At 42.1% G+C, this 131,288-nt stretch overlaps 7 protein-coding genes across 11 annotated transcripts; 5 read left to right on the top strand and 2 right to left on the bottom strand.

The window, feature by feature from the left end:
* Positions 1–1,898: 1,898 nt before the first annotated feature.
* On the bottom strand, positions 1,899–15,662 carry LOC149298885 (E3 ubiquitin-protein ligase BRE1A-like). The gene is made up of 19 exons (XM_089486907.1): positions 15,534–15,662; positions 14,324–14,491; positions 14,001–14,145; positions 13,222–13,407; positions 12,942–13,060; positions 12,151–12,297; positions 11,995–12,072; positions 11,786–11,905; positions 11,476–11,655; positions 9,272–9,407; positions 9,048–9,169; positions 8,593–8,936; positions 8,393–8,510; positions 7,484–7,633; positions 4,323–4,535; positions 3,916–4,041; positions 3,701–3,841; positions 3,213–3,314; positions 1,899–2,075 (listed from the first exon to the last, which is right to left on the bottom strand). The coding sequence occupies exons 1-19, from the start codon at positions 15,660–15,662 to the stop codon at positions 1,899–1,901; spliced, it is 2,901 nt and encodes a 966-aa protein (XP_089343033.1).
* A 2,967-nt stretch (positions 15,663–18,629) lies between these two features.
* On the top strand, positions 18,630–21,949 carry LOC149298884 (GPI-N-acetylgalactosamine transferase PGAP4-like). The gene is made up of 2 exons (XM_089486754.1): positions 18,630–18,681; positions 20,796–21,949. Exons 1-2 carry the CDS (start codon positions 18,630–18,632, stop codon positions 21,947–21,949), a joined length of 1,206 nt encoding a protein of 401 aa, XP_089342880.1.
* Positions 21,950–46,299: 24,350 nt separating this feature from the next.
* LOC149298883 (fructose-bisphosphate aldolase B-like) lies at positions 46,300–49,542 on the top strand. The gene is made up of 8 exons (XM_089486909.1): positions 46,300–46,411; positions 46,611–46,822; positions 46,907–46,961; positions 47,073–47,233; positions 48,160–48,243; positions 48,499–48,673; positions 48,762–48,961; positions 49,447–49,542. Exons 1-8 carry the CDS (start codon positions 46,300–46,302, stop codon positions 49,540–49,542), a joined length of 1,095 nt encoding a protein of 364 aa, XP_089343035.1.
* A 2,143-nt stretch (positions 49,543–51,685) lies between these two features.
* On the top strand, positions 51,686–55,343 carry LOC149298882 (DNA excision repair protein ERCC-1-like). The gene is made up of 9 exons (XM_089486753.1): positions 51,686–51,772; positions 51,885–52,106; positions 53,331–53,434; positions 53,690–53,789; positions 53,884–53,960; positions 54,293–54,392; positions 54,668–54,739; positions 55,007–55,075; positions 55,284–55,343. The coding sequence occupies exons 1-9, from the start codon at positions 51,686–51,688 to the stop codon at positions 55,341–55,343; spliced, it is 891 nt and encodes a 296-aa protein (XP_089342879.1).
* Positions 55,344–56,221: 878 nt separating this feature from the next.
* Positions 56,222–61,604, bottom strand: LOC149298881 (claudin domain-containing protein 1-like). 5 transcript variants are annotated; one of them, XM_089486965.1, is made up of 5 exons: positions 61,334–61,604; positions 57,852–57,864; positions 57,307–57,410; positions 56,605–56,742; positions 56,222–56,442 (listed from the first exon to the last, which is right to left on the bottom strand). In XM_089486965.1, the coding sequence occupies exons 1-5, from the start codon at positions 61,602–61,604 to the stop codon at positions 56,222–56,224; spliced, it is 747 nt and encodes a 248-aa protein (XP_089343091.1). The 5 variants fall into 5 exon arrangements, with proteins under 5 accessions (XP_089343091.1, XP_089343089.1, XP_089343092.1 ...); XM_089486963.1 differs by lacking the exon at positions 57,852–57,864 and having other exon boundaries at positions 57,307–57,414; positions 61,319–61,604; XM_089486966.1 differs by lacking the exon at positions 57,852–57,864 and having other exon boundaries at positions 57,307–57,414.
* Positions 61,605–66,408: 4,804 nt separating this feature from the next.
* Positions 66,409–77,985, top strand: LOC149298880 (macrophage-capping protein-like). The gene is made up of 6 exons (XM_089486751.1): positions 66,409–66,426; positions 68,476–68,640; positions 74,500–74,649; positions 75,799–75,922; positions 77,749–77,837; positions 77,920–77,985. The coding sequence occupies exons 1-6, from the start codon at positions 66,409–66,411 to the stop codon at positions 77,983–77,985; spliced, it is 612 nt and encodes a 203-aa protein (XP_089342877.1).
* Positions 77,986–122,334: 44,349 nt separating this feature from the next.
* Positions 122,335–123,453, top strand: LOC149298879 (tRNA-specific adenosine-34 deaminase regulatory subunit adat3-like). The gene has a single exon (XM_089486750.1). The coding sequence runs from the start codon at positions 122,335–122,337 to the stop codon at positions 123,451–123,453; it is 1,119 nt and encodes a 372-aa protein (XP_089342876.1).
* The last annotated feature ends 7,835 nt before the right edge of the window (positions 123,454–131,288 follow it).

Raw genomic sequence — 131,288 nt, 5'->3', positions numbered from 1 at the left:
ATTGGTATAGTGGTTGCTTTTATATAAAAAGGCTTTCTACATGGGTAAAATAAGTTAATTGGAAGGAAGAAGGATGAGAAACCGAGCGCATGTAAATCCATGTAAATGATGTTCATCATTTGTATTAAATGCCTATAGAAGCTACACTGTATTTCAACAAATTAGACAAAAAGAAAGGATAAAAGAAAATCTCTACTAAATGTAAAAAGTAAACTTTTAATAATTAGTATCTAAAAACCTTTTAATTTCTCATATACAATTGCCAACAAGGACACTTTATGGGTATGTTAAGGGAAAATTATTTTTTCTAATGAAACTCATTAATTTACTTAAATACAATTTATTATATGGTTAATTCATTAACTTACGAGTCTATTGTATATTTAACTCTGGTTAATAACGATGACCAGTATATGAAGAGATATTTTCTAAATTCGGTAGAGCACAGTTAATTTGCACTGTTTTATACAATATTGTATTAATCTGTTCCACAACAACACGTTGGCTTCATAATGCATCACATGGTACTGCACTACTGAACAAGAGAGAGGGGGGAAAATTAGAAAGAGAGAGATCACAACTCAGATCCCATCAGATGAAATCACCAGAGGTCCAAAGGTTATGTACATTTTCCCTTGGGCTACTACAGCTATATCAATTTCCAAATGATCTTGAACTAACTATTACTATGTAAATAGTTATAATGCAGAATTAATCCAGTGGGTCCCAAGTAACCAGATAAGAGAAAATAAATGAATACTCTACTCCCCTACCCATTATATTATAACTAATAGGCCACTCTCTTCAAACAAGGCACCAAAGTAGCAGCACAAGGTGCAGGACCTGGGCTGTTCAAGTTACTAAGATACCAACAAGGATAAGAAAAGGTCAAGTATGGACTCTTCAGGCTTAAAAGTATAAACACAAATGCTGCCTAAGGAACATGCATAGAACATAAACAACTTTAGAGTTAATATGTACAGGAGGATTATACCCTGATACCAGTGTGTTGAGATAAATGCTTCATGCGGATACGCAATATAGGAGTTATACCTCACTATAATCAATCAATGATGTGAGACATGGCAAATGATCAGGTATATGCTGATCATATAAGTCATTTTGTTTCTTAATTATTGTGGGTACCTCTGAACAATGGCAGGAGGAGTAGCCTAAGACATATTTAGAGGCATTGTCCAAAATCACCAAATACAACAAAGTATTTTCTTTATAAGAGAACTAGTCAGCAATGACCTTTAGTCTTACCGAAAAATCCATGGCAAAACGAGCGTTGAGGCTTTTTTAGGGACCTTCTTAGATCTATCTTTCCCAGTTAGGCTGCAACTGGTTAGAGCAGCGGAAATGTTTAGTGCTATACAGTGAGACAAGGGACATTTGTATGATTGGATCTCACTTAAAATATGATTTTGGACATCAGGGAGCTATGTTGGGCTGGTGTTTGGATTGGAGATTGCGTCCTTATTAATGACACTAGGTTTTTAGATACTAATTACTAGAAGTTAAGTTTTGGATTTAATGAGCAATTTCTCTCTTTTCATCTAATTTAAATACCATTATTTTCCCACTACTAATTATATATATATATATATATATATATATATATATATATATATATATTAGTATGATAGAGTTAAGGATTTAAGTAATTTTTTTCCTGAATTTCAGCATATACTTCAGATATAGGTTTTGCCTCTACAGGAAGCAATTTAAAACAATCATCTTTGCCTTGAGAAAATGGTGGTCCACTAAAGTGAATTATACGACACATATACTGGGCAACAAGAAAGTGTAGAATAGAGCAGGTTTATAAGCAGGGCAATTTACATTGTTGTCCTTGCATAGAGGGACTTGTTTGAGTCTTGGAATGCACACAAATATTAACCAATGTAGATGCGATGAAAGTCATTAGCTCCAAATGCAGCATTACACTTGGGGCACTTGCGTTGCCGTGTATCATATCTTGTCTTCACACATTCAAAGCAAAAGACATGAAAACATTTGGTGAGGACAGCATCCATCTTCCTGGAGTTGCAGCATGGGCAGGTAAGTCTTGCCTGTGGTATAAAAATAAAGGCATGAAATGTAAGCAATGAAAAAGAGCTGTGCCTAACTTTTTATTTTAGTGCTCTATATGGAACAAAACAGAGTATGTAATTTTGAGCGTTGAAGGTTACATTTTAAATCACCCATGTGTTTTCCCGTCTCCCTGTGGCGCTGTTCCCCCTTCCCCCTCCTTTAATTGTTGTTATTATAACATATATAATTATTATATATATATATATATATATATATATTATAAAATAGAAGTCCCCTCGGTAACATTGAGCAACATGCAGGGTTCGCTAGACTGAAGCATAGAGGCGTATGTCTTAGCATATTTATCCTCAGACCCAGCTTTAACCCCTTCTGTACTGGTGACGTACCTGGTACTTCCTGGTTGGGTGTCACCCACAGACCGAGACGTACCAGGTACGTCATCGATGATGCGCAATCCAGCGTCGCTATGGACGCTGGAATTGCAAGGGGCGGCTGCTACGGTCCACTGGGTGTCCCCAGCGATCTGTAGCAGCCACTCCCCCTCAATTCTGTGCACGTGATCGTTTTGAAGCGAATCACGAGCACGGAATTAAAATATTTAAAAAAAAACTGCGGTCTTCAAGGGAAGATGCAGTACAAGAACGCCGGTACGGAAGGGGTTAAACATTTCAGTTGTTTTGGAAACATGGCCCAAAGAAAACGAATCACCTAAAGAAAGACCCTTATAGCCATATTATCCTAGACAGCTTTGATGATGCAGTGAAGGAAACAATTATTTGATCCCCAACTGATTTTGTACATTTGTCCGCTGACAAAGACATGATCAGTCTATAATGTTAATGGTAGGTTTATTTGAACAGTGAGAGACAGAACAAAAACAAAATCCAGAATAATGCAATTCAAATAAATTATAAATTGATAAGAATTTGATCCTCTATCAATTAGCAATATGTCTGGCTCCCAGGTGTCTTTTATACAGGTAACGAGCTGCGATTAGGAGCACTCTTTTCAAGGGAGTGCTCCTAATCTCAGCGTGTTATCCATCATACAGTTTATAACCTGTTGCTCTTCAACTGTTGGATTAAAATATATATTTTTTCATAAACCCTTATAATGTAATTCTAACATATACATAAAACACAATTTAAACAGACCTTGTACTCTTTGATTTCCTCCATAAGAATTTTATCACATGTCGGTACGAGATCAGGTTTCTTAGTGGATTCCAGTTTCTTTCTAAGCCGCAAGATATCCTCCTATAAGATTTCAAAATAGACAACAACATAACTAAAAAACAAATAATGTAAGAATTTAAATATGTTTCCAAGACACAACGAGTGTAGTCATAAAAGAGGTTTTGTAGTCAGTCTATTTTGTAGCTTTTAATAGCTATCAATACGTTAGGGATGGAGGTTTCTGACCAGTGGAGTGACCAGACATACAATTAGATCGGGGGTTAAGGTAACTACAACTGAGAGTTTCGATGTAAGTTACTGTAGTACTATAATGAAAATGTGTTCCTTTAGTTTGCTTGAAACACAGATTAAGAGAATCTGCAATATCTGAAGAGTGAAATGAAATGAATGCATGTGGCAGCCGTAAATATACGTCAGGAGGAAAACCCTTAGGACCCCAAAGTGACCTGTGCTCTCTTGTAGTTAAATGCATCCTTCTCCCGGCTTGAGCTGTTCTCAATGATTTCCTCTCGCAGATCCTGCAGCTTCTTCTGAGAAAGTTCCAGCTGTGCTCTCAGATCATCTGCCTGTTGGGAGGCCTCTGAGGCCTGAATAAAGTTTTTAGAAGTCAGTTTTCACAATACAGAGATACAGGGCAAGTAAAACATTGAATAAGCGTTACCTTGCGTTTGCTAAGATCCAGTGCCTGTGTGCGCAGAGCTAGTTCCTTTTCTCCTGTGGTAATGCTGCTCTGAAGTAAATGCTCCTTTTCTTCAAGTTTTCTCAGAACCTGCAACTGCGCATCCACCTGAGAGGATACCAAGAAAGAAGTATGAACTATTAAAGCTAGTTAAAATAACGAAAAAAGAAGTGGAAAGAAAATGACGCACAAGAAAAAAAGGGGCAAACACACGGAAGCTGTATTAACAAGGACAAGAGAACCGTAAAGATTAAAAACTTTCACCACAGGTTATTCACTAAAATATTTGGGCCATCTCAGCCATCTTATGGGGTAAATAAATAAGATGTTCAGACTGACTAGAATTCAGATAAACAAGGACTAAAGTAAAAGGTTTACTGTCTGGATACCTGTGTACGGAGTGTAAGCTGTTGATCTGCCAGCTCCTCCTTCTCCTCCTTTAGTAGTTTGTGAATCTGGTTGGATTTGATCCTCTCAGACATAAGCTTGAAGTTGGCATCATCCTTTTCTCTTAGTTGTTGCATCAGACGGATATTCTGTTCCTGCATGTCTTCAAATGCTTGACCTGTCACATCCATTTCGGACAGTAATGCTTCTTCTTCCTAAAACACACATTTAGTTTTATTACAGTTATATACATGTATGCCTTGGTCTTTACTTAGTCAGCTGAAAATACGAACATTGCATAAGATTACGTCTGGATGTTAGTTGAACATGCTTGATATCAATACGTTACAGCGACTAATATACTGCTTACACAAAGCTATGGTATTAATAGTAGTATTAATAAACAAATGATAGTACTGTCAATGTGTCATCAATGTGTGGCCAGTACTGATACTTTTTTTATATTTAGTCTTGGACTAGTGGAGGGTTGTAAGCCAAGGTCAAAGCCTTCCTGCATAAAATCTCAGGGGACAAGAGAAAAAATCCTCTTAAATGACACCATGAACAAAACTTTTTCCAGATTTTAATGTATTGGAGGGAGCTAATCTTTTTCCTACTGTAAAGCGGAGTCTCAGCAACGGGAACAGAGAAACCCCTAAGCTCTCAGAGGCTTCCGTTCAACATTCAAGCCGTCAACTGGAATATCTCAGGGTTTGGATGGAGAAAATGGCCTTTATAAAGGTCTCTCCGGGCAGGAAGCCTCATGGGGTTCTGGAGCGGGGTTGTGGAGCAGATCACTTGATCTGTGTTTCTTGATTTTCTGCAGAAATTTGAAGATCGGAGGAAAAGGTGGGAAGACATAGGTGAGCCAGAAATGCCAGGTCTGAGCAAAATTGTCCACTACCAAAACTCGGTCTGGAAGTTCTGGACCTGTGCAATGTGTCTGGAAGCCATCAGGTCAATGTCGGGCAGCCCCCATTCTTAAATGATAAACCTGGAGGTCACAGGATTCAGACATCATTCACCTCCCAGGACTGGAACCATGCTCAAGAGTGTTCAATGACCCCTTGACGTGAACCGCAGTCAGGGTAACGGGCTTCTGTCCAAAATGAGATCCTGAGGGATATGCAAAGTAGGAGAGGACTCCTGGTACCCCCTTGCTTGTTGATATCAGCCACTACTGACCGGTTGTCAGAGCTCAGCAGGATGTTCTTGCCCAACAGAAGAGGCAATGACGCAAGGCATTCTCCACCTCAAGCAACTCCAACCAATTGGAAGGAACGAGACGAACCACAGGAAACCAGATGCCTCGAACAAACTTGTCTTGATAAGTGGCTCCCCATCCTCTGATGCTTGCATTGGAGGTCAGGACCTCTTTGTCCTATAAGGACCACACTTTCCCTGCGGATAGGATGTCCCTTCTAATGATGCAAAAGAAAATTCTGGAGAATCCCTAGGTGGGCCAAAGCCCAAGATAATTCGTACCTTGTGGAGGCCTTTCTGCCCAGCAGGGACATCCAAGGTTTTATAGAGCATCTGGTGGACAAGAGAACGAGTGATGTCTTGGATGGCGGAAGAAAGACCTTCCCTGAGCAAGAATCCAGACAAAGACCCCGGAACATGGCCTGCTGAGAGAATGTGCTTGGCTTGTCCCAATTCAGGATCCACCCTAGCAAGGGGAAACTGGAGGACAGAGGCCGAACGGGCATGGATGAGCTGGTCGTCTAGGTAAGGGATAACTGAAATCCCCTGGAGTCTGACGTGAGCTGCCACCATTCACAGGAGTTTCACGAAGACCCTGGGAGCTGCCGACAGACAAAGGAAGGGCCTGAACCTGGAAATGCTGTACGTTTGAATCGCAAGGCTATGTGTAGGAACTTTTAATGAGAATCCGGAAGCTCTCATGACAGGGGTATCCACCATAAGAGAAATGGGAAAAGTCCTCATAAAACGAGGAACTGACATCTGATACACCTAAGCAGATTAACCCGGGTCATTCTATTCCGGCTTGGACTTCAGGCAAGCTTCGGAGCACAGCTTCTTTATGGAGTCCTGCAAGGATCTGTGGTAACCAGAGCACTACATATGCTTAGTCTTCATCAGAGCTTTCTTGGGCTTGTCCTCAACAGAGAGGTGGGCACAGATTTATCAGGAGCAGACATGCTAAGTCAGGAACGCAGCAGTACCACACAGTACAGAAAACAGCATCAGTATACAGCGGGAAGGAAATACGAGAATATCCTACTCACCCAGCCGCTTAAATAGCCAGCATCCAAATTCCAAGACGCAACGTCTACCAGAAGTTCATATCCCTCTCGAGAGTAAGGAAGAGGAACGCCATTGAGGACACCGCTACAGATGCCACAGGGCTTCTGGGGATGCAGTCCACCAGACAGCACACACCAGCCTACAGGCTAGGGTGCAGAGGGCATCCCTCGACCAAGGGGTGTAGCCCAGGAAGCCAGCTCAACCTAGAGCTGTTTAAAATAACAAAAGGGGCAACGAGTCCTCCCTTCCTGATAAAGGGAGGAAAAAACACTGGGAGGGGAAGGGGCTTTTATAGAGTCCTATACGTTATGTCACCCGGGATGGCAGGGAAAATATGATGTACAGTCCTTGTACGTAACTATATTACCTTCTCCACTACTTCACAGAATGATATTGTTTAATACGCTGGACAGTTGTGATTCAAAAAGTGATTCAAAGGATCATTACTGAAAGACACCAGCAATAACAGACAGCATATTTATCGTGGACCCCTAGTTACTGTGACAATACCCTATACTATTTGTTATAACTAGTTAAATATTGACAGCTAAGAGTGTTTTTTCCTTACTGATCTTAAGCGTTAGGGTTAAATGTTCTTGATTCACCCTCCAAAAAGCAAACAATTTTGGATATTCACCCTCTACTTTGTTCATCAATAGTCATATTTTGTTATTTCACATGACAGGGCAATCCGGTGTTACTAATATAGTATTAATAAAAGTATGATACCTGTGGTAATACCTGTACAAAAATATACCTTAATTCAACCAAGGTTCAGACAACATAATTATTTTTTTAAGGTATGGATTACAAGATAATATAAACAACTTGTTTTAGGGCACATAACTTTTTGTGGGGGGTTTGTTTTGTATATACACACATATAAGTTTCTCACCTGCTTAGCTATAGAAAGCCTCTTCTGGAGAGCTTCTGTTTGCTCTTCAACTACTCTCATCCTGCGCAAAGCATCTTCATCCGCCATCTTCTTGCTGTCTCGCCGTTCTCTTTCCTCCAGCTCTCTGAGATGCTGGCGCAGCTCTTCCAACTTAGCCAAAAAAGAGGAATGACAAACAACATTCTTTGTAGGTGGTATATATTAATTGTGCATACAAAAATATAGTTCCCAGAAAACTGAAAAGTATGTTTAAAGGAGAATTTGCGCATTTGAAGAGTTTTCCCTTGAGTCTCCTTGCTTTCTGCATGAGATTGTTTCTTTTTTTTTTACTATTCACAGACGCTTCACAGACCAAATTTGGTGGCAACATACTCCAGTGAAGTCAGACACTTCTTGCATGAAGCTGCATACTTCCAAAAACAGTTTACATATGGCCAGCCAGACAATTTGCGACAGAGGATGTCAGACTTCCCTTGCGTAAAGCAGCATGAAGCGGAAAACAATACCCACTTTAAAGAATGCATATTAAAGTACAATGTAATATTAATTTTTAATTAATATTACATTGTATGTAATATTAACTGTTCTTGCCACTAATTGTCAATTTGCTCTAATTGAAAACAACGCAAGGACTTTCCACACGTCCCCAGTCCCTTGCACACAGCATTCACCCAAGCCAGTGCTGAAGCTGACGGTAGGCGAGTATATCACGCGCAGGGAAAAATGTTTAGAAACAAATAGTCCGCATGGCATTTAGTTGGTGGTGTGTGGAAAAGGGCATATGCATTTGGGGGGAATTGTGTAATGTTGTACCGAGAAGTCTGGACAAGTTTGGGCCTCAAAAAACACCTAAAGAAAAACAAGACTGATTTAAAATTCTTATAATGTTTGCTTTGCAAGTGCCTTTACCTCCGCTTTACTTTTCCTCTCTGCTGCCATTAACTGAACCTTGTCTCTTTGTTCCTTAGGTGCTGAACGATACATGTCTAAAAGCAGCTTCATGTCTCGAAGTGATTCTTGAACTCTCCTAACAGTATAAAAATAAACAATTTAGGAGCAAGCCATGTAGAAACAACAACAAAAAACAACAAGCACTGTGCTTTTCTCACTTGATGTCTGCTTTCATCTGTTTCACAGACTCTGCCTCCTTTCGCTTTGTGTCAGACTCATATTTTGGCTTCTCCTTTGAACAGTCTGCTCTCTCCTTCTCTCGACCACGGTCTCTTTCTCGTTCCCTGTCCCTCTCCCTTCTGTCTTTTTGTTGTGCCTGTGGCGGAGCGGGCAGTACTTCTTCCTCCTCACGTTTAGGTGTAGACTCATGCTGAGAGGGGACAGGGGTTGGCAGGACACTCTCTTCAGGCTCTGTCTTTATTTCAACTGTCTCTTCTCGAGACTCATCCACACTAGACTGTGAAGGTAGCAAGAACAGGCCACTGGCGCTGCGAGAGCGCATCTAAAAGACAAGGAACATTCTTACAGCTCTATCAATTTTATTCTACACCAACATTTCACTAAATAAAATCTATTAAATACTTATGATTCCCTACTGTTTTTGCTTGTTTACCTTGCTTATGTCACTCTGGATTTCTCGCAGCCTTCTCTTATACCTCTGTACCTCTCCTTTCAGTTGATGATTGTGGTTCTGTAAACTGCTGATCAGGTGTCTCATTTCTCTGTTAATGGGACCTACAAAAAAAGGCAACTGATAAAAATGCTCTCTTTTTTATTTGTCTGAGCAGCATTGGTATACATAAATGTAAAAAGTAAATTTCTCCCAATTTAACTTACCTGCCTGTTCATTGGCAGCCAGAGTTTGCTCAAACTCGATTCTCAGCATTTCATATTCTTTGCGTACTTGAGCTAGTGTGTCCTCCAGTTGAATAACTTCCGTGCGGACCTTCTTCTGGAGGGTCAATTCATCACGCTGCAAGGGAACATTATAAGACCTTAGCACACAATCAAGCCACGCAAGACATTTCTGCTGTGGACTGGCAGAGCTTTTTCACCTGCATTCCTACATAAAAGGCCTTGTGTCCCTATAGTGTGAAGAGCCAAGAGAAAAAATGTATCATTTCTTGTACCGTGTTTGTTAATTTCGACTGTTTTACCCTTTTGTAATATTGGGATGTGAAACAAGAGGGAAATATTCCGTACAGGACATGCTGAAGGGGACATACCAAGACATTTTGGACAATGCTATGCTTCCAACTTTGTGGGAAAAGTTTGGGGGAAGACCCTTTTCCGGGCCCGATTAATGTAGGGGCTGCAGCTTCAGGCCCCTACCTGAAAATAGGCCCACTCAGGGCCAGACTGGCCCACCAGGAAACGGCAGACTTCCCGGTGTGCCGGCCGGTATGGGGGCTGGTACGTGGCGCACTGAAGTGGCCAACACGGATGCATGACTGCCTTTAAAGCAGGGCAAAAGCTCGCAGCAACCACAATTGCAGGGGTCGCAACTGTGACTGGGCCCGTGTGAACCCCCCGGAAGGCCCTGCTTCACTTCCATGGGGGCTCTGCTGCTAACTTGTGCGAGCAACGTTTCTTGTAGCGCCCAGGGGAAGCAGGAACCCAGCAGAGTCACATCAATTTACGTCATATCACATGACCCTGCTCCATTCTTGCTTCCCTGGGCGGTACAAGAGAAGTTGATTGCATAGAGTGCGAGCAACACAGAGGGAAGCAGCGGCCCCTGCGGAAGTCTGCGCACAGCTAGAGAGATCTGCAGTTCATGTAAGGGGGTGGGGGAGGGTGAATGAATGAGTATCTGTGGAATAGTGAATGTTTGTGAATAAGTGAATTAGTATGTCTAATAGCATGGATGTGTAAGTAGGGGGGGGCATGGCAAAGATGCCACAGGCAGGCTGTTTGGTGGCAAAGATGCCAAGTTCTATTCTTCCATCTGTGTGCTAGGCAGGTCCTATGGATGCAATCTTGGTGCCAGGGCTGACATGATACTAAGGAGGTGCAATACACAAGAGTGTGGGGGCATTATTTCACACGGGGGTACTGGCTGGGGGCATCAGATAAAGCAATACTAAAGGGGGAGCTGGGTGGTGGGATAAATATACAATGAAGGGCTGGCTGGGGGCAATACACAAGGGTGTGAGGGCAGTAGGGTGACCACATCGGCCATGTTTTCTAGTACTAAATGTAATTTTTACATATTGCTGACCAGCCCAAATAAAATGCTGCCCTGCAGTATGGGGGGGGGTGTATAGACTCATGGAAGGGAACTTATTAGTCAGATATACATCTCTCACACTTTATCTGGGCTGGCGAGATCAATACACAAGGGGGGCAGCTGGGGCCATTACATAAATCAATACTAAATTGAGGGGCAGGTTGGTTAGTCACTTCCGAGGACAAAACAATTCTAAGCCCAGAAATCAGCGAGAGGAAAAGTAAAGGTATTGTGTTATTTACTCTATTTCAATCTGCGTATCTTGTTAAAAAGGATCAGCACTAAATTGTTGCTTCAGGCATCGCATGTATGATGACTTTTTTTTTTTTTTGTAGCGTACCGACGTACTCCCAATCCCATCACATAAGATCCTATCCTATATTATCTGCCTAGTACTGATGTCATCTTTATCTAGTACACATGGATGTATAAAATCTTCAACGGCACACCAGTGATCACAATAACATCACTGGCATCTGTAAGATATAAGAGGGGTCCTTGGAGGGAAAAAAATGATATGGCAAAAACCTTCCATCCTAAAAGGGTTAAAACACTTAAATAAGTCTGGAGTTCAGGGCACTGTTTATTTATGCAACACCATGAACCAACATTTAAAAAATCCAAGAATGTACTCCAGGATTTGTCCTTCTGCATTTACACTGATTTTGAGACAGGAGGATTATTTGAGACTTACAAATATTTGTAACATAAAGTAATCTAAAAATGTGTATTAACTGGTGGAAAAATATATTTTTATACGGCTGAATAATATAAAAGTCTAGAAGTTTGCAGAATTACATAATATACCAACCTCAATGAGATCAAGTTGACGCTGGTGATTGGTACGTGTGCCATGCAGTAAAGAGCGTGCTTCATCCAGCTGAGCTTTTAGTTGCAAAGACTCATTGTACAGAACAGAGAACTGAGATTGCATACAACGATACTCTGGAGAGATGCGTACATTATTCTCCACAGCCCTTAAAAGCTCAGCCTGCAACAAAAAAAAACACCACCAAATAGTGGAGCTAGAACTCCATGTTTGGGACAAACACAATAGTACACTATAAAGAAGCTGTCAGCATAACAGAAGACATAGGGACAGAAATGAGCAAAAGAACAACCTGCAATTCCTGGTTCTCTGCTGTTACTTCTTGTAAATCCTGCCTCAGTTTCTCTAACTCCTGCAACCGATTCACAGCAAGCTCTTTGTTCATATCCACTTCAGAAGTCATCTCCTCAAACTAACAAAGAAAACAATATGCATATTAAATCAAATTAAATATATTAAGCAAAGAAACAAACCAGAAAGAGAGAATGTGGATGATAATACCTTTTTAGAGTTAATTGTGATAGTGCCTCCATACAAACTGCTACCGGCCCCATAAACTTTGTAACCCTTTGAGTTCACCTGTAAAATGAGATGTGTTACCATGTAATATATAAATGGAGAAAATGGCCATAAAATATTGCAGATACCATCACCTACCCGCTCAAGAACTTCAGACAAGTGCCTGTTAAGACGTTGTTCTCTTTTCCGGACTTTATCAATATCCCACTGAAGATCCTCAATGAGACCATCTAGGTTGGAGACTCGCGACTCTGCATTCTCCAACCGACATTGCAACTGTGAGAACTGGTAGACAGGGATAAATAATACATTTTATAAATGCAAAAGAGTGGGGTCAATCAAATTAGAAAATATAAGTATATGGTTTTGGGGTTTCAAACATAAGTGTGTCACCTCACTACAGGACAAGTCTGCTTGAAGTGAACCAAGAAAGGACTAATAACAATTTCTAGGATTGACCATCTTATGGACTGTCTGCTAGCATCATCAATATTGCCCAAAATCATGACGTGCCTCAACAAAGCTCTAATGAGAGCTTCCTGATATTTCCCTAATTGGGGAACTTTAAGCACTACAAGATTTCCCTGAGCCGAGTCTCCAAAGGGTTAATGGGAGCTTAACCTAGGAAAACAAAAGATCATATGTGAATTGTGTAGAAGCACTAAGCAGCACCAGCTGCTCGTAATACTACCTAACAGTGGTGTTTGTGATACTGTTTAGGCACCCATTTTTTTACTACAGCACATCCTAACTTCTTAATAATCTATCTGCATCAAGCTTGGAAGCATAACTTTTTGCTAGCCACAATTGCTGTATTTCCTTTATAATTTTGTGTAAAAATCTCATCAATGATCCTGTCTGTGATTCAAGCTGGGCATTTTAAAGTTCAGACAGATTTCACCTTGTATTTTAAGAATGATTTAACTAACCTCTTGAGACATGGTCTGCTGTTTCTCCTGCAACGAGGAGTACACTTCCTGCAGACGTGCATTCTCATTATGCAGCAAAGAATTTAGCTCTCTAATAGCCTCTTCCATCAGCGATGGGTCTACAGAGAGTCAAGAAATATTCAGTTGGGGGAGAAAGAAAACAAGAAAGGAAAAGAGCAAAATTGACAGCTGAATTAACATGACAGAAACATGCATATGCTGGAGTCCTGTTAATTAGTTACTTAATCTTCATAAATTACTTAAGTAAACTAAATCACACCAGTACCATTGAACTTCACAGAAAGCTGATCCAGTCGTGCATTTAGGCGGTCATACACCATCACTATGCGAGACAATGCTCGACGTGAAGATTCCACGCGTTCCTGCAGCTGAGATTCAATTTCTTCACTGCTGCTGCTGGCTAAGGTGGCCAAAAATGAAAGAGGGGCTTCCCAGAGACTCTCACCTATGGAAAGAAGTTATTAGTGGCAAAGAATGGTTACAGATATAAAAAACTGGGGAAACTAAAATGGCTGTTGTTTCAATTGTTAACTCATTACTCTCTCTCTCTTAATTAGAAAGGTTCTTTTGTGATTCATAGTGTGTATCCATATATCATATTACTTAACTTAGTAAAGCAATATATAAAAAAATATAATACTTACTTTCCATTTAGTGGAAAGCACAACTAAGCATGACAACAGGAAGTTACTATTTGAATCTGTAAGCACCATCATATGGGCTTATTAACAAAACCTAAGATTTGCAATATTGCCTGCTTTAATCCTTCCCCAGAAAATATAAACTCATCTCTTCCAAATTTAGGCCAGCCCCTAATAAGTCTTTGTCAACATGAACATCTTTGACTTTAATGGAGATAAAGAGACTCATATTCCACTTTACTCACTAAGAAATCATTTATCAGCTGCATCCCTCCACATAAGATATATCGTATTCTAGTTTTGTTAAAAAAAAATCCCTTAATTGTTATAATTTATCACCTAAATCCATCATGAATTTCTGCTCCATTTAATTCACCACATTAAATACATTTCTCACCACGTTCACTGTCCTTGCGTTCTGGATTACTGTCGGAATCTGGCTCAGGTTCTGGTATTACTAATGCTTTGCGTTCACTTAGAAACTCTCCCAAATCCTGCTCCAAATCATACCGAGCTAAGAGAATGCCAATGTTCTCATCAAACTAAAATGTAGGGAAAATAAAAGAGTCGCATAAAACATTTCATTTCAGTTATAAAAAAAAGAAAATGATACAGGAAGAGGGAAAAAAAGTGGTGATAGTTGTAGACATGATGAAAAGGGTACTGGTAGCATCATGTCATAGAACATGTAAAAGAGATTTACATTAGGAAATTACACACCTGACTCCAGTATCTGTTAATAATAAGGAGAGACGCGTCATCCGTCGCCTGGCGTTTCTCCAAGGTCTCAATGCGATCTCGTAGTTCATCTTCTATCGCTTGTCTCTGGTCTAACATCCCAGCAAACTTCTTGTTCTTCAGCTGCAAAGTGCGTAGGTCCTGCTCCTCCTAAAAAATGTAATTTGGAGTGGTGATCAGGCATGGGTGGGGCTGCTTGGTTATAGAAATATAGCCTGGTTGTCTGAAGGAAAGTAAGAGCTCAGTCCCACTGCTGCACAGTCTATTCTACATAAACATATGCTATGCTAGAGGTTTGTGGTTCCAAGCGTAGCAATTCATCTGGAGAATGGGAAGTCTTGACAACTGGCAAAATATATAACACTAAAACCTTCTATGATGAAGTTAAACACCGCTTTGCAGTGATTAATCACGATCTCAGAGTCTTATTTTATTTTTTATCATGCACACGTTATTGGGATAAGTGTTGGGTTAGTTGGTAGACTTGGGAATTGTCCATCATTAACATTGAATGGATCTGAAATACAGTGCGGATATGTTAATGTTGTAAATGACTACTGCAGCTGGAAACGGCTGATTTTTAATGGAGTATCTTTATAGACGTACAATGGCCCTTTATCACCACCCTGTGTTCCAATGGCATATAAAGGTTTCATTGATCATTAGAAAATCATTTTGCAATTATGTTAGCACAGGTAGAAACTTCCTTAAAAAGTGCTAAGCAACCCCAAACCTTTAAATGGTAGAGTATAATGAATTGGCTGTAAAGAGGGGAAATTTAGAGTATTATGGTCTTAAAACAAAGCCCTGTCTGTCCTATAAAACAATTCATAATTTGTGTGGTTACAATAAAATGAGAATTTTGAAAAGACAAAGCTGCCAGAAAACCTCTGGCTTGTCCAGTTGTCGGATGCAAAATATACTTGTTCATGAAGGGATTACTATAAAGAAAGGAACATTAAATAACAGTGATCACAATTCAGGTGATAAATGGTTTTCTATCAGTTTTAACTATTTCAATTGTAGTATGACCAAATTAATATAAAAAATAGCCTTTGAATTTAGTTTTCTAGAGAGGTTTGCAAGAATTAATACTGCACAAACGTTATTTGGGCTATGTCATAGAAGAGAATGAGAAAAGATTAAAATGTTACAGCTGCAAAAAAACAAAAGAAAAGAAAACAATAGTTACCGTAGAGGAAACACCTCCAAGTTTAATGGTCTCCACTGTGGTACCGGAGTCCTCAACAGCAGTCTTCTTTTCAGGGGGTGCTGAGGAGATTATATCACCTCCTGCCCTCTTATTGCCAAGCCCCGACATCCTGGTGCTTCAAGTTGACACTTCTATGTCACTTTTCACCAACAATTAAACCGATCAACTAGATATATATTAAAAAAAAAAGTTACATTTATATTTTATATAGGTGTTTGTGTAAACATTCACAGACATATAACTTATCTAATTTTTAATGGGGGTAGGAGAAACTCCTGGGACCAGGGGTATGACACCCCTCAGAAAGTGGTGGCGTGTCTGCCCATTTCACTCCAGGTATGATGCTCCTGCTTATTACCTGCAACTACATTGCCACCTACAATCGACCCCCTACTAAACAAGTGCTGAACCCAGCCAGATGCACACTACTTAATAAGCCGATTATATCCAGATCAGATACCTATTTTTTTGGCCACCTAGCTCACCTGCATTGAATTCACCATGTCTCAAGGGTGTAAGTGGCTTCTGCGGTGATCTCTACTACCCCCCTGGGTTCTATTTACACTCTCTACCCCCTTGGGTTGTATCTCACAATCATGTTCTAGAAGAACAGTTCTGTTTTTCTCTGGGGTTATGCATAAAAAGGGATTCTGGTGGAACTAAAGGCCTTGTCCTACCAACTCTCCCTACTAAGAATCTCTCTCTTGGTTGCACCAGAATCACTTTTTGTCACATAATCTTCTGTGTTTTTAACAGTTTGCATACACACACCATACTGTAAAAAAGGCAGTAACATTGTTTTTGTAGCCACGGACCATCACTGTCAATTAGGGTCACTGCAGAACTTAAACATGACCCTGATTTAGTCTTTTTTTCCCTATCAAGAACAGGGATGCCATCTCTTGGGTAAGTTTGTTCTTTCTTGGCCACCTAGATAAAAAAGGAGGAGGACCAGCCTTGCTTTACTGCTCTCATTGCCTTAACGGTTAGAAGAAAAGTAAACTTACCCAGGGCTCAAGCAATGGTGTTTCTGGGTGCCAACATCAACAAGCTTTACAGTCTCTCTTGAATCATCACTCTACAGCTCCCGCGCAGGGTCTAGGAATTTACAGAGCTAAATAGGTATCTGCGAGACATTTCCTTGAAATGTAAGGGGTCCCTTCTCTATCTCAGTTGGGTTTCCCCATGAGAATTATAGCTTAGGTTTAAGTCACTTAGGCTGGTGCCGCAACTCATAGAACACTGTAGTCAAGGTCTGTGGTCGACTCAAGCCTGTCACTGTTTTGCAATTATGAGCAATTCTCAATGTCTTGTGTCATTCCCAAAAGTCTGCTCCACAACCAGTGTGAAATGATTTGAATTAACGGCCAAGCTGTGGTATAATACATCAAATGCAAGGGGCACCAGGAACATATTGGTTCTCCAGGATTTGGAGCCCACCATCGGAATGATTACATTCTCTCTGGGTTTGCCAGGTTACTTTCTGAGCACTTTGCATCTGGATCTCACAGAGCGAAGCCTGTTTTCTAAGACTTTTTTTTTAATGATCAGCAAATGGACTAAATGTTCACCACACATGGAAACGTTTTGCTGGCCTATGTTTTCTCCTACACCACTAATTTCTGCTGTTCTCATGAATATCTGGAAGAAGAAGGCAGTGAGTTTTAAATGTACCTTGGGAACTTCCTTCCCCACCAGATTACACATGGAACTTTAAACGGTTGGATTTCAACACTGGGTTTGCGAATGACCTAGACATTTATGTTTAAGGTTTTCCTAATTGGGCCCAGCCACAGGTGATCTGCTGTCTATATACATATTTAGGACCCTATTCAAAATAATTTTTTTTATATACATTCGTTTTCTTCTTCTGGTCACATCTCAATTCTTTAATGGGCCTTTTTAACCTGTCAAGCACCCTGGTGCTAAAGTAATAATTCTATAGAATATAGCCAGGAAAAGAAAAGTATAATTTATATGTATACATTTATCTTCTTTTTTTCCCTTCCGGAAACGGTTAAGGAAACCATATTTATGTCGCTTTCTTGGTTTTAAGCTACACAAAAATAATTTTACTATATATTAAATATTGTTTGTATGCTATATGGGCATTTCCCAGTGGCCATTTAAGCACTCAAGAAAAAGGTCTGTGCCATGTGAATTGGGTACACATATTATCAATGCATTCTCCCTCAAAACGCAGGGCACAGAAAAGCACCGGTGACATCTACTGACTTACAAAACTTAGATAAATCTAAAAAATATAATGACTTGACGGTCTTATAACTGCATTCATTGATAGGTGGTTTCCATTACAATGTCTGCTGCTCTGGGGAAGTAGAAGTGTGGAAAGCAAATCTCAAAAGTCAGGTCAAGCTACCCCAGGTAGCTTTAGAGGCATCAGAATAGGGACTTTATTAAAGGGATACTCCAGTGTCCCAGAAACCCGAGGTGAGGACAATAAGTGTACAGGAAACAGCTGGGTGGTGGAAGGGTTAAATGCATATAGAGGGATTATGCATTTGCAAGGGGAATACTATTTAACGTTACGTTATTTTACGGGTAAAACCACTTAATCTGAAACTACACATTACAGTATAAGTGTTGGATATCCCCTGTGGGAAGTATTGGCCAATTTAAATTCAGTATTTTAGCGAAGTATATTTATCTCTGAGAGGAATGATAGCTAAGCATCTTTAGCTCAAATAATACATCCCGCTGAAATATAATCAACGTCGCTGATATCAAACAATCCACATGCGTATTACGTCATTTAAAAGAAGCCGCTAACGGGTTAAATTCAGACTATACACTCTTTATTATTATTTTAGTATTTACCTTGAGCTGGTACCGTATCACCAGGCCAACCGGAAGCGGAAGTGATTCGTACTAATATCCGTCGACTACAGATAGGGTGCATACCGTTTGCGGCCATGTTAGTAGGGGAATTATTGGTGCAGGCAAAAGAAGTTGCTATTGGGGGTGGAGATTGGTATGCAGACGGAAGTATTCACAAGGGTGTGTCTTGCGAAGTAACAGCTACCGTATCCAGGAAATGATAGTTTGCAGACACTCATGAGGATCGGTACCCAGGACGTGAAGCCGTTGGTGCCGGGTGAATATCGAGGTTGGAAGGCATTTTAGTAGGTTTTTTGGAGAAGGTAACGTTTAGAAATGGGCAGTCGCTCTTGCACCAACGCTGCTTTTACTAACGTGATGATAGCATTACTATGTATGTATTTGCCTGGCACTGGTGACTCGGCAGCGTTGTATTTCTAAACCTTTTTTTATGTTATTCGCCTTATTCACAGAAGGTTGTCTAGATTATAAAGGTCCAGCCCAGTGATCTTTTCAACTTTTTTAACCTTCTTAAAACTCCGTTTTATTCAGTTAGGGATAAGTTCAAAGTTTTCAACAGTTTCAGTTTGCTCTTTGCATCCATTGAGGTGCACTGGTGACATTTGTAAGTTATGAGCCCTAAGCCACAAAATTGTGTTGTGACCATATTAACCAAAAAGCCTTTTGCAATTTTTACTCTGTGCTATTGCATAGCCACGCATATGTGTATATATATATATATATATATATATATATATATATATATATAGTATAGTTAATGCAGAAGTATGGTCGATAACTAGTTTTACAGGTTAGGCGCTACACTATTTGTGGTTGGGGAGCTAGGAAGGAATATCTTTAAGTTGAATTCTAGTGTTGAGTGTTACAAGGTGTTTGGGTACCTATCTTTTTTTTCCCCCAAGTGTAAAATGTAGCAATGTATACAGTGTCAGAATCGTGATTGAGATGATTTAAAGGGACCCTCTAAACATATGACTTTAGCGCATATAATACCGATGTGGTCCCTTTTAATATTTTTTAGCTTCCGTTACTCTGTAGGTGTCCTACTTGGTGGCACCTGTAGCACAGGAAGCCGGTGTGTGAGGAGTGGTTGGCGAGAAGGGTGTCACCATGTAGCTCATGACCTCAGAAGTTATCAGACTTGGACTTGTTGCTCGCTACTCGACTTTGAGCTTCCAGCAGGTCCGATTTAGCAGCTGGTACTACTGCTCCATTCAGCATACCACCACTTCCACCAGATGTGGCAGAGCTCCAATACTCGCCAGTTTATCTCTGCCTAAATCTCTCCCTTTTGCCCAGAATATTTAGTGATATATAGCTCCCCAACCAAACATCAATAGACTTAATAAAGGGTGAAAACAAAGAAGACTTTAAGGACACAGCCCTCATTAAAATATAATATCACCCACTCCCCCTATCCCATCCCAAAATAAACATTCCACCCTTATTCCTGGCACCCTTCTTCCCACCCCTGTGCTGTAGAATGTCCTGGTGTATGGGAAACTGGGTCCCCCTAAAAGAGATACCCCAAACCCTGTGATCAAACAAAACCCTAATAACAAAATAGCTGCGTCGTAACATCTGGCAGGCTTTAAAAGTTTGTAGCTTGGAGTAAATTTTGCGAGTACACTTGTTCATTTACTAGATTGTGTAAAACTGCAAATTTGTCACCTACCAACATTATGTGCAAATGGACTATGGTTCTGAATGGTAGAAGAAGGGTTTATGAAGCACAGTAGGAGCTGGTGTAACATTTAGTAGGGTGTTTAGAAGAAAAGTGGAGAGGAGGAGAAGGCATCCCACAAATACCATTGGCTCAGTGGCCAGTTTTCCAAATACGTTTATATTAATAATCCAAGATATAAAGTGGTTTGAATGTTTATACTGTATCTTTATGACAGATTCACAATATGATAAATTGAAATCTTTACCCATGTTAATGCTCCAAAAGATACCACCTTGTTATGCATTCCATGTGAGTTATGAACGTGTAATCCAGCATTGAATGGTTTTGTGGATTAACACAACATTGATAACAAAAAGTCATTTTGAGTGATTTCTTTCTTTTTCATTTCAATGCGGAGTCTGGGAAAGAAGTTAATTATGTATGGTAAGGGCCCGCTACTTGACTGTAATATTTTTAAAAGTTTCTTGTATTCTTTTTCTCCCCCAGGTATGCTGCTTGTCAAAAATACATTTGTGGTTAATGGAGCTTTGAAATGCATTGGTTTGAATTTCGTATAGATACCCAAAGGAACAGAGAGTCAAGCAAACAGAGGCAATGGTCTTGTTCTAAAGCAGAATAAATCATGCGACCATCAGTCTTAGTCAACAGTCCTGTTTGCCACCTTCTTCTGATCTTTTCCTTAACCCTCTTCTTAGCCCCTTTCTGTTTCGATAGCCTCCTCTACTCTCCTCTCTTTTCCAGAAGCCTTCACCTGAGGCGGTTGAGCCGTGAGTTTCTGCTTCAGAACTTGCAGGCTGGAGCTGATGCTTTAATGTATTTCCAACAGCGAATATTCCCAGGCCTTGAGAATTCAAATCCCGCTTACAATGTCTCCATTCCCTGTACCTATAAAGAATCAAAATCCCTTCTCTCATCACCCTCCCCTGAAAGCATACAGCTGGTCATCACCATTATTACAACTCGTCGCCGGCCTGAATACCATTATCTCCTACAAGTTGCGCGTGGCTTTCTGGACCGGCTATCAGAATGTGGTAATGACTGCTCCAGATTTCAGATTTTTATTTGTAATGTAGATCCATCTCCCTCTTACCATACGGACGCATGCTTGCTCTCGAAAATACTGCCCTCTGTGGAGCGCTACCTATATGATGAACAGGAGGATAGTTTCCCCAACCGATTTGAGCGTGAGAAGCAGGATTATGCTTTTTGTCTTTCACGTACTTTGGATGCTTTTACACCAGACTATGTCTTGCTTGTTGAGGATGATGCTGTACCGCACACCGATATTTTCAGGGCTTTCTTCCAGTTGGTGCAAGTGAGATTTACTAATGCACCTCTGGGAGGTGGTCTCTATGCCAAATTCTACCACCCTGAAAGACTGCAAGGATATCTGAACCCAGAGCCCATGCGGATTTTAGAATGGTTTGGTGTAGGCATCCTTTCGGGGTTCCTTATAAACTGGATATATTGCAATCTATTTCACAAGCAGAGATTTAGCTGGCACCTGTTCTTGGCATTTTCTGCTTACTCAATGTTGCTGGCAGAGCTCATTGGACGTCATTATCTTCTGGAGCTTAGACGGATATCACCTGCATTTTATAATGTGGTGCCTGCAACAGAGTGCTGCACACCTGCAATGCTTTTTTCTGAAGCCTCTGTCCGTAGAACTCTAGCATACCTTGAGGAAATCACATGTGAAGCAGGATATGCTAAGGACACTGCGCTGTATAAAGAGCTGAGCAAACGAGGGGAGTGGGCATGGGCTATTGAGCCTAACATGGTGACACACATAGGATTATTCTCTACTCTCAGAGGAGCATCTGAAGGAGAAGAACCACTGTTGCTGTAATTAACATATGGTCTACACTGTTAACTCTGAACATAGCAAAGTTCATTGGCATTTGTGAATGGGTCAAAGGAAGTTGTTTATATATTTTCTTTTTTATGCTATATATCATTTCAAAAAAACACACATACAGAAATAATGGGTAATATCATATTGGATAAATCTTGTACAGGGACTTCAAAACAGTAAATCAATAAGTGGTTAAAAGTTTCAAACTTAGATTTCGATCCTCCCTTGGAAGGTGATGAAACAAGCTGTAATTGTCCTGCCATGTCAAGTGTATCTTTGTATGTAATCCTATTCTTTCCGTGTACTTCGAGAAAAACAATAATTGAATGGCAGATGTTAAGTTTATAGCAGTGCATATTAACTGAGGGTCACCATGGTGGGTTCATGGCACCCAGGCACACCAGGGATGCCCAGCAGGGTCAGGGAGAGTGTGAGCTCCAGCGAAGACATGGTTCTGCATGAAGTAAGAAAGAGGGGAATCTGTAAAAGCTTCAATGATGATGTAAGAGTGAAAGTGTGTTACTTTGTGGCATTTGAGTGTGTTTTGCAATAGCATTAGTGAATATATGGTGATACCACCTGTGAATTTATGCCTGTTAAGTCTGTATTTTGGTGTATGGTGTAAGCATGAGTGTGCCTGTCAGTGTATGGTGTTAGAAGTATAGGAGGTAAGCCTAGGGATAGCAGTGTGAGGGAAATGTGTAAGTCTATGGTGTTAGAGTGAGTTTTTGTGTTGCTACGCGTATGTTTTAGTTGGAGGGTTGGCGCCGAAGAAATGCCACACCTAGGGGCTACTAACCTTAGGCTTTCCCTTTGTATAACAACCTGCCTAACCAGTTCTTTCACCTTGACATAAAGCCGTAAAATAAAATGTAAAGTGTAGGTTTTTATCACCGTTAACGTGCAACAAAAATAAACAGGCGCAATTAGCCATCCACTGCATTTCTCATCTCTTGGAAGGTGTTGTCTGTGTGTCAGCACCAGAGCTGGTCTCGGTGCTATACAAAATTGTAAATGCATAATAAAGCATATGATTTTATCCAGTCTACGCTATATATTTATCTCTTTCCTCATATATTGTATCTGTGAAAAAGAACAAAGCTTTATCTGAAACCTATTTTAAGTGTAACTTTCTGGTTGTATTTACATTTACAATTTTGGGGACAAGAGGAGTCTTTGGAGAGATCATTTCCTGTCCATATTCAAGAAGCGTTTACATACTTTGCTCAAGACAAAAAAAATTCTGACAAAATTAGGCATTTGACTGTACTTCAACAGTGTGTTTTAGTTGTTTATTAAATATTGTTCCGTTCCTGAGTAGATGTCAGGATTGGGCTAAGAGCAGAAAATAGTCCCAAAGTGATGTCAGTAAGCGGTTCAATAGGTCAGGGGCAGGTGGCGATCAGAGTAAACAGTAGTCCAGGCAAGGGTCAGGTAACAAGCAAATGGAGTAGTCCAATAGGGAAGCCAAATGTCATGTAACGGAGAATCCAATAGAGGATCTGTAGCAGAGTGAGGAGAGGAGGAAGCTGAAGTCCACAGACATACAGCAACCAAAGTTCTGGAACACTGAAGTAAAGTGTTCACAGTTGGAGGGGTTTTTATATTGCTGCAGGTATCTGCTCCTTCCCTGTGCTGAACAAGCTCCTTACTGGATTGGTTACCAGGCAGGGGTGAATCCATAGCACCTGGTTCATTAGTTCTGTATGTGGCCTTCATTGGTGGATAGTTGATAGGGATTACAGGTGTTACCTCCCCTCCACAGGTGTACTGCTTTATGTTGATCTTTTGGCAACACCTAGAAGAAGGGGTTTGCTGGAACTTTAGGCCGCGGTTTTGGCCTACCGCGATTACAATCGCGGGTAGACGCCGCTACTACAGACTGCGGCTTCCGCCTACTCCGTGGAGCTTTTGGACGGCCTGCAGCGACGGAGGATAGCTGGGGAGAGCAGGTAAGGGTGAGAGGGGCATGACAGTAGAGTTGATTAAGTCAGTTGCCCATTTACGCTACTAGTCAAACCTTTTTAATTTGTGGGCAACACAAAGTATCTTTCTATCTTATATATTCACTGATAAATATTGGTGACAAAACTAGGCATTCAACTGGACTTGTGCACAATCTTTTTCCTGGCATACAGTGGCAGTACGAGTGAGTACGGTAGTGTCCTTTTCTTAGGGACAAGTAGAATCTAAAGAACAGAAATGGTTAAATGCCCCGGAGCCCCTCCTCCTTACCCATAAAACCAGAGCCGACCGTAGGAAGTCATTTTTTTTTTCTTGTCCCTTTCAGGGACAGACAGTGGAATCTTCGGTCCGGGCAGGGAGTCGGGAATTTCTTCAGCTGGTGAGGCGCACGGGTTGCTGCCTGGGGGTCTGTCAGCCTCCGATTGCTCCCCGGGTGGCGAGCAGAGAGAGGTCTTCCCTCCGTAGCGGTTCGCGTTACGGAGGATGCCTGCATTTCTTCCTTTTGTTGCCGAGGAAGTGGGAGCATGCGCAGTTTGGTGGAACGCACACCCGGGTGTCGTTGCGTTCCACCGAAGATCCGATCGCGCTACTGAGCATGCGCGATTCGGATCTTCCGGAGGGCGGCAATTTTAAAATTTCTCATAATGCGCTTTGCCTGTCTGACTGCTGGAACATTCGTCAGTACAGGACAACCGTGTCACCAGCCCCCCCACACGGTTCAGAGGAGGTTAGGGTAAGATTTGGCTCTTTCTGCTCCTCTTCCCTCAAAAAAAAAAAAAAAAAATTAACCCTTTTTTTTTCTTTATTATCAGATGTCTAGTCCGGTGCCTACAGAGAATCCGGATAAGGATAAAAGACCTGTTCCAGCTCCCAAAAAGTCCACTTCTAAAGCCAAACATTTAACCTGTTCTGAGTGTGCTACTCCACTTCCTGATGGCTGCAGGAAAAAATTGTGTAACTCCTGCTCTGCAGAGCAACTGGCTTCTGAGAAGCGTAAAGACCTACAATCATTCCTTGGTTGGTTCCAGGAAAATTTGGCCCAGACGTTTGAGGCTTTTCAATTCTCGGCAGCTCAAACCCAGGAGAAAGTCAAGGTTGATTCTACACGGAAGCGCAAGAGGTCCAGGTCTTTTTCTCAGTCAGACCTTTCCTCTGGTGAGATCTCCCGTTCCTCAGTTTCATCAAGTGACAGTTCGGAGGACGAGATGGTTTTTCCTCCCCACGACCTCCGTAAGTTCACCAAGGAGGTGACGCGTCTGCTGCTGGAGGATCATGTGGGAAGAATAAAAGGTTTCCCGGTTTTGCCTAAAGTCAATAACCTTATTGTCAGGGAGTGGAAGCACCCGGGAAAACGAGCCTTCATTTCCAAGCAATTCAAACAGTTGTTCAGGCTTCAGGGGGAATATTCTTGGGATGAGCCCTCCAAAGTGGATGTACAAGTCGCCCAACTCTCCAAAAAGACTACTCTTCCTATTGGTGAGGTGTCCAGGCTTAAAGACCCCATGGACAGAAGAGCAGAGACATCGTGTAGGCGAATTTTTCAGGCTGCAGGTTCACAGTGCAAGGTTGCGGTATCCAGTTCAGTGGTGGCTAGGGCGCAGCACATGTGGATTCAGGCCTTGCAAGATTGTCTCGCTGATGATTCCGATTTGGAGATTGCGAGGCTTTTAAAGAACTTGAAACTTTCCAACAGTTTTTTTGTAGATTCGGCTCATGAATCGTTGAAGCTCTTCGCTAAGAACATGGCATTGTCATCTGTGGCACGCAGAGTCCTGTGGTTAAGGTCCTGGACGGCTGATTCCGCTTCCAAAGCTGCGCTTTGTGACTTACCTTTGGAAAAGAATAAATCGTTTGGTGCTCCTTTGGAGGACCTGATCAAGCAGATTTCAGACACTAAAAGAGCCCTACCTCAGGATAGAAGACCAAGGTGGAATCGTAGATATCCATATAGAAACCCGAGGCCTTTTCACCAATCCTCTAGATCTCAGAATTTTCGTGGCTCCTTTGGAGATAAGAAATTTCAAGACTGGCCGAAAAAACAGGACAAGAGGAAGTTCTGACAAAGTAGGAGGACGCCTGCAGCACTTCAGACTCTCCTGGGAACAGACCACGCAAAATCCGTGGATTCGAAAGATTATTTCAGAGGGTTACAGGATAAGGTTCCTTCATCCTCCAGTTCCTGATTTCATCTTATCCCTCGGTAACAAAGAATTTGTCGCTTTATTCAGAAAGCATTACACTGTTGAAGAAGGGAGTGATAGAAAAGGTCCCTGTTCACCAAAAATTCCAAGGAGTCTATTCCCGGTTATTTCTGGTTCCAAAACCGGACGGCCCCCTTCGTCCGGTTCTGGACCTAAAGAATGTCAACCGCTGTATCCCCTATCAGCGTTTTCGTATGGAAAGCATCACCTCAGTCACACAGGTCCTGAAAAAAGGAGATTTTATGGTCACCCTAGACCTGAAAGACGCATATCTTCATATTCCAATAACCGAGGCGTCCAGGAAGTTTCTCAGATTTGCTCTGCGGGTCAACCAGAGAGTGCATCGTTTTCAATTCAAGGCCCTCCCGTTCGGTCTGTCATCAGCCCCAAGAGTTTTTACAAAGATTATTTGTCCTTTGACGGCTCACCTCAGGGAACAGAATATCTCTATCATCCCTTGTCTAGACGATTGGCTGATCATGGCGGGTTCTCGGGCGAAGTTGTTTTCAGACCTATCCACAACAATGAGATTTTTGAAAAAACACGGCTGGTTGATAAACAGAAAAAAATCTTACCTCGTTCCTTCCACCAGGATTCTATTCCTGAGGCTTTTTGTGGACTCTATGTCCCTCTGCATTTATCTTCTGCAGCCAAAGCTAAAAAAGATAAAACAAGAGGTCGCTGCTCTTTAAAGGTGTCCAACTTGCTCTGTCAGGAAAGCAATGAGCGTCCTGGGTCTGCTCATGGCCTCCATCCCGGTGGTACCTTGGACAAGGTCTCAGCTTCGTCCCTTACAGTGGCAGATTCTATCAAACTGGTCCAAGCAAGAAGAGGACCTGGAAACTACATTCACAATCACTGGGCAGGTCCTATCTCAACTGAATTGGAGGAAACAGTCGACCCATCTCGCCAGAGATCTCTCTTTCCAACCCAGAAGTTGGATCATTATTACCACGGATGCCTCCGGTCTGGGCTGGGGAGCCCATATGGGTTCCCATTTTCGAAGGGGGAATTGGGCTCCGGAAGATGCTGTCCACACTTCAAATTTCCGGGAGTTGAAGGCAGTTCTTCAGTCCCTCCTGGTCTTCGGGCCCTACATAGAGGGTCAGGCGGTAAAGATCTAATCGGACAACGCCACAACTGTCGCCTATATCAACAAACAAGGTGGGACGCGGATACGGAGACTTCAAGTCCTTTGTGTGGTAATTATGGCGTGGTCCCAACGTCATTTGGAAGATATTTCAGCAACTCATCAGAGGCCGCTACAACCTAAATGTCAGACAATCTGAGCAGGGCAAAGTGGTCTCAGACAGAATGGTCTTTGACCTCACGAACCTTCTGCACCTTGGTGGCACGATTCGGTCTCCCGGAAGTGGATTTGATGGCGACTCGACGAAACCGCAAGGTTCCGGTATTTGCGGCCCTCAACAGGTGGGACTCGCCTCATTTTCTAGACGGTCTTTCCATGGTGTGGAATTTCCGGTTGGCCTACATCTTCCCTCCGGTGGCTTTGATTCCTCGCGTCCTGCAGAAAATTCGCTACGACGAGGCCAGGGTCTTGGCCATTCTTCCTTACTGGCCCAACAGGAGTTGGTTTGTCCTCCTCAAACAGTTGACCGTGACCTGTTGGGAACTGCCGATTTCAGCACAGTTATTGGAGAACACCGACCTTCACCCGGAACTCCTTCAAGTGTTCCGGCTGACAGCCTGGCTGTTGCAAGGCTGATTTTGCATAACCAGGGTCATGACGAAGATATCTCTAATTTTCTTTTAACATCGGTGAGGAGTTCGACGTCCAGAATTTATTTCCGAGTTTGGACCAAGTTCCTCCTGTGGTGCTCCGCCAGGAATATAACGATTTTTCATCCATCCATCAACTCAATCATTCAGTTTTTACAGGAGGGTCTGGCTTTGGGCCTTAGTGTCTCGACCCTTAAAGGGCAGATTTCGGCACTTAGTCATTTTTTTTCTTTCTGAGGAAGTGTCCATGAAACTCAAGACGGTTTTTCTGGTGGCTATTACCTCAGCCAGGAGAGTAGGAGAAATCCAAGCTCTTTGCTCCTCTCCGGATTTCACCATTTTTCATAGTGATAAGGTTGTTTTGCATGTCAAACCCTCATTTCTCCCTAAGGTCATCTCCAAGTCGAGTATCAATCAGCCCTTGGTTCTTCCATCCTTTTTTCCGTGTCCTTCCTCTCCAGAGGAATCTGCATGGCACATGTTAGACGTCAAAAGGGCTTTGGAGATTTATATTGCACGTACCTCCTCCATCCGTACCTCGGACCATCTGTTTGTAAATTTTTTCGGGCATTCAACCAGGAAAGCGGCTTCCAAATCTTCCATTTCCAGATGGCTTCTGGACAACCTCCGTATGGCCTTCCAGTCCAATGACCTCACTCTGCAATGGCCCATCAGGGCCCATTCCACAAGGGCCATGGCAGCCTGCTGGGCAGAAAAGGCTTCGGCTTCGCCTGAGGACATTTGTAAGGCAGCTACCTGGTCCTCGTTCTCCACCTTCATTCAACATTATCGGCTAGATGTCTTCTCCTCCTCTGCGGCGGATTTTGGGCGTAAGGTGCTCCAGGCGGTGGTCTCCTAATATATTTTTTTCCCTCCCATATTACCGGGATCTTGCTACATCCCACTCGTACTGCCACTGTATGCCAGGAAAACGGAAATTTTTACTTACCGTAAATTCCTTTTTCCTTAATACAGTGGCAGTACAGGTTTCCCTCCCCAGTTGTGGTGGAATAAGTTTATATTTTTGGCAAGCATTTTCTGTGTGTTTTCTTACAGATTTCCTACGGTCTGCTCTGGTTTTATGGGTAAGGAGGAGGGGCTCCGGGGCATTTAACCATTTCTGTTCTTTAGATTCTACTTGTCCCTAAGAAAAGGACACTACCCTACTCACTCGTACTGCCACTGTATTAAGGAAAAAGGAATTTACGGTAAGTAAAAATTTCCATTTTCCTGCAGTCCCTAGGGACACTAGTTAGGCTCCTCCATACTTTAGATAGGGCAGGACTAAAATCATATATCCACTGCCTCCCTAGAATGACCTACGGTTTTAGCTTTTCTCCTGCCTACTCTAGGTAGGGTGGACTCATCCTACCTAAAGTACCTGAACGTGGGTTTCAGCCTATTTAGTCATTGGCAAGGTAGGGTACTGTTAAACTTTTGTTCCTGAATTGACTTTTGTCTGAGTGTTGTTGCATCTTTGTACTAAATCTGATTCTGATATTTCCAACCCCCCCTCGTTGGAGGATAAATCTAAGCAAAGAGGGTGAATGCATATGCACGTACCACTTTTCTGGGTTTTTATTTTTTAGAATTTTTTTTTCGATTTTCTTCATTTCAATTCACCGATTTATTGCATGAAATCCTAATAAAAATTAATTTTAATTCCAGGCTGTAAAACAAAAAAATAGGAAAAATTCCAAGGGGGGTGAATACTTTTGCAAGGCACTGTAAAATCCTGGAGGTTCCATTCTCTGTGCCACTCCAAAGGTTTGCCCGCAACTTCATGCCCTTTTTAATTAAATTTGGGACTTTTCAGGACGGTTTTAAATCCAGATTATAATCTTCCACCATTAAGATTTCCGCCATCAGCGCCTTTTTGGTATATGAACTGTTCTCCTTATCCACGGTCAGATGTTTTTCTAAGGCTCTAGTCCAGCTTAATCCTCGTCCTATGTCCAAGATGGTTCCTTGGGACTTTTAATCTGGTGCTTTGTAGCCTCATGTTCACACCATTCGAGCCTCTTCAACAGTGTCTCTACATCTTCTGTTCCTGAAGACAGCATTTCTGGTAGCCATCACCTCCGCTAGACTCCTCCGTGAGCTACAGGCCCTTTCCATTAAGGAACTCTTTCTGTGTTTCGTCACAGACAAAGTGGTCATTTCCACTACCAACCCATCCTATAATTTATATATTGTTAATTATTTTTTATTTATCATATCATATATTATTTTTCATTGATAAATATTTATTTGGTGACAAAACCAGGCATTATATATAATATTGGGGGAATTCATTCCTGATCCAAGGGGCTGCATGCGCCTTTCATCTGCCAGTGCCTGCCCGCTGAGGCCCAGTGCCCTACTACTAATACTACCTCTGCTTCTTTCTCACCTTTCTTACTCTGGGGAATCAATTCTTATTTTTGTCTAAAATGGAGGATCAGTGTTGTGGCTTTTTATATATATTTTATATGTAGGAGGATTGGTCTTGGGGCTGTGACCGTCTGCCAGTGCTTGGCCTGAGCTGCTGTCACCACCCCAGTGGAACTCACCTTGGTTCCTGCAGTTCTTGGGTCTCTGGCTCTCTCCTGCTCCATGCCTGCCTGCATTTCTGTTTGTGTAATGCTCCTAGGCACGCATGCACACACTGTCAATTCCTACTTGTATATCCCTTCAGGGAGCATGGCCTAAGCAGGCGGTTGCTCCTGATTGCAGTTGTGGCTTGTTACATACCACTGGTGAAGTTGGGGGCCCGGGGGTAATTTTCACATCTGGGCCCCGTGGTTTCTAGTTACCCTCCCTGTTTAAAATTAATTTGTTCTTTAAATTTACTGTATACATGCAAGCTTTGTTCCTGAACAAAAAAATATTAACTGAAGCTGTTCCCTTATGCAGTTTATATTTACTAAGATCATGAGTGCCACTCTGGGTAAGTGCAAATATATATTATTATAACCAGTTTATTGTACAATAGGTTTCAAGACCACTAGCCATAGATTGTTACGTAGGAACATGATAAATTAATGTATTCTACACCAAACTTTTTTTTTTCTTTTACACTATAAATTACTTGTACCACAGTCATATAACTTAGTTTAAAATGTTCTCCCATTTGGCCATACTGGGGGGCATGCTGTCAGGCAACCTTTACATAGACAAAAAACTAAAACTAGTCCATCCACTAAGTTTGGTACCAGAAATGGCCATGTCAAATTGTATGCTAACAGATAGTAAAGTGTGTAGGAAAGGCTATGGTATCTGGAATTTATGATTTTCTATCATGCATCGTTGAGTTCAGATCTTTTGTGCATGGCCATTGTTGTGTTTTCAGAAGAAGCAGCCTGGGATGATGCAAGCTGAGTCTCAAAACAAGAGTGTGTCAAATACACAACTTACAGGGTATGCTCAAACTATAGCTGACACGTGACTGGAAAAAAGTAGTGCCACTTAGATTTTCTGCTTTGAGCAATAGTTCAAGCATGGCTCCCAACTTTCCCAATTTAGGCGGGACAGTCCCGATTTAGGGTCTCTGTCCCGCCTATCCCTTACTCTGTCCCGCTTTTCTAACTATATTTTGTGTAGTGCAAATATCAGATTTAATGTTAACTGTTGTGTACTATCACCTATGTGGGCTGCATGTGCAATCTGCATTCATATACAAACACATCTATTAGATACATTTACCAAGAGGGGTCTATTACCGCATTTGCTCAATTATAAGATGATCCCCAATGTGAATATTAATTTAGGGGAAAAAATCCTGAATATAAGACTATTATATAAGAAAAAAGTTTTACTAGCAAATATTAATTCACATGTAAACTATTTTTCATATTTAATAAAAACTATGATTCAGAAAAATGCATTTTTATTTCCTTTTATTTGCCAACCTGCCCCCAGTTATGCACATCTGCCCCCCAGATATGCCTTATATCCCCTTATATGCCACTCTCCCTCCCTGATATTCTTTTTAACCCCCTATATGCCACTCTGCCTCCAGAAAGCCCTTTTAACCCCCATATGCCACTCTTACCCTCCCCCCGACATACCAGTGCATCCCTAGATTTCTCTCCATGCTTCAGATTCCTGGGTGTCTAGTGGGGCAGCCGGTGGAGGTCTGCGCACAAACAACCTCCGCTACTGCTGCCGGCACTTCCGTCGGGGCTTCTATAAATGAGCATCGGAAGGTCTTGTGATGCCAGTGCTCCGTAATAGAAGCCTCAGAGTAAAGCCCTGGGCGGGACTGCTTTTTCAATCCCGCTCCCGCTGATTTTTTGCCCAATCCTGCCCGCTCCCGCAATGTGGGTGTTCTACAACCGCCCACTCCCGCCACATTTGTGGCCAATCCTGCCCACTCCCGCCACATTTGTGGCCAATTAAGCCCACCTCCTTACCTGAACTGCAGATTTCCCGCGCAGTCCCGCAAGGCTGCCCTCGAGTTGCACCCTCACAGCGTCTCTTCTCTTGCCCCGCCGAAGAATAAGGCGGAGTCACGGGAAGTGACGTCACATCACGTGACTGTTTTCTTCCTGGGTGGAGCAAGACAGGAGACACTGTAAGGGAGCAGCGAGAAGGCAGCCTTGCGGGACTGCACGGGATTACCGGGACCCGCAGGTACAGTGCCTGACCGCCCGCAAGTTTTTTGGTGGGTCCCGCGGAAGAGAAAGTGTTGGCAGCAGAGGAGGTTGTCTGCGGGGGATCTGGATCTTAGTCTTGTAGTCAGACCTCCTATTTGAGGTCTGATTAGAAGACGACCTTGAATATAAGACGATGGCTATTTTTCAGAGCGTTTGCTCTGAAAAAAACCTTGTCTTATAATCGAGCAAATACGGTACTTTTACTATTTTTGTTTGGATTTGGGGGGAAATGTATAGGGAACTATGTTTGTAACACTTAGTTTTAAGTGTTTATGAATAACCTAACTTCTTTTAAACGTTTATGATACATGCTATTATTTACTTCATGATAAATCAAAAGCATGGAACCAAAAAAATTAAATGAGAAGAAAAAGTTATCCAGCAGTAAGTTATTCCATCCTGAGGAACTGCCATTAACCCTCCCAGTGCCAGATCACATGAATAACCCCTTAATGACAAAGCCTGTACATGTACAGGCTCAAAATGCATTGTTCTCAATGGGTGCATTGCGTTCATATACACTCCCTGGCCACTTTATTAGTTACACCTGGCTAGCACCGGGTTGGACCCGGTTTGCCGTCAGAACTGCATTCATTCTTTGTGGCATACATTCTACAAGGTGCTGGAAACATTCCTCAGATTTTGCTGCAGATTTGTCGGCTGCACATCCATGATGTGAATCTCCCGTTCCACCACATCCCAAAGGTGCTCTATTGGATTGAGACCTGAATTGAATTGAACACATGTATCTGCAATAACATGCTGACACATCTGTGACGGAACCCGCCGTCACTGGAGAGGCCTGAGAGCCAGCCTCCACCCTACCGACTATGGGCCCTGGCCTTGTAAAGGCATCTGTGTGTAGGTACAGGGGGTCAGTTTCTACTGATTCCCCCCCATTACAGGTTTTACCATATTTCCTAAATGAGAGACTCTGAGGACTGTGGAGTGCTGATATTTATTTGGGATTGCACCTGTATTTTACCAACATGATGTTTTACATTATAACTTTTCCCTGTAATGCCCCATTTTTTCAGCCACCCCCAGAAATGTATTGTCTCATCACTTGCCGAGGGGATTAACTCTTGCAGACAGCCAGGATATGGAACCAGGGAGTGACAAACCATTGTTTCAGTTAATCTGTTTAACGTCTGACCCCTCCCTCCATAGTGCACTAATATGTTGTTTAAATCACTTTCTCCAACCCCCCCCCCATTGTATTCCACTATGTATGTCAAGAACCCTGTGTCTAACTCTGAATAAACAGTTCTCATACTTCACCCTGCGTTAAGCTTTGGCTAGTGATTTGGATGACTGGAGAGTCCGCGCTTTGGAGTGTGCCCCTGTACAGTTCTTGTAAGAGCTAGGAAACAGCTATTGACGGAGGTACCCCGTCACAACATCCTTTTATCAGCCGCTAAACACCTTCTCCTCAAGAAACACGGGAGTTTAATGGTAAACACACCAGTATTTAAAACGTTACAAGGGGTAATTTTGCATTAGGCCATCCCTTTGAACTGCTCAATATTCACACTTTGATCACACTTTGTATAGCTCACTGCTAGGAGCTGACTCTTACTGCATCCACCATGGTGGAAAACGAAAACAGGAGGATTTCCTGTGTGGCATTATATTATATATCCTTAGTTGAGATGATGTATTTGACATCACATTCTGTTTCCAGTGTGTTAATGCATCACTTCCTTTTTAAGCACTCTTGACCTGTGGGAGGGAAGGAAGGATTTTAAGTCCCCCCACCTAAACCTGTTTGCTTTGTTTATAGAGATCATAAAGACAAGACAAGTTACCACAGGGGGTTGGTGCTCTAGTCTGTGGGGAAGATGGTAAACATGGGCAGTTGCTTGGCTAAAACCAGTTTAAAACAGCTGGATATAAGTTCTTGTATAAGTCCTGTAAGTCCTCACCTGGTTGAGAGGAAAACTCCACACATAAAGCCCCTCTCAATTTATTTAGTCCAGTCTTATAATTGGGGAAATGTGGCACTCTACCAGGGGAAAGTCGACCCCTTGTACTCACCTCGAAAACAGAACCCCTTCTAAGACCAGGGCCCATGGTCTGTAGGGAGGAGACAGGCCCCCAGGACCTGTCAGGAGCCCTGGGCACAGAGGCTCCTGTGACACATTTCAATTGGCTAGTCCTCTTACTCCCTGCGTTGAATGACAGTCTATGTGCTATTCTCTCGGTTTCTAGAAATAGACTCTTACTAGAATACAGTGGCATTGGCAGGAGGGGGCCATGCCCCCCCTACATCATGCTGTGTCCCTCCAATTGAAACGCTGTGGGTTGTTTTTTTTGTAGTGTTTCTGTCTTCAGTGTCTTCGTCGCGGTGCCAGCGTTTCATGCTGAGCGCCGCAATATATGAATATGAAGACAGAAGTCTTGCGTTCCCGCCATAGGACGTCTGAAGGTTAGTGAACTACAAGAGAGGGAGAGGGGGTAGATAGTGAGAAAGGAGGATAATAAGAATATTGAAATAAAGCCAGTCAGAATGAGTGAGAGAATGAAAGAATTAATGTATGTATGAATTGTGTAAATTAGTTAGAGAATAAATTAATGTGTGGAAGAGTTGTGAGAATTAATGGTGGGCTGTTTGGGGACAAAGATTGCAATTCATATGTCTGTTATCTATGTGGGCAGTGTGGACGCCAGGGCTGGCTTTATATTTATATATATATATTGGCAGCAGAGGCCAATATTAATATATATTGGCAGCAGGGTCTAATATTATAGAATGAAAAACTGCCAGTTCCGCTGTTAATTTGAAATCATATTTCAATCACGTTCTTTGCTATAGGTAAGTCTAACGCATATATAACGAATATCTATATGTATATATAGTGTATATGTAGCGTTTTAGAATTGCCCCCCCCTAAATATGAAAGCTGGAGACGCCACTGCTAGAATAGCATATAGTGCCTCATAAGAGAGCTTGTTTCCCCCCCCCCCCCCCCAAACATCAGTTATTGGCTTATCTGGCCTCTCAACTAGATACAAAGTGCACAAATTGAATTAAACACTAGAGACACTAACTGCCACATATATTGATGACCCTGCAGAATCAAGAGACAGGTACTTGGGTGTTCTCTCGTAATGACCTTAACACAGGGTCACAAATTAATCCCTGAGACAGCATGATTTGTTTTTCTGAAAAACTAGTTGTACAGCACATGCATGCGCATAGATACTGAACTCGGCCTGCTGCAAGGTAACATAGCAAAAGTCAACAGCCTTTGTTATTTAACTATGGAGTTCCACAGCAACTTGATTTTCTGGACATTGACCCGATGTTACACAGAGGAAAAAAAGCCAATTGAAAATAAAGATAATAGTGTCTTTATGGTAATAATTAAAATCAGTCCTTAAAACATGATAAATAATTTGGCAGGATGTCTTCTTCCTGCTTATAAATATTGTCTTTGCCCAGCTCCTTAACACTATGTGGGAGAGCATGAAATATACCGTATTGGCTCGAATATAGGCCGCACTTTTCCCCCCCACTTTAAGTCTTTAACCCCTTCAATCCCCTATAGACGTACCGGGACGTCCAAAAAACGCCCACAAAGAAACCCCTATTGATGTCCCGGTACGTCCAGCCCTTCATGCAGCGTCAGGGACACATCCCTGCCGCTGCACGGGAGACCAGGCTGTCATTTGACTCCCCCCTGGCATTGCCGGCTTTCTGCTGCCCGATCTCCCGTAACAGCTTCCGGCATGAAAGCCGGTAAGCTGTTACGGTTGAAAGTGCCCGATCACGCGTTTGCAACTGCTGACGTCACTGCTGACGTAACCCGGAAGGTCATCGGAGGACACAGGCACAGAGACGCTGCGATCAGTGTGATTGGTGCAGGGGGATCGCGGGGAGGGGAGTGAGAAACCATCTCTCTCACTCCCCCTCCCGTCCTGAAAGAGAAAAGCAGAAAAAAAAAGTTAATTCATTTAAAAAATATATTAAATCATTAAAATAATAATATATATAATATAAAAAAAATTATAATGTGAGCTGTGATGTCATTGTGACATCACTGGCATGTTCAGGAGGTCCCTAGGAGGACCTCTAACCATTTCTGTGTAAAAATAATATATAAAAAATTAAAAAAAAATGTAAAAAAATTTAAAGTGTATATATATATATATATATATATATATATATATATATATATATATATATAAAAAAAAAAGATAATAAAAAAATTATTAAAAAACCTTACTTCCCATTGCCCTAGCATAACATCTAGCCAGTATAACCCTTCTGCCCCCATTCACAACCCCCAAACCCGTTAAGCCATAGGCATAAAAATTATACAAAATTGTACACCTTATAGTATGCTCCCTGGTGCTGGGAAAGTCTGGAAAATCTATATAAATTAGGTATTTCTGAAATCAGGACACCTGAATTGATAAATTTGGAGGGGATTTTCCATCACTTTACCTAATTTTGTGAGGATTCAGAGGGAAAATGAAAAAAAAAATTAGTTTAATTTTCTAATCTTCGCTAGTTTTTACTAAATTTCTCATTCTAAATTTTCAGCTAATCATCCAACTATGGTATCAAACGAAAGCTCTATCTCTCCTTGAAAAACCAATATATAGTTTATATGGGTACACTATTCACAGGAAAAGAGAATCATCGCTAAACCAACATACCCCAAAAATGGCAAAATTGCTCTGGGCTTTGAGGTACCAAAAACCCCTGGGATTGAAGGGGTTAAAGTGGGGGTATGGCCTATATTTGGGGGTCTAGCGCCCGACGCCCGGGATATGCAGTTCCGGGCAGCAGGGTTAGGATACAGGTCCCCCGCAGCGGTGCAGGGGACCCGTATCCTACTCTCTGATACGCTCAGACAGCCTCCCCTGCCAGCACTTCCCACGGGAGATTGTCTAAGCGCATCGTGCAGACGTTCACCGGCAGCGTTTTACCTCTGCCCCCAAGACTTACCAGAGCAGACTCCCGGGTGTCTTGCGGGGCCGGCGGGGGACACCTACGCAATACGTGTATATAACTTCCGGTGCCGGCACATCCGCTGAGTGGCAGCATATCTCGGGGGGGGGGAGGAGGAGGATAGTGGCAGCATATCTCGGGGGGAGGAGGAGGAGGACAGTGGCAGCATATCTCGGGGGGAGGACAGTGGCAGCATATCTCGGGTGGGGGAGAGTGGCAGCATGTCTATTAAAAAAATGTTTTCTTTAAAAAAGCACCAAACTTTTAGGGTGCGGCCTATACACGGGGGCAGCCTATATCCGAGCCAATACGGTACTACTAATCTTGACAAAAGTCCTTTTGAAGGTCGAAGTTTTGGTTCCCCACCACCACTAGGCAATAAGAATGTTTCAGGGGGTACTGTTGGGTGGTCATCTTAATTGCATTGGTGGAGACACAGCCTATTCTACAAAGGCATTATGAAGAAAAATCCCAGCCGTATTCCCCCATAATGTTTGTATTGTGAGCGGGGCGTAGCTGAATTGACTATGTACTTTCCTCTGTATGAAACTACCAATTGTTTTTGAACCTTGAAAAGGTTGCTGTAATGTCCAAAGATAATACTATATACTGTGATGTTAATACAGATGAGGCGTGGGTCCACTCACCTAGCCAAGTCAGTTCAGGCTTTATTTTTGGCCTTTCAACCTAGAGAGGTCTATATTATGGACACCCTTTGGCTGACAACAAAGCCAAGATCTCACTCGCTAGCAAAGAAATGGTTTTACAGCTCCAGGGTGAAATAGCTTCCCAAAGTTAACACTCATTTTGGTCATTAACACCTAAAAGACCCATTGGCCTATCTACAATGTGGGGTGCAGACCATCTGAGCCTGCAGTCACCTCAAAGTAACAACACTCCCCATTATGTCATTCTAAAGAAACCAGAGTTTCTGGGGCAAAGTCCATCTACATATGGCTTATCATGGTAAAGGTACTAACTTAAAACAACTGTTGGATGTTCAGAGAAGGCTGGGGTTTTTTTTTGGGGGGGGGGGTGTTTTGTTCTTTTTCTAAGGATACTACTCGCCCATTTAGTTTCTGAGTAGATTTATTTATTTACCATCACGTTTCCAGTCCCACTGCTTTTGGGACTCACTAGACTACATAACTTGGTACCTCACAGGAATACAGTTTGCCTCAACACACACACATGCCTGTCCGGCAAGTTTCTGTGAGAGCCAACCAATCTACTGTCCCTCTCCCAGCCCCGCCATGTTTAAAGCTCATCAAATTCCATATTTCAACATCTTTCAGGACTGCTGTTTTTCAGACGTCCGCTGTAACCAGCTAAAACACAGCTGAGTCACATGCCTAAAAATGGACTCTTCTTATTTTGTTATTTGCTACCTTGTGTTCAAGCCGTGAGTAACTGACAATTAGAAACAACTCCTATGATATTCTGTTACAACTCGGAATGCTCGTCAATTTTTACACCTGATGCCTCTGAGCACAATATTTGTATGGTTACCTTAAACTATTAAAGAGCTCAATCTAAAACTGCACTGTCCCGGTCCTACAAAGCCCAAATTTGGTCAAAAAAATATAATCTTAAACCCCAAGGGCTCCTTAAGATTATAGACGAACAGGGCACACATATCACAGATCTATCCTAGATCTATCTATCTGCAAGCTATTGTGAAAACCAATGGTTATGTGGAAAAGTACACCCTCTTTTGAATTCTACGGTTTTACATATCAGGACATAACAATCATCTGTTCCTTAGTAGGTTAAAAAAAAAAAGCAGGAGTGGGCATCCCAGCAAATTCATCCTAAGGCCAGACGCTCAGAGAAATTGCAAAAAAACCCATGAGTTACACTTTAGACTCTACAGGATTCCATTAGCATGTTAAAACTTCATGGCAGGGTGTGCTTTCTTTTTCTCAGAACTGTAGATAGCGCTGAACCATCTGATTCTATAAATTTTTCAAAAAGCAAACGTACCAAAGTTAAGTTCAGCTGTCAGGGAAAAATTAATGGCGCCTGTCTCTGAGCCGTAAAAGCAAACAAGCAATCGCCTACGATCCAATCTACAAAACACCTAGACTAGGGGCTGAGTGCTATAAAATATTGAGTCCCCATCTGGCACCACATTTGTGTGATCTTTACAACCACATTCTTCAAATGTATGAGCCCTGCCTAACCAAAACATAAATCAGTCTCTACTATCCTCCTATCTGCCATAACTTTTGCTAAATCAGGAACTAAAACTTCAGTCCAAAATAGTGGCCTATCAAATGCAATCGAGGTCGGCTGGTATGATTGGCCCTTCTCAGACCGGGTTTCTACAAAGTAGACACTTCACCAAAAAATGAACATACGTTAATTGCAGCTATAGCTCATATCAAACTTCATAAATCCAAATCCATTGTTCCTGGTGGGCCTGAATATCACTAACCCAATGGAATACAGCTTCGTGGCCAATTTTTGTATGATTGCTGACTGGATCACCAATTGCTTAGTGTTCACTTTCCACTCTGTAGACCAACAAATGCTACCACCATTAATCAATCTACATCCCCCTTGCGCCCTCTGGCCAGTAGGACTACAACCAAATCATATATTAATCATTGCACATAAAACCTGGCATCTAGTGAGGAAATGGCTTCAGATGAATAGCAAATATTCTGTATTTGTCTCCTTACAGGATAACCTTCTTTTTTCAGCATGGTAGAGCAGAACAATTTTTTCAGTGCTAGGAAAGTGAGTCCGTCAACCTTTACACAACTTCATTCACCAGGCCTCAAGCAATCTGCTTTCATTTCAACAGATATACATCCACATTATCTACAGTTAGCCAGTTAAAATTAAGCAGCTAATGTCAACTCAGACCATATCCCCTCCTCTTGATTTGCAGACCCACTCACACACTTTAGGACAAAGCTCCATAGCATCTTTACATAAATGAATTTGCTCGTCACATGTACTGGAAGCGCAAACACAGGGCATGGCAATTTGAACGTTCCAGAAATTGAGGTAATCGATTGCAGAAGTAAAGCTACTGAAATATAAAACATATCATACGTATGCCCAGCAGACACTTAAACAAAAATTTGACCTCACACTAATTTGGGCCTTGTTTGGCTTTTCCCTACAGGAGAAGGTCTGATATGTCACGGCTGGGGGAGAAAGCCTTGTTGCTCATTCTCTCCCCTGCTGCAAAAAAGCAATTTCTCAATTAATCCATGCTACCTCTGGACTTTGGCCATGATTTACACGCTGAGATTACTCGATATTTTTGAAATGGATTGGGTCAAATCCACAGTGACGCAAAAACCAAACCAATTTTTACACGATGGAAACCATACATAAATACTTTTTTAGATATATCTTTCCAACAGAAGCTTCTCCACACCTTTCAACACACTGGATGGTTCTCATTCCAATTGTCACTACCCAGGCTTCATGTGAATGGAATTTCAATAGGCTACATGAATTTAACACATTGTGTCGGCTGGGCCTCTCCCCCGTGGCACATGTTGAACAAGCATAGTCCAACATGGATCTTTATAGAAAATGTTCATGAAATGACCCAGATGGCACTTTAATAGGGGAGCCCATTTCTCTCTAGCACTTTTAAGGAGGCGGTGATTTTAATCGGGATCATATGTGATGATATGTGATGTTACCGCAGCTGCTCGCCCCGCGGACAAGCTGAGGCTTCATAACGGTATGTATGTTAGTATGGTGATTGTGTGCTTTTGGATATGTTAGTGTGGGGACTGTGTGTATGCGTCTGGGTATGTTAGTGTGGGGACTGTGTGTATGCGTCTGGGTATGTTAGCGTGGTGACTGTGGGTGCACGTCTGGGTATGTTAGTGTGGGGACTGTGTGTATGCGTCTGGGTATGTTAGTGTGGGGACTGTGTGTATGCGTCTGGGTATGTTAGTGTGGGGACTGTGTGTATGCGTCTGGGTATGTTAGTGTGGTGACTGTGGGTGCACGTCTGGGTATGTTAGCGTGGTGACTGTGGGTGCACGTCTGGGTATGTTAGTGTGGGGACTGTGTGTATGCGTCTGGGTATGTTAGTGTGGGGACTGTGTGTATGCGTCTGGGTATGTTAGCGTGGTGACTGTGGGTGCACGTCTGGGTATGTTAGTGTGGGGACTGTGTGTATGCGTCTGGGTATGTTAGTGTGGGGACTGTGTGTATGCGTCTGGGTATGTTAGTGTGGGGACTGTGTGTATGCGTCTGGGTATGTTAGTGTGGGGACTGTGTGTATGCGTCTGGGTATGTTAGTGTGTGGACTGTGTGTATGCGTCTGGGTATGTTAGTGTGGGGACTGTGTGTATGCGTCTGGGTATGTTAGTGTGTGGACTGTGTGTATGCGTCTGGATATGTTAGTGTGGGGACTGTGTGTATGCGTCTGGGTATGTTAGCGTGGTGACTGTGGGTGCACGTCTGGGTATGTTAGCGTGGTGACTGTGGGTGCACGTCTGGGTATGTTAGTGTGGGGACTGTGTGTATGCGTCTGGGTATGTTAGTGTGGGGACTGTGTGTATGCGTCTGGGTATGTTAGCGTGGTGACTGTGGGTGCACGTCTGGGTATGTTAGTGTGGGGACTGTGTGTATGCGTCTGGGTATGTTAGTGTGGGGACTGTGTGTATGCGTCTGGGTATGTTAGTGTGGGGACTGTGTGTATGCGTCTGGGTATGTTAGTGTGGGGACTGTGTGTATGCGTCTGGGTATGTTAGTGTGTGGACTGTGTGTATGCGTCTGGGTATGTTAGTGTGGGGACTGTGTGTATGCGTCTGGGTATGTTAGTGTGTGGACTGTGTGTATGCGTCTGGATATGTTAGTGTGGGGACTGTGTGTATGCGTCTGGGTATGTTAGTGTGTGGACTGTGTGTATGCGTCTGGATATGTTAGTGTGGGGACTGTGTGTATGCGTCTGGGTATGTTAGCGTGGTGACTGTGGGTGCACGTCTGGGTATGTTAGTGTGGGGACTGTGTGCGCCTCTGGCCAGGATTTAAAAGGTCCGTACGAGCAACTCTATTGGTTGCTGGCAGGGGCCTCCTCTGCCATCAACCAATGAAGTGCAGCTGCTCTTCATTGGTTGATGTCAGACGAGCCCCATGGTGCCAACCAATAGAGTCGCTCCTATGGACCTTTAACTCTTGACGGCGAAACTCGGCCTGGGACGGTTATAGAAGTTAAAGGTCCGTGCGAGCGGCCAGCATGGAGCGCCTCTAGCATCAACCAATTGGACCTTTAACTCCTTGCGCGATCCTTTGGATTTCCACCCCTGTTAACCCCTGTGAGGCTGCGTAAGGCTAGAAGGGGAAGGGACCAGGGAGATTAGTTGGAGATATTAACGAAGACAAACACAAAGATTCTTCGAGTTGTGTGTCTTCGTATACGTTTTGCTGCCACCATGTTCTTTTCTTTGGTATTCGGGCTGAACAACGGAAACGCACCCCTTATGTACATTTTTATGTTCGCCCGAATACGAATGCACGAGTCTCCTACGTACCTCCGGCAGATCCTGTACTTTAGTTTGCAGCTGCTAGCTGGGTAGAAACACAGATTCACTCTGCAAAACTGCTTGTAAGCCAAGTGTTGTGCATTGGTACAGGATTGAGACATTAGAATAATTTCCCTGGTCACCTATTTTTTTGTGTGAAATATTTTATTTTATTGCACATACTCTCACTTTTTATCCTATATCTCTAATCGCCCCAAAGACTCTGAACTTTGCTCTTATTTAACAAGCAATTGCTGACACATTAACCAGCATGTCTTGGGGAGGAAACACTCTCCTGCCTTGTGGAATTTGTTGGGTTTTTTTGCCTCTATTGGACAAATAAATACTCACCATTCTATTTGGTTACCTTGGACGAAATACTTAAATCAAAGAACTTGATGGGTCCCCTGCCTCTGTTCCCCCCAAATGGGAAGGCCCATCTTCCGCCTCATGACACATTAACACACACATCCAGACACTCACACTACCACAGCTAGACTTTTAACACTGACACACACTAACTCATACACACCCAGTCACACAAACACAGCTACTCTTTTAACACACACTAACACATGCACACCCAGACACTCACTAACACAGGTAAACCTTTAACACACACTAACGTATGCACACCAAGACGCTAACATGCATCCTCACACTAGCACACACATCACACCAACAAAAATAGACATACTAACACACACACTCGCATGCATACCCACATTAATATAACTAGACACACACCCCCAGACATGTACATACTAACATAACCACATGCATACTCAGACACATGTGACTCACTTGCCCTGTGTTCAGCTTTTCTTCAATGCAGCTCGAATAAACACAGTGCGAGCTCCTGTGCGACTCCCGTAGGGTCTGGGACTCGGGACTCTCCTTTTCCTTACTTGTGGACAGAGCTGTAGGTAGCTCCTTTGCCTCCCCCGAGACAAGAATGGAAAATTGTGCCCCCCAGCTATTTTTTTTATTTTTATTTTATTTACACTGCCCATAAACATACATATACACACAAACTGCCCTTACACACGACTGCCCATTTACGCTGCCTTTACACATACCTGTCCATAAACAGACATATACACATTGTGAGCTGGGATCATGTCACCACACAGTCTTAAGGTTTAAAATACCACACAAGGTTGAATTCCTTTTTTAGAAATTATAGTCCTTTTATTAAAAGGTCTGGTAAACAAACATAAAGTGTGTCATGCATGAAATAACCTGCTGGGAATACTGCGAGTTCTCTATAAACAAACAAACAAACATTCTCATGGCAAGTACTATCACCTTAGCAATCAGCGATCAGTAATTAGCTGATTAAAGCAACTGTTCTAACAAAAAAATGTTTTCTAACTTTGCACCAGAATAACATTATAAGCATAATCTCAAGTGAGCCTCCGAATTTAGTAGAATTGTTAAATGATGTTGTTGTTGCTGCACACGTTGGCTGTTTTGTTTGTTTTGCTTTGAGGCCCATCTGTCCAAAACAGCCCTTAGCAGGTATTTCTAGCACGGATTCTGAAACCCGTTGGGTTGTGCAAAGCATCGCCCCTTCTGTCCTACGTGACGGATCAGTCGATGAAACTTACTGCTGAGCAGCATCTGTGCTGCGTGAATGAACTTTGACCACTCGAAGCAAACATTGTAGGCTGATGCGATTGGCCGAGACTGAAGGTGTGACCCGCCCTCCTACAGTCCTAGAGGTGGCAGACAATATAAGGAAGCTGATGTGGCGGAATCCGTCTCAGTCCTACGGGGTTTTGTTGGAGTTTGTAGTATCCACGTACAGGTGAGTGTGGCTCGCTTGCGGTTAGGCAGGGGTTAATATAGTAGCGCTTTGTGCAGCGCATTTTCTTATGTTGAGCTTATGTGTGTATTATATACCGCATGCTTGGTACCGGGGTCTTGGAGCGATTCGGTCCTGCAAGCAAAAATTCTTTCGCTAACCAGTTAGGGGATATCGTATATGATCATGTAGGAGTTGCATGCTGTATATCTGTTCAGACGAGTGATCTATATATAATCTATATATCTTCTGTATATTCGGGCGTCCGCCCCCTAGGCTGCGCAGATACTTAGATTTCTTTTATTCGGCGTTAGGATGACTAAAGTAAAAATGGGTGGGGGGGGGGGACTTTTAGGCAGTTCTTTCTGCGCTTTTTTAATTGGACAGTCTCTTATTGTTCAAGGCACTTCTTATACAAAGTATGTGTTTCTTGGGGCACTGTATTACTAGATCCTTCCCTTTGTATATTTTACTTTTTTTTTTTTTTCTTTTCTGTTAAATCCCAATATGTACGAGTGCACCTATTGCACTTTATTGCCTACACTATATATATATAATGCCAATTAAGCAATCTGTTAGCACATAGATAGGAAATATGAACAACTATATGTCATGTTTGAGTGTGGAAGTGTATAGAAAAGCTGTAATATAGGGAGGGTAGCATTAAAAAATCTGCCCTGTCTGATGATGTGTTCTTAATTATTGTCTCGGGCTCAAGGGAACCTCTCGTACCTCCCAAAAAACACCGTTTGCAGTGAATTATTTGAAATAATTAGAATTATTCATTTTGATACATTGCACTCACAATACATGGAGTATTAAGCATGGTTTTTTTTTTTTTTGCCAACATTATTAAACTAGAATTCCGAGCCGTTATGTGGCTAATGTTTTGTGTTCTTAAAAGTAACAATTGGGCCTCTGTTCTCATTGGAAAATGTATACCTTTATTACAACTGCACAACATTACTCTTAAAATTAAGAATAAAGCTTAGTATCAGAAATCCTTAAAACCTTCTTGGGAGTATTCACCATTCTACATGCAAATTGTAAATATGTGATATTTGTGGTGTGGCTGAACACAAGTTATGACATTTAAAAATATAAAAAAAATTTTCAGAAAATGGTTGCTAGCAAAAAAAACCCTAAACCTAAACCTAAAACCCCCCCCAAATTATAATTTGTATGCTATTTCATTTAAAAAATGAGATTAATTGGTTGTACTAGGGTCGTTTTTGTTTTTTTATCGTAGGATCTGGCTTGCATTTACCTTTTGTACATGCAAACAGAATTCATTTGACCGCCGCATGTTGGGCTGGAACACGTCTGACTAGTTATCTAAATGACTGTTGACCTGTGCCCAACAGACAGTTTCTCAGAAGTGTTTACCACTATTTAGCTGGTGGAGGCGTGTATTCTTTGCTGACATGGTTCTTTTTCTGTAATATGACACTTCGCTCAGTAAGTATCATATTTGCTCTGCAATCATTGCATTCTCTTACCTTGTACCTGTTTTATTGTCAGTTTTTCAGAATGTCTCCAAAACATCCAGCCCTCTCTCCGGAGCAGAAGAAGGAGCTCTCCGAGATTGCTCTCCGTATAGTTCAACCAGGCAAGGGGATTCTGGCAGCAGATGAGTCCGTGGGTAAGATACCCTTGTAGATACCTTCTCTTGAAGTTTTTCTCTGCTCCATCAATAGTAATTATCCGAATATTCTTTATTCTTGTTCTATCTATTTTGCATCTCTGTGGTTAACTGAAACTTTTCTGGTCCTTAAGCTCCTTTCTTGAACAATACTCTTGTCTGACAAGAAGTGCAATGTCTTAGAGATGCTGTCTCACAGGCACCATGGGAAGCCGCCTCAAGCGCATTAACGTAGAGAACACAGAGGAAAACAGGCGTGCTTTCCGAGATCTCCTCTTCTCTTCCGATGCCGCTCTGAATAAGCATATTGGAGGTGTTATTCTTTTCCATGAGACGGTGTATCAGAAATCTCGCAATGACATTCCGTTTCCCCAAGTCCTTAAAGATCTCGGGATTGTTGTTGGAATTAAGGTCTGTATTGTGAACTTCACTTAACGGTGCCACTTTTGATTTTTTTTAAAGTTATTTTTATAATTTTGCCATCTGTTTTAACAGGTAGATAAAGGTACCGCTTCTTTAGCTGGGACAGATGGAGAGACCACAACACAAGGTAAGTGTTTTATAATGCCTATCAACTTACTGAATCTCTTCCTCCTGATCTGTCACTCCTGCCTTTTCGCACTCTCCTATTACCTCTGATTGTTTGGATGTTTAATCTCAGGTCTGGATGGACTTGCCGAGCGCTGCGCTCAGTATAAAAAGGATGGAGCTGATTTTGCCAAGTGGCGTTGTGTGTTGAAGATCTCAGACTCTGCTCCCTCAAGTTCAGCTATTTATGAGAATGCCAATGTACTGGCACGGTATGCCAGCATCTGCCAGCAGGTGATTACAGTACTGGTACTCGGTACTAGACCTTTTCATTGATGTCTACTTAAGTGAAAACTCCCACTTTTTTCTGGTTGTGGCATAATAGTTATGGCTCCTTCCCTTGAACCAATGCCTGTACTAAATCCACTGTTTGCTACATGCCAGCTGTGCTTTTCCCAGCCAGATTTAAGACTTCATGGGGCTGTACTAGCCTACACAGAAGTCAGATGCCCGATACGTAAAGCCGCATATTGGTGGCTTGCGTATGTGGTGTCTGAGACCATTTGCAGCATCAATTCTGATCTCCAGGAGGCTTTCGGGTTGCTTCCATAGGTAGCAGAGGATCATAGGTAGATAAGTACTCATGTGAAACACATGGGTAAGTGAAAAGGTTAAAAACTTTATAGCAATTTTAGTGGAAGCATAACATATGTAATAATTGCATACATTAATGCTTGATAAAAAATATAGGAAAACATGGTGGGAATCCCCCTTTAAAACACTACTACATTACTGCGTTGTGCCTAAAACGCCCACTTTACCTGACTTCTGTACAATACTTTACAAGCCTATACCACCTGTATTCTACTAATGTAGCAGCACTCATACCTAGTCAAGTGATCTTTATGGCCGGTATGTGCAATTCTAGGTATAACATTAAATGTGTCCCAGCAAGGAAATATCAGTTTGGGGTACTGACTACTGAGTTAAGGATTTTGTCAATTCAAGGACCTTTGAAAAGTGTGGGATAAACTTATGAGCCCACAATACCAGAATGCTTTTCAGTCAACCATCAAGTTCTATTATATTTAACTGAATTTCATCCTAGAAAAGCGCTTTACCCTGCTGTATAGCAAAACAACAAACCAGCTGCCTGAATCTTGAATGGTAAATACGTACACATTAATTTAATGCATTATCTCTTGCACTCTGTTCTGTAGAATGGCCTTGTTCCAATCGTAGAGCCTGAAATCCTGTCCGATGGTGACCATGATCTCCAGCGATGTCAGTATGAGACAGAGAAGGTGAGAGCATCATGGAAACCAAAGTTCTTTGGATCGGGGCGGGTTGTTTGTTATAAGATAGCTTTTATTTTACTTATCACGCCTAATCTTACATCTACCTCCCTGTAACACAGTTTCTCTCATTCATCTCTCCTTTCCTCCATCCTCTATTCCTATATGTGGGTGCATGAAATAAAAGTGCAGTGAAAACCAATCTAAAAGACCTCACACTTTATCTGTGTGTTGTAATTAAACCCGATCTGTCTTTATATACAGGTTCTCTCGGCTGTGTATGCAGCTCTTATACAGCACCATGTTTATTTAGAAGGAACCCTTTTGAAGCCAAATATGGTGACAGGTGGACAATCCTGTCCCCAGAAATTCACCCCAGAGGAGGTTGCCATGGCTACTGTCACAGCACTAAGAAGGACTGTTCCCGCTGCTGTACCTGGTAACACTTTATCTCTGTTATTTTCTGTATATGCCTGTAATTTTATTGAAAACATCCATTAAACACTGTGCTTTTGATGTGTTTTCAGGCATCTGTTTCCTCTCAGGAGGTCAGAGTGAAGAGGAGGCATCTCTCAATCTGAATGCTATGAACCGCTGTAGCCTTGGTCGTCCATGGCGCCTTTCTTTCTCCTATGGACGTGCTCTTCAGGCCTCTGCACTTGCTGCTTGGCTCGGAAAAGCCGGAAATGAGAAAGCGGCACAGGAAGCCTTCCTCAAGAGAGCACAGGTTAGGAAATATAATGTCACTGAAATATTCAGCAACTCGAAGGAATGGTTGTTTATGGTTACTATTATAGTCTATGGAGTGCTTTTATGTATAATGCAGATATTCTGCTGTTTAGATAAACAAACAGCTCCTGTGGGACTAAATTGAATTGTTAAAGGGACAGTTAAATGTTTGCATTTTTTTGCAAAATCTAAATAAATAAAGCACTTACCAGAACCAGTGCTGGAGGTGAGGTACAGCTGAACACATCTCCTGCATGGGAAAATACCTGGTGGGGGCTTGCAGGAAGGAACAAATGCATATGGAGGGGGTGTTCTGATGAATATGCATTTGCAAGACAGACACAATGAAAATGTAAAGGTACCACATATTATATGCATTAAAGTACATTTGAAGGCTTGTGGTCCCTTGAATATTTTGCTGTTTTGACTGATTATTTTTAGATCATTTACTAATGCACTGTTTTTTTGGGTTTTTTTTTGCAGATTAATAGCCAGGCGTCTCTTGGGCAATACGTTCCACAGGGATCTTCAGATTCAGTTGCCTCTCAGTCTCTCTTCCAACCCAGTTATAGCTACTAATAATATTTTGTACTGTAACATATAGTGCCTCCTTGCCAACAGCTGCTAACCATCATTATTAATACAACCTAGCAACACAAACTGATCAAATGGGGCGAAGTCTACATTAAAGTCCACATAGATGAAACGGTTTTGTGCATACCAAAAATTTGCATGTAAACACTTTTGTATCTTGTGGGATATTTGAGGCAGGGCAAGGTATACAACTTAAAGCGTTTTAAACAAAATATCGATGGATCCAATGTATTTGTAGTTCAACTTTCTCCCTCTTCTTTTACAAAGATCTCGTCTTTCAGCCCACAGAATAGAAAGTTTTGCAGTACTTGTAATGTTGAATGTAAAACAAACAGAATAGGTTTCAACTGATTTTTGGGGTTAGGTGTTTGTGGTGGAAATTACATCAAAATCTTTCTCTTACCTGCTGCTATGACCTACTTCAGAGTCCCCTAATAAAATGAACTTTATGAACTGAGAATTTGTGTGTCATATTTTTTGGTGTGTATTCAGATATTGTAATTATTTGTCTTATTATTAGAGAGGAGGATCCAGGTCCCCTGCAGTGCTGTGGGGGATGTGGATCTTAGTGTAAGAGTGTGACCTCTATTTGGAATATAAGACGAGGGGTATTTTTCAAAGCATTGGCTCTGAAAAAATCCTCATCTTATATTCAATAAAATTGATTCAACAAATCAATAATGAAAAACAATCGTTTTACAGTTTTATATTCTGTACTGCACAAATCATAGAAAATTTTATAGATTTGTATTTTTGCTATAAATTATAGTGAGTATTGTTGAGGTTTAATATTTTGTGTTGAATTATACGCTTTGGTATGATCTGAATCAGAGATAAAATATCTTTATATTTTGTGGGCGTGGTACTATAATAATAGCGGCTGAATTTTGCATATTTGATGAAATATTGGTTTTGCATATTTTAGCTCATAATTGACCAATCAAGAATATATACATCATTTTATTAAAGCAGTAACCAATACATTAAGAAATCGCTTACTTTGCCTGATTAACCCTTAGAGCAACCACAGGATGTACAAGGCTTCTGTGAAAGGGGAAAGATGCTCTGACTTCCTCTTAATAAGCTGATTATCATACACGAACTTTAACAGCAGGTTACCTGATCCTGGAACTGGCTGTTACCATGGTAACAAAGAATATACAATCGGCAGTCCAGCATACAGGGGAAAAAATCCCTGACCTCTGCTACCACAGGGGTGACGTCATATGGGTGTCATATGCTACACTATCCCTAAGCAATAAATAAAAACACAAACATGCATTTATTGAACTAACCTGTGTGTCAACATTTTGAAACACAAAGGGTGCTGATAAGCTTTTGCGTTCTTCAACTCCCATCGCCGTCAGCCAGAATACTATTCATGACCACGTAGACGTTGCACGCGTGAGACTCAATATGTAAAAGCATTACTAAATGTACTTTTTTTAAATTCATATTACTAGTTCGATTATATCAGCGACTGTCTAAAATGTTGTTTGTAGCGCAATGGAGTAAATTCACATCTACTGCTAACGCGCGGTCAGCATTATGATAAGAGAAAAGAACGTGAATTTTCCTCGACTCATTAATGATGACAACTCAGTGGGGCCGACTTTTATTCAGCGACAAATAGGATTAAAGACGAGGAGGGAGGACTACATTACCCAGCATGCAATGTTTCCGCAGAATTTCCTCGTTAGTCTTTACTTGTTACGCGTACCGTGTGCGACGGGCAGAAAGTATGATGGTCAACTATAACGTCTCAGTATTATTAATCAGTATTCCCAAAGTATGATGTTGGGGTATCTTTTTTAATCTGATCGTGATGGTATATTGTTTGGGTTGTTGAGTTATTGTGCGTACGCTTTGTATCAGTATACGTATGTAGTAAAGCGTTGTGATAAAACAGAATTAGCTTCATTTAAAAAGTGCCGGTTTATCTTGGCTCTGCACAAATATGTTGTGAGGAATCTCATGACGTGTGGTGTAATAGACAGAAGCGGAGTCCTTTCCCTGCGTGCAGGTGTACTAAAGGGGGGTATTTGATTAATTTAATATACATTTTTTTTTATAATGTCACTTGTGCCTAACTAGGAAATGCAAGCCTTTGCTCTTTAACAGTTACAGGATGGAGTCACACCAAGAGGAGAAGAAAACAAAAGAAACAGAGCCAAAGAACTTCATAATTCCCTCTCAATTGCCAGAATTGTCCCAGGTAAAAGACCTTATTTCTGGTTATTTAAGCACAGTTATCTGGTGTTTAGGAAAGTATCACTTTAAAAACCAATTTCCCAGTGAACCCTATTTCTCATTATCCGCCACCCCAGGTACGTTCTCTTTTCCAAGCTCCAACAGCGACGTCGGCGGTCCCGGTGGCGTCGGGTCAGAGTTATGCTGATTACGTTTTCCGGCAAGAGCCTAGAATACCTAAACAACCTGCGAAGAACTCCGATCCGAGAGAGGATACGGCCCTGCCTAAAGGACAACTTCCAACTACAGCCACAAAGCCGGGTGGAGGAAGAAGCTGCATTGTGGTCAGCACACGACAGGTGATTACGTCCTCTGTATACAGGGTAACCTAGACCAGCTTGTTTCAATGCATGTGATTTGTTTAGATTTTTCAAAAGCATTTTATTGTTCTATTAAAACAAAGCTTACTGTACAGTACTAGTGTGCCGCCTTAGGCCTAATGCTATGTAATGTGTATATTAAAGGGTAATGTGTATATTAAAGCATTATATACAGTGCTATATACAGTAATCTAGGTTAGCCTTGACAAAAACCTGGTTTTATCTCTGTGATGGGAACTGGGTACTCCCGCCTAGCTACGCTTCCTTCTGATACACCTGTGGTTAAGCCCTTCGGCTACCAGAACCAGCATTGGCACTGTGGCTAGCCGTAGCATAGTGTATTCAGCGCATGTACTGTCCGTAAAAGGACAGTGGGTTATTACAGCAGCCCACCCCAAGCATTAGACAGAACCAATGTTGAGGTGAAAGGAGTGACTTTTATTGAAGGCACACCAGTATTTAAACAGTACATGGAGGTAATTTATATACAACAGTCACAGCAAGCCACACATAGTTCTCCATCAGGCCCTCCTTTGTACATGGCTCAGTATTGTACCCGGCCCACCTCGGCCCACTAGCAGGTCGCTGATGTAGTCTGTGGGGACGATGGTAAACATGGCGGTTCCCTGACTTTTGGCTGAAAATGGCTGAATATCAGGTCTTGGTGCAAAACTGGCGGTATCTGTCCTGTAGATCCTCACCCGATGTAGAGTAACACACCCCACATAAACCCCCTCCCAAAAACAGAACCCCTTTACAAGACCAGGGTCCATAGTCTGTAGGAAGGAGGCTGGCCTCCAGGAGCTTTTATATGCAGACCTGCCTTTGTCAGTTATTTGATATTTTGGGTGACTTTCCTTGCTCAAACACCTTGCTGATTCTTTATGGCAATGCTATGAAGTCCATTCTAAAACATGTTTTAATTCAAGTTCCAATAATAAACAAATATTTATCTGCAAGCCTATGGGCTCTCAGTCATGGTATTTTGGGTACCTTTGTCTACTAAAGAAGCCCTGTGAGTTGGTGTAAGCACGTCAGGCTAAAATGTAGTATATCTAGATAGTTATCAGTGTGCAGTCCTCAATAGATGTCGGTAGATCTAGATCAGACCTCTGTCATCCCTGATTAAGAACAAAGCTTTTACAGACTGTATGTGTGCTTCTCATGTAAACCTGCTTCTTTACTTTATCTACTGGAACACAGAGAGGAAACCCACTCCTTAAACATGTGCGAAATGTGCCCTGGGAGTTTGGTGACATTGTGCCAGATTACTTACTAGGGGAAACCTGCTGTGCTCTTTTCCTTAGGTAAGTAGAATATTTTTTTTGTATGACGCCAAGTGTAGATTTGCAAGTGTACTACTATTTCATAGTTCGGATGCTTTTTCAACATAAATTTTCACTTAAGGCTGGAAAAGTATTACGGTCAAACCTAAAAGGCAGGTTCTTAGTGGCATCTTAATGCATTCATGAATTGCCTGAGTCAACGCCTGTATTTCGTATTACTTAATTTTATCAATTTAACAATCCAAATTAGTTATATGTGCAATGTGCTTCTTACAGCTTGAGGTATCACAATCTGAACCCGGAATATATACATACTCGCCTGCAGTCTCTTGGTCAGTCTTATGCACTTCGTGTGCTTCTGGTACAAGTTGATGTGGTGAGTCTAATTATACATAATACTTTATGTATGCAGAATGGATACTATTGGGCATATTCTTGTCACTTTCTGACCTTTCCTTACACTGTTTCAGAAAGACCCTCATTTTGCCTTAAAGGAATTGGCAAAAATTTGCATCCTGTCTGACTGCACATTAATATTGAGCTGGAGGTAAGAGGAGGAAAAACATTGACTGTGAAAAGTTTGTAAGATAAGGTAGATGACACAAAGAGAATCACTAGAATTTGAAGTTTTACTTTATTGTGGACCGCATGTGTATATTACTTTGTCCAAGAAATGAATATGACACAATTATATACTCTGTTTTGACTACGTTAATCTGTCTAGTCTCTGATACTGACAGCATTCTTCTCAAATTATTGAGATAAACTTTTTGAAACCAATAAAAAAAGATGTAACAAACAATATTGTGAAGCTGGGTGGAGGGGTAATCAATTTAAGACAGCATGAGCTGTTTCTTATCATAGCCACTTTTCCCATAGCCCAGAAGAAGCCGCACGCTACCTAGAGACCTATAAATGCTATGAGCAGAAACCAGCTGATGCCTTGAAAGAGAGGACTGAGAGAGACTTCATGCCAAGGGTGAGATTAATTGAACAACTAGAAGATGTCATAAGAGGTTTGTTGTTCCCCAAGTGGAAGGGTCTGGGAGCCCCGTGGCATCTGTAGTGAGCTTCCTTTTGTGTTAACTACCCACAGCCACACTGGCACAAAGCAGTACAAGCTGACCATGCAAGATGTATGCTCCTAACCGACCCTTCCCAACCAAGATTATAGAAATTTATACACATTCGAATTGTTAATTGCACCAAAATAAATGTATTTTGTATCTTAACGTATTACTCTTTCAATTTCAGATGATGGATTGTCTCACAACCATACGATCTGTAAATAAGACAGATAGCTGCACTCTGATTTCTACATTTGGGGTCAGTATTTTTGTGCAGCTATAACAGAACACCAAAAGAGATTGAATCGTTTGAAAAAACATTTAAACAGACACTTTTTTCCATGTTTTTTTTCAGCCTCTATAACTGTGTTACAGTTGTGGATATTCCTGTGTCTGCTTACACATTAAGACAAATGTTAAGTTTGCTAACTTAATCTTTATAACAAAGCAAGGCTGTTCCAACTTTCAAACATGTACTGTTGTAGTTACAAATAGGCTTTGTGTGATATATTTTTTTTGTTTTTAGACTTTAGCTGATGTTGCTAATGCTTCTCGTGAAGATTTGTCTCTTTGCCCAGGGCTTGGTCCGCAAAAGGTAAGCCTTTAGCTTTACATGCAAGGGACAGGCATCAAGCCATCCTGATTTCAAGACCAAAGACTGAATTCTTTACATCAGGAAAAGCCGACAGATTAGGTGGTTCTGACTTGCTGTGGTTCCGACTACCTCTCAATTTCACTCTCTCTTTTGTTATTGGTTAGTATGTCCTTCTAACCTTTCCAAAATGTTTGTTCATCTTTCTTAGGCTAAAAGACTATTTGATACACTACATGAACCATTTATGAGACCCACCACATCAACATGAGAGTCCACGGCACATGTGTAATCACTGAGCAGTTACGGTTAAGGGATCTTTCCGGATGGACAGCCGCATACAATTATTTGAAGCCTCCATGACCCCCCTTTTTTCACACTTGTTTATTGGGTACTGTATATGTTTCTATAAATAATAAACACGCTTATGTTTGGGTGACTGACTCTTTATTGTCTATAAACAGATACAATACAACTGTTCATGTTAAAAAATACTTACAAAATAACATACTGTACAAAAAGGGAAGGTTGCTCCCTATTACATATACTTAATACACACACCCAAAACGTAACCTGTATTAAAACCCCTTATCCTATAGAATTTAGGTCTTGCACATTAGGTGAACTATAGTAATTTTATTAGTGTTAAAAAGTGGTTGTAAAATACTACAGGTTTGGTTTTTAAAAGGAACACTCATCCTCAAGATTGTATTTCTAACACATGTCCATTTTTCATGGGCTCCAATGCATTTTACTGTAGGCAAAATAGATTTGGAAAATGAAGCCAGCTGGCAGCATCTACTGAAACGTGGAAACATCAATATGTAAACTTCTTGCTCCATCAACTTCAGTGAGAGCTACTGAGCATGTGCAACAATCCCCGCCATGCTTTCAGTAGAGACAGCTGGGAGGGGGAGAAGCCCTCTATTCACTAAGCCCCTAGAGGATGTTTGCAATTGGGGGAATAATATATAATTATATGATGTGTGCCCCTTTCCCAAGGGAATATAAACTGATAAAAATGTTAAATTCTGTGGGCAGCACCATACACCCACATATCAACACCAGAAAATCTACATGTGCATATGTTTATAAGTGCATGTTTCGCATAGATGGCCGATTGATCCCCACACAATGCGTACCCACCACTCATGCTACACGGTAAGCCTTCATTAGAGTGTATTCTCGACGACTGGCCCGAGCTGCCCACAAAAAGAGAGCACCAGCCATGACCTGCAAGGGTGAAGAGACACAAGCCAAGCAAAATGACCAGCCATACTCTCCCCGTACACCATGGGGAAGAGGCAGTCTCTCTTGTACCATCTGTACCCCGCTGGAGAAACACAGAACTGAGCCCAGAGTGCAAACACCTGCAAGAAAAGTAAGTGACAAACAGATACAGAAAAAAATTAAACTATGACCCTTTCTTCTGGTTCACCAGTAACGAGAATAGATGCTAGGCATACATAATGAATGAGCTGTGCCATAGATGGAGAAACTGAAGAGCAATGTGCTGCTGGCATGATACTGACCTGCTAAGAGGTGTAGGACTCCGGTCCCTAGCGCAGGGTACAAACTCCGACACACACACCCAGCAAAACCCACTACTGCACCAAAAAATATAAGTCCAAGGGCAACCAATGGAAGCAAAAACTGACAGCGCCAGAGATCTGAAATATAAAAAAGCTGCTTAATCCACAGATGGCAAAAGGCCTTTGTTTTAAGCCATATGCACACATATTTGTGCTAAAATATAAAAACACTGTGCAATAACCTGAATATGTAAGTCTTAATGTGTTGGAGAGCCCCAAATGCTCCTTTACATACAAACTAGGGGGCAAGCAAAGGGAAGCTTTTAAATATATCCCTTTATGATTAGAGATCCATTTGGGATCTTTATGGATCTCTCCTGTAACCAGATGGCACCCCTGGATCAGGTCATGATGACATGAATAGGGTCCTATTATTTTTTTGAAGAGGCAAACATTCTGGCCTCCCCATCAATTGTAAACTTGCAAGAGCATTGCACCCTTCTTCTGTATAAGTTTGCCTTTTGACTTATAAGTCTGTTAATGTTACTGTCAATTACCATTTTGTTAGTTTTCACTTTTTCTGTTGTAGTAATGCTAAAGAATCTGTAAATAAAATATGGTGTTAACCTCACATGATCAGGAGGCAGATCCTGGGTCTCAGTGTTCTGAGATTCAGTGTTTCCAGCATTTTCTGTTACTTACATGTCCGCACTAAATCGGTCTCAGTGTTATGATTTCCAGGATCTTGATATTTTTCCAAAAACTGATCCGAAAACGACAGTAAAATGCATTTCGAAACAGATGGGCTTTCTGTCATATAAACAAGGTTGAAAGTCAAAGATGGTATTGCCAGGCAAGTACACACATGAAGTGTAATCAGTTGCATCAAAAAAAGCATTGTGGGGTCTTAGGATCACATAAACATGAGGGGCGCACTAGCTATAACCTCTCTTTGCATTTGCTGCTTGAGGGCAAAGTGCCAATCTGGAGATTTTCCTTAATGTAATGTATTTAACAGAATGAAGAATTAATATTAAAGTACTTACAAAGTGCTTCAATATGCATTATTTGTTGGCGAGGCTGCATGGAGCACTAAACTGTCCCTAATGTGGATTAATACAAGCGTATTCTGCTGTCACCTTTGGTACAGGTCTTATTATAAGTACTGTAAGGCCACAAACCTTTCCCCACAATAACATTTTATATAAAACTCCAGCATTTTCTAATGAGCTATGCCTCCCCTAGACAAGGATTCTAACTCTGCGGCCATGTTCCTGAATAATGCAGGCACCTGTTTTCATGATACTCTAGCATTTAACTGCAACATTAAACCACAATACGTAAATATCAGAGAGGTTTTCAATGATAAACATTCTGAAAAAGGAAAATATAATTATATATTGATTGATCCTTTACTGGAAAGAAACAATTGGCAAGTTAAAGTTAATTATGCAAGTATACATTAACACGCCTAACTCAATTTTTCATATCTTTGTTAAACCTTTATGTGAAATTATGCTATGATACACTATATGGACAAAAGTTTTAGGACACCTGACCATTACACCAACAAGGACTTTTATGACCCCTTTGGAGCTAGAAACAGTTTCCATTCTTCTGGGAAGGCGCTTATGTTAGACAAGAAGGCCTGGCCCACAATCTCTTTCCAGTTTATCCCCAAGGTGTTCGATGGGGTTGAGGTCAGGGCTCTGTGCAGGCCACTGTTCCCACAAAGTTGGAAGCGCAGCATTGTCCATAACCCCTTGGTATGCTGAAGGAGACATACCAAGTTATTTTGGACAATGCTGCGCTTCCAACTTTGTGGGAACAGCCCTTTTCTATTCCAGCACGACTGTACCCCAAATTAAATATCCAGGTGCCGAGACACTTTGTCTATTCTGGAGTTAGTGATTTGAACAAGATCAAATACTCTGACCAAAGAGAAGTACCGCTCTATTCTGGAGAGGCACGCCATATATTCTGACTTCTGAGTCACATGGAAGAGAGGCAACGATCCTAAACATACAATAAAACTGTCCCCACCATTGAACATGCTTGGGAGCATTTGCAAAAGGAAAATACAAAACACTGTGATAGATAATCTCTGAGGTGCTTTAAAGGAGTCCCAGAATAATAGCGACAGTAAAATTCTGCACAAAACAAAATGATGAGTTTTGTTTGAGAAATATTGTATATTTTGCCAATATGCTACAATATGAGAGAGAGAGAGAGAGAGGCAGGAGAAGGGGGGGATAGAGAGAGGCAGGAGAAGGGGGGGATAGAGAGAGAGAGAGGCGGGATAGAGAGAGCGGCAGGAGAGGGGGGAGGGGGAGAGAGAGAGAGGCAGGAGAAGGGGGGGAGAGAGAGAGAGGCAGGAGAAGGGGGGGAGAGAGAGAGAGAGAGGCAGGAGAAGGGGGAGAGAGAGAGAGAGAGAGAGGCAGGAGAAGGGGGAGAGAGAGAGAGGCAGGAGAAGGGGGGGAGAGAGAGAGAGGCAGGAGAAGGGGGGGAGAGAGAGAGAGAGAGAGGCAGGAGAAGGGGGGAGAGAGAGAGAGAGGCAGGAGAAGGGGGGAGAGAGAGAGAGAGAGAGAGGCAGGAGAAGGGGGGGGGAGAGAGAGGCAGGAGAAGGGGGGGGAGAGAGAGAGAGGCAGGAGAAGGGGGGGAGAGAGAGAGAGAGAGGCAGGAGAAGGGGGGGAGAGAGAGAGAGAGGCAGGAGAAGGGGGGGAGAGAGAGGCAGGAGAAGGGGGGGGAGAGAGAGAGAGGCAAGAGAAGGGGGGGAGAGAGAGAGGCAGGAGAAGGGGGGGAGAGAGAGAGGCAGAAGAAGGGGGGGAGAGAGAGAGAGGCAGGAGAAAGGGGGGGGGAGAGAGAGAGGCAGGAGAAGGGGGAGAGAGAGAGAGAGAGGCAGGAGAAGGGGGAGAGAGAGAGAGAGAGGCAGGAGAAGGGGGAGAGAGAGAGAGAGGCAGGAGAAGGGGGGGGAGAGAGAGAGAGGCAGGAGAAGGGGGGGAGAGAGAGGCAGGAGAAGGGGGGGAGAGAGAGAGAGAGGCAGGAGAAGGGGGGAGAGAGAGAGAGAGGCAGGAGAAGGGGGGAGAGAGAGAGAGAGGCAGGAGAAGGGGGGGAGAGAGAGAGAGGCAGGAGAAGGGGGGGAGAGAGAGAGAGGCAGGAGAAGGGGGGAGAGAGAGAGGCAGGAGAAGGGGGGGGAGAGAGAGGCAGGAAAAGGGGGGGAGAGAGAGAGAGGCAGGAGAAGGGGGGGAGAGAGAGAGGCAGGAGAAGGGGGGAGAGAGAGAGAGGCAGGAGAGGGGGGGAGAGAGAGAGGCAGGAGAAGGGGGGGAGAGAGAGAGGCAGGAGAAGGGGGGAGAGAGAGAGAGGCAGGAGAAGGGGGGGAGAGAGAGAGAGGCAGGAGAAGGGGGTGAGAGAGAGAGAGGCAGGAGAAGGGGGGGGGAGAGAGAGAGGGGCAGGAGAAGGGGGGAGAGAGAGAGGGGCAGGAGAAGGGGGGAGAGAGAGAGGCAGAAGAAGGGGGGGAGAGAGAGAGGCAGGAGAAGGGGGGGAGAGAGAGAGAGGCAGGAGAAGGGGGTGAGAGAGAGAGAGGCAGGAGAAGGGGGGGAGAGAGAGAGGGGCAGGAGAAGGGGGGAGAGAGAGAGGGGCAGGAGAAGGGGGGAGAGAGAGAGGCAGAAGAAGGGGGGGAGAGAGAGAGGCAGGATAAAGGGGGGAGAGAGAGAGAGAGGCAGGAGAAGGGGGGGAGAGAGAGAGAGAGGCAGGAGAAGGGGGGGAGAGAGAGAGAGAGGCAGGAGAAGGGGGAGAGAGAGAGAGAGGCAGGAGAAGGGGGGAGAGAGAGAGAGAGAGGCAGGAGAAGGGGGGGAGAGAGAGAGAGAGGCAGGAGAAGGGGGGGAGAGAGAGAGAGAGGCAGGAGAAGGGGGGAGAGAGAGAGAGAGGCAGGAGAAGGGGGGGGAGAGAGAGGCAGGAAAAGGGGGGGAGATAGAGAGGCAGGAGAAGGGGGGAGAGAGAGAGAGAGGCAGGAGAAGGGGGGGAGAGAGGCAGGAGAAGGGGGGAGATAGAGAGAGAGGCAGGAGAAGGAGAGAGAGAGAGAGAGAGAGAGAGAGAGAGAGGCAGGAGGGGGGGGGAGAGAGAGAGGCAGGAGAGGGGGGGAGAGAGAGAGGCAGGAGAGGGGGGGGGGGAGAGAGAGAGAGAGGCAGGAGAGGGGGGGGAGAGAGAGGCAGGAGAGGGGGAGAGAGAGAGAGAGAGAGAGGCAGGAGAGGGGGGAGAGAGAATCTGCAGCAGTGAGAAGGCTGTTTCTACCCCATGTAAGTGCTCTTTTCTCATCTTGTAAGAATGCATATTAAAGTACCCACAGAGTACGTTAATATGCACTTTTTTCAGATGGGTAGTCAGGAAGACGGTCCCTTTAAGGGTTCCACAATCTGGTGCCCCAAGGAAGTCTCCTGCCGTAGTTTTATGTATCCAGAGATGACACGCTTGTCCTACACAAACTAGGGCCATGTGAGAAATGAATTTAACAGTGCTATGCACTAATCAATATGCAGACTTTACTTCCAGCAGACAAGATCTCAACCATACTTGTCCCTCATATGGAAAATCACTACAGCGACTCCAAATGCTGACTCTCATTGATTAGACGAGGATGATGTTGCACAAAGCGATGGACCTCAGGGTACCTGAAATGGGCAATAATAAAAGGAGAAAACTAGCGATAAAAGAACACTAAGAAAGTACTCACCATGCTGCTGCTCCAATTTGTGTTGGGGGACACGGATGCACATTTTCCAAAGACCTAGGCTGCCATTGCAGCGAAAGAGAGCATCGGTATAGGCTTTCTCATCAGTTTCAATGAGGAAGTCGGCTGCAGCAGCCTCGCTTAAGTTTGAAAGGACGGAAGGGGTGAAGTAGTGGTACCACGACACCGTCCCCACTGCGGTGGATAGGTAGATCACAGACAAAAGGGACAGTACGCTGCCTATCACCAAGGCTGTGGCAAAGCGGTTATCCATGTTTCTTCTCTGCCCCTTCCTCAGCGTTCTGAAGGACACATCTAGCAGAATGCAAACAGTAGCAGGGATAAAATGACAGGCGCAGTAAGCTGCAGCGAGCTACTAAGCCCAGGAAACGCATATCCTTTACACAGGACAATCACATCGTTCACAGGGGTTTACGGAGAACGTAAGACACAACCAGTGATCGACAGCATGCAGATGTTGGCACAAAACTATGTACGGAGATGTAAAGTCACGCGTTACAAACATGGAATTACCTAAACGTTACATTACATAGCACGGATCCCTTTTTTTTTTATTTTTTTTTTTAAAGGTATAATATACAGAGATATAACACCCGGCCTCACCTTTAAACCGGCAGTCATGTGACGTCTTTCCGGCGTACGTCACGCACAGCATTTTGGGAAATCGTGTTTGTCGGACGAAAAGAGGAAGTCCGTACTGTAGGTAAAGACTGTGAAAAGATTGGTGCCTGCTTAGAGATGTGCCGAGAATTGTCACATGCGGGCCGATGAAGAATCAATACTTAATGAAATATACGGGAAATGAAGAAATCTTTAAATAAATGCTTGCTAGGTGGTTGTGAATTGAATTCTGGACGCACATAACAAATGCTTACCAACGCAGGCAACTATCATGTAATTGTTTCCCTGGATGGGTTACTTAGATATCAGGACGAGACCAGACACAGTGGCGTTTATTAAACGTTCAAACTTCGCCATTGGAAACGAGCAGCAGGGCAGGTCTCTCTGTGAAGAATGGCTGAGATGACCTACGAGGTGCATATTTCAAAGGGAGATGAGATGTTGAAGAACCTTTACTGATTTAACTATACATGATACATGGCCAATCCCTTCAACAGGATCTCACTGGGGTTGGACCTTCATGGTGCATATTGAAGACCTAAGAGTAGAAATCAAAGCTCTCCCTTTAGTAATTACACCCAAGAGAGGCTTCTGTTGCAGACTGAATTAGTGTTTTCATCTGCAGGATACGTTTATAAATTTCATTTTTCAACTGGATTATATCATTCTTAAAGGGTTATTAATAAATCTCATAAAAAGCCCACCCCATAACCACATCTCTAACCACACCAACTAAAAATCCATTGGAAATAGTGTGAATTAGGCCTCTGAGGTCACAGCGTTATAATAGCCCCCAAAGATAAGTAAATATGTTCATGACAGCCAGGAAAGTGTGTATTAAAGTGTGAATACAAGCAAATCCTTGCTATAAACCAAATACTGGTTATCATGAGTAAGCTTTCAGTACAATAACACCGATGCTAATGTAGCATGTATCATTCATGTTATTTAATTGCTTTCTGGCCATGGTTGTGGGTCGGTGAGGGCTGAGCTGCAAAAGAGCAGAGTAACGAATGGTGGAGCCATAATGCGATACGTTAGTAGTGAAGATTTACCTGGATGACCTGTGGAGTTCTGGAGACTAAGACAGGGCCTGCGCTTCCCCCATTTGACATTTGTGGCACACATTCACAAAGCACACCATCCAACTACGCTTATTCTGCCAGCGTGCCGCTCCCCAGGGCCGCCATCAGTAGTTTTGCCAGGAGGCAACCCTTGCTTGCCCAATATAGTTCCTGCCCACTTTTGCTAACTAAATTCTGTTCCAGGTCATCTGTCCAGTGGCCGGTGGAGGTGGAATCAGTGGAGTCGAGTCACTGGTGCATTCAGAGACACCTCTTTAGGTGATCAAGTCTAAGCCCTGACCACTCCTTAAGATAACTAAGATGTCTACACCCCTACCCAATAAAATTCAATTAACTTTCACAAGAATTCATGCCAGAGAGGTGTTGACTAGGAACCTTGGATGCAGAACATAATAGTGAAGGCCTTCTAGGTCTAAGATAAAAATAAGTCATGTTTATATTGGAGAAAAATTGTAAGCAATTACTGTTTAGATAAGCCCATTCCCCTGACCTCCAAAACATGGGAATTACCATACTTACTACTATTTTCTCTTTACATTTTAATACTTTAAATATATACACTCTATCTGTACGCCATTTAGCTTCTCTTAGTGGATTTCCATTTACCAATCTTAGGTTGCATGATTTCCATACAGAAGCTGATTTTAGTAATTGTAAAATACATCCTTTTTTCCTGGATGTCTTCAACAGCGAGATGGACATTGAAGAAGTTTCAGGAACAGAAAACTGTTCATCAGCTCTCAAGTTGCTGTAGACCATATCTTGTAGAATACAGAGCCATACTCATGGCTGTGTGGGTAAATAACCAATTCTGGACTCATTAGAACTCAGTCCTGGGAAATCTATGCTGACACTCAGTAGACGAAAATGTATATGAGATATCCCTCTCCGGACAATAATTGGTAAACAGCTCAAATCACAGATGGCTAGTAACAACTACAACATTGTATGATAACTAACCCTAAAGTTCCTCAGTAGGCTATGGACAAAGTTCATACAGCTATTATTTACACATTTTTTTTTAAATGCATTCTCTTATTAGTATCCCATTCTACCCAATATATTTTTGCAACAAGTTCATATAGAAACTTCCGTTGGCCCCACATTTCAACATCACTTTGGCTGTGTCGGTAGAAATATTGCAATCCTATGATTCAGAAATACCAGCTTCTCAGATTTATACATTTGTTTTAGTGACATTATGGTAAATCAAAGCTCAGCCTATATTAATATTCCATAAACCAGAATACTCTTAACGCCACCCAGCCTCTGTAATAAAACATGGATCTCAACAATTTAGCAAAACCGAAAGTGGCACACCTTTACCAAAGTTATTGCCCATCCTAAATTTCATTTAATGTCTCATTTAAACTATTTGTCTACCTCGCTCATAATGAGACCCAACCGTATTCCGTATTTTTCTTTAGTTCTTTATTCTTTACACACCTTGCCAGAAGATGTGGTTAAGTCAAGTCTCATGGTAACCATTAATTTCTATCTTAACATATTGCTATAAAAAAATAGATGGGACTCGCACAATTTAGGGTACTTTAACGCAGTGGCAGGCTAAGCATTATATGGCCATATAGTGTGAAGGAATCCCCAATATTTATACCATAGATAGAACTATATAAAGCCATTGTTTTATGTTAAATGCTATTAGCTGGGTATGGGCTGCATTGTCGCTTTGTTTTGTGTACTTATTGGTCATTACAGTATTATCCTAGTACCAGCACAGGAATCTGAATATGTATGCCTTTTACGTTGTATATTTTATCTATGCATTTTTTGCAGGTCCTGACCACACCTTAGGGTTTAGCAGCCCACCCGCCACACAGGTGCCTCATTAACAGTGTCCAGAGAAGGCTTAAAATGTTTGAGAGTTTCATTTTGGTTTAACTGCATTGCATTCCCTCTGATTCAGCTTCTTGGTAAGGAATATAGCCATGTACAATTTGATAGGACTTGATAAACCTGGGGTACTTTGACATAGTGGCAGAACGTATAGAGTGACGCAATCCCCAATACTTATGCCTAAGGTGTTTTTTGGATGGTATTCTCTGGGTATGTGCTCTCTATTCTTTTCCACTTTGGATATTCACCCTCTCTCTCTATCTGATGTTCTTATGTGCGGGAGGGGTGGAAGGATTTTGTTACCAATTGTCTTTGTTAGGCAAGTTTTTTTTTTCCCTTCCTGCCTTACTGTGTGACCGGCTGCATCTGACTTCTCTGCGTCATTTATACGATACTGAGTCACACTATACACTCCTCTCATTAACATCACAAACCACAGAAAAATAAGCCCTCTAGGCTATTGAGCGTGTAGTAACTGCTAGTGTAGAAAAGGCATCCGGTGTTCTAAACTCAACGCTGAAGCACAAGCGCACAAAACAGCAAAAGAAGAAAAGGTAAGAGAAAACAATCTAAAAATAAGTTGTAGGACAGTAATAAACAAGGAACTCATGTGACCCCTGACTTTTTTTCTTTGCAGATTGAAGATGTTCGGAGCTCCTAGTGCAAAGTAAGGAGGGTGAGGGGTATATAGTCCTTAGCTTTTAAGTGCCAAAAAATTGTTCTTCCCTATGGTACTGAAAGGGTTAGCATTAGCAGTAGTCCGATACATATATCTCAACAGCTTAAAGATCTACTTTTTTGCACCACTAATGATGAGAAAAGCCATCAGCACAGGGTATTGTTAATAACAAAACATCCTAAGAATATATTGCATGGATGATTTTACTGACTTCAAGGTAATATATCTAATACTACTGCCTGAAAAATTAAAATGACACATTTTAGTTTGACAATAATTTTCAGGTCATGACGAATAGCTTTATTTGACATTAGAACGTTAGAAACTGTTTAGATTTATAAACTTTATGCAAATAGCAGTAGTGTATGTATGCACACCAGTAAACATACATAATTGTAATATTTAAGAGCAAACCACAATTAACGATCTATAAAACTGGTACACAGTTGGACAATGTACACAAAAAGATTGGAAAATGACTATTTTGTTCTTTCTACGCAGCCTTTTGTGCTTACTTCCTCTTTCTCATACTATTATATTTTTCCTACCTTAATTTTTTTTTAAATCCTTTCAGTACTGTGAAAAATACCGTTACTTTTTTTTTTTACAGCATGCAATCTATATACATTTTTCCCCCCTACAGGGAATTGCGGTTTCCCCCATCCATTGTTGACCCTGGGATACATATTTTCCGTATTGAGAAGATGAAGTTGATTTCCGTACCTGCTGAAAATCATGGGGTTTTTCATTCTGGAGACACCTACCTCCTTTTGTATAATTCCCCAGAGAGCAGCAGCATTTATGTCTGGAACGGTGAGATGGACATTGAAGAAAACGTAGGATAACAAAACTGCACACCAGAGAACAGTTACAGATTGTAGCACTAACTAAACAAAATGTTATGATAGTCTTATTTCCTTTTGTGGATGAGAAAATGGATTATAATCTCACACACTCATTCTCCTCACCATGAAAAGATAGCTTCACTTATATGTCTCTTGGAAAGAAAAAGAGAAACGTATACATAGACATATTATAGACTCCCCAACAACAGATATGGGTATTTTCCTAAGTTTTGATCCATAAGGCAATTTTACCTTTTTCAAGTTACTTTTCTTTCTCTCAGGATGTGACACATCTGTGGATGAGAGGGCTGCTGGTGCGATTTATAGTTCTCAACTTCATATGCACTTGGGAGAGAAACCAACTCAGAACCGTGAAACACAAGGACATGAGAGTGCAGAGTTTATGGCCCTCTTCCCTGGAGGTGTTACCTATCTGGTCAGTTGAGGAAGAATGAGATCTAATCACTTATATTGGGCCACCCACCGGTAGGCGGAGATTTGTCAGTGCATCTTTTACTAAGCGCTGACAAATATCATCTGCCTACAGATGGGTGGCCCAATATTGTATTGCATTGTGACAAAGTAACGATACCGTGACTTGACATCATTTGGACTCAGCCCAGTAGGGGGGTCCCTATTGTAGTCTGTGGGGAGAATGGTAAACACTGGAGGTTCCCTAATTTCTGGCTGAAACCTGCTGGATATCAGATCCTGGTGCAAATACTGGCCATGGAGGTCTCTGTCCTGTAAGTCCCTGCCCTGTAAGTCCTGACCCGATGGAGGATAAAACACCACACATAAACCTCCTCCCAAAATGCAGGTGCCCCAAACCTGCCTCCAAGCTCCACAGTCTTTAGAGAGAATGGACACCCTGTACCCACCTCCCCCAAAACAGAACCCCTTCCAAGGCCAGGGCCCATAGTCTGTAGGGAGGAGGCCAAGGCACAGAGCCTTCTATGACAGATACCTTTAGATATACCCATGATATCTTTTTAAATACCTTTAGATCGGGTAGCCAACTGCCTCGTCTCGAACTGGATGTCTGCAATCCTAAAACCCAATCTCTCCTCAACTCCGAACTCCTCATCTTCCCTCCTTCCAATGCTAACATTCCCTCATCAGCCTCTCTCAGTAACAGCGGCACAATCATCTCCCCATTCCTTCAGTCTCACTGCCTTGGTATCACCCTGGACTTTGAACTCTGGTTCACCCCCACATTCAGTCTGTCTCAAAAAACTGCCGTCTCCACCTTGAAATCTTTGCCCGCATTCTTCCCTTCCCAACGCAATGCCAATAAGACTTTTGTCCATGACCACATTATCTTCCGCCTTGACTATTGTAATTCCATTTTCGCGTGTTTCCTTCATACCTGTCTCACTCCTCTACAATCCATCAACACTGCTCCCAGACTTATCTTTCTCTCCCATTGGTTTACGAACACCTCTCCTCACTGGCTGGCTGTTGCGCTTCAGGATTCATTGAAAAAAAAATACTCTTACCATCAAAGCTCTTCATAGCTGTTTCCCTACTTACATCTCCTCACTCATATCTAAATACCCCCTCTGCCAGCCTCCAATGAGTTCAGTCTGTCCTCTCCTCTTATTTATAGTTCTCATGCATGTCTGCAAGACTTGTTAAGTGCTCCCTGTATCCTTTGTCACACCCTCTCTAACCTATCAGTCTTTCAAAAAATCCCTCAAAAACCACTTCATGGTTGTCTATGCACTTTTGCAATACTTATACCCTTGCGGTTGGTCCATCCATAACAGTGGCACTTTTACCACTTGTGTAATACACCCTATCTCCCTGATTGTAAGCTTGTTTGAGCAAGGCCCTCCTTACCCTCTGTAAGTCAAATGGTTGTTATATACTACTTGTTAGGTCCTGTTTAACCATTATACAGGGCTGCAGAATATGATGGAGCTATATAATACAAATACAACTTGTTTTAATGATTATGATCACAACATTTTGTGTAGTACAAGGTTACAAATTTAATGCCCAACATGTCTATTATTTCATCATCATTTACTGTGATAGGAAGGAGGGGTGTCATCAGGTCTTCTCCAAGCTCCTCGGGACCAAGAAGCCTTCAAACACCATCTCTACCATGTAAAGGGAAGGAAACAGATTCGAGCAGTTGAGACAGATCTTAATTGGGAGAGCTTCAATAAGGGGGACTGCTTCATTCTGGACACAGGAAAGGTGATTATAATTTAATTCCGAATTGCTATTCCAGCAGTATTTTCATGTAAAATGCATATTGGGATCAACTTGAGCAGGAAATGTAAGCTTCCCACTTACACTCCCTGGATTCAGAAGGGGGAGGAGAATGATATAGAAGTATGATTTTAGAACTTGCAGTAACATGCACAGGAATGTATGCAGAATTGACTCCAATATGCATTAACCCTTTCACTCCCATTTGGACATACAGGTATGCCCTTAAAATATCAACAAACAACAATAAGTGCAAAGTAAAGTGCAACTTATAACACACCTTGTGAAAAAAAACCTCAAAATTTCCACTGAATAATACAAATAATAAACATAAAGGTGTAAGTGCACATGCCCCAATACACAACCTTAGTGTGTATATATATATATATATACTTTCATATAATGTGGCTTAGACCTCCCTTTTAGCCCTGTAAATCGAGACACAGAGAGAGAGAGAGATCATAGTGTAACCCATGAATGCAGTTTGGATATTAATGGGGTATAGAATAAACTCACATGAAATAGAACAGGCTCTATATAAACAACTCAGGGTGCCCACTTGGGGTGTACATGAAAGGATTCCTTCCTTCTGAACCCACTCCAGGCAGTAAAGATCCACACAGCTCTCTTCCTTCAGGATTCTTTAATTTTTTTAAATAAGGAGAACTAGGTGTAAAAACTAGTTATAGTTCCCCAAAAGTACAGTGTACTTATTATTATTATTAATTGTTTTATATAGCGCCATCAAATTCCGTAGCGCTGTACAATGGGTAGACAGGACATAACAAGTAGTATGTTACATTACAAATTGACTAACAGAGACAACAGGTGAGGAGGGCCCTGCTCAAAAGAGCTTACAGTCTAGAGGGAGTTGGGTGTATTACACAATAGGCAAAAGTGCCGTTGTTAGGGATAGACCAGCCACACTAGTAAAAGTATTGCAGGAGAGGGACTAGGTAAAGGTGAGCTAAAGGAATATGGGAGTATGGGAGGCCGTCAGTGTGCTATGTTGTAAGCATCCTTAAAGAAGTGGGTCTTGAGGGATTTTTTGAAGGAATAAAGGCAGGGGGAGAGACGGATAGACGGGGGAGGGCATTCCAGAGGATGGGGCAGCCCTTGAGAAATCTTGTAAGCGGGCATGAGAGCTAGAAATCAGAGGAGAGGATAGAAGGAGATCATTGGATGAGCGGAGAGACCAGTTAGGTGTGTATTTAGAGATGAGAGAGGAGATGTAGGGAGGGGAACCGCTGTGAAGGGCTTTGAAAGTAAGAGTGAGGATTTTGAAGTGAGTCCTGAAGAGACTGACAGAGGGGAGAGATGTTAGTAAAGCGATGTGAGAGGAAGATGAGTCTGGCAGCAGCATTCATGGTGGATTGTAGAGGGGTGAGACGGTTAAGAGGGAGACCGGCTAAGATAGAGTTACAGTAGTCAAGACGGGAGATAATCAGGGCATGGACAAGAGCCTTAGTGGTATGCTGCGTTAGGAAGGGACAGATACGGGCAATGTTTTTAAGATGAAGGCGACAGTTTTTAGAGACAGACTGAATCTGGGGTGTGAACGAAAGGTCAGAGTCAAGGGTGACACCAAGACAGCGTGCATGAGTAGACGGGGAGATGATGGCACCATTAACATTGAGGGAGATAGATGGGGGAATCTGAGAGTTGGAGGGAGGGAAGATGAAGAGATCAGTTTTTGAGAGGTTGAGTTTCAAGAAACATTCAGACATCCAGGTAGAGACAGATGCAAGGCAGTTAGTTACACGATCTAAGACAGAGGGAGAGAGATCAGGGGAGGATAGATCGATCTGGGTGTCATCAGCATACAGGTGGTAGTGAAAGCCAAAGGATGAGATCAGTTTGCCAAGGGAGGAAGTGTAAAGAGAGAACAGAAGGGGTCCTAAAACGGAGCCTTGGGGTACCCCAACTGAGAGAGGGAGGGGAAGTGTTACTGGAGACAGAGACACTGAAGGTACGATCAGAGAGGTAGGAAGTGAGCCATTTGAGAGCAGTATCACGGAGGCCAAGATCATAAAGCTTTTGAAGGAGAAGAGGGTGGTCCACCGTGTGAAAAGCAGCAGAAAGGTCCAGTAGGATTAGCATGGAGTAGTGGCCCTTGGATTTAGCAGTGAGTAAGTCATTAGTAACTTTAGTAAGGGCAGTCTCAGTAGAGTGTCGAGGGCGAAAACCAGATTGAAGAGGGTCAAGCAGGAAGTTGGAGTCTAGAAACTTAGTTGTGTATAAACAATTCTTTCAAGAAGCTTGGAGGTGAAAGGAAGCAGAGATATGGGACGGTAGTTGGAGAGACCAGTCGGGTCGAGGGAGGACTTTTTCAAGATAGGAGTAATGGTAGCATGCTTGAAGGACGATGGGACAGATCCAGTAGTGAGGGAAAGGTTGAAGATATGAGTTAGAGTAGGGACAAGGGTAGATGAAAGAGACTGGGTGAGATGGGAAGGGATGGGGTCAAGGGGGCATGTGGTAGGACAAGAGGAAAGAAGAAAAGCATGTACATCTTCTTCAGTGACAGCAGAGAAATTAGTTAATGTAGTGAGGGGAGAAGAGGTCAGTGGGAAGGGGGGTGCGTAGTCAGAGGGAGGTGACTGTGCAGATATGTCATCTCTGATAGTTTGAATTTTATTATTGAAGAATGTGGCAAAGTCAGATGCATTAAGGTTAGTGGAAGGGGTAGTGGGGATCGGTCAAAGCAGGGAATTGAAAGTATTAAAGAGTCGTTTGGGGTTGTGGGACAGGGAGGAGATGAGGGAGGTGAAGTAGGTTTCTTTAGCAAGGTTGAGAGCAGAGTAGTAGGAACGTAGCATAAATTTATAGTGCAGAAAGTCAGACGTGGAATTAGACTTTCGCCAACTACGTGCGGGAACAACGTCGAAGGTGTCGTGTGCCAGGGTTGGAAGTGTGAACGTTGTGAGGAGCGAGTAGTAGCTGGTGCTACATGCTCAAGAGCAGATATGAGAGTGGCGTTATAGACAGAGGTAGCGTTGTTAGGGCATGACATGTTTGAGATTGGAGAGAGGAGAGGGAGTAAATTGATTGAGAAGTCCTGAAGGTTAATAGAGTTGAGGTCTCTGGTTAAGCGGGGTTGGGGTGCATGGGGGAGAGTATGAGGCAAGATTAGAGAGCAGGAAAGGAAGTGGTGGTCAGAGAGGGGGAAAGGGGAATTTAAAAGGTTAGTGGGAGTGCACATGCTAGAAAAAATAAGGTCCAGGGTGTTACCATCATCATGAGTAGGGGAGTTAATATGTTGCTGGAGATCAAAAGAGGAAGTGATAGAAAGAAATTTTGAAGCCATGGGACTCATTGGGGTGTCAACTGGGATGTTGAAATCCCCAAGGACAATAGAAGGAACATCAGAGGAGAGGAAGAGAGTGAGCCATGAGAAGAAGTGATCAAGAAAGATGTTAGCCGGGCCAGGGGGGCGATATAGAGCAGCAATGCGTATGGAGATGGGATGAAATAGTCGGATAGCATGGACTTCGAATGAGGGGAAAGAGAGTAATGGGGCAAAGGGAATAGGTTGAAAGGTACAAATAGGGGAGAGTAGGAAGCCTACCCCTCCACCCTTCTTGTCATCAGGTCTGGGAGTGTGAGTGAGGTGTAGGCCACCATAGGAGAGGGCAGGAGAAGCAGTGTTAGAAAAGGTTAGCCAGGTTTCAGTTAGAGCAAGAAGGTGTAGGGAACTAGAGACAAAGTGGTCATGTAGGGCTGTTAGTTTGTTACAGACAGAACGTGCATTCCAGAGAGCAAAGGTAAATGGGGGATAGGAAGAGCGGCAGGGTATGTGGACAAGATTATTTGGGTTTCTGGAATGTTGGCTGGGAGAGGATGAGGAAGAGAGCACCAAAGGAGGCCCAGGGTTTGGGGAGATATCCCCAGCAGCTAGAAGAAGTAGAATAGAGAGTGAGAGGAGGTGGGAATAGGACTTGTGTGAGCGGAGGGATTTCTGGGGGTGAGGGGAGGTGGGGGGAAGGGAGGATGTGAAGTTGAGAAGCGCTTGGGATGAGAGAAGGGGAGAAGAAAGTAATGAAGGTGCAATGCATACATAGTGTGGGGTAGCTGGTGGCTGGAGAGAGATGATAATTTTACAAACAATAGAGGAAAGGGAAAGGAGGAACAGGAGGATTCTAAACATGGTAATTGTATGTTACCATGTTACTTAAACACAATGTTTCGACTGTCTTTTTCAAGTGTATTGTCCTTATCCTTAGGTTCCATATTTATAATGTGCCCAAGCTGGTTTTGGTGCCAATTCCAGACTTTCGGTTTCTGAAGTGTCACTGTAGATAAGGGGGGGGGGCGGCAGGGACGGAGGGAGAGGAAGGGTAGATAAGGGGGGGGCGGCATTTTAAAATTAGCCCCAGGCGGCATTTTGCCTTGGGCCGGCCCTGCGTATAGGCCTCAAATTTCAAAGTCTTTTTATCCATCTTTTTTGTTTCCTTGCAACCCACTCATCCTCCACATCTATAAAACCCATTTTGATTTTGAAAGTTTTTCCTGTGTTTTTACATAACTTTTAGTTAGCTGGTTTTGTATGCTCTGACCTCCCCGTAAATCATTTTTGGTTTTAAACCCAAATAAGATAATTCTTTATCCTGACTTAACAAATACCAATGTTAACGTTTTTCAAGTACCTGTGTTCACTATAATTAACCCCTTAATGACAAAGCCCATACATGTACAGGCTCAAAATGCATTGTTTTCAATGGGTTTAGGGACCGCCCATTGTCCTTAGGGGGTTAATGATTGGAATATTTTAGTTTTTTTTGAGTCATACCTTTATTTTTATATTGTAACAAATCTTTTCTATTTTTTGCTTTTCCTTCCATAAATTGTTATTGAACAAATACCGTATTGGCTCGGATATAGGCCGCCCCCATATATAGGCCGCACCCTAAAAGTTTGGTGCTTTTTTTAAAGAAAGTTTTTTTTCTTTAAAAAAGCACCAAAAAAACATGCTGCCACTCTGTTTCCCCCCCCTCGAGATATGCTGCCACTGTCCTCCTCCCCCCGAGATATGCTGCCACTGTCCTCCTCCCCCCCCGAGATATGCTGACACTCTGCCCCCCCCCCCCGACTTACCAAAGCAGACTCCCGGGTGTCTTGCGGGGCCGGCGGGGGATATCTACGCAATACAACTTATTACGCTCTATACGCGTATTGCGTAGATGTCCCCCCCCGGTCCCGCAAGACACCCGGGAGTCTGCTTTGGTAAGTCTTGGGGGCGATGCGGGTAAACTACCTCCGCAGCCGGTGACCGTCCGCACGATGCGCTTAAACAACCTCCCGTGCCGGCACCCCCCCCCCCGTGGAAAGTGCTGGCAGGGGAGGCTGTCTGAGCGTATCGGAGAGTAGGATGCAGGTCCCCTGCACCGCTGCGGGGGATCTGTATCCTAACCCAGCTGCCTGCTAGACCCCGAATATAGGCCGCACCCCCACTTTAAAGACTTAAAGTGGGGGGAAAAAGTGCGGCCTATATTCGAGCCAATACGGTATATTCACAGATAAGTTGAAGATTTCAACTCGCTATGCATGGTGAAGGGCCATTTTACTAAGAGCCATAGAACTGGGGCAGCATGGAAAAGATCTTTTTTAGAAGGGATGTAAACATAATTATAATGTAACATTTTAAGATTTTTTTTTTACAAACTAGTAACTACTGTATTGGATGTGTGACTGCCAGAGTGTTAGCATACAATTGATTTCTATGAATTAAAGAGTGAAATAGTGTATATTGTGTAAGATATAAAATGGATTTTTCTTGTGTGATTTACCTGCCTGAGGACGGAAACCAAAACTGTATTTTAGTTTGCGCTCTCTCTCTCTTTTAAGTGTATCTACGTCTGGTCAGGGTCTCAGTCAAACATGATGGAGAGGAACAGAGCTCGTGATATGGCTAATCAGATCCGAGATGTTGAAACACGTGGGGCTGCCCAAGTAGAGATTGTACAAGAAGGGGAAGAACCGGAAGAAATGTCCCAGGTAACAGCAGAAATCAGTAGATCCTATTTATTTGGAATAAAACTGGAATTTGCTTTGATACTTGGTTAACTGTGGGACAGTCAACGATCTAATAATTACATATTTTTTTATAAGTAAATAAATTGCGGTTAAAAACCTGGTTTTCACTGCAGATCTTGGGACAGAAGCCAGAAATTATTAAACAAGAAAGCACTGACGACAAGGAGGCAGATGAAAGACACACAAAGGAAGCAGTCCTTTATCAGGTATCAAGTTCACTTGCTTTTTGGGCATCTTCTGGAATAACAACTGGGAGGTGAATAAATTAAATACCCGTTTATGTCTAGCAAGCCCCACGCTTAAAGTATTTCCCCATACAGGTGTTTTTTTTTTTTGTTTGTTTGTTTTTTATACCTTTTGAAAGAGGGTTCTTCCAACTTGTAACTTCCAGTCCTGATCTTTGTACAGCCCTGCATTCTTCACCAGTGTGTGTTATCATCCAGTTTGGGGGTTCTAAGCAGAGAACATTTTACAGACATTCTTAGGTCTATAGTCCTCATATTAGTGCTTCTTGTGGACTTCAGCATTAATACTGCTGGAAGAGAATATCAGAAGATATGTGCAGAACAAAAACTGCCAACTCGCTTCTGGTGCCAAAAAAAAGTTCAGTGTACTATTACATCTTAAGTGGGATAGCAACACCTTTTTGGTGATTTAAAGGTACATCCATAGGGTCTTTGAAAGGACTAATGTCTTCAATAGGGCCAATTCCAGGCAAGGCATTAGCAGGAAATAGGGAGAGCATGGCCAGAAATAGGCGGAACATTAGAAGTTGCAGTACTTCTGTTGCGCAGCACCAACCCTCTGGAACTCTCTTCCCCGTGCTGTCCGACTCTCACCAACTCTACCCTCCTTCAAACGCTCCCTAAAAACTTCTCTTCAGGGAAGCCTACCACTGACAATCATCAAAACTTCCCTCTCACCCACTTTCAACCCTTATCTCGCCCTACATTTACATCATTCACTACCACGCACTGTGAATGGCTAAATTTAGTTTTTTGGTTTGGAAAACAAAAAGTATAGTAGTTTGGGAAAAAATTAGGCTATTTTGCGTAAGGTCTTTTTAAACTACAAAGACTTAAACAGTAAATTATTTTCCGTTATTTGTAGGTCTCCAATGCTAGCGGACAAATGCAGGTATCTCGAATTGGAGATGGCGTTTACAAAAAAGAGCAATTGATTTCAGATGACTGTTTCATCTTGGACACATCTGGCAAGCTCTATGTGTGGAAAGGTACTGAAAGTTAATAGATTGAATTGATTCTATGGGTCTAGTCATACATACAAGTAGTTTACACATATTCCCTGCAATGCCATATACCATGTCTACCACAAATTGGATATATATTATGTGGAGGACGTTCTTGATGTGTGCTTACGGACTTAGTGAGTTCACATAACGGGTACTATTCATGGTTATTGGTATATTTTCAATATTTGTTGCAGTGGCTAACATTTTGAGTGTATGAAGGACAAATAGCTGGCTTAAGTGAATTTTATTTCATCATGTAAAGTCAGTATCAAGGATTTAGGAACTAGCAAACAAATACAATTGTTCAGGGCTGTTCCTATCGTTACTGCTGATATACAAACATGCACCTACAAGCTTCCTTTAGTTAAATCACTTATCAGACTATAAAAGTTCAGCCTTTCAGGGCAATAAGGTTCAGCAATATTCTGGTAGACAATTTTAACTTACTGATAAACAAAAAAAAAAAAAACCCACAAAGAAAAATAAAAGCCTAGCTCCCAATTGGGATCCTCTATGTTCTATACTTAACTGATCCAAACAACCAGCATAATCACCTTAATCCTTTCTACCAGACACATCTAAGCAAGGCTCTGGGAAAACATTTGCCAGATAGCACACATGTCCAGGCAGCTAATGGCAAAGGGGTCTTTTTAGGACAAATCCTTGCCTGGGGAACATCCATTCCACCAAGTCTCACTGATTCTGTGACTTGAAGGGAAAGTCGTGGTATAAATGGAAAGTAATTCATTCAACCAGCCAATCATTGTCAAGACTCATCTGACTACTTAGGAGGAGTGAAGCTGCAATGCAGCAGTTTCCCCCAAAAGAAGCAAGCCCAATGAGAAATAAAAACTCAGCATTTATTCATATACCTGTCCCAAGTTTGGATGCACCTCATATGTTTGACTCATTTATTTTGGCAATTATAGGGAAGATATTAAAATGCCTGCATTTACAAACTTATATATTTTTAAAGAGAAGACAACCCAGAGTATTCCACTTTGACCATTGACATATTTAATGCATCCTTTTCCCAACTGATCATGCACACTTTGCAAAGCAGCAGTAATAAAAACACAAACGTGTGTTCAGCAACATACAAGGATGGCCCACATGCATAGGTTTGTCATGTTTTGGGGATTCTGTAGGGCCACATTTGAACATGTACATAAAAAAAACCAAAACTGTTGGGGGGGCATTTATATAGGTTTTTTTTTTTTCTTTTCAAGTAAGCGTTTCCTTTTTAATTTGTATGTGTATCATATGCCCTTATAACTCCAGTTTCACATGTGCACATTTACTTGTACAAACACCACTCCATGCATCAGAGATACATACAGTACATCTACATTTAGGACCCCTCAGCTTACCTTTGTAGACTCAGGGGATGGTTCATCTCTTGTGGTCTGCCAGCTGGTGACAGGTCTTTCTTCTCCTTACTTACTGCCTGTGCACCAAGAAATTACATCATATACCTGTGCTCAGGTTCAGTCAATGTGCTTGGACTGAGGGAATGCCAAGTCAGAGGGCTTTGCTGGCTGCTGTGTTTAACCAATAGAGCATTGTACACTTTTTTTGTAAGATGCACAACCTTCATGTTTTTCTCAATCGCCATACTCCTGCAGGCTGTCACGGTGCTTGTTGTTTCTCTCTGATCATGCAGCCTTTTAATAGTAGCCGACTTAAGGCTAGGAAATATTGATAAAAGAAAAAAGTTTATAAATGACAAAAAATACAGAAAACACAATTCTGCAAGAAAATGGTTTAAAATAGCTCAGAGGACTATTCAGTCTGGGGTGTCTTTACAGGTAAAAAGGCAAACAAAGAAGAACGAGAGCAATCCCTGGAAATAGCCAATAAGTTCCTTACTTTTATGAAGTATTCACCCAAGACCACGGTAATACATTCTCCTATCTTTACCCTACCCCTCTACCCTACCCCTCATCAATTCTACATGATATTCTGATTCTTTATAACAGGTACAGGTGGTTTCCGAAGGCAATGAGACACCACTCTTCAAACAATTCTTCCAAAACTGGTTGTAAGCATCAATGGTTGTAAAGAGGCTACAATTACAAGGTTGCCTTTGTCTTACTAATAAAGTAGCGTCACATCATTTTGGTCTTCGTGTAATGTGCTTCTTTTTCAAACCTTCAGATTTGTGTCTCAAAAAGACTATAGAGGGAATGTCAGATCAAATATTAATTACCTTTCAACTTAAAATTGGTTAGTCTAGATTTGGGTGTAATAGTCAGATAACCTTTGAACAGAGATTCGGTTGCTGTTCAAGTCGCTAGAGCAGTGAAATCCTTGTGAATGAGTTTCCCCAACACTTGCATCTGAGTAATTACTTTCCAGCTCACAGAATTCCAGAAGTAACCACCCCAGAGTGCATTCAGCCACCAGACAAGTGACCTACTCACTCAAGGGCAGTTTTTCTACGTTCTCCAAGGAGGCCAGTTTTGCCTTTCCATTTGAACACCAACTTATTGGTGTCTCCTATATGCCATAACCAAAGGAACAGCATATTTTGCCATGGTCATTAGTGATCTTTGGAAGTTGTGCTGGTTTAGTTTAGTCAATATCTTCAATTTGTCTTCTTTGGTAATTGAAGTCTCCACCCGAGAGTGTGTCCAACTCGAGGGGAAAAATGTATAATAAACAAAACACACCTTTTATGGAATGGAAATAACGGTCTCTGTATTTTAGGGTGATATCCTATAGTGACAAGTCCATGAACAGCGTATTGTAAAATATTCTTTAGCTAAAGCCATGGTCGGCCAAAGTGGCTCATAGGACCTGTCTGGCAAATATTGTATTGACTGACTTTTGCACTCATTCTCAGAAAGCATTGCATATGTAGTCCACTAGAAGTTGTGTGGTTATAATTCAAGAGATGTTCCATTGATACATTCTGCATATATTCTTATTTATCCTAGCCATACTTTAATAAATCTTGCAATTGATTTTGTAACAACTCCTGTATGAAACCACATAGTGGGGGGCATTGAACACCTCCCTAAAGACTCTCACTTTCTTGTCCTTTGGATCCTTAAAACATCTACAGGTAGCATAAAGATGGCCAGATCCACCTTTTGGGTATCCCACTCCTTTCTGGCTTCATACAAATGGAAAGATGCATCTTTATACAAGTATTTTCAATAGATGGAGCGGACAGCGCTCAAGGCTCCATGGGCTGAAGACACCTCGACCAACTTGCTTTTTCTGCAATTTTCTCTACCTCCTCCATGTCAAACACTAATCAAACATTTGCAGTTTATGTGGCAAGCTTAAGAGTGCACAAAATTTTGCCATAAGGCGAGTCCCGCTGTTTGTTAACTAAAACCTGTTTTACAGCCAGACTTTAGTAAATGATACAGCAGCTGAATCGTTGACTGTTCTCTACAGTCAGTTGCACAATTAAAAGCTGTGGTTGTGATCTACGTATACAGTTATACCTGTGTCTTTAGGTGTAATTTCTTCTAGGCTTTGCTATTCCACTACATAAGAATCAATCCTGACACAAAAAGGTCAGACAATGGGATCTCATTAACAATGTACAAACCGAAAGCCAACACCGGCCTAATCTTGCATGCATGGCTGAATTCTTGTTCAGGAATATTTGCACTTTACATGCATCGGGTTAGAAGGGAGACTGACAATACACACCAAAATTATAGGTTGTCTTACATCTTTAATATAGTGCATCACAAATTTATGTAATTTACAGTTTTATTTCATATAGTATCAGCGTTAAAACTTGTAATGCAGAGTCCTAAAAATCACCTTAATAGTTTTCAACAAACAGCTACAATGTCTCACAGCAAATACTTTTACACCAAAAAATTGCATCCAAGAGGCAAAGCAACAAACTGAGAAGACAAGTGACAAATAATTAGCATATTCAGCTCAAACCCTAGGACTTGAGACTGCAAATAATGTAGAATCCTAAAATGAGTAAGGAGGCACATATGACCCAAAGAATGATAGAGATGAGGGGATGGGAAACCGCCAAACCTGGAGGAACAAAAAACATGTGATAGGTAAAAAAAAAATACCCAGAAATATATAAACATTTTCAAGCCTGTCTGACCAGCTGTTTGTACCTGGGGATCTCCTCTCTGCCTCGACAACAAGAGGGCCAAATGAGTTAACCAACTGAATGGGACTGTCTTTTGGAGATCGTCGACTTCCTAAGAGGAAAATGAATATACGTATTAGACATAGAAACTGTTTACGTTGTTTATTGCCAAAATAAAGCCAACCACTTACTGCCTGATAGTGTGGTGCAGTTTGAAATACAGGTCTCTGAAATAGATGGTAAACAGACTGATACACTACAGAAAAAATACACCTGAAAGAAAAAACAAAAACAAACAAACTTTAGACAGTTGTACACAATCATTGTAAAGTCTATTCATTACAAGTCGTTTTATTCAGTTTTTAATTCATTATGAAGGGCCATCCCTGGAAAATGTCTTATGCGGCCTGAGTTTACCCTACATAATGCATAGTTCAATCGGGTGTCCTGGCACTAAGCATAGATGTACAGGAGATCAGGCTGTCAAACAGTCAATTTAAGGGGATTTAAATGCCCAAATCTTCTGTTCATGCAATCCCTGTCCAGTGATGGCACCTTGGGATCCTCTCACTCTTGTAGAGTCCTTGACTGTCTCGCAGCAAGATTCCATGATGCATAGACCGACTTCCAGTGTGATCAGACAGGAAGAAGCTGCTAGTACTGTGACATGCTGTTAAAGCAGTCTGCAGAAGACTAAGAAACACTAAGTTTGTCCTGCTACATATTTTTTTTTTTTTTTTTTTTTTTAACGTTTGTCATTAAGGATTATGTAGTGCCTCCTAAATTCTTCCTGCACCAGAACCTTACTGTGGTTGGTCCTTCATAACGCAAGATGAAGTTAGTAGCAGAAACACTACTGCCGATCACTGCTTTAGTGAATAAACCCTTCAATTATTTTCAAATTACACAAACATTCCATACATTTAAACTAGATCATGGTCATACCTGTGTCTTGTTTGGATCACCAAGGAAAGTGAAAGCTGAAACAGCAAATCGTTGATAGCTAGACGGGATGGGGACAGCCAATATCTGAGTCACTATGTCATCGCCATCATAAGGACAGCTGAAGGAGGAAATTAAAAATAGCACAACATTTTCACAAGAACCCGCACTGGCATTATGGCCCAGTCATTTGTGTCAGATCTGTTTTGGTGGAATATTTCAGAAAGTAACTGTGTTGCTAATTCTCCTTGAGTGTATAGTGTGCTCCTACTTTCTGCAGAAGTTGAAGAATTTCTAAGCACCTAACTTTGAAGTTGCGGCCTGTAATCGAGCCAATACGCTATATTCTACTTTCATGAAAGCATATGTTTTAGTCGAATAGTAGGAAAAGCAAATATTTCTAGTAATTTCACGTAGTACTTGAAGATCACACCCTTGTATTCAGCACTCACCCATTGTATATAAGTGGCCACTGACTGGACTCAGATGCTGAGTTCAAAGTTGGTGCGCCCCAGCAGTGGTGCAGGCGCAGGTGCAGTCGGGGGTCAGAAGGGTAAAGAAGTCGTACCTCCAAGAAGACAAAATTCCCAAGAGAAAACCGCAAAGGAAAGTCAATAGATGAAAAGAATGAGGTGAACGAAGCATCTGCAAGAATGATTTTTATTAAATAGGCACAAGAAAAATGTGTATGACAATTCAATCAATATATACACATACACTACATATGACCAAAGGTATGTGAACACCTGACCAATTGCACCTTTATGAGCTTGTTGGACATCTAATTTCAAAACCGCAGGAAAAAAAACCCAAAAAAAAAGTCTTATAATCAAAGTCGTCTTCTAATCAGACCTCAAATGGAGGTGTGACTATGAGACTAAGATCCAGATCCCCCGCAGCGATGAAGGGGACCTGGATCCTCCTGTCTGGTAAGCTCAGCTGCTGCCGGCACTTTCGCTGGGGCTTCTATCACCGAGCACCGGCACCAGCGGGGGTTGTCTACGCGCATCGTGCATGCCTTCCCCGGCTGCCAGAAAGGAGAATTCCCTGCAGTTCAGAACAGCCTTCATTCTTCGTGGCATACTTTTTACAAGGTGTTGGAAACATTCCTCAGAGATTTGGGTCCATATAGGCATCACACAATTGGTGCAGATTTGTCGGCTGCACATCCATGATGCGAATCCCCAGTTACACCACATCCCAAAGATGCTCTATTGGATTGAGATCTGGGTGACTGTGGAGGCCATTGGAGTACAGTGAACTCATTGTCATGTTCAAGAAACCAGTTTGAGATGATGTGAGCTTTATGATATGGTGCATTATCCTGCTGGAAGTAGCCATCAGAAGATGGGTACACTGTGGTCATAAAGGGATGGGCATGGTCAGCAACAATATTCAGGTAGGCTGTTGTGTGTAAATGATGCTCAATTGGTACCAAGGGGCCCAAAGTGTGCCAAGAAAATGTCCCCCACCCCATTACACCGCCACCAGCCTGAACTGTTGATACAAGGCAGGATGGATCCATGCTTTCATGTTTACGGCAAATTTTGACCCTGCCACCTGAATGTAGCAGCTGGAATCAAGACTCATCAGACCAGGCAACGTTCTTCCAGTTTTGCATTGTCAAATTTTGGTGAGCCTGTGCGAATTGTAGCCTCAGTTTCCTGTTCTTTGCCGACAGGAGTGGCACCCGGTGTGGTCTTCTGCTGCTGTAGCCCATCTGCTTCAAGGTTGAATGCACAAAACATCGAGAGATGGCATTCTGCATACCTTGGTTGTAATGAGCATTATTTGAGTTACTGTTGTCTTTCTGTAATTTCTCGAACCAGTCTGCCCATTCTCCTCTGACATCAACAAGGCATTTTCATTCACACAACTGCCACTCACTGGATATTTTCTCATTTTCGGACCATCTCTGTAAACCCTAGAGATGGCCGTGCTAAGACAGTTATACAACTACTAATGAGTCACTGGGGAATGCATACCACAATGCTTTTCCTTCATTATGTTTTTCTATTGGGGACTAGCTATAAGAAAAGAAAAAAAAAAAAAAAAGGTATGTTTTACTTTGGAGAGTAACGGTTCTGCTTGCCGAGAGGACTCTAAACATTTAAAAGCCCCTCCCTTCCTGATATCCCCAGTGAATAAAGACCACACAGGAAAACAAATTTGATGGGAAAAAAAAGGGAGCGAACAAACGTGTCACCAGGGATCGGCAGGGAAAAGCAGCTCTCGGTAAGTAGAACTTACTGTTTCCCTGCCATCCCAGGCAGCGTATAGATATACCCAAGAAAGGAAGGGGAGAAAAAACAGCCTCAAGGACCTTATGGCCGAAAAGAGTATTCCTGCGCCATCTTATCGAGTCTGTGATGTTGGACCAAGGTATGGAGAGTGCCACAAGTAGCCGTCTTACAGATCTGTTCAGGAGAAACGAGACAGACATCGCTGAGCCCAGGAAGTGGAGACTGCTCGAGTAGGACGGGCCCAGATCCCAGCAGGTTAAGACTGGCCGGCTGCAGAGTATGCCAGGCTGATGGCCAACACAATCCACTTAGCAATGGAGCACTTGGAAATGTTGAAACCTCTGATGGGGCCAGATGAGGCCGCAAACAAGCGAGAGGAGTTACGCAGGGGTAGTGTCACAACTTACCTTTCCGGGGAAGCTTCGTCCGGACGCTGTCCCTCCTGCTTGCGGAAAAGCAGCAGACCACTGCTCCATGCCGTCCGTATCCTGGCAGCTGTGACTCACAGGAGGGGGCACATCTGTCCCGAGAACTGACAGGAGGCGTTCCCAATCGGGGGGCATGGCTTACCGACTCCTGGCTTGGCTTACTACCCTCTCAGTGTACCGTATCCTGGCTTGTGTGACTATAAATATATCCTATACCCTGCCTGCTCACTGCCAAGAGTCTCTCCTGCCCTGGGTATTCCTTTGGGGTCCTCCCCATTCGCCATCTCTCAGGGTGAAGTTGCGGCTGATTGTGTTTTAAGGTACAGGTGCGTGACAGGTGGAGTCTGTTCCAAATAAATGGCAAGGCATTTCTTAAGGTCTAGAGTATGTACAGCCTCTTCCTCTGCTGATTGGGGAGATGGGAAAAAAAAAAAAAAAAAAAAAAAAAAAAGGCAGCACAATCTCCTGGTTCTTGTGGAAGACCGACTGTACGCTGAGCATGAATTCCCGAGGCAGAGAGAGCACAACCTTATCCGGGAAGAAATGCAGGTAGACAGAGGCTGAAGTTCGCCAATACATCTAGAGGAAGTAATGGCCACCAAAAAGGCAGTCTTCAGAGACAACAAGTATAGATAAACGGACTGAAGAGGCTCAAAAGTACAAGATTAAGGTCCCAGGGAACCATCTTGGTGACAGGGTGAGGACGCATAAGGACAATGGCTTTGGAAAAATGTCTGACGACCGGAAGCGAGACGAGATCGAATCCCAGTAAGGCACTAATGGCAGAAATCTGTACCTAGATGGTAAATGGTTGAAGACCATGTCAAATCCCTCTTGTAAAAACTCCAGACTCGATCCTAGGGAACAGGATGAAGGAAGAGTTCCTCTAGAACCACACCAACTGCAAAACTTCTTCCAGATCTTAATACACCTGAGGCAGGCGGGGGGGGGGGTGTAAACCTTCTTCCTACCACGAAGAAGAGCCTCAGCTACTGGAATAGAGAAACCCATCTCCTCTTTAAGGAGCCAAAAACACTCTTTCTTCAGCCGCCACAGAATCCGCAACTGATTTCAGGCAAGCAATGCAAAGCTTCTCCCTGGAATCTTGCAAGGCCTTGTGACACGCAAGTGCACTGCGCATGTGGTTTTCATCAAAGCCTTCTTAGCAGGGCCAGCCCAAGAAATAATGCCGCCTGGTGCGAAGTTTAAAATGACGCCCCCCCCCCCCCCTGCCGACGCCGGGGGGTTGGCAGGGCTACATTTTAAACTTCGCCGACGCCATTATCTACCCCCCCCTTTGCACTTACCTTTAAACAGTCCTGCGGCGAGTCTCCCTGCTCTGCCACGGTGCTGAGCTCCGGAAAAACGTCACTTCTGGCGCTCAGCATTACAAGCCGGCACCGAGACAGAGCTTGAGGGCTCGCAGAGGAGAGAGAGGGAAAAAAAAAAAAAAAAAAAGGAGCTTGGGGTGGCAAAGTGCCGCCTTTTCAAAAGTGCCGCCTGGGGCAATTGCCCTTCTCTGTTCCATTGTAGGGCCGGTCCTGCTTCTTAGGCTTGTCCTCAACAAAGGGTGTCTCAGAATTTTCAGTAGCCGACATGACCACTTCAGATACAACAGTACCATAGAAAATACAAACAACGAGCAGGAACTGAAAGAGCAGAAGTACCTACTCGTCCATCCGTTTAAATATCTTGCAATCAGGCTGTAAGCCACAACAGCGGCAGATTGGCAAGAAATTTTTCAAAACCAGCTGACAACGAGGCTTGAAACACACTACCGGAAGTGCGTAACGCTCCCAGCCGGAAGCCAAAGGATCACCATGACGGACGAAGCCAGGATGCCGCCCAGCAGCATCCAAGCCCTGCCCACCCGAGGAGGAGCAGGAGCCAAGGTAGGAACAGCTCAACCTAGAAAAGGAAAAAACTAATGGGAGACGAGTCCTCCCTACCTGATGTAGGGCAGGAAAAACCACTGGGGAGGGGATTTTAAATGTTTAGAGTCCTGCCCTGTCTCAGGTACGGAGGAGGAGTCTATCCGTAGCGTCACCTGGGATGGCAGGGAAAAAGATTGACATCTTAACAGTTCCAAATTGTTAAGCTTGTATACTGCTGGTTGTTTTTATTTTTGCATATTTGTCATGCTTAAATATTTCTGATCAAACCAATTTCAATATTATATAAAAATAACCCAAGTTAACACAAAATGCAGTTTTAAAATTTCACGTATAGAAGGGGGGGGGGAGCCCACACCTGACCCTACGTGAAAAAGGAATTTCCCACACAGCTCACAATAACCAAAATGAATGTTTTTGAGTGGAGTAGTCAAAGTTATGACTTGAATCCAATCGAGATGTTGTCTAATCCTTGAAAAACCCTCCAATGGTGCTAACTTAAAACAATTCTGCCAAGAAGAAGAGTGGGATAAAATTCTCCTCAGCGATGTGAAAGACGCATTGCCAGTTATCTAAAACATTTGATTTTTAGTTGTTGCCACCAAGGGAGGCTTAACCACTTATTAGGTTTAGGGAGCAAGTCCTTTTTCACATGGGTGATATGGGTTTTGCTTTGCCTTCAAGAAATCAAATAATCATTTAAAAGCTGCATTTTGTTTTTACTCAAGTTCAAATGTGACAAACGAGCCAAAAATAGAAGTCTGCCCCTTCCAAACTGTAGAAACATTAAACTCTGCATATATTTTGCTATGAAGACAATAAATGTAAGTTTTGCATGAGTGAAAAACTCTTTAAAATGATGTTTGCCTATGCTGTTGTAACAGCCTTCGCTTAGTTTTTCTTTTTTCTTTTCTTTCTTAAGAATAGCTTTTGCAGTTAACGTAAGTAACATTGTAAACGTAAATAAATTTGATTCAACCATAAGACTGATAAAGGAAGCTTATCTCTAATGCTGTTTGACTAGCCAGTCATATCTATTTTTCACCTTATAAGTTTACTATAGCAAAGTATAACATAACACACACACATATATATATATATATATATACATATACACACAGTTATGCCTAATTCTTCAATCCAAGGAAATTTTATCCCTATATTATAAAAAATTAACGGTACTGTTCCAGGCAAACTACATTTCCTAGTATGTTAAGCAGATCCAATAAATCATTCTCTATCTTGAACATTACATAAGTGTCAAATGTTACAGAAAAGCAGACATTGAGAGATTGTAACAGGATAATTAAGGCAATGAGGCAATTTTATTCATCCTGATACCCACGTTACAAAACTGGCAGTTGATCACCTCTTCCATGTTAGGGCTGGGGAACTTTAAAGACTTAGCAGGGCTTGAATTGCGCAAACAGCCTAACAGTGTGAATTATGCAAACTGAATTTGTTTAGGCGTGGTGAATTGTGTAAAAAGCTCAAGTATCCTAAAGGACGCAGAAAAATGAATAAAACTTTTTTTTTGTTTATTAACCCTAAGATAGTCTATGTTCCAGAAGACACAAAACGCACACACCTCTAGCAATGCGTAGCTCCAGACTTAATCCTGATTTTTTTGTCAATGATGCAATAGGAAGGGGTGATACCACAAGAGAAACCAGGGGCACAGAATGGCTGGAAGGGTATGTGCACCGAGATAGCACTCTGGAAGAAAAAGAAACACTGACAAGCTACCAGAGAACTGAAACTGTACCCCAAAGACATTGTGTAATGCATATTTTGATCACCGTCAGAAGATACCTCAAGATACACTCACTTTACAGCTGTGTCCCGAGTGATTGACCCTGTTGGGGAGAATAAGATATCTTGCATGGCTGACAGAGTCAACTCATAAACAAGATGGCCATCCATGAACTGAAAGAGACCATTTAAAAAACAAACAAAAAAGCCCTTATTATTAATGGTTTATCAGGAATAATTAATTTCAGGAAAACAAAACCACCATCTCACCTTATGGATGCCGCACTGATCCAGACGGCCTGTGAATTCTAAGAAATCCTCATTTCTTAGAGTGGGTGACTGACATTGTGGTGAGCCCAGATCTACAGTGTCCAACAGCAGGGGAGGATCCGTTACGTGCCGTGAAATAACCAGCTGAAAATCTCCCCCAGCATAGCACCGAAGAAATACTGGAGGAAAGAAAAGTATAAAACATATTGTCGTAAGTTTTACTAGGTTTTGATTGAATTTCCAGTTCTGAGTCCAAGCAAATTCCCTCATAAAAGCAGGGAGACAATCAAGGTGCTGTGCAATTCTTGATAATTTGGGGCATCTCGCTTTCAACCGCCCAATGACTCCATACTGTTGACCTACACAGAGAACCCAATTTATCAATTTGTTCAATTCCAATATATTCAAAGGATCTATACAAATCCCTCAATTAAAATATCCTATACACAGGCTTTAGATTTGGGAAAATACTTGTGTTTCAGTTCTGCAATCAATCAATCAATCAATCGGACCATTTGTCTATCTGCATTCGGAATCAAAACTTTAAAGACCTTTCACACCTTCCGATGGCTTGATTTAACACCTAGCCAGGCCATGATTCTAATGCTATGCATTTAGAGTAAACTACCCCCAGAGCCTGATCTCCACAACATTAACCTCCTTTGTGCCATGCTCAGCTACCTATCAAACTCTGCACTTACTCTGTCATCCACAGACAGAGGATACAATTCAAATTTACATACCTGGTTTAAATTGTGTGGCATCCTTCAGAAAACTGGCAGGCAATGCCATGGGGCACAAAATGTAGTATCTTCCCACAATTAACCTTTCACCTGTGGACCAGCCTTCACCGAGAGAGACTTGCCCAATTACAGGTGCAAAAAGTCAGGCCAAAACATACAGCGAAGGAAACAAAATTGATCCCCTGCTGATTTTGTATGTTTGCCCAATGACAAAGACATGATCCGTCTATAATTTTAATGGCAGGTTCATTTGAGCAGCGAGTATTTGACCCATTTGCAAAACATGACTTAGTACTTTGTGGCAAAATCCTTGTTGGCAATCACAGAGGTCAGACGTTTCTTGTAGCTTGCCACCAGGTTTGCACACATCTCAGGAGGGATTTTGTCCCACTTCTCTCCAAGTCATTAAGGTTTCGAGGCCGACGTATGGCAACTTGGTTCAGCTCACTCTACAGATTTTCTATGGGATTAAGGTCTGGAGACTAGCTAGGCCACTCCAGGACCTTAATGTGCTTCTTCTTGAGCCACTACTTTGTTGCCTTGGCCATGATTGATTGCTTCTGTGGACAGGTGTATTTTATACAGTGCTCCTAATCTCAGCTTGTTACCTGTATAAAAGACACCTTGCTGATTGATAGGGGAGCAAATACTTATTTCACCGAGTAAAATGCAAATTTATTTGAAATGAGTTATTCCAGTTTTTTTTTGTTATTACTCTGTCTATTTTTGAAAAAAAATGGTAACATGTAAAAGTAATTCCCTACGGTCAGCAAAAAAAATAAAAATATATTTATTAATTATACATATACCGTATTGGCTCGGATATAGGCCGCACCTGAATATAGGCTGCACCCTAAATGTTAGGTGCTTTTTTAAAGAAAAATTTTTGTAATAGATATGCTGCCACTCTGCCCCCTCCCCCGAGATATGCTGCCACTCTGTCCCCATCCCCTCGAGATATGCTGCCACTCTGCCGCCCCCCCAACTTACCAGAACAGACTCCTGGGTGTCTTGCAGGGCCGGGGGGGGGGGACATCTACGTAATATGCGTATACAACTTCGGAAGTATACAACTTCGGAAGTTGTATAGGCGTATTGCGTAGATGTCCCCCGCCGGCCCCGCAAGACACCCGGGAGTCTAACTCGGATAAGTAGGGGGGGGCAGAGGTAAAATGCATCGTGCGGACGTTCACCGGCTGCGGCTATGCGAGCGTAAACAACCTCTGCTGCCAATGTGCTCGTGGGAATTCCCAGCAAGGGAGATTGTTAATGCACATCGTGCAGACGTGCCGGCAGCGGAGGTTGTTTATGCGCGCATCGCCGCAGCCGGTGAACGTCTGCGCGATGCGCTTAGACAAACTCACGTGCCGGCACTCCCCCCGTGGGAAGTGCTGGCAGGGGAGGCTGTCTGTGCATCTTGGAGAGTAGGATGCAGGTCCCCTGCACCGCTGCGGGGGATCTGTATCCTAACTCTGCTGCCTGCCCGGAACTGCATGTCCCGGGCGTCGGGCGATTTGAATTGCGCATTCCTGCGCTAAACCCTGAATATAGGCCGCACCCCCACTTAAAAGACTTAAAGTGGGGGGAAAAAGTGCAGCCTATATTCGGGCAAATACGGTATATGAGCAAGTCCTACAATTAGTATGATTTGATGGCCAGCTTCAAAGATGTCCCAAACATGGGACATTGACACAGACTGACCAGATGTCCAAATGCCAGAAAATGCACACCTCACGTAAGTGACCTTTTACCTCCCGAATAACCCAACAAACCCATGCATGGGGAGTATCTCTGTACGCCCGAGATGTTACTGAACATTCCTGACATATACCAGGAGCAGTAAATTCATACATGAAGTACAATGTGTGGGGGGAAAAAAAAATAAAATGACTACCAGAAAGTTTGACCAAGGCTTGTGGTAGAATAGTGCATGAAAAGGGTTAAAATGCCAGCCTTTGAAATACCCTGGAGTTTCTAGTTTTCAAAAATATATGGTTTCATGGGGTAAATTGCATCATTTACCATCTTAAAAGATGTCCCAAATACCACATGAGGCAGAATGGCCAGATTAAAAAAAAAAAAAAAAATAGAAAAAGCTTTGAAATAGCAAAACACTTGCCCCATAATTTGCAGAAAAAAAAGCAAAAAACACAAATAGTAGAATCTATTTAGCAGGTTTTTTTTATTTTATTAGTTTTTGCAGCCGAGTAAAAGATCTCAAATAAAACAGAAAAAGTATTTTTTTTAAAAACATTTTTTTTTATAGCAAATTATTTTTATAGCATATTAAAAATGATATCTAAAGAAATCCCTGCTTATTGTGGAACACATCATATAATGTGTGTGGGTGCACAAAATGAGAGAAGAAAGTTACAGCTAAACAGCAACACCACAGAAATGTTAAGAGCCTTTGTTCCAAAATGTACTAGAAGTAAGAAAGTATTGTCACTAAGAGGTTAAGGTGGGCTTGTTGACTTTTAAAGCCCTAAAGAACCAGGGCCCATGTTACCTGAAAGAGTTATCACCCTACATCCCGACTCGCCCCCTTCGATGTACACAGGGCCGGCCTTTGGGGTGTGCGACCTGTGCGACCGCACAGGGCGCCACACTCCAGGGGGCGCCGCCGCGGGGTCCGACGCCACCGTAGCGCTGCGCTCCCGCCAGCAGCGTACCTAGCAGGGGGGGGGGGCGGTCCGCACCGGGTGATGCTCATCAGGGGGGCACCCGGCACCCCTCCAGAGACGGACAGTAATATCCGCCGCTGGAGGAGCAGGCTCGCAAGGGAGCGGTATCGGAGGTCTTTAACAGACCTCCGGCTCCCTTGAGTGATTTTAAGCCGGTTCAAGGATCTCCCTTGAACCCGGCTTAAAATCACTCAAGGGAGCCGGAGATCTGTTAAAGACCTCCGATACCGCTCCCTTGTGATACGCGCGGCAACAGCTGCTGTGCGCCGGGGTTTGTTGTCAGATCCCGGCGCACAACACTGAAGCCGCGCCCGCCGCGCCCACCGCTGTCCGTGCCCTCTGACCCGGAAGAAGACAGAAGAACTGAAGAAGAAGAACGAAGAGGAGGAAAAGGAGCTGTAAGGAGAAAAGAGGAAAGGTAGGAAAGCATAGAGTGAGAGTGAGAGTGAGAGTGGGATTGGATTGGTATGTGTGTGGATTGGTATATATGTGTGGATTGGCATATGCGTGTGGATTGGCATATGCGTGTGGATTGGTAAGTGTGTGAGAGTGATGGGTGTTATGCTGTACCATTTCCAATGTCTTTTTCATCATCTAATTATGCTCTAAAAGTACATCATAACTCCCATCACTCTATACTGTTCCATACAGAGCTGGGAGGCAGAGGCCTTGCACCCCCACCGCAGGACTCCTGAAAGGTAAGTGAACTTCAAAGAGGGAAAGGGTAGGTAGTTAGGAGGGGGTAGATAGGGAGAAGGGAGTGAGAAGGGGTAGATAGGGCAGAAGAGAGTGAGAAAGGGGTAGATAGGGCAATCATACTCCTATCATGCCAAGTCTGCGAGTACATCCTGGAATCTGGGCATGATAGGAATGTGATTGCTGTTATATATATATATATATATATAATATTGTTATTTAATTGTTTTGTCCTATTTTGGTGTGTTACTTACTTTAAATAAAAGTGTTAGATTTTTTTTATGATGTGGGGGGTCATATTCGGTTTTGGCCAGGTAAATGCTGCACTTTCGGTTTCAGTCCAGAATTCGTTTCGGTGCATCCCTACTACTAAGCCAGACAATGAAGTGGTAGGCCTACACCACATCAATGTTTGGCGTAGTATATAGTGATTGGGGTTTTGTTACAAGTTTTGTTACAAGTTTTTATTTCTTTCTTTTTTTGGGATGGGGGGGCGCCAGAGGAGTAGTCCGCACAGGGCGCCAGAACACCTAAGGCCGGCTCTGGATGTACACACCTCTCTCTTCTTTCAGTCCCCAGAGTGTGTACACAATCAGGCTCCAGTGCATTCTGCCACGCTGCTCCTACACTATGGAATGCTGCGCCACATTCAGTCAGGGAGACCCCATCTTTAGAGACTTTAAATAAAGATACTTAAAACTCCTCTTTTCTCCCAAGTATTCAGCTAATTCACTTTTGTTTTATATTACTGCGTAATTGTGTCACTACATTAACATATATATTTACCCCTGTAAATGCCTGTTTTACCCCAACTACAAAATTCTCACCTGTATGTCCATGGTAACATGTAGTCAAAGCATCCCGATGATCGTAACAGCAACGTGAATTGATACACTCCTCACGCGAAACATTAGTATTTAGGCATGAGAGCCTTCCGGAAGTGATCAGACACTGTGAAGCTGACAAGAGACCGGCATTAGCACAAAGGAAGTGCAAGCAATAATAATAATAATGCTTAGTCAAATAGAGCCAATACCACTGCCATAAATTCACTAGTTAGAGATATATATATATATATATATATATATATATATATATATATATATATATATATATATATATATATATATATATATATATATACACACATACTCTATAGAACTAAATTTTTTTCAGTTAACATATGAAATGCTAAACAACCTGAAATTATCCAACCAATTTATAAAAAAAAAAAAAAAAAAAAAAAAGCGGGAAGGTACATAAAAAAATAAAATGTGTACATTGCTAGTATTGCCATATCATACCCATTTGTTCTCCTTCTGTGTCATATATGGTTGGATGTGGAACCAATGACTTTGTTGTCAAATTCCAATGAGAAATCTTGTCAGTGGGAACTACTCCTGTTAGTAGGGTCTTTTCTGGAGACAAGGTATGGTGTAAAGGCAATGTTTTAGTAAGAGACATTGGTTTTGTGGATGGTGCCTTTGATGGAAACATATGTTCAGAAGCATTTTTGAGACTGTGGGGTCTCCGGGTTCGGGCAATTACTCTTGGTCTTGGGATTCTAGGTTTAGGACAAACAAGGTCTAGGTCTTCTGACTTCTGAGACCCAACTAACCTCACACGGAGCTTCCATACCCCATCCTACAAAAAAAAAAAAAAAAAAGTGTATACTGAATTTATTTTCATTTAATCCCCATATGCTTCCACAACTCTCAAATTCAAAAATATTTATCTTTGCACCACTTGTCTAATGGTCTTGTTACACTGCACTGGAACTGGCAGGCAAGGAGTATACCTCAACACTAAAAATCATTTGCACGTTATAATTCATTTTCTACTAATACAAATAAACTTTAGCAATTAAGAGCAGTCCTGAGATAATCATAAAATGCACATACTGTTAAACTTTCTGCAGTAATAATTTTCTGCACTGTTTTTCATAGTTTTAGGAATTTACAGGGTATACATTGGAACATGCCCATTACAGTTTGGAATGTTTTAACAGTCCACCAGTTAAAAGAACCACTTGAAAAGTAAATATAATTGTATACCGTATTTGCTCGATTGTAAAACGACACCCCAAAGTTTGAATATTAATTTAGGGATTTTTTTTTTATTTTTTTTTAAACTGAATATAAGACTACCCTATAGGAAAAAAGTTTCACTGGTAAATATTAATTCACATGTAAACTATTTGTCATATTTAATAAAAAACTATGATTGAGAAAAATGCACTTCTTGTTTTTATTTTCTTTTATTTGCCAAACTGCCCCCAGGCTTGCCAAACTGCCCCCAAATATGCATTATACCCCCATATGCCACTCTTCCCCCAGATATGCCTTACACACCCTATACGCCACTCTGCCTGCCCCCCCAAATTACCAATGCATCCCCAGACTTGTCCCCTGTGCTTCAGACTTCCTGGGGTGTAGTGGAGGAAGCTGGTGAACGTCTGCACGATACTACTGCCCTCCACTTTTTCACTGGTTCTTCTATGATGGAGTGCCGACGTGACAGGACCTTCTGGAGAAACCCCGGAGAGCAATGGAGGTTGTCTGTGCGCATCGTACAGAAATCCACTGGCTACCAGAGGAGTCTTATAGTCAGACCTCTATTTGAGGTCACATTATAAGACTAGGGGTATTTTTCAGAGCATTTGCAACTTCTATGGTCTAGAGTAACCAAAAATTGACATCTCTTCTAGCACAATTTGCTCCTTTAACCCCTTCAGGACCAGGACGTACCTGGTACTTCCTGGTCATACGTCACCGCTAGACCAGGTACGTCATCGATGATGAGCGATCCAGCGTCGTTATGGACGCTGGGATCACGAGGGGCTGGCTGCTACTGACCGCTGGGTGTCCCCAGCGATCCGTAGCAGCCACTCCCCCTCAATTGTGTGCACGTGATCGCTTTAAATAAAACTGCGGTCTTCAAGGGAAGACGCAGTACGTGAACGCCGGTCCTAAGGGGTTAATGGATACTCAAGCAGATTTCAAGGTAAATATGATGTCCATTTAGGTCAGCTTGGAAAATTGTAAATTCTTACGTGGCAATTAGTTTTCCTAGCAGGTAAACGGGACTCATTAAATAAACACTTACCCGGCAATACTGAACCATGCATTTGAAATAGCTGAGACTATTGCATGAAAATATATAGTTGGGGCAATAAACATCAGACTGCCCATTGACTGCATCACGATAAGGTATAGTTTCAGGTAAAGCTTGCGAACCAAGCTGCTGCCCGTCTAAATCAGTCTGTTCTGACCAAAAGGCTGGATGCAAGTTTGCTGTATAGCCTGAATAACCCAGTTGCAAGCATTTCCAGGAGCCAGAAAACAGACCACAAATGTGCTAGTTACTTTCTTCAGACCCAGGTACAGGATAGGCAAATTAACAGACATCTCTTGATGACCAATATCTGGAGGGCTACAACAACATCGATAATGAAAATCGTTTTTTTCTAGGGATGCACAGATATATCGGTGGCCTGAAACATATCGGCCGAAAAGGGCATTATCGGCAAAATGCCCAAAAAAATAAAAAATCATCCGCAGGGGCTGGTTACCTGCGCATCGGTCGCACAGTGTGCGAGCAGTATCTCGGCCAGGAAAAGCAGGAACCCAGAGGATTCACGTGAATGCACATCATGTGACTCGGCTCCATTCCTTCTTCCCCTGGGGGCATGGCCAGAGAAGTTGTACGAGAGGAAGCAGCAGGGCCCTGTGTGAGAGATCTGCAGTTCAGGTATGGGGGTGGGGGAGGGTGTATGAGCAAGTATGTGTGATTAAGGGAATGAATGAGTGTGTGTGGGGGGGGGGGGGCATGGCATAGGGAGCCTGTAATCACACTCCTATTATGCCCAGGTTCTAGCATGTGCGAGATATATAATGCCTTATAGCAATCACACTCCTATCATGCCCAGGCATACCTATATTCCAGCATGTACTGGCTGACTTTGCATGATAAGAGTGTGATTGCTTCTAACAATCATATAAGTAATATTGTTATTGAAATCACACTCCTATCATGCCCAGGTTCTAGCACGTACTGGTCGCCTGGGCATTTTCGGCTTCGGACAAGTGAATCCTGATTTTTCAGTTTTGGTCCAGAATTCTCATTTCGGTGCATCCCTAGTTTTTTTCCCAAAGCAAATCCTCTGAAAAATATAACACTATAGGATGGTATGTAAGTATGCCGTTATTCAATCCTTAAATCTGTACTCTATCTTAGCACAAGCAGAAAAAAAATATGCAAAATACCTTCACAATGCCGACAAGCCGGCGAGTTAGCAACTCACAGTTTAAAAAGGACAATTGGATTGTCCCTCATATATAGTTAACGTTAAGTGTTGTTATAAAGCAGACAACAATCCCAGGTCGCTCACAGACCACAACGTTTACATTGTGCAATTACAACTTTATTTGGTAATGTGAGTTATAAGATTCTCCCCATTGTGACTGCTAGAAAAAGGAACATCATTAACTCATACCTTGAACACCGAGAGACAAACACTATAAGGAGAGTAAAAGACACTCTCTCCATCCGGGCCTCGTGATGAAAAAAGACATCTTGAAAGACAGCCAGAAAGAGCATATCCCATCCCAAACTCATCTGTTGAACAGTAAGGCAGAAAAAAAACATTAGATGTTAGCTGTTCCGCAGGACAACATCATAACTAGTTTTATACTGTACATTATGGTGATACTTAACCCCTTAATGACAAAGCATGTACATGTACGGGCTCAAAACGCATTGTTTTCAATGGGTTTAGGGACAAGTTTCCATGAGGTAAGAAAATCTAAAATAAATATATCACCCATTTTCAATGCACACAATAAGTACTGTAGCATTTTAAAGTTAGGCTGATCTAATGTTTTCCACAAAGTTTTAAATGCATTATTTATAATTTTTGTTAGCTACTAGGGCAACTATGCTCATGAACTTTACACAACAAATTTCTTTGGAGGATATTTTTTAAAACCGCTTGCAATATTCTCAGAACCAAAGAATCAAACAATTTTTTCCAAGCACCAGTGGCCAACTATTCACATCATATGTCCATCTGCCGGACACATATGCTAGACCACTACGTGTTTACGCTTTCCGACAATGTATATCCAGCAATGATTGCTTTCCTCCACGCAAGAAAATTAAGGTAGGCGGGAGGGTTTATCGGGCATTTGGTGTACCCAATGGCCAGTATGGGGCACCCAATGGCCAGTATGGGGCATGTCCATTATTTTACAGTTTTATACAACAAACAAACCCAAGAAGCCATGGTTGCAAATTAAAAGCAGTGTGTATGAAACCCACGTTATATGTATGCTATGGGGAAAGACACCTTGACTCTTGATCTGCATGATTTTTCCAATCTCCATTTACCCTGTTGCTAATTGTTTAGGTCACTATAGAAAAAGTCACTTGGCTGATGCATTAACCCCTAAAATACAAATCTTAGCTTCATTGGGATTAAAGCACAAACAATCTCCAATACAGGAACATTGATTACAGAGCAAAAGCTATATTATATACATACACACACCCCCCTTTATGATTAATGCAAAATAAAAATAAATTGTGATGTTCCCCTATCAGATTATTGTAGGGATAGCCCCTTGTTGATAGCCCTGAAGACAAGCACTGGTGTTCAGTGTTAATTAAGAAGGCATATACTGTGGGATCCAGGAGGGAAAGGCTGACACTTTTGAATAACTGACTGGGATTGTTAATAATGCTGCGAAGGGTTCGCCAATACAATACACACTTCGCAAATTAAACCGAACATATGCATTCAGCAGCCTTTATATATATAAAAAAAAGAAAAATCACAGGGTGGACCCCGCACCCAATACGCCAGGTAAGTAAATCCCCACCATGCACAAGCAATCATTCCGAGAACAGGACACACGTAGCCCATACACCTGGTCAACGTTGCTTAGAAACGTGGTTTCTTTTATGTGGCATCATGGCGTAAAAAAATCTGAATATTACTGAATGCAAACTGACCCCGGACTTGGAAGGAGACCTCTTGCCCCATGTAATTCGGGGGAACGCGAAGCTGCACTCCATCTTCCCCACACGTGTACTGTGGCCCCGATGGGGAAGCGCACACAGTGAGCAGGGGCCACAGCGAGAGGAGGAGCCATAATCTACCTGCCAGAACCATTATGAGGTAAAGCGGAGCTGTCCCATAGACTGGGCTTATACATTGCATGGGCGTGGTTTGGAGGCGGAACCGCGTGCGGATTTTGGTAGCAGAGAAGGTGCGTGATTACTCAGTTGATTGACGGTACCTGCATGAAAGGGTTAGAACCGACAATTGCGCAGCCAGCTAGGCTAACATAGGCGGTTAATCGTGACTCCTATCGTATCTTGGGCAAACATTTGGCTTGATGACTACTTTTGTCACGGTCCGTATCAGCTGGAATACGTGAAACTTGTACGTGTGAATGTGTCTCCTCTCCCTGAACTCTCTCCTTCATACTCTCTAAACAGGTACTCGTGCCCTCGCAGGTGGTCTCCCCTCATTTCTAACGCACTCTCCTACTTTCTCCCCAGCAAGTTGCTCTGCTCTATTAAGTCTCCCATTCTAACAACGACCACCGTGCGGTCATCAGAAGCAAGCAACCTTTTAACCATACCTGGTTATCAATCCAGTTATGGCACAGATGCCATAGTACTTACTCCTCTACTACCTCTATACATATATGTGTGGCAGCTTTTATTTTAGATATATTCTAAAAGACTTCTCCACATCAACCTATATCCAAGTGAGAGATCTATAATACTGAGCACTACAGACTCCCAACTTAAGGTCCACCAACTGTATAGTATACATATGCATAGGGTTATGTCAATGTCTATTGTTTAGTATGCAAGTGTCAAAGGTATAGTATAGCTGAGGCAAGGTATTCATGGAAGCCGGTGACCCCACTGTTTGAAACTTGGTATGAAGTAATGATTTCAAGGATAATGTAAATCTAAGCTTATGGACTATTTTCCTTTTTAAGTAGAAAGTAATGTAAAAGTAAAAAGTGATATAATATCCATAGGCTGGGAAGTAGGTTCATCAAAGTGCTGTGTTCCCTTTTAAGCTCTGTTGTGTCTCTTCCAGCCTATCGGGGAGTTAAAGATCTCACAGAGCATGACCATAAGGTCCACCTGGTCTGATTCCTTAGGTATGCCTGTGTAAGGTTGCAACATCTCCCCCTCCTGTCTATATTTTTAATGTTAATATATGAGGTTCTATCTTAATCTGGGTATTCAATTCTGTTGGTGTTGCAGGTCGACATGGAAGGCCCTGAATTTTTCTTGCGTCGTGTGTCGCATATGTTTGCAGCAGAATGGAGAAGTCTTTGGTGCGGACTACATTTCCAGTCCCCAACAGCATGAGTGAAAGGAGGATGGTCACAATCATCAAGGTCATCACTTTTTTCCTTGAAGCACAAGGTACAGGTGTTTTGCTGTGAAGAATGCGTGAGGGTGCTCAATCAGCTGCACCGGAAGCTAGAACCCCAACATCTGAAGAGTTATGCCCGCTTCCTTTCCTCCTAGGCATTAGCCTGAAGGAGGATTTAATCTTTTTGGTCCTCCTCCTAGTGGACAGATGAAGACCACCTCCAGGAGGAGACAGCAGCCAAATGCATCAACCTTCTCCCCCACCAAAACGCTGAGATCCAGCTCAAATGCTGCATTTTCTGTGTTCAAAGTCTGTGAAGTGTCCATATACGTTATGCTCTGAGCTGCGTCTTACATTACTTAAGAAACACACAAAACCTATTTACAAAAATCATAGGCACACGTGCACACAAACAAGTGAAATCCTGAGGCAAAGTGGGAAAAAAACATGACATCTAAGCCCTTAGGTGGGCATACAAATTCTTCCTCAGTTACCCAAAAGGTCTAGGGAAAGTAAAAAAAAAAAAAAAAATAAAGTTGTGTAGCATCTTGGTAATCTTTGTGCCCTCACTTGTGATGAGCCCCAGCCAAAAATGTGAGTGCGCCTAGGAAACTGCTCTGGGGTCTCGCAGGCCTTCCGCCTTCATCGGCCTTATCAGAGGACCAAGCTTTACCCTGTCACAGGTACTCACTTGATCTTAGCCAAAAGGTAGAGAAGCGAACAAAGTTTCTCTTTTGCTCAAGTTTTGGGTAGATGAGGATGTCACAGTTAATTTACAGCCATGGATAGAAGCGGTAAAATGCACTGTCCTGGAGGAGCACAGCCGGATCCCTGCATCCCGCATGATGTCACTAGGATGATAAAATACCTTTTATTCTTAATTTTCTGTCTGTTTTTGAGTCTTCTCCCATGGAGATATAGCATAGACATAATTTGCTGGTCTTGCCATTTACTGATCTCTAATGCAGCACCCATCTTTCTCTTAGTCATAAAAATGTGACTATTACATTGAGTCATTTATTTCCCTTTGAAAAATTAACCGATCAGCATACCTGAGAAGCTCCAAGTTGTGGGAGCACTGACATCAGTGAGCAGTTCTGGCCTTGTCCCACGAGGGTAGGCTCTGGGTAGCTGGAGCCCACTAGTTCCTAGGTATGCTGATTAGCCATAACATTATGACCACTGACAGGTGAAGTGAATAACACTGATAATCTTATCACGGCACGTGTCCGTGGGTGGGATATTTTAGGCAGCAAGCGGAGATTTCACCGTCAACGCTGATGTGTTAGAAGCAGGAAAAATGGACAAACGTAAGGATTTGAGCGACTTTGACAGGGGCCTAATTGCGATGGCTTGACGAGTAGGTCAGAGCATTTCCAAAACTGCAGTTCCCGTGTTCCCGGTCTCCAGTGATCAGTACCTATGAAAAGCGGTCCAATGAAGTAAAAATCGGTGAACCAGCGACTGGATCACGGGTGGAAAATGCTCATTAATGCGTGGGGGTGAAAGCTGGCCCATGTGGTCATATCCAACAGATGAGCTACTGTAGCTCAAATTACCGAAAGTTAATGCTGGTTCGATAAAAAGGTGTCAGAACACACAGTGAATAGACGTTTGTGGACCCCTGTCCACTGCTGAAAGTGCCTACCACGGAGCAGCGGAAGTAGGTGGCCTGTTACATGACTTAGAGGGTCTGCTTCTAACGCCTTGGTGCCAGATACCACAGCAAACCCCCAGAGGTCTAAGGCCTTGACGGGTCAGGGCTGTCTTGGCAAAGAAAGAAGAACTGACACAGTATTAGGCAGGTGGTCATAATGTTATCAGAGTAAGAAATAAAATTACATAGATTCATATCCCTATGTCCCTAGAGCAAATACCGAGATGGAAAACACTGCAGAAAGAGCTTGGCTGGGTCCCTACCAAGTATCAGCGAGATTTATTCCACCTTCTTACAGCTTGAAAAAACAAAATTTCTTCTTTGGTGAGTAAGCTTCAATACATGATATATACCTTACATTGTAGTACTGTAGTGTATTTAATAAGTGCCTGTATTACATTGTATTAAATGTGTCTGTATTAGATTGGAACAATGGGTCCTACCCTGATCAATAACACCATATATCATCTATCTGTTTAAAACTCTGTATGTACCCAGTGTGATCTATTAATATATGCAGATTGCAAGACATTTTATTGCATGACATTATTAAAAGAGCAGTCCTTTGACCCTAAAATACAGTGCTGCATGCAGTAAAGTAGGTCACTACTGACAAAACTGGTTTTGTCTAATTTTGTTCCAATAAACGTATATTACCAGCAGACTTTATTCTCATTCGTGTGATTTTTTTTTGTTGACTTTCCGTACTCAAAATTCACACTATATGAATTACTGTATTGGCTCGATTTAAGGTGCGGCCTATAAAGTTAGGCGCTCTTTTTAAGAAAAATACACATTAGTGGAATAGTAAAACAGTGTTCTAACACACTGTATTTTAGCATTTTGGTATCTACTATGCAGACATGGTGCCACTCTGCCCCCTACACTTACCAATGCAGTCTCCCGGGTGGAGAACATCTGCACCATACCCGTAGACAATTTCCGGTGCAAGGAAGAATGTTAAAGTACACTGCGCAGACGTTCAACCTCCACTGCCAGCACATTTGCACAATGTGCTTTAACAATCTCCCTTGCCAGCACACCTGCCCCCCCCATGGGAAGTGCTGGCAGGGGAGGTTGTCTCAGCGCATTGCATAGACATCCACGGCTACCGGGAAGTAGGATCCAGTTCCCCTGCAGCGCTGCGGGGGATCTGTATCCTACCCCTGCTGCCTGCCCAGCACCCGGAACAGCATGTCCCGCGCGTCGGGTGATACGAATTGCACATTCCTATGCTAAACCCCGAATATAGGCCACACCCACACTTTAAAGACTTAAAGCGGGGGGGGGGGGGGGAAGCACGGCCTATATTCGGGCAAATACGGTATGTTCCTTCATAGACTTTCTTTAGAGTGTCCACATAGACATTCATGATAAAAAGGCTGGGTTTTTGCTTAGTAGATTGGACTAAAGTTACAGTTAGGCTATACATCCAAATAGGAACACACAATATTTTTGTAAAATTGTAAACTTATTTATCTGATACTAGCTTCTTTTCTGTACAACAAGCAGAAAAACCATGTTAGCCTTCACTTAAGCTACATACATGTAATCTGCAGGGGTGTTCTTTTCACTGTATAGAAATTACAAATAAGATTTAATCTCCATTTTAGGAGGCTTTGGTATCATAAAGGTTTCAAAAACGGTCAAGTACAAAAAAAAGCCATTTACTCTTTTGCAGATATTACTAATAGTAATCCCCGACAAACAAACCATCAGAGGTCAAAGAAAAGATAATCAGCTGGAAACTGTGTCCTTTTGTTTAGGTTTCTTGGCAGGGGGCTCATTCGCTGTCTTTTTCCCAACCTGCGAACGCTTTAAAGTGTCTCTCTTCTCAACTTGACGGAGCTGCTTCTTTCGAGCACGTTTCAATTTAGCTGGATTCCGAATCTGAGGAGAACAGACGGGTCAACGGCATCACATACAAACCTAAGTAAACTTCTGTACCCATTAGCTAAGGAATGATTCTCCAATACAAGTTGAACAAAGCGAAGCTGATCCAACAATACAAGAAAACAACAAAAATTACCACTTGTACGACTTCTCCCTTCCTCTCATTTTCAAGTCGGCGTTTCAGATTCTCCTCTCTGCGTTTTTTTCTTTCCTACAAGGGTGTAGATTTAAAGGAGAGATGTATTTAACAAATTCATCTGCTTCTTATCTCTTGAAGCTACATTAAAAAGAGGCGTTAATTACTTTAATAGGTTATATTTCTTACATGACTTTTCATTTTTTTTTAAATGTCTACAAAATTACGGACAGACTTCTGTGTCCAACCAGAATCCGAATTATCGAAGATCCTGTAGTCTTTATAACCCCCTCTTTTTATTTTTCCAATACTAGTCATTATGGATTTATATATGCTGTTTTTGTTTGTTTACTTTAATTTGCTATTTTAAAGAATACATAAAAAAAAATAAAAAAAGATCTACAGGATGTAAGCTTGTTTGAGCCAGGCCCTCCTCACCTGTGGTCTCTGTAAGTCAAATTGTTATGTTATATACTACTTGTTATTTCCCGTCTACCCATTGTACAGCGCTACAGAATTTGATGGCGCTATATAAAACAATAAATAATAATAATATATATAGACTCCAGCTGGATTGAACCCTTCAAGATGGGTTAAGCAATACATCTAATCAAGCCTCTACAGGTGGTCCACTAGCCTTCTAAACAAGCATGAAAATAAATCATAGAGACCCTCATATACAACTAATATTCTCTGCTACAGGGCAGCCCTAATTATAAGTAAAATTAAATATGGCTTCTCTTGACACCAAGAGGTTTGTGAGAACAAGCAAGGTTAGTCAAAGAATACAGACTTCTTTCTCGTGTTGCTTTTCATCTTTTAACTGCTGGGAATAGCTTTTGAGCATTTTCTTTTCCTGTCGTTCTTTCATCTTCGCCTCCCAGGAAGTACGAAGTGGGCGATCTTTTACCATAAGAGAGAACCTACAATACACAAACACAGATTGACTAATGTAAATGGCATTTGTCATTTCATATTTTGCTATACATTGTTCAAATTGAGAAGTTATTTGCTGTGCATTTTGTTCCTTTAAAATCACCAATTTTTAATGGATAGTCTACTGCCCCTAAAAGCATCAAAAAGTAATACATATTAAGGTACTTCAAGGAGTACTTTAGTAAGCATTCTTTAAAATAAAAATGGCCTATCCTACAGAGGGGCAACTTCCCCCCTCCATGCTCCAAGGATTGACCCCATTAGCAGAAGTCAATGGGGGCACTTCCCATACATGCACAGTGAGGGGTAGTGTTAAACCGCACACACTCAGCCTTCACCGGGCCAGCGCCGGAAAGCATGTCTCAGGTCACGTGTTCAGCCGAATGCATCTCCTGCATGGACAACACCTGGATGGAAAGGGGCAAACGCAGAATCCTCACGCGCACTGGGACGCCACAATAACTTAAATTAGACTATCATAAGCATTAGAAACGCTGTTCCACCTAAAGCGCCTCATTAAATAACACTAGATACGCTGCATGATGTAGAGAGAAGTAACATATGCAGGAATGTACAACGCTGCGGGATATGATTGCGCTAGTTAAAAAAATAAGTTATAAGTGTAATCTCCATAATGAGTTGATGGGGCTCACAGGATAATATGCCTGTCTGCTAGCATCAGTTGATCTACTAACATGCAGAGATCAGATGTTGTGCCACACCAAGTGCCCCTGTCACATCCACCATCCTCCAAAATAAAATATAAACCAGACAGATACTATAAACATACATACATTTTTCTAAATAATAAATACAAGTAAAGTTAGCCGTAGCCAGACTCGTCCACACAAAGTGGCTGCATGGAGAGGTGGTAGCATTGTGAAAATATATATATATATATATATAAAATGATATATATATATATTTTTAATGGCATTTAACCCTATGTGCCTACCCTACCATATATTGTGTAACACCACCTATATGTGCTGAGCATACAAAATACATGTATGTACAGCTACATATAATTTACTTACCAAGGAAGGTTAAAATGAAATGAAAATGAGTTTCCATTATATGCATTTGGTTTGACATATATGGGGATTGTATTTAAAATAAATATAAAATCTTGGATAAAGACCTTATATTTGGTGGTAGATCAAAAATAAAAATGGAGAATAGTAGTTGAACAAGTATGTGGTAAAAATGCAGAAACAACTCCAGAGTTTAGGAAAGTTTACCCTTTATACAGAAAGGGTTAAACAAACAAGCGCCTACAGTGGCAAACAAGTAAAAATAAATAAAAGGGGGCTGCGCACCGTATACAATTGACGAAACAGCTCATAATGTAAACGTCACTTCTGCATCTCTGTCACCGAAGTGACGTCTTTCTTGTACAGTACAGTTTACTCATAAATCATATGCGTCCCAAATGCAGCCTGCAGCTTTTATGTAGCAAAGCATGCGGGAGACGCTCTTACCTCTTCTTATTGGAATCCTTCCATACTCTCCCAGACTTCGGCTTCCCCTTGGGTATCACTTGGGAAGACGGTTTCACAGGCGTCGTTTGACGTCCCCTTAACTCCCGGTTTTCAACCACTTCTAATTTCTCTTGCGCACTTTGCTCCACCTCTCCATCCGTTGTGGCTTGCGACGCCGGCTCATCCGTTTCTTCCGATACAGTTCTACGGTCTTGTCCAGATAAACCGCCATCCTTCCTCTTTGCGTTACCGTTCTGAACTAATGTTACCTTGTTGATTTCTTCTGTCTCTTTTTCTAACCCCGACGTCACCGCTTCCTGCTCCCCCATCTCCCGTTGATGCGCTGAATTTAACGTCCCCTTCTCTTTAACCACAACTTTTTGCTGAAGAGCACTCCTTGTCTTACTTCGAGTGGATCGGGTCCCTGTAGATCCTTCCTCCATGTCCCCTGCTTTATTTACCCGACCTCGTATTTTATCAGACTCTGCAACGCTGCGATCGTGATTTAAATGTACTTCCCACGTGCTCTGCACAGTCTAAGCTTGCTAAGAGAGGTCGCGATATGATGACGAAACAGCTACCGTAGCTTGAGAGGCAGATAGGAGTATGTTGCCAAGTAGACAACAAATGCTTAACCCCTTAAGGACCAGGCCGGTTTTTATTTTTGTACAATTCATGACCAAGGCTGTTTAACCCCTTAATGACAAGACTGTTTCTTATTCGTAGTACATTGTGGGACAGCGGCTCTTTTAACATTTTTCAGTGTTGCTGTTTAGCTGTGATTTTCTTCTTTCTCGTTTCGTGCTCCCACATATTATTTATTGTTTTTTTCAGGTCAAACAGGGCTTTCTTTAGGTACCATTATTTTTATCATATCATCTAGTTTACAATGAAAAAAAAGATAAAATATGGTGATTTTTTGTTAAAAAAACTTTTACTCATCTGCAAAAACGAATGAAAAAAACCTGCTAAATAAATTCTACTATATGTCCTGAGTGTAGAAATACCCAATGTTTTTATGTTCTTTTGATTTTTTCTGCACGTTATGGGGCAATAAGTACCAGTAGCATTTTGCTATTTCAAAATAATTTTTTCTCCAAATCTGGTCATTCTGCCCCATGTCCTATTTCGGGTATCTTTGAAGCCGGCCAATGCAATTTACCCCATCAAACCATATATTTTTAAAAACTAGACACCCCAAGGTAGTTCAAATGCTGGTATTTTAACTATTTCCATGCACTAGTTCTACCATCAGTCTTTGTCAAACTTTCTGGTAGTAAATTCTTTTTGGATCTGTGATTGTGTGTGAGTATGGATTTGCGTTTGTGTGTGAGCATGGATGTGTAATTGTGAGTGTGTGAGCATCGGTGTGTAATTGTGTGCAACCATGGATTGGCAAATGTATGTGTGAGCATGGGTGTGTAATTGCGTGTGAGCATGGATTTGCGTTTTTGTGTTTGAGCATGGATGTGTACGTGTGTGTGTGAGCATGGATGTGTAATGTTGTGTGAGCATGGATGTGTAATTGTGTGTATGTGGGCATGGATGTGTAATTGTATGTGTGCATGGATGTATAAGTGGGCTCAGATGAAGTGTGTGTTAGAATAAATGTATACGTGTGTTAATGAGTATTAGTATGTGTGTGTAGTTTGTGTTAAGTGTGTTTACATATGTGTGTCTGAGTGGGGGCAAGGGAAAATAAGTCACAAACAAGTTGTTTGGGGCCAAGGATGGCACATACCAGCTGTCTGAGGCAAAGATGACACAGAAACCGTTTGGGGGCACTGACAAGCTGGGGGGAGTTGGCACCTACAGGCTGTTTGGGAGTTAGGATGGCACTGATAAATTGCTTGTGGCAAAGGCACTCAATGGCAAATGTGACATTTGTGCACCAGGGTCCTGTGGTTTCTAACATTTTTTTTTTTTATTTTTTTTTACACAGAGGAAGAAATTGTACCTGAACTGCCCAAGGTTAAAAACAGACAAGTCTATGGGACCCGATTGGATACACCCAAAGTTATTAAAAGGAAGTGGACATTTGTAGTGCCATTACACAAGAAATGGAGCAGCAAAGACTCATCCAACTAAAGACCAATAAGTCTTACTTCAGTACAGTAATGGAAACCAATTTTACCAAGTAAAATATTGTTAAATCTGGATGTGAATGATTGCAACACTAAAATAGCATGGGTTTACTGCAGGGAGATGTTGTGAAACGAATCTAACGTATTTATTTAACTGAGGAACTACAATAATAGACCAGAGAGGAGCAGTATTATGTACAGTTTTGGAGACACCATCAAGAATATTGATATTTTGGAGAGTGTTCAGAGGAAAATGACTTGCAGGATGGGAATTATCAGGAAAGACTAAAGGAACTCAATATTTACATCTTGGAGGTAAAAAAAGAATGAGGACAGGGTTTCCTCTAGGCATCTGTGATGCCTAGGGATGCTATGAACTTGCATGCAAAAAACGTTGTTGAATCCTCGTGAGAATGTATTTACCCTTCCTTAAAATAAAGGGTCAATGCCAAAGAGCACAAATGTTGGACACAAAACACAACATAGAAAAGATGTGGAAACACAGAGTCTCATTCAGGTCAATAGTCGTAGATATACAATGGGGCCAAGACTACCAGGTATCTCTCAAAAGAAAGTGCATATATAAGCAGTTTTTAATATATTTATTGGAAACCATGCATTTAGCAAACAGGAAATTTAAGCAACCATTAAAAATTACTTATATGTTGCATTGTGTATTAGTGAAATAGTATACATGCTGTTTAAAATATTAATGTATGATTTAGTAACTAGTATTGACATTAAATGTATAACGTTCACAGGTATTTTATGCTACCGGGGGATTATTTGAAGAATATTCATTGTTTCATATATGGAATAAAGCACATTATGTCTTCTACTGTAGATCAGGATGATGGAAAATTCAGTTCTAGGTAAAGAAAAGAAAAAACAATTGGTACATAGATATAATGATTATATACCCGTTCAAACAAAAGAAGTATGGGGCGCAGATGCATATAAGGGAGGAAACAATTGAAGTGAAATATAATAATATTTTAATAATGAAATATATGTAAAACAAACTAAAAAAGTGCAATATGCAGGTAAAGAGTCAATAGACCAGCAAAATGCAACTTACATTTAGTCCATGCACCCAAAGTGCATAATGCGTATATATAGAAAAAACCACCAATGGTGGAATGTGGACAAAGTTCAGATAAGTCCTTCCAGATCCTTCCAAACGCGTTTCGCCGACTTGGCTTCTTCAGTAGAAGTATGCTCTGTCCGGACAGAGCATACTTCTACTGAAGAAGCCAAGTCGGCGAAACGCGTTTGGAAGGATCTGGAAGGACTTATCTGAACTTTGTCCACATTCCACCATTGGTGGTTTTTTCTATATATACGCATTATGCACTTTGGGTGCATGGACTAAATGTAAGTTGCATTTTGCTGGTCTATTGACTCTTTACCTGCATATTGCACTTTTTTAGTTTGTTTTACATATATTTCATTATTAAAATATTATTATATTTCACTTCAATTGTTTCCTCCCTTATATGCATCTGCGCCCCATACTTCTTTTGTTTGGTTGTATCTTTACACTTTGAGGAAGAGTGTTCTCTTTGTGGGTAGCTGCGGTCCTATTTGGGGAATAATATATATTTTCACTTTTGTCACTTATTCACCTTAACACATCACACGTGATTTTAGGTTTTTTCACGTTTCTTGTTATATACCCGTTCTGCAGATTTGAAAATGTCATCCTCACTTATTCTCATATCCCCCAAAATTTCAGATGTCCCAGTCGCGTAAACCCTGTGAAGGTGTGTGGCTAGAGTCACAGTCCAGCTGGTACCGTAAAATGTCCAGCTGGACCTGGGAGGGGGGATAGCGGAACCAACCACCATATATATTATATATATATATATATATGTAATGTTTTTGCAAGTATTCATCCAGTTGCTGTTTAAACGTCTGTACAGACTGATAAAACTACCTCTGCAGGCAGAGAATTCCACATTCTTATTGTCCTTACTGTAAAAAACCCTTTCCATTGACCGAATTTACTCTGTTTGGCATTGCCACTTGTTCAGGATATTTATACTTACCTGATTCGGTTAGACAACAATAGATTTTCTGATTTTTACTATTAAGTGGCAGCAACATACCTGCAATTATTTTTTCCTTTTGGGGGGCATTGTTTTGGTTAGTGTAGGGTGTATTAGGGAGTGTGTGTTTTTTTTTTTTCTTTTTAACATGCATTGAACTTGCATCAACCATCAATTGCAATAACTATACTTGTTATTAATTGATCTGACAAATCATGTAAACCGCAATTAACTTGACTTTTCAATTGATCTGAACAATCATGTAAATTATCTTTTTTTGTGCATCATAATAATTAATTATTTGTATTGTTTTTTGTAGATAAAAATTTATTGATCTGAATACATTCTTTAATTTATATATTGATCTGTAGGCTCATTTTCTTTCTTTAACATATGTAATAATGACAGATCTATCCATGGTGAGAAGCTCCACATTTTGTTTGTTGGGTGTCTCTGTGCATTAGGATCAGATTCCCTATTATATGTATTTTCTGGTTCTTATCCAATACATTTATTTATTTTCTACTAACTAACACTGAATCCCCAAATAAAAATACAGATTAATAAAAAAATTAACCTGAATCAGACCGTGCTGTCAGACTGCTTTATTATAAATACTGGCACATATCAGACTTTCACACTGTGGTCATCATATGACCATGACTCCAACCAATCATATCCAGAAGGACTGTGTTGGTTGCAAAGGAGTCCTCTAAATTGGGACCTGGTGGGTACAAGTGTTTGGGAGAGACACAATAAAGAGATCTTGTGGAGAGCACAGCATCCGTACAGATGTACACCAGCCTCAATGTGTCCTTGTATTACAGCAAGTGAACAAAGCCCCTTCAGTAGATCTTGTAGACCATGAAACTTATCAGGGTATAGCTACTTTCTCAGGTTATATATATATATATATATATATATATATATATATCGTAGGGGACAGCTCACGCATGGGGCGGCAATGACAGTATTCACACAGGTTTCAAAAGGCAAGCGTGTTTATTTAGATGCTGTAGGCACAGAGCACCTTGAAAATAAAACAAACTCTAAGCCTGTCCGGCTCTAACTAAACATCCGGATACATCTCTACAAGCCTAAGGTCTGGCACAAAGCAAAGTAACAGGTTTTGCATGGGTAAAGCTTCATACCTGGTGGGCTGCAGCGCTGGCTGTAGCTGCTCCCTGACTCAGTCCCTCCTCCCCCCTGCAAACCCAACAGCCCTCTCTTTTAAGGCTTCCTCCCCAGTAATGAGCATAGGAAGCCTCACCTGAGGGCTCCTGGGTTTGCTACCGTGCCTGGCTGAGGAAACCAGGTGAGATATATATCCCATCCACCACTTTCCCATACACTTTACCACAATATATATATATATATATATATATATATATATATATATATATAGTGTTAAATAAAGCTGAGGCACAAGTATCTGAGGTCTGCTTTGGCTTGTGCTATGGTATGCTGACTCCTCTGCCCCTAATACAAAACATGTGCACATTACATTTATGCAGACACATTATCTATGCATACACAGATCCATGTCACACAGTACCAGCAAAGAGTATCCAACATCCTTCAGAACTTTCCATCCTGAGAAGACAACGCACAGAGAAATGATCAATCCAAGGAGAGAGAAGAGGAGTATCATGGAATTCACGGTCACTCGCAGAGTCTGGTGAGTAATATGGGCAGAATGAGAACACACAAAGTTATACCTTTTTACATCCTAAAGGATTATAAACATAGCTGTTTAAACCCTTCATGACTCGGATTATTTATATTGTACCCCAAAAGACCAGACCTTTTTTGCAGATGTTGCTGTGTTAGGCTATAATGTGCCCTTTTTTTCTAATTTTCTCTAATCACATGTATTATATATAGTTGTTTTCAGGACACATTCATATAATAGTGTACATACAACTAGACCAGCTAAAGAAAATGACCCTACAATATACTCATTTAATTTGGAAACTACATTATATGCATAGAATTTTCTTCTACTTTGGATATAACAAGGCAAATACTACAAGGTACGCATAACCTTGTCTAAACTGTAAAGCTTTTACATTTGGTATGCTGACAGTATAACTTCAACAGCGGCCAAAGAAACCACCTACAAAAGTATACGTTTCAGAAAGGTAGTCAACCCAGGGTAATTCAGGAGAAAACTGGACCTAGACTAGTGTCATACACAGGTCCCCTTCAAATGGCTGACAAGTTAATTCCCCCTCCACCACCAGCCATAGGCCAGGGCAAATTTAAGGGTGGGTTAAAAACAAAATCGGCATCAAGTGAAAGGACCCTGGTAAATATAGTGCTCTTACCAAGCTGTGCACAGTGAGTGAAAAAATGTGCCCCACACACCACTCAGATGTCGGGTGCCCCAGCTGATCCATGCCAGGGGACTCTATAACGCCTCAGCTTCACTGACCCAAGTCCCAGCCTTAAGGCCAGAGGACCAAGCTTTCCCTCTCTCACAGGTACTCACTTATTACTTGATGCAGGGGAAGGCTGTTCGGGGGGGGCGGGGGGTGGCAATTAGGCTCCAGTAAAGTTTAGGCTAAGGTGATGGTGTGTTTTGTGTGACAGAGTGAGTGTCAGTGTGTATTAGTCTGAGTGTGCAAATGTTAGCATGAGTGTTTATGTTTGAGTGTGTATGGGTGTGAATGTGTGTTAGTGTTTGTGATAGTATGAGTGTGTATGTTAGCATACATGTTAGTGTGAGTATATGTGTGTGTATGTGAGAGTGTGTGTTTGTGTGTATGTATGTGTTAGTGTGAGAGTGAGTGCGTAAATGTGTATGTTAGTCCGTATGTTACTGAGTTGAAGGGGCAAAGTGGGCTAAATAAAACAATTTATAGGGCAAACTAAGGCTTATTTTAATCGATGTTACAGAGTTGTTCTTTTTTATTTGCGTTTTACTTTAAAAAGTAATAAACCCATGGTGATTAATGGAAGCATCACTGATAGATATGGAATAGGGGGTGGTAGTGTCTTATAGAACTACTTCAACCCAGAGGTTGAAATCACAGTCTAGGTGACCCCAGACACAAAGTACACTGGTACCATCCACACGTTGTAGGAGGGACATAGACCTACACCAAGTGGTCAATGTGGTGAAATGGTTAGAAACTAGTGCTTGATCAAATGGGTGAAGTACACAAAAAATGTGCATTCTAGGTGCATGCCTAGCCCGCATTATGGGAAATACTGCTCTACTAGAAAACTTTAAACTACCGCTTTCTGTTCCAATGTTAAATGTGTGTTAAAAAATACCACACTTACAGCAACATCGTTGCGTTCAACGTAGTCATAGTAATGATGTGATACAGTGGTAACTTCTTCATTGTCCATGGAGACACAATTGTTTAAATCGTGCCTGTCTGTTCGCGCCCAGCATGTCTGTGTTTCAGCATACAACTGAACCATGTACACAATCATCGCCACTCCACCAACTGCTACATTTGTGACATGAGATCCTAAACAGGCTTTTATCTGTAACAATCAGGAAGTTTGAAATAGAACATTTTATAAAAGCACAGAAAAATATAACTATTCAGAAACCTTCAATTTATGTTGTAAACTACGCTTAAATAGGCTTAACTAACAATAGGTGTAATTTACATTACCATGTTGATGTTCTCCTTGGTCTCTGAAGCCACAGTAATGCATCCCGCCACAAAGACCTTGGAAATGAGGAGAGAGTGCTTACAAGCTATCGGTTGCATGGATATATATATATATATATACATATATATATATATATATATATATATATATATACGTTACTTCTAAGGGTTACACTCAGAAGTCTGATGTTTTAAACAAAGGTGATAACTTATAAAATATCCAGTTAGATTTTTTTTCTTTAGCATATAGGTCAATACCAACACAGCCTTTAATAAAAAAATGACTTAAATATTTACTTTTTTCTCAATGGTAATAAAAAAAATAGTACAAGATTAGAATGAAAATGAGACAGGTGGTAAAGAACTCACAGTCACGCTGAAATAGGGGGGAAAACTCTAAGACATCATTTCTTATATAACAGCCTTATCTAAATGTTCTTTATCCACTAAATCAGGAGAGTTTATAAAACAATAATGATTTCAACATAAGGAAGCGGACGATCCAAGGAGTAAGAGGGTTCAGAAAAAAAACTTCTATGAATACCTAGGAGGTGGTTATGGTGAGAGCTCAGAAAATGTCTATCTTCACAGATAACTCTTGACTATTATTATAGTTCATATTATTAGGCTAACAAATCCCCAATACATGTATTTTTATACAGTGTATGATTTTGTCACACATTCCCTTTGTCACAGTTTCACCCTGCCAAGCTCCTGTATCGGCTGGGCGTTGTTATCTTGTGCAGCTCTGCCCTGTAAACCCCGGCTGCGTATTGCAAACAGGGACTTTGTTTTGGGTTCCTGACTTGATTGTGACCTGCTTTACCCGAGGGCTGTCCTGCAAAGTGTCCGGTCTTCTGCCCAGTCCGTGCGCTTCCAGTCTGTTTTGCCGGTCTGGCAAAGTTCCAGCCATACCTTGGTGCACAGCCCTTTCTCAGTGCTTAGTCCTGTCTGTCCTAACCAGTCCTGTTGGAACCAATCAGCCTTGCCTGTACCAATCAGCCTAGCCTATACTTACCAGTCATGTTAGTGCTCTCCAAATTAGCCTGTACTATCCAGCCCTGTGTGTTTCATCCAGCCCTGCCTCTGTCCTCCTGTTATTTGTTATGCATTGTGGGTTACATACAGAGTCCATCATATCGCTTGCAGCAAGGCTCCTCCCCAACCTCCTTGCCCAGGTTGCGACAGGATTATAGTACATCATCCTGCAAGGTCTAACATTGTGCACTAGATGCTCATTATATAGCAAAGTTGTTTGCACTTGAATTTTTTCTCATTGCATTCCATCTTGCCCATTCTCTGGCTTGCTCCTGGATTATCCTTACTATTTCCTATCCTACGATCTTGGCTGCCTGTAAATTCCGAACTGATTATTAACATTTGTTTTCTGGACTGTTGGTTCCTGTGTTCCTACACCTCCTGCCTGAAGCTCCAAACCCAGTCCTGACTTTGGGGGTCTTATAGGTGGTATTTTTTTAAGCGGATTTTGATTGTATCTGCCTTACCCAGAGGAAGATGAAACCAAGCCATGGTTGCTGCAACACTGATGCAAAGGCAAGAGCAATAAAAGTCACAGTATTTTTTGTGAGCAGGTAGCTTACCACCAGCCCTCCCCATATATACACTCCACTGCGCACTGCCAAGGATTGGTACTCGTCCTCTGCTAATGCCATGATCACTCCAAAGCTTATCTGCAACACACCAATCAGTATCAGCAACACCTGTAACAGTAGAGAGATTAGGAGATATGCATTTTATTTGAAACATAACATAAAATAATAATCTAACCCACATTTAAGTCATTTCCAGTTATACCCTAAAACCATCCTTACTGATTCCAAAATACCAGTGGCTGGTATTGTCACTATATATATTTGTAGGATGACTGCATATCCCCTCTAACAATTTAATCTTCTCGTTTTCTCCAGCCTAGGGTGACCACATGTCCCGGATTGACAGCAATGGGACTTTATGTCCCGGGTCTTGGGCAGCCTCAATCTGTGACAAAGATGGCACAGGCTGGGCTGTTTGGGGACAAAAATAGCAAGTCCTATGTGTGTTATCTGGGTGCTGGTCAGGTTCTATGTGGGCAGTGTGGATGCCAGGGCTGGCTTTGGGGTGTGCAACCTGTGCCTGTAATTTAGGGAGTTTTATCTATACCTTTAATGCTGGGTTTTTATGTGAATTCCGATTGATCCATACCTGCAAAGCTGAGTTTGTGTGTTATTCTGTTGATCTATATCTGCTATGCTATGTGTCCATACATTATTTATCAATACCTGCAAATACAAGGTTTGTGTGTCTGATTCTGATTCAGTGTGGAAAATATTGTTTTTGGTGCGGGAGCTTAGTTAGTGATTGCATGCTAGGGAGTGTGCAGCGCGGCCCACGGAAATGCTCGCGTAGGGTCCAATTTTTCAATATAAAATGTATTGGGAGCAGGGTCTGATATTTATATATATCGGCAGCAGGGTCTAATATTAGTATATACGGGCTAATATTAAAGAATGAACACTGACTGCCAGTTCAGCTGATGTTTTGAAATCATATTTCAATCACAATCTTTACTTCAAAGAGATAAGTACATATTATGTAGTTAAAAATGCATTTATAACGCATATACAGTATCTCACAAAAGTAAGTACACCCCTCACATTTTTGTAAATATTTTATTGACACTCTGCTACAATGAAATGAGAAACGACACTCTGCTACAATGTAATGGAGTTATAATAGTGTAAATTTGCTGTCCCCTCAAAATAACACACAGCCATTCATGTCTAAACCTTGGCAACAAAAGTGATTACACCCCTAGGTGGAAATGTCCAAATTGGGCCCAAAGTGTCAACAGTTTGTGTGGCCACCATTATTTTCCAGCACTGCCTTAACCCTCTTGGGCATGGAGTTCATCAGAGCTTCACAGTTTGCCACTGGAGTCCTCTTCCACTCCTCCATGACCACATCATGGGGCTGGTGGATGTTAGAGACCTTGTGCCTCCCCACCTTCCATTTGAGGATGCCCCACAGATGCTCAATAGGGTTTAGGTCTGGAGACATGCTTGGCCAGTCCATCACCTTTACCCTCAGCTTCTTTAACAAGGCATTGTTAAAAAATGTATCTTGGTCTCATCGGACCACAGGACATGGTTCCAGTAATCCATGTCCTTAGTCTGCTTGTCTTCAGCAAACTGTTTTCGGGCTTTCTTGTGCATCATCTTTAGAAGAGTCTTCCTTCTGGGGCGACAGCCATGCAGACCAATTTGATGCAGTACCATGTTCAACTTCCAGTGACCAGTATGAGTGTGAGAGCGATAACACCAAATTTAACACACCTGCTCCCCATTCAGACCTGAGACCTTGTAACAGTAACGAGTCACATGACACAGGGGAGGGGAAATGGCTAATTGGGCCCAATTTAGACATTTCCACTTAGGGGTGTACTCACTTTTGTTGCCAAGGTTTAGACATTAATGGCTGTGTGTTATTTTGAGGGGACAGCAAATTTACACGGGCTGTACACTCACTACTTTACATTGTAGCAGAGTGTCATTTCTTCAGTGTTGTAACATGAAAAGATATAATAAAATATTTACAAAAATGTGAGGGGTGTACTCACTTTTGTGAGATCCTGTATATGTGTGTGTAATCTCATGCGCTTCATAGTATGTCCCTGAATGGCAGAAATAAAATGTGGTCACCCTACTCCAGCCTCTCTTATTTGCAGAGGTGTGCCATTCCTCTTATTAATTCTGTATTAGAGCATATTGTCTTTTTTTAAGAGCTGCTGTGTAAAATACTAGTAATGTAACTCACACTTAAGGCTTTCATATGAAGTTTTTTGAATTTCATTGTGATTTCAGGAGTCCATGTCTGGGAAGCATCTCTTCTGAGAGCTCCCACGTCACTTGCTGGGAGAACCGTAGTAGTGACACATAGGTCCCCAAGTCGAGCTGTGCTGACAGACATCCTATTGAAGAATACAAAGAATTGTTTTTACTTCTGAAGAAGTTTGTAAGAAAGGATTTTTTTTAAAAAAAACAATGAAACAAAGGAAAACTCATGAAAGACAAAATTAACAAAATTAACGCCTTTTAATACTACTGGCTTAAGGGGTTGAGGTAGCAAAGGGTTTCCTTTAATGAGTTTTTACTTCTAGCGCTAGAGCAAAAAGATTTTTTTTTTATTTTTCTGTTGGACCGTTCAGGTTAAAAATTGTGCAAGTTGCCTGCTTTTTCATCTTATACATGCTTGATTCTCCTGCTGGTGCCAATGAAATTTGTGAAATTAAGTTTTGCCATGCTTATGCAAGTTTGCTGCTGCCAAGACAGTTTAGAGAATATATGCAAATGTGTTTTTGTTTAGGAACCTTAAAAATACATTTGCCCTCATCTACTCAAACTTGTGTCCCAACTTGTCTTTTCTGATCGGGTTGCCTGGTATCTTTCTGGCTCCAAGGTATGGTAGCAGACTTTATATGGGCTCAGTAGTGGGAGATTGCAGTTTACAGCTGGTACGAGACTTGTCCCTATCCCTATTTCCTGCTCTCTGCAATTCTTACTCCACCTGCTGGCAGTGTTAGGTATTGAGGAATGCCGCGACTTACACCTACGGGTGCCACCAAGTGGGACAACAGAGTAACTGTCCTCAAAGAAATGGATCTTCCTGGGACTGCCTTGGGGGATTAGACAAAGAAAGCTGTGAGTGGCCACGGGGAGTAAGAGAGAGCTTGTAGTCCCTAACAAATATCTGGGTGAGCTACTCAAGCTCGGTCATGATGATATCCCCTTAGACGGTTAGCTTGGCATCCGCTAGACGTGCAACAGGCTGACCCAGGCATTCTTCTGGCTGGGAATCACCGGAGATGTGCGACAATATTGCAGAATTTGTGATACTTGCCAGAGTGGGAAAAAGGGGAGACCATCTCAAGGCCAAGTTGAGGTCACTGCCCATCATGAGCGAACCATTTTACAGTGCGAACCGTCAACATAGTGGGCCCCCTAAGGCAAAAAGTACATTTTGACCATGATGGATTACGCCACCAGGTACCCTGAAGCAGTGACCCTACCCAACATACACACCTAGACAGTAAAGGATGCCGTGATCAGAGTTGTCTCCCCAGTGGGATTTTCTCAGATCAGGGCACCCATTTTACTGCAGAGGTCACTCAGAAACTTTGGCAGAGTTGCGCCATTAATAACATTTTGCGCTCCCAGTATCATGCCTAGACCAACGGTCTTCTTGCTGAACAGGTGAGATGGAGCCTGGCCCTGCAACTTCACAATGCAATACCGGTCAGTCAAACAAAAGAATAACACTTAAGGATTGTCCCGTCAAACCGAACTGGAAGCCTAAAGCAACTGTGTCCAGGCATCCTCAAGCCGACCTGTCTGGATCTGACTGTGTCTGCCAGACTATCAATCAAAAGGGGAAGCCATGTTACGGGACTGTCCCTATCCCTATTTCCCATTCCCTGTGATTTCTCTCCACCTGCCGGCGGCATCAGGAATTACTGAACGCCAACACTTACGTCTTATCCGAGGACAGGCAGAATTCTCCTGGACCTCTTGGGCAAATCGCAAACCAACCTATTATTAGGAGGACCCGTTTTTTTTGTACATCGGGACATTTCACCGCACAGGGCCAGGAAGAAAGTGCCAGGCAGGCGGCTGGAGTGTTTGCTTTTGGTTGGTGAGAGTGGAGGGTATTATATTTCAACAAGGTCTGTGTGTACAAATATGTGTCCTGTAAACCAATAAATAATCTTTGTTTTTGCTCTTCATCAAGTTGCAACTGATGTTTGGGTGGGGAGCACTCTGAGCAAAAAGGGAGAGACTTTGGCAGAGATACACTGTTCGAGTGTTACCGCTCGGCCACAACAGCAATATTGCCCTCTTTCCTAGTCAACTACAAACAACTTGTAATACATAAACTATCAAGAATATTGTGTCCTACTGTGATTTCTGAACTCTCCAAATTGAGGCCTCTAGCAATAGAGCCTTCTCTTCGAGCTGTCACAGGTAAAATAATGTTGAATAATATAACTCCATTTTGACAGGACCCAGACTGTGTACACCCGCCAAACGTTGCCTCCTTCCCGATACTTCGGTGATTAACCCTCTTAGTGCTAGACAGAACTAGCGGTAGAGAGATGAAGCAGGACTTGGAATGGAGTTGTGCTGGCGCTGTAGCTGACCGAAATCTAGCTGATGCAGCGCATGTACGGTAAGTGATTATAGCAGCCCACCCCAAGCATCAGACAGAAGTCATGTTGAGGTGAAAAACAAAGAACACTTTATTGTGAAACTCTACCAGAAAAAGAGATCATCCCATCACCACAAACAATACCCTACACAGACAGCCCGGTGCCATCATCAGGCCAACAAGCACAGCAATGCCCATATAGCCCTAAATCGTTGTTTTCGGGGTGATCCCAAGGTGCTCCTCTGCCAACCACCCCTTGTCTGAGCCCCACCACAAGTAGTACACTTGTGGAAAAGGGCGCTCTGGTGGGGCCAGGGGCATCCAAGATATTTAGGGTTAAAAAGTCCAGTGGACACTCCTGCGGATTCCAGCCGACAAACAGTTCCAGACAATTACAGCTTACACCCGGTCAGGTACGGGGCAAGGGGGATAAAGATCCGGGTGACACAAGGGTGGAATTATACTCCTGGGTACAACCAAAAGTCCTCTGCAGCCCTGGTTCCATGACATCCATCATCCTGTCGACTTAATGCTAAACACTTATATACAGCAATGGGCTTGCAAAATGTTACCACCAGATACATTTTCTGTTGTGTTTTCCCAGGTCTATATAACATGGTTTGGCTCCACACAGGTTGAAGCGCTTGAGCGTGGACTACATTTAATAAAACATGAAAATGTATTATTCTTTTATGAAAGTTTGATGATACCAGGCAAGAGCAATCTATTGAAAAATTGAAATAGTTACTGGATCATTTTCCACTTGGGCAGATGTTCCGAAATGATTCTTAATCTGCTTACTAATGAACTTTTATTTGGAACTGTTTCATAGTATCTGATGACACAGAATCATTTACAATAAAGGTTACAGGATGTGTCTTTGCTGCAAAATAATTTTTGGGAAAAAAGCATAGAACCGGATACAATGGAACACAGGCGATAAGAGCAAAGTATTGTGTCTAAAGAGCAAAATAAACACGAGGGCTACAAAATAGATACAGATGTTCTTCACTTGTAAGTGCATTTGTGTATTGCGCTGTATAAATGTGTATTTTAAAGAGACAGCCTCACTAAAGAAGAATGTATATTAAAATACTCCGAGAGTACTTAAATACACATTGTTCAAATTAAATAAAGCACTTATACGAGATAAAAACAGCTGCTCTGCAACTTCCCACCTGCTCTGTGGCTTGGGGTCGAAAAGAAGGCAGAAAAGTGCCCCCCACTAAAATCAATGGAAGCGCTTTTCGAGCATGCACTGGGGGGGTCTGAAGAGACCCATCAATCACAGAGTTCAAGGTATTTCATACTGTATATCTCATACGTGGAGAGGTGTCTGGCTGTACACATCTCCTGGGGGCAGGCAAAATTGACTAAACTATAGAAATTGTATGCATTTGCCCATTGATCTGGATTCCAAAGGCAGCACAGTTTATGGCAGCAGTGGGGCCGCTTATGGCTACCCCAAACCAAGTGAGTCTACTACGGGACTGGAGGCTGGGTGCCCCCTGCCAAGCTTGCCCAAGGCTGTATGTGCCACTTGGTCACTCCGGTACTAACCATGACATCAGTGGTGTCCACAAGATACAATGCAAGCTTCTATCGATAGCGCAGTAGGAAAAAATATATTTTCATTTGTAAAAACATGCAACCATACCCTCTCAATACTAAAAAAAACGCATTGTTTTTCCCAAAATCCTTAAAAATGTAAAAAATAAGGTACTGTTAAAGGGGTTAATCTGGTCTTCTAGAACACAATGTTGAAAAGAGATGTGACAGTATTTTGGACTAAACCTTAAACATTAAAACAAAGGAAAAATAAAAACAGCATGAAATCATTTTAAGCAAACTTACTTGAAGCAGCTGTACTGTTCTAGTTCTCTAAAGCAGATCCTCACTGCCCGCTACTCATCATTTCCTGTAAACAAGTATTTCTATCTATCTCCCGTATATTGTCTGCCAAGTCCCTAAAAGGAAATTAAAAAAACAAGCAGCCAAAAATTTTATTGGTTCCCATCAATTAGCGAAAAATCAAACATCTTAACAACCCTCCTTAACGTCTTACTTGTACAGTAGTTATCTTTATAATCTTTTACAAAGTAAATCGGCGATATGGAAATGTTTTTTTCCCATAGCTAGTGCAGATCATTTTCGACTATTTTAGTGTTGCCACATCAAACATGGCTCCTGAGCAGCGACATCAAGTCACGTGACCACTCTCTCCATTCCAAGATGGCCGCCAGAGTGCGTCATTCTTTTGAAGCCCTACTTACACACTTCGCTTTCTCGCACAGAGCTAGGTACGGGCCGTAAAGCGCTGCCAATCATATAGTTTGGGTTATCCGTAAACTCTGATGGTAACGTGAGCGAAAGGGGGGCTCGTACAGACGGTAATGTGTCATTTATTAGAGTTTTTTTTTTTGTAAACAGTATATAATAAAATAATGTATTTTAATGCATACATCTCATCAATAGTATCATGTAATATTTTGGGTGTATCACCCAATTTTCAGTGAGTTCACAACTTTTGGTGGTTATTAGGGTGTGAGAGAGAACGTTAATAAAAACAAACAAAAAAAGTAACAGTATAATATGGTTTGAATTTATGTGAAAAACTCACCTATGCTTTTCACCATTTAAATTCCCCAATAGTTTATTTTGCCACTGAAAATGTTGGGAGATGTTTTAACATGACTGTCATTCAAGTAGCGGAATATATAATCTCTTTCTTTATGTATGTTCATTCATTCGCAAATTACTATAGTGAATTACGGTTAGAATAGAACTATCCATCCCAGTACATTCTGTTGCTTGTACATACATGCAGAGCAATCTATTGTGCTTCACTTGGAATCTTGATGCTTTCAAGAGCATTTAATATATCTATTAAAGCTGGCAGAAAATATTCAATTTTGTGCTAAAATTATGATCCGGATGGAGATATAATTGCTTTTCAAAATTTTCCCCATTATTTTCATATAAAATAATAAATTGTTAGTGCGTTGTAAATAAGGACTGTGTGCTGTAATCTCCTAATTTATTCTGCAAATTATCTAAATCCAGTTTACAGAGAATTATGGAGCCATCAACAGACACACATGACTCTTCTTCCTCATGGCATGCGATTCCTGTGCTCTCACTGGAAGAAGAACAGGAGCTTCAAGAGGCAGAATTGGGCCCACCGCTAACAATGTTTTTTGCTGCTCCCATTTTGGATAAAAAAAAAATTTCCTGCATCTCTCAGCTCCTTGCTGTTAGTAAACCCCTTCCTGACGCCTTACGGCACCTGAAGAGGGTGAGATCCTGTAGCTCTCAGCTTGATATCTTGCTTTGTCCAGCAAACGCTGATGAGCTAACGGACGTGGGAAAAGAGGATAGCAGTCCTTCCATAAATGGGACGATAAACCATTCTGAAGTTACTAAAGCAGGAAACGTGGTATATAGCGCCAACGCTGTGAAACCACCATTACTCGCAGCCATTTTTAAAGAGGACTTCTTGAATGTTTTAGGCGATCCGTTCCTTGTGCACATCCCCTCCAGAGCACCAAAAAGTCGAAAAGAGCAGCAGGTTTGGGCAGGTTACTGGCCTAGTACGTTTCATTCCAAACAGAGGGGAGTAGATGCTGAAAATAGAGAAATGATGTCTGAGCAAGAGAAGGAAAGAGTTGGCCGTAACATGTGCAAAGCCCTGGAAGCTGCACGACAAAGTCAGGCAGCTGGAGGCCGGGGTGTAGGGGCTGTAGTGGTGGATCAGGCAAGTGGTGAAGTTTTGGCCGTAGCCGCTGACCAGACCGGAAAGAGGGGGGGAATACTGCTGCATGCTTGCATGGTGGCTATAGACCTGGTAGCTAGGAGGCAAGGTGGAGGAGCATACAGCCTGCTTGAAGAGTACGTAGGGGAAACGGAGGTTAAGGAAACAACTCCCAGTGAAAAAAAGGACAAAACTGAAGAAGAGTCAATGCAAACTTCAAGAATAAAAACAGGCACTGGAGCATGTTCTATGGCAGGAGAAAAACATAAGCGACCTTCAAGGGAAAATGAAATGGGGGAAGAGGGGCCATACTTGTGCACAGGGTATGAAATTTATGTCACACGGGAACCTTGCATCATGTGCTCCATGGCCCTTCTCCACTCCCGTATTTCTCGTGTTTACTATGGTTGCCAGACTCCTGGAGGAGCTTTGGGATCCCGTTACCGAATCCACTGCAACCCCGATTTGAATCATCGGTTTTCAGTCTACAGAGGAGTGATGGAGGACACGTGCCAAAAACTAGGGAATGGGTGTGACGTTTCATCCTTGCATTCCTAGTTATAAAGGAACTGTGACATTTTGAAAGAAAATAACTAAATGCAGAACTTTGTGATTGTGCAAAGTAAATCTTTTTACTTCATTTTAAGATTGAGAGGCCTTACTAGACGTATAATTAAGTTGTAAGATGTACAGAAAATGTTATTTCACAGCAATGTTTATCCTCGTTTTATATATTTGTTTTAACTTGCTTTTAGTCTCATTAAATTCAACATTTTATAAAGGCTGAGTTTTATTTCTTTTTCCACTATTCCAGTACTTCCACCCAAACCCTACACTTTAAGCTATTTCTAAAGGCTCATCACCATACCTGGGAATTTCTGGGCTCCGGCTTACCAGAGCCTTCCCTTGCGGCACAGGACCAGGACTGCACACCGACGTCCCGTGGAAAAATGGGTGGGGATCAAGGCGTGTCAAGGCCCTGCTTCCGTGACCCGGTAGATTCGGGCCTTGACCCGGAGAAGCAGTGCTCCCCCTGGAATCTCCGGGTCAAACCCTTCAGGGCTCTGGCTACCCGGAGCCTGCCCTTGCAGGACACAGCCAGGACTGCCCTGCTGATGTCGGGGGGCATTCCTGCTGACAATACGGGAAACACCCCCATTTAAAGAGAAAATGGGGGGGGCTTGTCATGATCACGTGACACGGAGGATCAGGGTTTTGACCCAGAGAGTTCCCAGGTATGCCGATCACTCCCGCTATCAGTCTTCTTAAACCTAATAACCCCTCCCTACACCCTAATTAGAAATTTGCTCCAAACTTCTAACCATTTTCTGCCCCAGTGTAGCAGCCACCTCATCATTTAGATTCCTGCTGAAGTGCCTGTAGCCGACTGCAAAGTCTCTCCATTCTCTAAAAACCCAAATCCCTCCTTATGCCACTTTAGCATTTACCTCTAAGCACGAGACGCATCTCTAGTGCAGCATGAGGTACAGGTAATACTTCAGGAGGTCCTTGTCTTAAGATTGTCACCTAGTGGCCTGCAATAGTTCTTAAGACACCTGTACCAGGCATTACATTTGTCAATAGTGCCAATGTGTAATGTAAGCACTGGATTATCATCAGCCCCAACATATACTGTATTTGCTTGATTATAAGATGACCCTGATTATAAGATGACCCCCCAAAATCTGAATATTAATTTAGGAAAAAAAGAAAAAGCCTGAATATAAGACAACCCTATAGGAAAAAAAAAGTTTTACTAGTAAATATTCATGTAAACTATTTTTTCATATTTAATAAAAGCTATGATTGAGAAAAATATTTTTATTTTCTTTTATTTGCCAACCTGCCCCCAGGCTTGCCACTCTGCCTCCCTGATATGCCTTACACCCCCCCCCCCCGACTGACCACTGCTTCTGACTCCCTGGTGGGGGCAGCGGGTGTTCCGCCGGAACTTCTATGAGCACTGGAAGGTCATGTGATGGTGCTGCGTCATTGAAGCTACAGATGTTCGCCAGCTGACAGAGAATTCCCCGCAACGCTGCAGGGGATTCTCCTCTCTGGCAGCCGGGGGAAGGTATGCGCGATGCAGGTAGACAACCTCCGCTGCTGGCACTTTTGCCGTCGCTCGGTGATAGAAGCCCGAGTGGAAGTCCTGGCAGCAGCTGAAGTTACCAGACTGGAGGATCCAGGTCCCCTGCAGCGCTGCTCTGGATCTGGATCTCAGTCTCATAGTCAGACCTCATTTGAGGTCTGATTAGAAGACGACCTCGATTATAGGACAAGGGGTATTTTTCAGAGCATTTGCTCTTAAAAACACCTCGTATTATAATCGAGCAAATACGGTATTTCAGTCAGTCCCTCACTGTATAAAAAAATAAGCTTCCAGGTATAAAGGATATTAAGGAGTTAAATCTTACATTCTGTAAATCCTTGTACCACTGCTGTGGGTTTTGGTTCAGTTACTTGGTTCTGATGACTGCCAAAGAAAATAGTAAATACACGTTTAACCTATGCAGGTATGTTTATGGATGGGGATTGACAATCTGGTTTATGAAAGCTATCCTTTGCTTATTTCAATTAAAAACACCCAGTTGAAGAATACTGATCTGCCTGTCGGATGCCAGGATAGTGGCCACAATTACAAAATCAAATGCATCAAAGAGACTTCCGCTCCCTGTTACGGCTCAGATATTCGGCTGCAAAGATCTTGGCGTTGCAGTAACCGGAGACTGAATGTTTCAGCGGTGTTACGTCTCTTGTACTTACATCTCAATTCTCAGTTTAGATTTACGACGATAGGAGGCGTCTCAGGAACTGGACGACCAAACCTTGGGCGAGCGTTGGTGGACCCCGCTCTTAAAAGGGCGATGCAGGTGAGCTTGGGCGTTTGTTTGTTTTTAACACAAAAACATAAATATAAATAAAGATATGTTCGTTATTGTAGCATGTCTGCCAATTATTGTGATTTAAGGCCAGTCCCCATTGCTTCACCGCGTTATGAGCCGTGTGTATGCATTATATTTCTGCTTGGATATCAAGTGTAAGTACAGCTGAAACACCAGATATGAGAGGAATCCACGTTCAAAACGCATTTTGTCTCTCAAGGTGATCGATTCCCGTCTTAAATCACACCATATAGTCTCTTACCTCGAGGGACAGCCCCGCCTTTAGCCTTAAATCCCTTGTCCCCGCCCCTCGTCCATCTTTCCTCTGGTCTCCCTCTTTTCTATTGTCTGAAAATGTTAGGTGGGTATTGAGCCTATTCCCAGTATTAGCCCTAAAAGTTACAATAGTGTGTATAGAAATAGCAGAACATTTATTTAATTAAATACATTCTAAAGGCCTTAGTTGGTTACGTAAATAACTACTTACATAATATCTAGTGGTCCCAAAGTCACATAAAAAGTCCTGGTAAAGCCACGCCCCCTAAAACAAAGTCCTTATTTTGCAGGCTTCTGTTCGGCGTGAGAAGAGGCGCCTGTTGGACGCACGCCGCGGGAAATGTCGCGTGCGTCTGGGCAGCCATTTGGATGAATGGTGTGCACTTAAAGACCGCTTAGGATTCACCTTACACTCTGAAGTTGCCAAGTTTCTTTTGGACAGGTGGGGAGCCGATCAAAGTTGCAGACTAACTGTGCCTGTTAAAAATAAGTTCGGAACAAATAACTCGGCAGCAAAACAATTTCATGGTAATTCCGTATATAAAAGGACACACCAAGTGAAGGAGTTTTTTTTTCTCCTTTAATTAAGCTACCTAGCTATTGGAGGAGGTTCTATTTTATCATATACATGCAGGGCCGGCGCCACCTATAGGCAAAGTAGGTGCCCGCCCACGGTCATTCATTAGAAGCGCGGCCATGGTCATTCATTAGAAGTACGGTCGCGGTCATTCAGTAAGCGTGGCCGCGGCTTGCGGTAACTATGGGGAGGAGTGGTAAAGGGGAGGGGCTTGTGGGGGTGGGGCCAGGGGGCAGCAAAATTATGTTTTGCCTAGGGTGGCAAGAATCCTTGCGCCAGCCCTGTACACATGGGTAAAATCGGGATCTTACCTGGTCTTATGGTGAAGCAGTTGGAGAACCGTAGGCAGGTCGACCACACTTTGGCGTTTTATTCACTAAAGGCAGAGTTTCCTGTAGAGGTTTGGTCCCTCGGTCTATGAGTCATTACAAAAGGCCAACACTAGTAGGTTTTTCCAACAAGAAGTACTAAGCTCCCCCTTAATAGTTTATGAATAATGGCTGAAGAAAATTTGGAGAAGTGTAACCATTGTATAGTGAAGTGAAGAACCGGAAACACAAACTCTCCTGCCAGCTGTGTCCTTTGCTAGACGTTGAGTGTAGCAACAGTTCTCAGGAGTCAGATCCTGTTAGAAGGCAAAACATGCCTGTGAAAGCGGTCTGGTCACTCTTCAGAGACCGAGCATAAGAAAACATAGTGGACGGGTTTTGTTGTGTAAACTAATTAGCTTGAGGCCAAGCTGAAGGTCAAGCTGGTAGATCCAATGAAATAGGCACAAGGCAGGCATAGGGTATGTCAATGCCAAGTTGAAGCAAGTAACTCCAAACAAAAAAAGGCAAAGTCATGGTTGTGGCTTCTTTAAGAGCTGCAATAATACTTTTATTATAATATTCTGTCACAAACGAAAGATCAGTGAAACCCACGGTTCATGATTGGAGGATTTCGAAACCAAAGGGTGACTCTATAGGGGGCTATATAGTTAACACCCATATTTGACAGCTAATGTTGACGGTTGGCATTAAGTTGTATGATTTATTTTTTGGCCATCTGGAGGGAGTTTGCCAACTAGTAAATGGCCCAAACAAAAGTAATAGATTGTCATACTATCTAAAAGTCTATTGGGCAGCTGCCATGTTGCTTAGGTAAAGGTTGTTTAGATACTGTGTTTCATTAATACCAACATAAATATTGTAGGAATGAGCAGTGGTAGTAGAATTTATTTTTTGTGATAGGCGTGGAATAACGCTGTTGCAATTTTAAATAACCCATACTGGCATAGGTATCTTTCATTCATACTGAGGGTAGTGTTGATGCGATGTGTACTTTTTTCTTTATACACCATATGGACAAAAATATTTGGACACCTGACCATTACACCAACAGGGACTTTTATGACATCGCAGTCTAAATACATAGACATTAATATATCTTCTGGGAAGGCTTTCCACAAGATTTTTGAGTGTTACTATGGGAATATTTACCTATTCGTTCAGTAGAGCATTTGTAGAGCTATATGCGGACCAGTTAAGTTCTTCCCCACCAAACGCATCCAACCGTGTCTTTATGGACCTTGCTTTTGGCACTGGGACACAGTCATGCTGGGATAGAAAAGGGCCTTCTCCAAACTGTTCCCACAAAGTTGAAAGAATAGCAATGTCCAAATTGTCTTGGTTTGTCTCTTTCAACAAAGGGGTGGAGGGCAACTACATCTATGTATTTAGAATGCAATGTCATAAAAGTCCCTGTTGATGTAATGGTCTTAATGTAAATGTCCTAACACATTTGTCTATATAGTGTGTGTATATATATACACTGGGGGGAGATCAAGGCTAAGCTGCTGAAACATTTCTTTCTTGTTTTTATAGCTATAGATTATCAGTCGACCCAGAAACCACAGGTAATATAATTTTCATTTTTTATAGCCATTTGTAATCTGTAATTAGTACATGAGGGGAAAAAAACACTCATTCTCTGTGTTTATCAAATTCCAGCATCTCTTCTGTCAGTTTCTCTGAGCTCTCTTCAACAACTGGCCTTGTTATGTCACCAACATGGCAGATACTGCCCTTGCTCCCCCTCTGTAATTTCTCATTCCCTCCATGTGGGGACAAAGGAGTTGTCAGTATTTTTGTGGGGATGCAGAGAAGACCACCAGTTTCAATGGGATCCACAGGCAGATGGCTCAGAAAAAGAAAGAGACAGTAATAAACAGAACAGGTTGTCTGAGAGTGTAGGTGTTAAACCTACAACCATTGAAGACCAGGTGACACAATCTGATAATGGTATTGTACAGGAGGGGTGGCACAGTAGCACAGAATCCCCAGCTAAGATTGGAGAGGGGAAGTCTGGAAAGCTTAGTAGACAGAAATTATGTATAAAACTGCATCCCGAAACTCATAACCCAGAAAGAGGAAATGAGACTGAGAAAACACATGAAAACCAATGGAGCAATCCACAAACAGTAGCTGAGAACTTTGAAAGAGATGAAAGGGAACATGGAAGGCCATCAGAAAAAACAGAGAAAGGGAGAGTACACACACTCACTGAGAACTTGGAGCCACTGAAGAGTGTCATATGTGAAGAAACAGACCAACGAAGCTCAGGGATTAACAAGACTGTGCACCAAACTGAAAATATACCCTCTGGAGAGTATACAGGCCCGCATTTGCCAGATGGGATTAGTAGCCCTAATGAAACACAACTGAACATTTTTGAAGGACATCTTCAGAGTCCTGCAGGTGCTGCAATCCATGGAAACCCAGGTAAGAGATTTTCTACAAGTGAACAGTAAGTGAATTCCTGAATTGGAAAACCACTGTTATTGTGGCCCATATTTTGTGCAAACAGTGAATTAAGGCCAAGAAACTGTTTGATATAACAATGCATTTTTCATTCAGGAAGTCCTTGCACACAGGACCCCGCTGCTTCAGGGCCTACAGATGAACTAATTAATCAAGAAACCAGGCACAGTATAGGAAACAGCCCACTAAGCCAGCAACAGGGAGAGGCTCCATATAGGAAGCACCTAAAACAGGTAAGAACCCACATATTTCAGCCTATACTTTCTCACAATGATTTCCCCTGAGGAAATTACAAATCTCCAACTTTCAAAACGACTTCCATGTCAAAACATAGTGTAAGGAAATGTTATGAAGTATTTATTTTTTGGGCGAAATGGAAAACATGAATTGCATATTTAACAGAAAGGCAGTTTTGACATAAAATCTGTACAAACCAGATCTGAAATATTTTCCAGGTTCAGATAGGAAGAAAAGGTAACTGCTGGGTGTTTTAGTGTTTGTTATATTCTATTCTATATTTTATTAAAAGTAAGTAACACACCAAAATAGGACTAAAAAAAAATTGCTAACAGCAATCACACTCCTATCATGCCCAGGCCCAGGCAGCCAGCACATGCTAGAACCTGGGCATGATAGGAGTGTGATTACAGGCTCCCTATGCCATGCTACCCCCCATCCATGCTATCACACACACTCATTTACAAACATTCATTCACTCATTAATATACTCATTCATTCCCATAATCACACGTACTTGCTCATACAACAATTACATAGTTTGCAGAAATCCACACATTGCATTTTTTTTGTTTTAGTCATACATTTGCACTTATTATGGTATGTTTCTCTCTTCTCCATAGGCAGTGACTGAATGCCTAAGCAAGAACAAATGGTTAAAGAGAACTCGAAGTAGAAGCCTTTCAGGTACATTATTGAAAGCCCCATTAAAGAAGAATATTTTTACTCGCCTCTTCTTTTAAGTTACTGTGACATGATTTGTCCTTCTGTGTTGGCTCAACATTCTAGGTATATGATATTGCTGACAATATTCTGGGCTTACAAAGTACTTTAATATGCATTCTCCTTTGCTTGGGCTAGACAGGACATTCGACTGTTGCTTTAACTTGTCACTTACCATTTTTCACTTAGAACTTTTAAGGTTTGCCAAGGCTCCATCTTTGGCTTTATGAAAGAGTTAATCATTAAAACATCTGCAGAGTCAAATCTCAGCTTCTAGGAGCCTTATGCAAAACTTTCATTGCGTTCCATCTCTACAAGTAGCGGTGTTGTCTGTACATAAACAAACAATTCATATGATTGTGTTCTCTCCTATTTATATGCCTTAAACAGATTGAAATGGCATGTGTGTGTATGACACAATCTGTGGTTCCATGTAGTTATTAATGTTTCTTTATGGGATTACCAAATTCATAAATAATCATCATCCTGCAATCCTATCCATTATCAAAAGTTTACATTTCATGGAATGGTACTGCCGTCTACTGTTGCCGTAGTGTTGTAATTTGCCCCTGACTGTCTATAGACACTGTTTGATGCCATTGAGAAGATAACAAATTCAGAGGAAAATATCTTGTGCGATAGAGTTTAGGTGCATGAGTGGCTGTGGGTGGTAAATTCAGAGTAATGGTTCAAAGGACACAGCATATCATTACATTATATAATATTTTAACTTGGAATATCTCACCAAGTGCTTTTTCTGTAGACTGGGACCATGATACTTTTCCCGAGAATACTAAAATATCAGCTAAGACTTGTCAAATGGAAGTGAACTCTGACAAGTCTGTTGAGAAGCAAGATACGTTTCCAGATTCTGCTTTAATGATGGATTCAGAG

This window comes from Sceloporus occidentalis, unplaced genomic scaffold (assembly GCF_023333645.1).
Source record: "Sceloporus occidentalis isolate IW3139 unplaced genomic scaffold, rSceOcc1.0.p SCAF_30, whole genome shotgun sequence".
In the NCBI taxonomy this organism is placed as follows: domain Eukaryota; kingdom Metazoa; phylum Chordata; class Lepidosauria; order Squamata; family Phrynosomatidae; genus Sceloporus; species Sceloporus occidentalis.
Note: the sequence above shows the minus strand (reverse complement) of the source record. Positions and strands in the feature narration are given on the sequence as shown.

Excerpts from the sequence above, each read along its gene's own strand:
- LOC149298880 (XM_089486751.1), top strand. Across the intron at positions 68,641-74,499 it reads TCATTCTGGACACAGGAAAG|TGTATCTACGTCTGGTCAGG; the intron begins GTGATTATAATT and ends CTCTCTTTTAAG. Across the intron at positions 75,923-77,748 it reads CAAGCTCTATGTGTGGAAAG|GTAAAAAGGCAAACAAAGAA; the intron begins GTACTGAAAGTT and ends GTGTCTTTACAG.
- LOC149298883 (XM_089486909.1), top strand. The coding sequence starts at position 46,300 with ATGTCTCCAAAACATCCAGCCCTCTCTCCGGAGCAGAAGAAGGAGCTC. Across the intron at positions 46,823-46,906 it reads GGATTGTTGTTGGAATTAAG|GTAGATAAAGGTACCGCTTC; the intron begins GTCTGTATTGTG and ends CTGTTTTAACAG. Across the intron at positions 47,234-48,159 it reads ATGCCAGCATCTGCCAGCAG|AATGGCCTTGTTCCAATCGT; the intron begins GTGATTACAGTA and ends TCTGTTCTGTAG.
- LOC149298885 (XM_089486907.1), bottom strand. The coding sequence starts at position 15,662 with ATGTCGGGGCTTGGCAATAAGAGGGCAGGAGGTGATATAATCTCCTCA. Across the intron at positions 13,408-14,000 it reads ACGCAAGGACAGTGAACGTG|GTGAGAGTCTCTGGGAAGCC; the intron begins GTGAGAAATGTA and ends TTCTTTCCATAG. Across the intron at positions 13,061-13,221 it reads TGTGAAGTTCAATGGTACTG|ACCCATCGCTGATGGAAGAG; the intron begins GTGTGATTTAGT and ends GACTCTCTGTAG.
- LOC149298879 (XM_089486750.1), top strand. The coding sequence starts at position 122,335 with ATGTTTTTTGCTGCTCCCATTTTGGATAAAAAAAAAATTTCCTGCATC.
- LOC149298884 (XM_089486754.1), top strand. The coding sequence starts at position 18,630 with ATGAGGATCGGTACCCAGGACGTGAAGCCGTTGGTGCCGGGTGAATAT. Across the intron at positions 18,682-20,795 it reads GGTGCCGGGTGAATATCGAG|CCCCTTTCTGTTTCGATAGC; the intron begins GTTGGAAGGCAT and ends CCCTCTTCTTAG.
- LOC149298881 (XM_089486962.1), bottom strand. The coding sequence starts at position 61,604 with ATGGATAACCGCTTTGCCACAGCCTTGGTGATAGGCAGCGTACTGTCC. Across the intron at positions 57,448-61,336 it reads ACACAAATTGGAGCAGCAGC|CATCTTTGACTTTCAACCTT; the intron begins ATGGTGAGTACT and ends GCCTGGCAATAC. Across the intron at positions 56,443-56,604 it reads AGTCCTACACCTCTTAGCAG|GTGTTTGCACTCTGGGCTCA; the intron begins GTCAGTATCATG and ends CTTTTCTTGCAG.
- LOC149298882 (XM_089486753.1), top strand. The coding sequence starts at position 51,686 with ATGGAGTCACACCAAGAGGAGAAGAAAACAAAAGAAACAGAGCCAAAG. Across the intron at positions 52,107-53,330 it reads TTGTGGTCAGCACACGACAG|AGAGGAAACCCACTCCTTAA; the intron begins GTGATTACGTCC and ends ACTGGAACACAG. Across the intron at positions 54,393-54,667 it reads AGAGAGACTTCATGCCAAGG|ATGATGGATTGTCTCACAAC; the intron begins GTGAGATTAATT and ends TTTCAATTTCAG.